At 34.7% G+C, this 141,517-nt stretch overlaps 13 protein-coding genes and 2 long non-coding RNA genes across 22 annotated transcripts; 8 read left to right on the top strand and 7 right to left on the bottom strand.

The window, feature by feature from the left end:
- Positions 1-31,876: 31,876 nt before the first annotated feature.
- Positions 31,877-41,614, bottom strand: LOC123720792. Of its 3 annotated transcripts, none has more exons than XR_006756088.1 (3): positions 41,365-41,614; positions 35,761-35,943; positions 31,877-32,000 (listed from the first exon to the last, which is right to left on the bottom strand). It is a non-coding gene; the product is annotated as an uncharacterized LOC123720792 (long non-coding RNA). The 3 variants fall into 3 exon arrangements; XR_006756089.1 differs by having other exon boundaries at positions 35,761-35,924; positions 41,365-41,612; XR_006756087.1 differs by lacking the exon at positions 41,365-41,614 and having other exon boundaries at positions 35,761-36,565.
- A 284-nt stretch (positions 41,615-41,898) lies between these two features.
- On the top strand, positions 41,899-48,686 carry LOC123720786 (brahma-associated protein of 60 kDa). Of its 2 annotated transcripts, none has more exons than XM_045677549.1 (5): positions 41,899-41,917; positions 44,948-45,123; positions 46,307-46,524; positions 46,813-47,045; positions 47,617-48,686. In XM_045677549.1, the coding sequence occupies exons 2-5, from the start codon at positions 44,986-44,988 to the stop codon at positions 48,594-48,596; spliced, it is 1,569 nt and encodes a 522-aa protein (XP_045533505.1). In that variant the 5' UTR covers positions 41,899-41,917; positions 44,948-44,985; the 3' UTR covers positions 48,597-48,686. The 2 variants fall into 2 exon arrangements, with proteins under 2 accessions (XP_045533505.1, XP_045533504.1); XM_045677548.1 differs by lacking the exon at positions 41,899-41,917 and adding an exon at positions 44,716-44,872.
- A 127-nt stretch (positions 48,687-48,813) lies between these two features.
- Positions 48,814-53,136, top strand: LOC123720790 (probable aquaporin TIP4-2). 2 transcript variants are annotated; one of them, XM_045677554.1, is made up of 5 exons: positions 48,814-49,210; positions 49,363-49,892; positions 50,125-50,205; positions 50,606-50,685; positions 52,859-53,136. In XM_045677554.1, the coding sequence occupies exons 1-4, from the start codon at positions 49,174-49,176 to the stop codon at positions 50,678-50,680; spliced, it is 723 nt and encodes a 240-aa protein (XP_045533510.1). In that variant the 5' UTR covers positions 48,814-49,173; the 3' UTR covers positions 50,681-50,685; positions 52,859-53,136. The 2 variants fall into 2 exon arrangements, with proteins under 2 accessions (XP_045533510.1, XP_045533511.1); XM_045677555.1 differs by having other exon boundaries at positions 49,157-49,210; positions 49,350-49,892.
- Positions 53,137-55,883: 2,747 nt separating this feature from the next.
- Positions 55,884-58,127, top strand: LOC123720789 (lens fiber major intrinsic protein-like). 2 transcript variants are annotated; one of them, XM_045677553.1, is made up of 3 exons: positions 55,884-56,017; positions 56,970-57,580; positions 57,915-58,127. In XM_045677553.1, exons 1-3 carry the CDS (start codon positions 56,005-56,007, stop codon positions 58,038-58,040), a joined length of 750 nt encoding a protein of 249 aa, XP_045533509.1. In that variant the 5' UTR covers positions 55,884-56,004; the 3' UTR covers positions 58,041-58,127. The 2 variants fall into 2 exon arrangements, with proteins under 2 accessions (XP_045533509.1, XP_045533507.1); XM_045677551.1 differs by lacking the exon at positions 55,884-56,017 and adding an exon at positions 56,029-56,325.
- A 721-nt stretch (positions 58,128-58,848) lies between these two features.
- LOC123720791 (ubiquitin-conjugating enzyme E2 S) lies at positions 58,849-60,476 on the bottom strand. Its single transcript, XM_045677556.1, has 2 exons — positions 60,084-60,476; positions 58,849-59,388 (listed from the first exon to the last, which is right to left on the bottom strand). Exons 1-2 carry the CDS (start codon positions 60,229-60,231, stop codon positions 58,934-58,936), a joined length of 603 nt encoding a protein of 200 aa, XP_045533512.1. The 5' UTR covers positions 60,232-60,476; the 3' UTR covers positions 58,849-58,933.
- A 4,005-nt stretch (positions 60,477-64,481) lies between these two features.
- Positions 64,482-66,267, top strand: LOC123720788. Of its 2 annotated transcripts, XR_006756086.1 has the most exons (4): positions 64,482-64,631; positions 64,792-65,094; positions 65,293-65,341; positions 65,683-66,267. XR_006756086.1 is itself a non-coding variant. In XM_045677550.1 (3 exons), the coding sequence occupies exons 1-3, from the start codon at positions 64,778-64,780 to the stop codon at positions 66,247-66,249; spliced, it is 933 nt and encodes a 310-aa protein (XP_045533506.1). In that variant the 5' UTR covers positions 64,487-64,777; the 3' UTR covers positions 66,250-66,267. The 2 variants fall into 2 exon arrangements, 1 of the variants encoding a protein (XP_045533506.1); XM_045677550.1 differs by having other exon boundaries at positions 64,487-65,094.
- A 252-nt stretch (positions 66,268-66,519) lies between these two features.
- On the bottom strand, positions 66,520-87,799 carry LOC123720785 (zinc finger protein 91-like). 2 transcript variants are annotated; one of them, XM_045677547.1, is made up of 13 exons: positions 87,539-87,799; positions 79,653-79,787; positions 79,027-79,521; positions 78,602-78,735; positions 77,461-77,746; positions 76,458-76,591; positions 75,656-75,730; positions 75,064-75,193; positions 73,703-73,845; positions 69,148-69,280; positions 68,498-68,611; positions 67,608-67,721; positions 66,520-67,151 (listed from the first exon to the last, which is right to left on the bottom strand). In XM_045677547.1, exons 2-13 carry the CDS (start codon positions 79,719-79,721, stop codon positions 66,918-66,920), a joined length of 2,061 nt encoding a protein of 686 aa, XP_045533503.1. In that variant the 5' UTR covers positions 79,722-79,787; positions 87,539-87,799; the 3' UTR covers positions 66,520-66,917. The 2 variants fall into 2 exon arrangements, with proteins under 2 accessions (XP_045533503.1, XP_045533502.1); XM_045677546.1 differs by lacking the exon at positions 87,539-87,799 and adding an exon at positions 80,037-80,271 and having other exon boundaries at positions 66,521-67,151.
- A 438-nt stretch (positions 87,800-88,237) lies between these two features.
- On the bottom strand, positions 88,238-90,799 carry LOC123720784 (snRNA-activating protein complex subunit 4). Its single transcript, XM_045677545.1, has one exon. The coding sequence runs from the start codon at positions 90,649-90,651 to the stop codon at positions 88,264-88,266; it is 2,388 nt and encodes a 795-aa protein (XP_045533501.1). The 5' UTR covers positions 90,652-90,799; the 3' UTR covers positions 88,238-88,263.
- A 2,085-nt stretch (positions 90,800-92,884) lies between these two features.
- On the top strand, positions 92,885-100,950 carry LOC123720427 (DNA mismatch repair protein Mlh1). Its single transcript, XM_045677025.1, has 11 exons — positions 92,885-94,165; positions 94,231-94,294; positions 94,532-94,731; positions 95,102-95,372; positions 95,612-95,768; positions 96,428-96,511; positions 97,175-97,317; positions 97,925-98,460; positions 99,143-99,276; positions 99,600-99,725; positions 100,622-100,950. Exons 1-11 carry the CDS (start codon positions 94,053-94,055, stop codon positions 100,921-100,923), a joined length of 2,130 nt encoding a protein of 709 aa, XP_045532981.1. The 5' UTR covers positions 92,885-94,052; the 3' UTR covers positions 100,924-100,950.
- Positions 100,951-103,083: 2,133 nt separating this feature from the next.
- Positions 103,084-115,273, bottom strand: LOC123720533 (DNA replication licensing factor Mcm6). Its single transcript, XM_045677188.1, has 15 exons — positions 114,981-115,273; positions 114,457-114,880; positions 114,185-114,376; positions 113,860-114,032; positions 113,663-113,786; positions 113,266-113,404; positions 112,590-112,747; positions 112,136-112,288; positions 111,205-111,375; positions 109,965-110,099; positions 109,415-109,590; positions 107,437-107,549; positions 106,226-106,354; positions 104,502-104,647; positions 103,084-103,220 (listed from the first exon to the last, which is right to left on the bottom strand). Exons 1-15 carry the CDS (start codon positions 115,070-115,072, stop codon positions 103,104-103,106), a joined length of 2,442 nt encoding a protein of 813 aa, XP_045533144.1. The 5' UTR covers positions 115,073-115,273; the 3' UTR covers positions 103,084-103,103.
- A 356-nt stretch (positions 115,274-115,629) lies between these two features.
- On the top strand, positions 115,630-116,174 carry LOC123720698. Its single transcript, XR_006756076.1, has 3 exons — positions 115,630-115,846; positions 115,914-116,022; positions 116,090-116,174. It is a non-coding gene; the product is annotated as an uncharacterized LOC123720698 (long non-coding RNA).
- A 493-nt stretch (positions 116,175-116,667) lies between these two features.
- Positions 116,668-118,496, bottom strand: LOC123720696 (glycerate kinase). The gene has a single exon (XM_045677405.1). It carries the CDS (start codon positions 118,159-118,161, stop codon positions 116,722-116,724), a length of 1,440 nt encoding a protein of 479 aa, XP_045533361.1. The 5' UTR covers positions 118,162-118,496; the 3' UTR covers positions 116,668-116,721.
- LOC123720695 lies at positions 118,485-121,433 on the top strand. Its single transcript, XM_045677404.1, has 2 exons — positions 118,485-118,608; positions 118,680-121,433. The coding sequence occupies exon 2, from the start codon at positions 119,309-119,311 to the stop codon at positions 121,415-121,417; it is 2,109 nt and encodes a 702-aa protein (XP_045533360.1). The 5' UTR covers positions 118,485-118,608; positions 118,680-119,308; the 3' UTR covers positions 121,418-121,433.
- Positions 121,431-134,228, bottom strand: LOC123720694 (melanotransferrin). The gene is made up of 17 exons (XM_045677403.1): positions 134,071-134,228; positions 133,770-133,969; positions 133,405-133,527; positions 133,026-133,187; positions 132,395-132,528; positions 132,077-132,243; positions 131,417-131,561; positions 130,916-131,006; positions 130,563-130,666; positions 129,865-129,970; positions 128,087-128,269; positions 127,264-127,434; positions 126,176-126,345; positions 125,726-125,869; positions 125,008-125,195; positions 123,312-123,471; positions 121,431-122,823 (listed from the first exon to the last, which is right to left on the bottom strand). The coding sequence occupies exons 1-17, from the start codon at positions 134,102-134,104 to the stop codon at positions 122,553-122,555; spliced, it is 2,553 nt and encodes an 850-aa protein (XP_045533359.1). The 5' UTR covers positions 134,105-134,228; the 3' UTR covers positions 121,431-122,552.
- A 279-nt stretch (positions 134,229-134,507) lies between these two features.
- On the top strand, positions 134,508-136,626 carry LOC123720697 (cell growth-regulating nucleolar protein). Its single transcript, XM_045677407.1, has 3 exons — positions 134,508-134,668; positions 134,771-134,924; positions 135,223-136,626. Exons 2-3 carry the CDS (start codon positions 134,797-134,799, stop codon positions 136,283-136,285), a joined length of 1,191 nt encoding a protein of 396 aa, XP_045533363.1. The 5' UTR covers positions 134,508-134,668; positions 134,771-134,796; the 3' UTR covers positions 136,286-136,626.
- Positions 136,627-141,517: the final 4,891 nt, after the last annotated feature.

The raw sequence follows: 141,517 nt of genomic DNA, 5'->3' as shown, positions 1-141,517 counted from the left end.
ATAAATGTTAGTGGATTTTCTTTGTGTCAATTTTGATACAGCTTTACAGAAGTAAATTTTATAAATATAAAAGATTCGGAGTAATAAGACGTAGACGGCCTTTATTCCAGATATATTAGCAGTTTTTTTTATTACACCAAAATATATAAACCAATATTGAAGTAAAAAGAATTTCTAATAAGTTAATATTGAAGTCAAATGTAATATTAGAAATTGATGTTCTTTAGAGACCTACTGTCTCTAGTAGTACTCAAGGTAATATCCATTGAATTATCACCCCCATATATCAAAATCCTTACATGAGTCATACAGTAGTTTATAATTTTTTTTACTTTATTGTTCGTAACCATCTCTCTAACGCACTCTTAAGATGTATAATGATTTATTTTCACCGATCAATCTCTTTCGTGCCTTCTCCATCTACACGAATGGCGAAGTGCCTTTTGCCCAGTTGGCACAAATAAAAGCCATAAATAAGAATTGTATTGAAGTAGAATTATAAAATATAAAATGGACATTACAGATAATGTAAGTGAGTTTGGCCATGCGACCATATTATTGCGACAAGACCCTGTAGACGCCATTGAAACTCCCTCTGAAATCCAGTGCTAGTATTTTACTACTACTGTATCCACTTATTACTTGTCCATATCGTATCTGTAACACGATATTTAACTGTCTATATTTGTTTTAGTAGTTTGTTTTTTTTTACTTTATAGAATTTAGTCATTATTTGTGGTGTCAAACTTCCGATTGATTTCTAATTTTATTTTATTCTTCCTTACAGTAGTAGCTTGGAAGAGAGCTTCATGGTAATAATAATCTTGTGATGCAATTAAATTTTTATATAATAAACACCGTTTACAATATAATATTATACATAATAATATAAAATTGAATATTTACAATTTTATTAATCTACAAAGTAATAATTAAAATTATTAAAAAGAAAACCAAAACAAATTTAAAAAGTTTGGTCCCTGTGGCAGTGTACCTTTAACGCTGGCAGCATTTACTAACTGTATTGCGATACTTATTCGTTGAGCGAGGAAAGCACCAGCTCTGGGGTCACCGAAAATCGAAATCTTAAATAAGCGCAAGTGCACTTGAACCCCACGGACCAAGAGTCTACTCCAATGGGAACAAAATTGAAGTTGGAGGAAAGACTTATATTTGTGCCGTTTATTAATAAATAATTATTAGTATAATCAAAGGAAGGCTTGATTATATGTATATGTATTTGAGTTTATATATATATATCAAAATGTATGCAGCAAAGATAAATATTGCTAAGCATTCGTTTTAATAATCATACTCTCGACACTCAATATTTGAGGACATATGAAAAATAAAGTAATTTTAGTTCTAGTTACATCTTCCCTTTGAACGAAGTTTATGAATATGTTATTATTTAAATGATGTATTCTCTAGACGATAGTGAATAGCTTACATTCTTCACTGGGCTGCAAGAAACATGTCTTTAATAACGAAATTGTCAAACTCGTTTTATAACAAAGCTTTGTTTTCAAACTTTAATTGTTTTCGTGAGTGGAATTATTAGTTTAAATCCTTAGTCAAAATTATTATTTACAAAATTAACACGAGCTATTTCGGGCTTATAGTTGCGGATAGTACTTACGTTATGAAATCATCATTAAAACCTATAAGAATACACTTTTAATATCATTTCAAATATATATAGGTGTAGTGCTGTTATGGAATAATTTTGTTATTAACCAATAAAAAAAATCAATGGCGCTACAACCCTTTCAGATTTCTGTATCTGTTTCATGATCATTTGTAAATTGAATAGGCAAGTAGGTGATCAGCCTTCTGTGCCTAACGCACGACGTCGACTTTTTGGGTCTACGGCAAGCCTTTCCTCACGTTCGTTCACCGTTCGAGCTAATGTTAAATGCGTATATAGAAAGAAAATCCATTGATGCACAGCCGGGGATCGAATCTACGACCTCAGGTATGAGGATGCGTCGCCTGAAGCCACGAGGCCAACACCGCTCTTCATTGTTATTAACCAATAGTGTAGCCGAAATTGCTAAATGTTTTTATTTTTGACGAGAAATAATTACTCACATAAGATTGTCAATCAATCGGTGTGATGAAGTGATCACGTCGATTGCACAATTCTATCCCAGATTGCCAAGGATAATTGCTTCCTGCACTCTGTCAGTATGTTTTATTGCACCATGCAATACTGTCTATAAATTTACCCAAAGACTTCCCATTAAGTTTGATACAAAATTATCTTCTGCCACTGGTGCCACTTTATTGCTAAAGGTTGGCTGTTATTGTTAAGTTGCCGTGTGGCTTGTGCTAGTCTAAAAAGTTCCGAGGTGAAAGTGATGCCGGTCCACTCCCGTAGTTTCCGTAACCACGACTTCTTGTACCAGGCCGTCTCTTGCCTTTAATTGTGCCCATCATTATGAGCTACAACGATGCAAAACGTGTCCAAGATATTTGGCTTTTTATATTATAACTGTCTGTATTATTTTAATTGCTCACGTTTTCGTTTCATGAAATCTTTAGTTGTCATAAAGGAGGACTAAGTAACAACAATACGAGTAGGTTCAGTTCTACCAAATCCAGGACATAATATTTCAATTTGAAAAATTATTAGAAATGTTCTTTATGTTCTAGTTTTGACCCTTCAATATGTTTAACTATTAAATATTACCCTGTTTATCTAGTTACAGTTAATTGCCATTGACATCAAACATTTCAGTCGCGGCAATGAGTAGTGATTAATTACTGCTCAATCAGCATCTCTGACTGACTCATCAAGTTCCATATTATTGACTGGGCATTTAATTTACGTAATCATATGAAACACCACCCCAGGTTTGATCAGAAGTAATTATCGATACTTAGGTATACCTTTCAGACTATAAATGTATATGTACATCATTCACATCCAAATTTAACTTACTGTGATTATCATTTGGTTGCCCTGTAATTAAATCAAAACTAAAATTTAATTTACACCAATTCATTTTCGTACTGGTCACAAATGGTTTTAGTATTACAGAATATAGCATTATAGCCTCGCGGTCAACAAACAAACAACATTGTGAGTATAAATATATCATTTATACTCACAATGGCGGGACAGTGCGGGAGGGGGGAGGGCACTGAGCAACCCACCAGTGCGGGGGTGGCCAGCATTGTGCTCCATCAGTCTGCCTTTAATTGGAAATTCTTGAGCCCGTCACACGCAGCAACTCCTCAGAAACCAGATAGTTTCGCTCGATCAAGCCATATGAGTGTCTTAACAAGCACCATAGAATAAACTTATTTATGAAACATCTTTGAATGTATTTTTTTATAACTTGCATAGAAACCTCTTATTATAATTACGATTATATTATTTTTATTTAATTACGAATTGTATGCATAAAACAAATGATTTTTCTCATCTATTTGTATATAACGTAGGATATATATTTTTTGCTAATTAGGTAATCTCATTTGAAAACTTTATGCCCTATTTTAATCCTTAAGAACCAATATTCAAATATGTGATATTTCAATATTAGTTCTTAAGGATCTGTCCAGTGGCGGTACATATATGACATGTCGTGTATCTAGACACATACTCTGATAATCCTTAGTTTACTTTAACAATACTCACAGCACCCAAGAAAAATAATAAATCTATACTGATTATATGAATGTAAGGCTAAAACTAAATCCTTGATTTTAGTGTAGATTAGATAAAGAAATAGTATACGGCAAAAAATCTTGACTCGTGAATCAACAAGGAAGTGGTGGAAAACATATTTAGAGGTCTACAAATTGTATGGTATTTTTTATATAATGTTGGATAATTATTCTAGTTGGTATTGAGTTTTACATATGTATATGGGCGGACGGGCGGAGGGCGGCCCACGTTGCAACTCGCTATATCTCCCATACATGATCGGCAAACGTCATTAATCACTGTATCACACATTAGTCTGAAAATTCGGTCAGGGTTTAGCACTATACCCCATAAGAAAATCCTTCATCATCTGTGCGGCTTTCAACTTAAATGAATATAAAAGTAAATAAACAAATGAATATATCATACAGCTATTTATGATCTTTAATTATTATGTTTTATTTGAATTTCCTAACATAGATTTTAAATATGCGACTAGCATTGACGATTTTGCACATAAAATATTTAGCTACAAATTATATTTATTTTTATAACGTCATAGTCTTCTTTAAGCTTATATTTTACTTATTTGTATGAGATTTTTCCAAGTACAATAGCTATGTCGTGATATCTACAGTTTATAATCGTCGCCTAGCTTCGATGCCTACACCTATACAATGCAATACCGTTATTTGTGTTTACTTTTAAAATTGAATTCCATCACCAAACAGTTCTATCATAGAGAATTTTTCCCGGTTATTATTTTTTCAATAGTTTCTATGTGAAGTCAACGCGCATAGCATCTACTCGTATATGTAGTTAAACTATGTGTTACTTTAATTTAAGTTAATGTTACAACTCGTGTTAGTAACTAAATATTGACAACATTTATCCGTCATTGAGTAAAAACCAAAAGTGCTTACTGACAAAGGAAGGCCGATTATAGTAGCTAGTTAAACATTTTTTTTTGTTTATTACTCAGTTTCTATGTGATAAGATCGAACATTAGATGTTTTCAATACATAGCAATAACAACCAATAGCGTAAATTGTGATCTTCAACATACAGTGGTCACACTCTAATGCACAGCTATTCGATCAATCAATGGAAGACAAAATGTCAAACTGTTATTTGACGGAACGCACGTTGAAATAACTATAATCTATTATAGCGCGTGGCGCGTGAATTTTGAAAATGTGTATTAATAGTTTTCATTCGTGATCAGTTGTATCGTATAATATTTTATCTTCAACAGTTTTCTTGAAAAATACTTGCGAACGTTTTTGACGTCTAATTTAAAAGGGGAAATGTTATTTGTACAAAGATTGCTTAATTTAAACGGATATTAATCTAAGAATCTCTTTAATTTTTTGGGTGAGATTTCTTTTGAGCATTGACATTAATCTCTTGAGAGACGTCTCGGGTCTCATCACAGGATATTTAGTGAAATGATTACTTAGACGAGCGCGTTTAAATTATAAATGTAACATTTAATTTACTATTTAGGACAGTACCTATGTCGTATTGTATATAAGTGGGTGAACAATAAAGTGACTCCAGTGGCTGTTATAAACCGTGTCTGGTTTTGTAAGCAGAGAATCATTGTATTATTCTCTTGGATAAAAATAATATATAAATAAATATATAAAATAAATTGATATATAGGACACAGAAGCCTTATTTCCTCATGATTTTTACATTCATTTGAAAGTTACATGAAGCCAGTAGTATTCAAAGTAAGGGATTTGAACGCACCACCTCAGGGTAAAAGTTATTTGAACACTTAAACAACAACTATAAATATAATTATGTCATAGACGCCTCATTGCTTAAGCACATGACTTAAACGGGAGGTCCTTGGTCTTATTGCTGGCGTAGCAGTTATTACTTGTCTACATAATATCCCATTCCCCTCATAATAGGTTACAAAAATGCATATTTTAAAAATAATGAGATATCAAAATTACCAAACTAGACTGTAATATTGAAGCTCATAAAATTTAACTATCGTTTGAAGAAATGAATGCAACTTTAGTAGCTTAAATTCATAAATGATATAAATCTAAGCTTTTGAAAGAGTAAATATTTGTATTTGAAAAACATATTGTTATTCTGTGTAATAAAGTACGGTTATGTTCTATTAAACATTCAGGCAAAATTTGCTTTAAAAAGTTACATTATTGGACTCTGTATATATTAGTATTTACAAAAAATTGTTTTAATTGTATTTTATTGTCAGATACGGCAGTGCAATTTCCTGACAACACATGTATAAATGCATATATCAAGAGAAATTTCCAATGGAGTTCGTTCCTTCCTTTAGTGCTAAATACGCCCACGGTGCTTCTCAAGTTTGCCAATAAAAATTGTTGTTACTACTAAGTAATGTAGTGGGTGTACGTGGCATGAAAATGCCTGATATTTTAATGTTAATTTTCGGTACCCTCTGCCCTTTAACTTGGTACTCAAATATCGCGTAACCTTTCATTCACCTTCAAAAGCAAAGGAGGCCTCACTGTGAATATCAATTTCGCTTAATACCAATACTTCTTAGTTATTTTCCATAAACTCTCATACGTCATTGTTGTTTTGGCTTTTGACATTCGCGCGTAAGTCTTGTGTCTGAATCTCACCTAAATATCCCGCCTTTAAGTGGATAACGCACATCCTAAACAACTGAGAACTCAACTTGTATTACAATATCAATGAAACAGACATGTATTTTCTATATTGGAAGTTACTAAGTACTTCCTAAACTGAATTAATTTATATTATTGAGTTTACTTTTTGGTTGCTGTTATGACTTTTTAGGATATAGTTATTTATTTAGTTTAGTGGAGTATATATACGCAAATAGAAGACGTTGGCACTATTTGAAAAAAGATTCATACATATTTGATTCATGTAGAAATATGTAGTTAAAAGTGCTTCAATAATATTGGATAAATGAAAGACATTAATTTGAAAAACAAATGTCTACTTATCATTTATTACTCAAGAGTTTTTCCATTTATTTAATTAAATAGAAAAACTGTCGAGCAATAGAATTGCATCTGAATGATGTTAAAACAATAAGACAAGCACTCAAATACAATATAATATCAGAATTATGAGAAAACGTAGTAATTGTATACGAAGCTATAAAATTTGCAAACTCATAGAATTTAACAACGCTTTCATGAAACCAATACAAACTTTGCTAACTCGATTTTGTTAATGGCTCTAAAAGATGCAAATCTGAAACTAAATGATGTCTCTATTGCACCAAAGCTCATTCTACGGAGCTCCCTAATCACCTTCAATTCTTAATGGACAGAACCTTTTGTAAAAAAATAACTAATATAATTGAGCTTTTTGTTATCCTACATTATGTTGTTATTATTAAAAAATAAAATAAATCAACGGCGCTACAACACGAATGATGCCCGAAACACGCCGTCGACTTTTTGGGTCTAAGGCAAGCCGGTTTCTTCACTGTTCGAGCAAATATTAAATGCGCACATAGAAAGTCCTTTGGTACACTGCCGGGGATCGAACCTACGACCTCAGGGATGAGAGTCGCTCGCTGATGCTACTTGGCCAACACTGCTCTATGTTGTTATTGTTAATTGTTCACAAACATTTGTAAAGCAAATATCTCGGCGATTGCGGCGGCGACGGCCTGACGGACATCCTCCGTCCATTCTACGGCCTTGTTTTGAGCACTAGCAGTAAATGTGAAGCATATTTTACTTTATTTTTGGACTTTGGAATGAGGACTTACTTATGAAAATTTGTTAGAACAAACATATAAACGTGCGATATTGACATGAGAACTTAGAAACACTAACTACCACATACATGGTACATTGTTACAGTAGCAGCACTAACCATATACATGGTACATTGTTACAGGGGAATAGCCCGCATTATCGCAGCACACAACCCCCAAGGGGACTCCTTGTATCGAAGAAGTTGTATGGGTCCAAATCGCAAGTGGTTTTACTGATATTCAAAAGCGAACATTATATTATCTAAATGAATAAATGATATTATCATTTAATTTACATAATTATTTAAGATGTAAGTTATAATATTATACAGCTCGATTCAACCACGGCGGTTTATCTCTAGTGCGACTGCATGTAATAAGGAGAAACATCTCTTATAACAATAGGACACTAGAAGATATAAGCGCAGCCTCTGTTCTATAATTTTAATTATCTGATATTCGATATAACCGACAAGTTATCGTATCACGTATCAGGTATGACGAGAGGAAGCCCTACAACGATAGCTTTAAGATCGCATCCAACTTGAAGGTGTTTGCCGCGTATATGATATCATGTATAAACTTTTTTCAGGAAGTTCATTTTCCGACTCCCTCTGCACCACGACTGCAGGAAGGCAATTGAAAAGTCGGTTTATTAAAGGTCTTTTTCGCACCCTGTAAAATTGTGTGTCGATGGACTGTAATGACTGCCCGTTATAGGCGACCTGTAGCATTGTTTACCCCCCTAATATATAAAAATATAACGTTAAGTATCGCAAGTACACAACTCATACAAAATAAATTTATCAAATATTTCCAGTATAAAACTAAGATACTACCTGACAAATCAACAAGATGCACGCATTTCCACATTCTTCCTCTCTCAGTTAGGCGTGAAGTTAACGAACTTAGCTACAGGTAAAGTTGACTGTATTGAGTTACTAAGTAAGGTGTGTCTCTTCATAGGACGCTAAATAATATGCACCTTGAAAGAAAACTAGTTTTTAACCGCATTAAAGCTATTTGTATTATTATAACCTTATAATTATTTACATAATTTTTCCGACGTTTCGCGAGCTTTACAGGGTGCGTGGTCACGGTGACTGAAGACAGAAGGTGTTGAATGTCAAAAGTATCACAGCTGTAGAGAAAGTTGTGTTATCTGTATTTATTTCCCCGGAGTTGGTATCGACTTATCCGGTGATACAATATGCACCTAAAGTCAACACCAATTACTAAATTTAACTGTTGATGTTGACCTATTCGCCTCAAGTGTGGTGTCGGCAAGGAGAGCTCTGACATCCAAGTTCCTCGGAATAAATAGTGTATACACAAGTTTTATAAGTGTACAAGTTATACTACACTAAGTGTTTTACAACTAATTTTAGTTACTTTATTGCTTTGATAGATATGGATGGTTGGATTGAAAAAGATTTTATAGTTACCAATCCATTTAATTATTAAGTACTTATATGTAAAGTTTGTTGGCGTAAAAAGAACTTTATATTCCTTAAGTAAGTTATAAGCTGTAAATCTTTCTCCATTAATAAAATAAATAGATTTTAGCCGTTGTCAGAGTAGTCCAATAAACTAACAATAGAATTATTCGAAATGTAATGCTCGATTTGGCAACGTCTGATTTAAGGAAGCATAGGGCAGGAAAGTCCTTTTAAGCTTCCGATTGGATCTATTGTGAACTTATTCCAATCATTAGATAATGGCTGAAGAAACGACTAACTCTTATACCCAATTCCAACGGCAATAAAATATACGCACCGGCCTTTAAGTACATAACAATTCTAAGTAAAAATAAGTCGAGTTTCTCCTCACATCCCAGCCACATATATATTTACAGTGTGCAAAACGCAAATGGCGCTGGATCTAGATTCTAAGTGGCCCCACTACATACCTAAGCTATCATCAAGCGATCTTTAACCCTACCCTGTTGTACCTTATCGACATTTACAAGTACATCTTTGTAACATAATTGCAAGGTTAAGCTTTAATTAAAAAAGTTTGAAGCATTTAGTCTAAGCTTTTAAAAAATACCTTTAACACGTTTGGGCTTTCTAATATAAAAGCGATTTCCTATAATTACACTGTAGTCTATATTTATCTTGGTATGTCCTAAGTTTACTACAATGTGTCCAGACTAAATTCTCAATTCTTTATGCCATAAACTATTTTTCACTTGCCAACATTAAGCTCAAAATTTATAACTTAAAATTTAAAAAAAAACATTATACCAGGTCGAATTGAAGCAAACATTTGCAAAAGGGATACTTAATAAAGTACATGACTTGCGTTAGTGGTAACTTATGGACCATTCATCACTACCGGAGTCGAGATTGATTTATGAGCCGAAGAGTGGGCACACTCGCACTCTCGCAGCCGGTCACTTGTTCGCAAATCTATCATTCAGCACATAACAGCTGCCCACAGCGGGAAACAGGAAGTTCCGGCTGAATTGTAATAATCCTATTAATTTCTTTGATTAGATAATTTTTCGTTGCAATCTTAAGTAAACATAAGATGAGTTTTGACAGAATCAAAGTAGGTCTCTTTTAACGATGGTTCGTTAAAGTATGCAATTTTATACAATAAGAGAGTCCTTTATACATTTATTGGCGTATTGCAATTTACGCTTTGAGTTAGTCAAAACAACTTAACATATTGTCAAAATAGTTTGGGGAACCAATTCAATCAGTTGTGTCGCCCTGCGTCACTCTGACACAATATTTGCGTCTCGTGACGTCTCCCACACCTGATTGCCACACACAAACAAACAAACACCGATTTGGACAGCCTTCAAGCCGTCTATCGAGTGCAGACTTGCCTATATCAAAATAAAGAACCAGTGGCGTACAACCTTTTTAGAGCCTCAGATTTGTGTGTCTGTTTCGTGATCATTTGTTTTTTCAAATAGGTAGAAAGATGATCTTTTTGTTGTCTCACTATGTTTTCCTTAAACTTAGGAGCGAGTGTTAAATGCTCAGATAGATTGAAAACTCCTTTGTTGCATAGCCGGGGACCGAACCTACGACCTTGGGGATGAGAGTCGCAAGTTGAAAGTATAAGGCCCACTCTGATTCTATCCCTTTTTTTTGTATGAGGTGAAAATGCGCTTGCGCAGGCCCGCGCCAAGGATTTCGAGCTTGACGCGGGGCTGTGGGGCTGGCTACACTCAGATCCCTCTGCTATTCAGAGGGGTAGCGAGACCCCACCCACTAAAAACACCTCAGCCCTTCACACGCCCTTAAGATGGGCCCTCGGCGTTCGCCAGGCATTCTACCCAAGGAAATGGAATGTTGAATTACTGACCACTTGTAATTTCCATCCTCGGCCTAGAACGTATAGACATTCTAAAGCTACACAGTCTCCTTTCTTTAGTTCGATGCCCTCTGCATACTATAGAAATTCGACCGTGCCCTCCATGTACGGTTTAAGCAATCGGCCGGTACCGTACTACCCTACCAAAGGCCGAGAACAAATTTAAATGAAATTAAAACTTGCACTCACACCGGGACTCGAACCCAGTATCCCTCACCATAGTCACATACAAAGACCGCTAGGCTATGAGGCCCTTAAAAGGCCAACACTGATTTTTTCCTAAACAACTTACTGTACGTGTCACGTGTTTTTTCATAAGTAAATCGCAGCCCTATACAACAGGTCTGCGGTTGTAGGATGTTTCTTGTACACAAGAGATTTTATCACTAATTCATAAAATGTAATGTGTGTCGTCAGTCCTCAATTATCATAGACTGCGTTTATAGTATCCAGTAGCGACTAAATCTAACTTTCATTTTAATAATTCTTGTTTGAGAAACGGTATGTTGATTAGTAATCTAATGGAATACCAAAGACATCTTGATTTACTGCAAAACCTCGTTTTATAGTCTCTGAAAAGAAAAGTCCGATCACGTTTTAATTCCTGAAAAGAAAAATATTCATGGTTCCGTGGCCCGCGTCAAAAGTCAAAATTGGTAATTGATTTGAGAAAAAACAAATTTTTTTTCGACTGACAGCCGTGCTATAAATCAATTAAATTGTCGCGAACACGCCTAGCGATAGGGCTGCTAGCTTATGAACGTAATTTTTTTTATAATTATTACTCATTCCGACCTGATTATGGTATATGTTTATTAAATTATGACAACTATATATATTAAATATAGCTAGATATACCTATAAATATATACACAGACGTAGTAACGTCTTTGTATTGCATCAAAGTCAAAGTCAAAAATCATTTATTCATATAGGTAACGCAATGTACATTTATGAACGTCAAAAAAATACATTAAATGCTTCTAATTTTACATTTCTGCCTGTTCTCAAATCAAGAGCGGAAGAACCGAAGAGAAAAACTGGCAAAACTCTCCGTCACTGTTTTTGTCTGAACTTGGCTACATAAGAAAATAACAATAATACTAATTATAGTGAAATAATTTGATACCACATGGATCACGGTTTGTTCCCACTTTACATAAAAACAGTCGTGGATGTTGACGATCGCCCCAGAGTCTGGAAATGCAGCCGAGAGATTCAGTCACGTTACCTTTTTATACTGGAGCAATTCGTATCCAAGCACTAGGATCGTTTAAATATTCATTAATTTATATTATAGTAGGCCTTAGCATGCAGTTTTACTTTAATGTAAGATTTAAATTTATTTATTGTCACTACTAAACGCATAAACAATTTTATTTAGCTTCAATTTATGTTCTGGTTAGATTAAACATATTATGTAAGTAGGTGTTAGTGACGGGAGAAATGTAATATGCATAATAGATATTAACATTTGCTTCACACAATATTTCTAACCCACGTATGTTGGCTTACTTTTTAAATGTTTTAAAAAGGCTGTTGGGGATTACTTAATTTTTTTAATTTCATCTTGATCTATTTTCGTACGCTTCTAAAAAGATGCCAATTGTAATTGCGTGTGTATATGGTAAGTAACTTCGGAGTTTAGAGGTTTCTCTTGAGCAACGCAGCCCTAGAAAGGTTAGTACCAACGATCCCTCCCGTACCCGCCCGCCTTACTTAAGAACAAATTCTACTCCGTGTTATCAAAATTCATGACACTCGCTTACCGCTTTTCGCTAATTACTGAACACTTGTTATTCAGCCCTTAACGGTTCGAGCAATCGTTTAACCTTTAGAAGGGTAAAAAGCTTTGCGAATATTTGAGATGTTCACCTTCAAAGCCATAGCACAAATTATAAATTAGTTAGCGAATATCAAGGTCATTATTATACTACTTACATGAAAAGTATTTTAGGTTTTTAAATTATTCGTTAATAATTAAAACGTTAGAAATTAATATTTTCGTGCAAGCTTAAAAATCCCAACTGTGTATATATCTTTTTATCAATATCGTAAAAAATATATACAGATATCACATACCTTGAGTTACCAACGCCATCTATTAGGGATACATGAAATTGTATAACTATGTTTAGTGACATCTCGTGGCAATTAGAGGAACTACAACAAAACTAGTCGACTGCGTTATGCAACCAATTCTAGTTGGAGAATATGGTATGTTGTCACATGAACTTCTTTTCGAAAAATAGTAATAGGTGGCGCAACTTGTGCTATAAATTTGCTTTGTGGTTTTTGTCTTCGCTAATTAATTGTTTTCTTCTTAATGGTTACACAATACATTATAAAATTACGAGTGGCTAATGTCTTTTAAACATTGTTGAGTAATGTCTACAGCTTTAAATAGAGATTTCTTTATCAATTTTTTTTCTAATAAAAAGATGAAAAAATTTAATGAGAGTAGTCAAAACGTGATCGATATTTTTTAAGTGACTAGACCTAGTTTAAATATGTTTACCAAACCATGGTAGTATTAGGATTGTCCAGCTAACATGGTCAGAGAATAAAAAGTACAATTATTAAGTGGATACGTATTGATGTTCTACCAATTATTTTGTGAGCTATGTCATTTAAAAACTATGCCCGACAGTCCTTTTTAAGTTATAGAAACAGTTCTCTCTAGATTCATAAGGCAAAGGGGAGGAGCGTGAAAAGGTTGGGAGGGGCGTTAGCCGCGGGCAGGTGACGACAGACGGGAGAGGTGACAGGTCACGCTGATAACAGTTGATAATAGAGAAGTTGACATACTTGCGACTGTAATTTTCTAGAAAAGCAATTCTTTCTAGACCATATTATTATATACATATTCAATAATTGAAAGTTATGATAAACGTTTCACCATAAAAGTTATTTTTTAGTTGGAACGGGTATTAATTTGGTTAATTGTCAACCCTTAATTTAACATTGAGTTTCCTATTGCATTCTACATATTGAAATGATTTTGAAAAACATTTATTACACTTTCAGCTTTTTAAGCTATAAAGTAACTTATACATATAGTAATAATAATAAAGCCCGTTTATTCCCAATCTTTACAAATTTTGAATATACAGTTTAGATTTTTATAATACATTTTTATTCTTGTTACTCGATATCCTAACTTCCATAGTACCATTGATTAAAATCCCTTCACGCGTACAGTTCTGCTCCAGCTTTTTCCAAATTTCCATCCATAGCTTTTTTCTCCATTTGCCAAATTTAAAAAAAACACCTTTTTTACCCCGCAACGAAAAATTATAATTTAATATAATAATGATTTTATTATAAACGTTTAGACGTTTCGCAATAGAACGCTCACCAAAGAATTGTAAATCCCCTTACATAAAGCGATTTCGATGAGTTTGAAAAGCTAACAAAATATACAAACAGGTCAACATTGTCTACTTCTTCTCTTTTGTACGTAAGCAGATAGGCGAATAGGCTATATCAACAAGTCCTGTATAGTTTTCAGAAACGCAGTAGTATTATTTATACATATATTTATATCTAGGTACCTTTAACTACTTAGGCATAATATTCTTACTGACTGACTTCTGTCAGTTAAGTTATATTCAGAAAAATATAAAAACATGAATTCCTGTAGTCGATAGTTTATTTTGCGGTTATCAAAACCTTATGGATATATTCTATATGGAAGGCGACCTAAGGGTACCTATATGTATATAATACTAAGAATCTACAATGAGAGTTTTTAACCAATAAATCCGCATATTTTTCACTCTTTGACACGAATTAAATAAAGTCTATCGTCAAACATCTCAATTGTCATGTCTTCTAACATATAGATTACACTAAAAGAAATATATCTTTACAATTGCATTAACAATCTAAACGAGTCCTCCTACTTTTAACAATGGCCTAATAGGAACACAGTGCGCAATCGAAGGTAATCGCAAACATATATATGCTTAATACTGAAGCACAAGGCTGATCACTTAGTAAAATTGTCTAAGCTAATGATTGTATCTTCCTCGAGTTTGAGGCTTTAGAAATTTCTATAAGCTCTCTTATCTCTGTGGTTTTGTAGGGACAATTAACAATTGCAACCTGTTGACTTCACGACGACTAGTTGCTCATCAGACCCCTTGGCATCGTTGCCAAGTCCCGTCGGTCGGCCGTGACCTCTCGCGACACAGTATTCGGCTGTCTTTTGTATTTGTGTGTTATAAGTGTACGCTGCTGCCTACAAACACAAAAATAACAACGCACATGTGTTGACTACATACTGTTTTATTAATCTGCTCTAATCCTTAAAATAAGAATCAAAAAATATAAATAAATAATATAAGTTGTAATTTATTAATATAGGTTTCTACTGATATATTATACATTGTATTCATACAACGTTAAATGTGATGTGTTCATCAAAAGAATTCAACCTTCAACTAAATTCTAATTTAAATTAAACTTTAATATATATTTTATTTTATTTGATGGGTAGTTAGAACTAAAAATATAATGAATTTAAACGACTAGTAATATCAAAATCTGCCCAATTTTTTGTTCACGACGACACGCACACATGTACATTTGCTATCAGCACCTCGACGCATTATAATGAGACACAATTCGTACTAAATGCCTTTTTATAAACTTGTAATAGATTTGGATTAAATATTTAGAAAGCGGACGTTTGGAAAGTCGACTCTTGATTTTGAATATTCAACTAATTGTTTTAATTTATAGGTTTATATTTCCTTGAGTGTTTAGACTGTGAGAATTGCTGATGTTTTTAAAACTAACGTCGGTACGAAATTGGCGCCCACAGAAGGAAGTTAATTAGTTTTTGGAACTTTTTATGTTAACTCTTCTTAACGTGTTTATTTCTACTTTGTATAAAAATTCATTCAGACATCAAAACCTGTTATAAAATTGTTTACATTACAGCAAATACGTACATATCTTCAAACAATTGGCCCGTAATTAAGATGACTAAGCAAACACATGATCAAATTAGATAATTACTGTTCCAAATATAATTAAAACAAGGAGCAGTATCTCCAGGACAGATATTGTTTTTCCAAGTTAATGGCCCTTATCTCCGTCGTTATCATTCGTCATAAATCGAGTTATCACTGTCACAGAAATAGAGCGTCCAATATTTATACATAATCACTGATCGAAAAATAACAAACACCACGCGATAACATGGTGACCCGAGCCGCTGCCGTGCCATTCTCGCCCTTAAGATGTTAGCAAAGAGTCGTTGGTGGCATGCGGCCCCTGCATACGATACCCGCTGCCCCTTGGCCCGCTCCTCGCCAGCTATCAGCGCTATCGGGAGGTCGCGCCCGCCATGGCGCAATTGATTCGCCTCGAAAACAGATCACTTTAATATTCCTTACTTTGTATACCTTAAGAGCCGACTTTAAACCCTATTTTACATAAAACCTCCTTCAAACTTTTCGACGGCGTTTTCTAGTCTGTAGCTTAACGTTTTCAAATTCCGAAAGGTACACCAACGAGTTGTATCTTCTACATAAATATCAGTATAGTCTTCGATCAATTTCGCATAACTAGGGCGGAGAATGGGGCTGCTTGCTATAGGTCAGTGGGGCACCTGCGGCCTGTGCATAAGTTACGAAGACTAACAATTATCAGGTGCCTTAAATTGTTGAGAAAAATTTATATTTGCTTTGTATAAAGAGCCATTCTTTTTCACAACAATCGATAAACGTTCAGTGAGCACACAGCTCCGTGTGTTTGTTCAAGTGTACCCCGGCGCCGACTAGCCCCTCTCTCGTTAATGTGATTGTGTAAACCTTGTATAACTACGACTATTATCTTAAAAGTCTCGAACTTAAACCATAGAAATACCAGTCTTTATATTTGTTTTAATTGGACATTTACTCCAGAATTAATATGTAATAAGTAATATCCTGCGCTGTTGTTTACTTTTTTTAGAAATGAACCCTTACAGTTGAGCTTTAAAATTATTAGTCTGTATGACACGTGCTTTAAAGTCAAGTCCAACTGAACAGGAAAATCAGTTTACAATAATCGTACTTACGGTCTCTTCACTTTTATCAACACGTTCATAATTCTTTATGTCCCACACCCGTACATCTCATTTCAAATAAAATACAAAAGAAAACTTTTTAATAGCTTATGGCATCGTCTTTTTAGGTGATTAAGAAATCGCCCCAAGGTCGGTGTAAGGGTAAGAATTCAGAAACGAGATATAGGTCTATGGATTATATAGTCTACAAATTATTGGATATACTCGTAATATTAGATTGGATGTAACATTGGATTTTGACTTATGGAATATAGTTCGTTCGGCTGTGCACCAATTGACTTTATCTATATACCCACTTAACATTCGCTCGAATGGTTAAGGAATACAGGAAAGAAACCGGCTTGCCTTCAACCCAAAATGTCGAGGCATAGGAGTCTGATCACCTACCTGCCTATTAGATTGACAAATGATCATGAAACAGATAAAGAAATCTGAGACCTAGAAGAAAGAAAATAAAGGGTTAGGACCTTAAAAGGTTATAGCGTCACTGATTTATTTATTTTTAATTCTCGTCCCTGAAACCCCATCCTACAACCCCCAGGGTCCCCCATATTCAGCCTTTTCCTATCACTTTTGTATGTGTGTGACTTATGACACAATTAATGGTTGTTAATTTGCAAATCAGAATAGGTATGCTACAAGTTTATTTATTTACATTACACAGACTTATTGACTACAGCGTTTTATTGAAATGCACCAGGTCACACTAGTCACGAATTAGGTGAACCGGTTCTACTGAATCGTGAGGCCAACAATCAATATCAGAGAATCGTAAGTACTACCGAATAATATCTCATTTCCATATAACTTGTGTCCTGAATCATATGTGTAGCACCAGCAAGGACAGCGCAGTGCGTGTCACGTTGTTCACGAAGTGCTGCGTTTATAAATATAGAACAACTTGCACATGCGCGAGCGCAACCTGCATTGAAATTAGCTCGCGACGAGGGAAATTCATCTTAAAAGGATAAAAATGTGGTTTCGTTTTAAAAAATAATGTGTGTTATACTTGTGAAATGCTGTATCATAAATGGTGAACCTTTATAACAATAATAAAGATTCTAAAAGATTTTTTCTCGTTTATGGAAATAGAATATATATTATTTCTATAGACCACTCCATTCCAACTCATAATCTAAGCATAAGTAAGTATCTTATCCCTGTGGACGAAGAAGTCAAGATTTTTTTGTTGTTGTAAATGTAATGAAAACTTTATTTTATACAAAAGAAAATTTGTTGTACATTTAATCAATACATTATACCTGTGCCTATATCCGATTTCAAGTTAACACCAATTAGAGATTTTAATAAGTTTTTATAAATATTTGTCCCTAACGGTGCTAAAAGGCTTCCGTTATTAGCAATAGATAAATATTTGAGTGCACCTGTAAAAAGTTTTCAAGTGACGCATGGAGCAGAACTGCATTCCAGTGCTGAGTGATACCGGCCTCGCCTCCACCGCCACGGCCAACTAGTCGCTGTGAGGCTACACACTAGAACATGTCTTGTAGAAAAACTACTGTAAAACGAGCAATTAGCAAATTAATTACTGGAGATCTATGTCTAAATATTTTGTTACTTCTAATCCTTCTTGTAGGCATCTATTTCGTTGTAAAAGTGAATTGTCAATTAAATTAACCTCAAATTAGGTAGTCTATAAAACAAAACGATCAATACCGAATCAATTGTTTTTACTTCAGTTTATCCCAATGCTTAGCAACAGTATACGAGTATAACAATTGGGAGGTATTAAGCTGAATCACTCACTGGGTAATCTGTGAGTCAATGAGGATTGATATGCGCCCGGACACCTGGCACCATGTCCAAACGACACCGAGGTATGACGTCACACTAAAAATATAGTGTAAAGAGATGTGTCTCCAAGGGAGTGAATTCCCTATACACAGAGTTTATAAAATCTGGCTTATAAATATACTTATTGTTGACCGTTTGTAACTCATTAATCATTACGTGACAAGTGATTAAATTGTTTTAATCTTTTTATTATATAAAGTGATAGCTCTTAAGGCTATATTTAGCATAATAACAGCTCAATTTCGACACATACTTCCGTTGACTGCCTCCGATACTGATTGAATCACTCACTCTCTTGCTCGCTATGTACCTACAAGATAGAATTGATTTAATATATCTATTGTATACAACAGAATATTTATTTTGTGTAGAAATTATAGGCAAGAGATGCCAAGCGCCGTGTAATGCCATGCTCTTGAGTATTTTAGCGGCCTTTGAGGAGTTTACTACTCCTACTATTCGTGATATTAATTCAAAAAAAGATCTATATATAATTTGATTGTAGGTACTATTATTTTGTCACCTGTTTTACAAAGCGGGCGAATTGTGTTAAAATAAAAGAATATTCCAACATTTATTTAAAACAGAGGCTCGTCTTCGGCCTTCGCGTTATGTTAATTGTTCCCGTACACTTCACCACAACAGTACCGCTGCCTAAATATTCGAGGACCGTACAGCGTATTAACAACTTGCGCGGTCGAGCGTATGTTCGAAGTCAACGAATTATAATAAATGCTTAATTTACCTATAAAAACTCAACAGACAGAAAAATAAGGATTATATTTCATTTCCAGGTTCCTCCACTATCCGCTTCGAAGTTAGAATACATTACAGCGAGATATTATAATGGCTAGAATTAATGTTCCGATAATTCACGACAGATGTTGACGTGGTCCGTATTACTGTGTATTAAGGTTCATATGTCATAAGCACATTGCAAGTTGGAGAGGAAACATAATTTTCGACAGCTACGACGTGTGCGTAATTAGGGTTGACTGCTGACTGCGGCTCCAACAGTGGACGCGCTGATGAGCAAGGAAGGGCCAAGTAAAGTTAATTAAACAAGAGAACAAAACAAGCCCAGTAGGGAGCTTCATTTATGATGAAGATATACATTGATGTTCTTTACAAAAGTGTGATATATTGTCACATTATATTGTTCATAACAGAGATATTCGTGTGACGTTATTATTTACATAATTTAATATAACTTAGCATTTTGTAGTGGTAACAGCCCTGCGCCGGCCACGCCACGTGCTCGACTGTCAGGCCCTATGGTTCATTGCTCAGCACATTCTCACAGCGACGCAGGATTGCCGGGACACTGTACACGTGTCTGTAAACCTAGCCGTTAGTTCTTACACAACTGTAATAACTCTCAGGATTATACGTTATAGGACGTATATTATCCTTGATTGTAACCAAATAATACTGAACTTTTTGGTTTTCTACCTAAATAAATAGTAGTTTTATTCTAAGCGCTTTGACGGGCGGTTTAGTTGTCTAAATCTGAGGTGGTATATGATATTAACAGTTTTATATTGTTTGCATTAGAATATTTCATGAGAAGCATGACTCTAAGACTGATAAAACTAATTTAAATCGACGTAAATTTACCTGCAGTTTTATTATGCAACTCATTTGTTTTTTGGTTGCTATAAGTTCACACATAAATAATTTATTACATTGTACAGAATTGTAAAACTTATTAGAGCCTGCTACAATTTTCAATTATTGAAAATTTTCTTGAAAAGTGAAACTTCTTTACGACCTTATTTTACAAAAAAAATATCTACTATATGCAACTTTACAGAAATTGGTTAAATACAATTAAATTAGATAAAGTTTAACAAAAGGCTTTTAATATCATATACATAAATACAAATAATACTACTAAGATTATTACAGAATTTCATTAATTGTAATGGATTTATTACTATCATTGTTATCGTTATTATATATTTTTGTTATTAATGGCTTCGAATCTCTTCGAATCAACCGTGGTAGGGATAAGAAAAAGATGGCACGTAACGGGAAAATGTGACGCGTAACCAAAAAATGTGACGGTATTTCTTTCCAACGCCGATAAAGAAGTTTCACTTCAATAAATTGGTCGCTGTAAACCCCAGCAGACACTATACCATATCCTTTGTATTATCTTTCATAAGTGTTTTTTCAATATCAAAAGTGGTTGCAAGTTGAGTATGAGCATTGGAGGGATGAGCAGTGAACAGTCAACACACGACTCAAAACACGCATCAATCACTCTATTTCTGCGCGCAGTAAACAAATATAAGTATCTATTTGCGACCGAACACAATGTTCCCGGACGCTGACCGCCTTGGCCGCCGGCCACACTGACTGGCTATTACACAAAATAACGAAAATTCTTTTGTAGCTTTCATAACAATTTCACTAACGTAAACCTGTTATGTCGCTATAAAGTTATTTGTTGCTCTGTCAATGGTTATTGTAAATGTATCTAATTATTACGGAGTTATTAATATTTGCACATTTGAAGATATTTTGTCAAGCGTTCAGCTACTTAATATATTTTTAACCCCACCACAAACATTGATTCGCAAGTTTTTGCACGTCTGTAAACCAGCAAAATATTAAATAATTCCGCCATTCAAATATCAGTCTCATATGAAAGATCATTATCAAGAGATAATCTTGGAATTGAAATAAACCAATAAATAGGTTTTATTTTTACATACATTTAAGTGCATTTCGGAGTCGAGATGTTTATAGGGGATCAATGATAAGCACGTTATTGGAAAATCGAGGTTTGAACCAAAACCATAGTCAAAGGAATTTTTATTTTACTATACGCTGATATGATAATCATTGGAGCATGGTTTGTCAAGCAAACGCAATAAGGCTAATGCTGTTGTCCTGTAACATAGGGTGACCCCAAAAACACACAACCCTTTGACAACTTTAATATATCTTTTGAGTACAATTACATTTGGTTATCTGTAACAAAATTTTACACTAAAATAAAAACCTACCCTTGTAACAGGAAATTAATTTTTAAAGCATGTTTTATTAAAGGTAGTCCTTACAAACTCGAAATATGTCTTCAAGAAGCCACCAAATGCCATCAACGTCATGTATGCCCTTACTTGTATGATGTAAAAGCCTTTATAGTGGAATTATTTTTTGTGGCTTTGCATAAAAAAGATAAAAGAGACCAGGTGTGAGATATTGAATGTTAGCATTTGCCTATATTTGTCTAATATCGTTGTACCGTCGAAAAGACCTCCGAGGTTAATTAACTAATAACGCGCCAGTATAGTCGAGGTGCGGCCCTCCGCCCTCGACCTCGCCCTCCCTGCTGCAGCTACCCTAGTGTCCATTTCAATGATAATTACCAAGTTTACATTTCTGTATCTATTTAGACCTCAGAAGACAAACCTATAATTTTAATTTCTTAACGCCTTTTCAAAGTATTTTAACACTATTATCTATAATTAATTAAAATAAAATAAATAAATGAATGCTACAACCTTTTTATGTCTGGGCCTCAGATTTCTGTATCTGTTTTATGATCATTTGTTAATCGAATAGGCAAGTAGGTAGATCAGCCTTCTGTGCCTGACGCACGCCGTCGACTTTTTGGGCATTTTTTTCCTTTCGAGCTACTGTTAAATGCGCACATAGATTTATTGTCCATTGGTGCAGCCGGGGATCGAACCTACGACCTCGGGAATGAGAGTCGCACGCTGAACCCACGAGGCCAACTGCTCTTATTAATTACTATAAGTTAATTTATACATTTAAATTGCATTTTTTTGTTTATTTTGTTGTGTCGTCATAGAAACTGCATTAGGTCAAAGCAAATGCAAAGTAAATTGTCTTTGGTTAACGTCCCTTGAAACTGACTTATTCATTAAAAGTAAATCTTAGTAATTGTCTTTTGTTAACATAGCTTTTACACATTAAGAAAACTTTTTAAACGGATTGAAGCTATGTATATTATTTAAATAATAATAATACATAGCTTCAATCCGTTTAAAAAGTGTTCTCTTAAATCTTAGTAATTTTATTGTTTCAAGGAAAGTGTTAATTCCGTTGTATCATTTGTTTACATTGACTTAGATTATTGCTTTGGTTACCACGATGTCATTAGACTGATAAATATTATAGAATGGTGTTAGACCGTATATAAACAATTGATCACGATACCTTCGGTCTACACTAGGCTATGGCTAGGCAGCGGTCTTTTTAGTCTTAGGTTATAAAAACACGTTAAAATTAGAAATAAAATCAATCAAATTAAAGTCGCACCTTCATTCGCCCCGACTTATTCGTGTTACGATATCCTATTTAGTTAATATTTACAAGACAGTGAATATATTTTATCACGTCGTTTTGCATACAAATAAAAAGTGTATTACGACGACACCAAGATGATTTAAAAGTAGCATACAGGCAAAAAAAGTGTTTCATGTTTGTATGATTGAACAAGGGATGTTAGGGCCGCGCCCTCACATTCGTGAGTCCCGCAGTCCAGGGTGACCAGACGCCACAGCCCTAATTATAATTTAACTGCCGGGGATTGCCCCATTAGTCTGTTTTATGACGTACCCATTGCCCCACATTCAACTAGTTCATTACATGTAATGTGTTACAATAATTAAACAATTATGGCGTGTTGTATCTTAAGCTTGGTGGTTTAATTTTTTGTTGATTCAGGGTATATTACTACTATAATAAATAACTGATTATTATAATAAATATAATCAGTGTTTCTGGACAGTGGAAGAGCATTTTTGGTCTTCACCGCGCACATCGTTGTACAATCAAAGTTTTCTTTTTTAAATTATGGCAATAGTTTTGACTATATGTCAATCAAAGTTTAGCGCCACTAAAATGAAATTCGTCCCAAAATAAAATGTCGATATAAAAACATTTCTATCCAGAAGTTCGCATCACATAATTTAAAAATTAACATGTTTTTCAAAGAACTCTTCGACTGATTTAACGTCCTATAACCCCTAGATGAGGCAAAGGGCGTCCACAGTGAGTCTGCATCGCGTTCGGTCCTGAGCCTCGTATATGACCCTTTCCGGGTCTCTTTGCCTCATGAGCAACTGTACGACGGCAGGTTTGCTTGGGACGGTGACGCTTCCGCTGTCCTTGCAGGTTCTAATCAAGCTCCTGCATGGGGATATAATTGGAATTTGAATTGAAAATTGGATTTTTTTATGAAAATAGAAATTACTTTATTCTCAAAACTGCTGATAAATTAGACGTAAGGTTTTCCCCAAACATTTTTCGCTTAAATATCATCTATAAACATGTATCCATCATGTGACTACAGCGGGACCTCGTGACCCGGAGCTGACAGACGGGTCAGCGGTTTGGGCTATCTCTAAATACACACACAACCCTTATCACTGCATGCGCACTCAGTTGCAACGTATATTAATAAAATACCGTCGGAGATTACATTATTATTGACGTGTATACAATTAGCTAAATATAAGGAAGCCGTTTTCTTATATCACCATTATTTAGCAAGTTACGAAATCTATTAAAATTCGTCATATTTTCCGTTCAAAACTTTCAGACGCTTCTATGTCGAAGAATGAAAATATTATTCATATTCTAAAAAATTTTGGATCGGACCACGATGTTGCCTAGAGCTTTGCCTGTACTAGGGTTGCATCTACCTACAGAATATGTTTTATTAAACAATACTATAACACATTTCTTTTCATGGGACTTGTTACACAAAGCAGGCGTTTTATAGACACAAATTTGTAAAGGACATATAGGCGGAGTAGAATCACAATATGTATTTTTATATTATGACAGCCCTGAATATTGTATTGCTTACATGTGTGTGCGAGTGATAAGAGGTCGCGCGATAACCCGCGAGGACGAGAGCGGCATACACGTCGATCGTGTCCATGTCGCATGTTTAATTTTTACTCAATTTATTATGTAACGATATGCATACAATAATGCAAAAATTAGACACTGTTATTTGAGAATAAATGCAATTACAAATATACGATAGTAAACATATAGAACCTGCTGGAAACTAAACTTTAATATTTATTATACTACTACTACCATATAGAGTTGGTAATAAGATATATTCCACTTAATAATCGTAATTATTTACGTACAGTGTAAGTCAAGTTTAAAAATCGAATTTAAAACAACGGCGACGAACGTTTTTATATAACATAGACGCGGGAGTAATGGTCTCATGACTCGACATCTAAGGCCTATCACCACGTGTGTACAGAAATGTATAACGTATGCTAATAGCGGTGTGAACAATATGATATTATCATAGTGGAACCAATTATTACATTACAAAGCTTACAAGTTAAAAGAGATGATATAGTGAACTTGGAAATGAAAGATTATTCATAGTATAGAATATTTTTAGACATAAAACACTGTCAAGGTGTGCAATATTGGTTGAGACAAATGTGGGTTGCCTTATTTCTTCTTTCTTCAGTCCACGTAAATGTTTACTTCATTAAAAGTTATTTTATTATCTTTATTATATTTTGGTCACTTAGGTCTCTTTTATTGTACTATTGTTTTATTAATGACTGTATTTGTAAGTTCTAAATACGTAATTGTGGTAAAATTTCGCTAGTAACTGCATTGTTTAGTAAGTATTTGTTATATAATTACTTATTTCAGTGTGAATAAGTGTTAGATATGCCAGGCTGTGAGTACCAGGGCACGAGTGTATCCGGCCTGCGATGTGGTGAGCGCTAATGAGAAAAGAATTGGCGATAATTGTGCCGCAAACATCGATCAGTTCATCGACACTAAGCGTCGCAAAGTCACAACTGAACTCACGGCTACGTGTATTATTCATAATATCGGACACACAATAACTATATACCTATAACTGTATGTGTGTTGTAATTGCGATTTAAAAAAATGCGATTCAGAAGAGTAGCGGAGAGTTTATTGCCAGTTCTTCTCTTCCGTTACGCCCTTGATTTGAGAACTGGCAGTAAATGTAAAATAAAAAGCATTTAATGTATTTTTTTTTGACATTCATAAGTATACATTGCGTTACCTAGATGAATAAATGATTTTTGACTTTGTATAAATTGTTAGATATACCAATTTCTACTTAATCATTAATTATGACCGTCACGCCTTCCAAAACCTATTTTTTAGGAATGATTTCAGGTTTCGTGTAGTTTGAAGGTGCGGCGTGTTTGGAGGGCTCATGGGGCTTGAGGGGCTGAGAGGGGGTGAGAGGGGCCGACGAATAATTGTCACAATAAACAGTCCGTAATGGAGTGGAACCGCGCCCGGCCGCCTAATTAGCGGAATGGACACCGCAGGGCCGCTACACCCTGATTATTCCTTAATAGTTGCTTAAAATAAACATAATAATTGCCAATTAATTATAGACTTCCATAGCATGGCGTTTTTTTATGGAATTCTATTTTAAAATAAACTTTAAAAAACTAAGTATCTGCTGTATATGTAAAATCAGTCAGTTGATCAAACTTCTCACACACACCGAGAAGCAACCTTAGTCTGCAGTCCTGAGCTCGCTGGGGCGGTTTTGGCAACTTTCTGTATTCACATTTGGGCACAGCTCTCGAGCAAGTCCTATGTATGTCGATCATTTCCTTTTCATGTTTTTACATCACACATCTGTAACGCAAGACGTTACGCTATAAAAACGTTTCCTTTAACTTCATACTTTGATACCACAAAATGCCTTGGAAAGTGAAATAATTTAATATCCAGTAGGTAGGTAATATATATAATAGACCAAGTTGCGATTTGCATTATTCTATTCCGTATGGAACTCTTTAAAATTGCTATTAAAGAGTTTATATTACAAGATATTATAAATAATTAAATAATAGTGATATTTACTTTAATATTTGTCTCTTAAGTGTTTGCCTTCTAGTGCGTAGTGGCCGGTGCAACAGGTCCGCGCAACAAGTGTTGAGCTTTAACCCGTATATAACCGGTCCCGATGCTTCATTAATACATTCGGCAGGTGACTGTTTCTACGCACTGTCTATGATCTTATACTCGTATTAGTGCGGTGAACTTGAAACCACATATAAACGCCATATTCCACTAAGGGGTTTGTGGTTGAATCAGCCAGTTTTAAATGTTTTTTAAAAGATCGATTAAGAGGATGGCAATTGTTGTTTACGTTACACGAATTTTTACGTTACACGAATTGTTACGTTTACGAGGCATGAAATATGCCTTGAAAGGATTATTCTTTATATGCTGGCGAGGTGTGATAAGTAACGATGTGGATTCGAGTTAAAGAAAAAACTTTACTCTCTAACTATATGGATAACCAAACATCTTGTTGTCTAATAGTTTATATGTTAACAATAACTTAAAAAGCTGGTAGCGCTTGAATCGCGACTTGTGAGGTTCCATTCAGCTAAAATTCATAACCATTTGCATAGTCGCAAGGCTGTGCGAAACTACACTTCACCCCGCGTACCTGTGTCACGAATAGTGACCAATTTCTGTATCAAAACAAAATTAACCTTGTGCTAAAACTAGTGTATTAAATTATCTTATAAATTATAATTTTATACAAATGAATTGGCTGCAATTAATCTTACGTATTACAAAATATTACTTATTAGCTACACAAATAATATAAAAATAATAAATCGCTTACAAAGCCGCTCACAAGTATTATATACTTGTAGAATTTATTAAGAAATTAAAGACAAATTTATTCATTATTACTATATAAAAGTAATAGTGTATACAATTCTCAGCAACTAACAACAGCACTGTAGCTATGCGCAGAAGTTATAACTTTTCTTTTTTCCTCCAACTTTGATGTTCTTTTCTTAGGAGTAGAGACTCTTATTCAGACGCTAATTCGAAATTTAAGTAAGCGCCTGGTAGTAGCGGTGAACCCACTCCAAGTGTTTTGGTCGCTCAACGAATAAGTATAGCAATTTGTCTTAGAGTAATATACAAAAAGTACAAATTAAGAAATAACTATCAACTATATATTGATGGTTTGATAATTGGCGTGTTGATGATTATTTCACATCAAATTAAAGCCGAAATATCAAGCAAACTGTACCAGAACCACGACTGGTGAAACAACAATGTGCAAGCATAATAATATTATAAGATTAAACGCGTCCGACGACCTCTTTACGGTGGAAGAAGCACCGTTACCTCCTCTGGTTTCAAGTTCGGCAAAAACTTGATGCCAAACACGAAACCGCTCCAAACTCGTGGTCCCAGGTTCGAGGCGTGTTGTTTTTATTTATTTCATTTGAAAACGCTCGCCGAACGAGTTGCTCTCGCGGGAGAGTGTAATGCTAGTAATTAGGGCATACAACGGATTTGTGATATTAAAGAATTACTTGAATAAATGCAGGCCAAGATCTATTTATGCATTTAAAACCATGATCGTTCCAAACCTATATTAAAATACAGATAGAATAGTTATAAATACAATATAAATACGGAATGTACATGTTACAGATTGATACCTATTTTTTTTATGAGAAGCAAAAGTACACCTGGACCACAGTGATAATTGTAGCAATTATAGAATTGATACTGACACGGTGCCCTATCGAGAGCAGCTATGACGTAATTTAAATTGTTCTGTTCATTTAATTCTTGAACCCAGTTCTTTACGTTCTGTAGGACAGTCTGAAATATTTGGACCCAGAACATGCCTGGTTTTGGCACTGTATATTGCACTTTACTTTTTGCACTTTACTTTAGAAGTGTTATAATGCGCAGAACTAAAAAGCCTTCAGAGCCACAAATCGAACGCGCGGCCTTTGGATTTATAAATGCACGCTTAGGTTTCTGTTACAATTCTTATTTGATTCTTGAAAGTAAGTAAACAACTGATTGCTTATGTATTTGCAAGTGAAAGCTGAAAAGATTATGACTTTAAAATTCTCAATTTCCTAAGACGAGTTGTAAATGGCATCGCGCGTGAAACGAACCTAGCGTGGCTCGCCTCACCTCATGAATAAATCATTAATTTATATTTTAATTTACGCTAACAGCTTACATTCAAAGGCCTCTCGTCTTGATCACTAACGCATATTTGTGTTGTTGAAAAATATATGCTGGTAGTTGTTTATTTAAATACTCCATTCGGTTGTAGCGTGGTAAACAGCCTTCAAATAGATTTTTAAACTTGATCCAGCAATTCCGGAGATTAGTGCATTCAAAAACAAAACTCAACAGCTTTACATTGCATGGAAAGATTATGGAAAATATTATCATTCGGAATATTTATTTTTAAGATAAGTCTTCGGGAGAAGGTCGTCGGTTCAGCTAACAACAAGATTGTGAGAGTTACATAACTAAATATTAATAATTAGGTATAAATATTTGCATAACAAGTCTAAGTGGACTCTGGACGTTAACGACATACAGAAATAATAGAAATCGATTAAATTCTCTCAATGTTAGCTTATTTCATTGGTCACAAATCCCGTTACCTGGACATGTATCTGTTTTTGAGGCGTTCAATGTTTTGTATGTCTGTTTTAAGTTTATTGAGGACACGAACGAACTAAGGATGTCAAATTAGAGGTGTGTTAGCCGATACTCTATACAGACGCAAAAATAAATCAGTGGCGCAACAACCTTTTTAGGTCTGGGCCGCAGATTTCTGTATTTGTTTTATGATCATATGTCAATCTAATGGGCAAGGAGTTGATCAGCCACCTGTATGACACAGGCCTTCGACTTTTGGAGTCTAAGGCAAACCAGGTTCCTCAAGATGTTTTCCTTCATCGTTTGAGCAAATGTTAAATGCGCACATAGATAGAATGTCCATTGGTGCACAGCCGGGGATCGAACCTACGATCTTAGGGATGAGAGTGGCACGCTGAAGCCACTAGGCCAATACTGTTTTATACAGAGGCTTAGTGTGTATAATATTACATTTGTTTCTCAGAGCCATGTCGCCAACAAGTTTTGTTTTAGAATCAATCTGCATGATTATCTGTGGTTTATGGTCTTAGTGGTTAAATGAATCAACCCGTATCAGTGGTAATCTTTCTAATATCTATATGTTTCTACTCGCTTTCAAAACAGTTCAGACCAGAGTTGAAGCATCAGTAAAAAATAATCTATAACACTATTGAGCACAATTCAACACACCTAACTAGTTATTTCATTTCAGGTGCAAATCCCTTCATATCATTCAAATTTACACAGAATCATCGAATTCAAAGATGTAATGTAACATTAATATGTACTCATGCGGTCTTTCACCCTAATGTTACTATTAGTTTTGAATATTAACATGAAATAAGTGAAAAAAACACAAATAGAATTTTAAAATCTAAAAGTTCATTATTTAATTGACTGTTTTATTTTTTCATCAGCCTGACTAAGTTGATATATTTCCTGTTCGTTTCATTAAAAAACATAATAAAAGGTAAGTGTCCATTATGGCGCCTAGCCGTGCTATTATTATAATATCTCTTCCCACTTATCTCATTAACTTATTATATTGACGTAATAACACATCTTTAAAGCACTGTTGGCCTAGTAGTAGCTTCGACCTTGAAATGCGACTATGCGTTCAAACCTCACAAGCAATGGAAACATCTAGATTAAAATTATACTATAATTAAGATTGACCAGTGAGGAAACGGCATATTTTAAAAATCAACGTTGTCAGGTACATAAAGCTTTTAGTGCTTGCGTATAATTTTCATCCTGTTCGTTTTATTATTAGAAGATAAAATTATGAAGAGACTTTTTTGTGAAACCTTTTTTTTACCCATTAACTATTGAAATATTACTAGTATTGCAAATTTCTATGTACTGTACTGCGTATTTTATTAATCATGTTTTAATGCAATTACATTTGACACGTAGGTGAGTTGATACTGAAAAATTTTAGTTCCTAAATCGAACTCTCCGAGTTTTACTCCGCTTTATGACGAAATCAGTCTAGATAATTTATTATTGAAAGCACATATCAGATGCATAGCAATAGATGGCCAGTCGCAAGATAAACCACTCACACTAATAACACTCTTCGCATTTTTATAAGAAAATCCAGGAATCTCGTTCATACAGTAATGTACGTGGGAACTTCATATGAACTAAATGAACGCATGATAAATGATTTAGAATTTGGATCAAAGTAAAATACTGTAAATTTAGTCCGACTAACCGAATCTTAGACCAGTATAACTTATAAATAATTATAATTATAAATCTCATTCGAATATACATGTTTGATGAAGATAAATTCAATGTACATAAATTGTTTTTATTATAAATAAGTGTTACAAGCTTATTTAAGACTGCACTTATCTCAAGGCCATCAAAATCAGTGGTTTAAGAGTGGAAATATAACTAACTAGCTCTGATGGCTTAATTTCGGTGAAGGGTCGTCAGTTTGGTAGTAGCGAATAATAAAAGGAATGTCCATCCCAAGAATAATAATTTTCAACTCATTTCACTCATTAGCTTTAGATCATTCAATCCCAAAGTGGTACCGGTGGTTACGGGTGACAAAAGGCCAAAAAGAGAAAAATTTTGGCCTACAATTTGTAAATTAAACAAATAAAACACATGCAAATATAATTTTTTTTCAGCAACGCAAATCCTATAGCTAAATCTACGTAATATTCACATTTTATGTCAACTGGGAATGTGGTAGAAATGTAGCTGAACATTAGCATAGCTAGCAAAAAAAATCAATTTTTTTTTTACAAATTCCGATTAATATATAATACTAAATGTCGGCTATGTTAATGTTTTAGATTAAGTTTAAACACTTGAAACGAATAGCTTACGTTACTTAAATAACAATTAATGAGTTAATTTCGTAAGACGTTTGGCGGACGTCAGCCGTCTTAATTAAATATAAAGTTCCTAGTGTTGTTCAACGTAATAGTCGTTCATACACTGATAACCTGCTCTGTTACCTATTCTTATATAATACTACATGTATTTGTCCATTGAACTTGGAACACCATTGAAATCTACATGAATATATGATGAATCTACACTTTATATAAGGAGATCTATGTGAAAAATAATTTATATATAACAGTTATGAAATTCTGCAGATTTAGTTATAAACGTACAAATTTGCAGCTGATTAAACAATTTTTTACTGATTTATAAAATTTTAGTTATATTTATTTTATTGTGATGTGAACTCGTGAAGTTTTATTTGATTAAAATTGTATGCTTCGTGCGCAGAGGTAGCTTTACAATGAAGAAGAAATTAAAGAAAGAATAAGATTGAAGACATTTTATTACCATTTTATTATAAATTCCAATATGTTAAAAATATGAAAAAAAAGGTTTCATGAAGTTTTCAAGTAGATGGCCAGTCCAGGCCATTTCACGACTGCAATGACCTGGAAACAATCATATTTTTAATTGAAAAATAATTGAATATCATGCTATCAATAAAATTTCGACCCGTAAAACATTTCTCAGTAATATATGAGTACATAAATTCATACATCATCATATGGATATTTTACTATAGTATTTTGTTTCATAATAACTTGATTGTAGAAATAATGACATTGTTATCCATAGAACCTTAACCTAAGCTAAGCTAATAAGCTGTACATAATAATTACATATAAATTAAACAGTGGCAGTTCTTTTTGGGTTTACATATTACAAAGACATAAACTTTTAAGTTTTTTTTTTTAATTTAATGCATGACCTTATGTTTATATATTGTAGTGTAATAAGTTAAATAATGTATTGTTTGTGTAGAATAAACCGTTTTGGTGCATAAACAGGAATTAACGTTTCGTTAAATGTTTAATAAGTATACCGAGTCCAATGGTTTTGCCCCTCGTCTACACAAGTGGCGCCGCTGAAGCCCAATAATTGAAATAGTATAATTACTGTGGAAAACAAACTGCTAGTCACGGTTAATATTTATTTATAACTACACCGTATATAACAACTATAATTACATAACTGCCGTTGAATTCTTTGCTCTGGCTTTAACTGTCCAATAATTTACCAGTCTTCAATTATTCATTTAATGGCGACACATATTTGTAATACTAAAATACTTGTTAGTGAATAATATTTTTACTACTGTAAGTATATGTATATAAATATAATGAACAAAAAATATTTATTTATTTATTTACACTTCGTTACATTTGTAATAGAAAACAATTAACATAAAAACTATAAGGCATGCAACGGGCGGCCTTATCTCTAACAAGCGATCTTATCCAGAGAAAAGAAATGTGATGGGTAACTTAAGGGCATAACCAAATCTTATAAAAAAAATATGGAAATAATACAAAATTAAAAAAATAACTAAAGTGCTAATAAGCTAATCTCACGGATTCACGAATGGCAAACCACAGGAAGGAAGGAAATACAAGAATTACAAAAGTCACTATTCATCAGAATAGGATATGGTTAAGAGATGTTAGTGGGAGTTCGCCAATCGTATGGAGTCTGCCAGCCTATTCCACAACTGAATGGCGGAGATCCTAAATGAATTGTCTAAGAAGGATGAGCTGTAAGTTGAAATTTCCAATAAGCATCTATTGGAGGAGCGAAACATATAGTTATAAGGACCTGAGAATTTGGAATGATTTTAAAGATAAGATGAATTTTTGGGATTGAAAACAATTGAGGATAGAAGTTGAAGGAGACGAGCGTCACGTCTGCGTAGAATAGGTAGCCACCCTATGTTATTATCACAGAATAATGTGCTATTTTCATTTGAAAGAAATATTTTTTAATGCTTTTTCATAAGATTACTAACAAACGTATCTAGATGTTCTTGGAATAGTTTCCTAGTAAACGGCTGCCAAGATTATTCGTAAAACGTAAAAAAGCTAATTTATTAATTAGCCAGTTGGAACATGCCTTAAGCGGTATGTGATCCGAAAATTCGAGCAGTCAGGTCACTCACCTCCCCATGCGATATTTTTCAAACTAAGGACTAAAATAGCTGCTGTAATCGTACAGGACAATCCAATCCGTTGAATCACTTAATACTTAGAATGCAACAATGTATGAACGATAGATAATTACAATATATGTTTTTTTTGTGTCCATAGCACTGTATTGTCAGTCTTATGCTGTGTGAGGTATGATAATATGAGGACTTATAAAATAATAACTATTTAAATTGAAAATTAAATTTAACTGTATTGCAGTTACTTTATTATTTGTACTAAAAACAGCCAAATTGATGGATTCGAAAACAAAATTGGCATTTTAAAGTAACATTAACTTAAATTGTTAATAGTTCATAATCCAGTAATAATAAACTTGCGTAAATGAATAATAGAATTAGGTAGAACATACTTATTTAAATTAAGTCTGTAAATAAACTATGTATTGGCATTTTGACGTTAATTTGTAGTTATTTGAATAATCATGTTTAAACAAACGAATCGTCGTTATGATTAGACGTTTACCTGCATTCTATGATATGAGAAATTTGAAGCTAAGTCACGCCAAGCTAACTGAGTTAGTTTCTTACCCATTCATGTTGACATAACATAGTCGTTTAGAAGATTACGAAGGATCCATTGGAACATGGAAAATAACCTCTACGGCAGACACTACATATACAGAAAAAAATGTACCCACTTTTCTAAAACCTACCTCTTATTAGTATTACCAATTCCTAAATTATGTCCGTAGATACTCCCACACCACGCACTCTGCCCTACAAACATGTGATTACAAATTTCGAAATATAATCGAATAAGTATTTAAAATTCAAATTGTACAACTCTGCATATTTACAAGTTAAACGTTAAAGCGATGGAATTAAATTGGAAAAGGTCAAAACTGTACTTATTAATTATTTATGATTCCGTATTATGTGGTCATGGGGCGAGTGTGTGCGTGCGTTCGTGCGTCCGTGTATTCGTATGCCATGAAGACGTTATGGAAATAACTAGTGTTAACGATACTTCAGGAACTAAATAATAAGTAATATAAAGTGTTAAGGGATATCTGTAGAATATGTTTGCGATAAGATCTTGTCGTTATCTGTTTATCTGTGCGCTGGACAGAGCCCTGGCCAGTGTGGTGAGGGGAAAGAGGGTAATGGCGACCGGATATTGGCTACGAACGGTAGGCAACAAGTTATCGCCCGGGGATATTTTATCGTAATACAGAAGCTAATGAAAACAAGGATAGCGTCTCAAATCTTCATCTTCACGAGATAAATCTGTCAGGGCCGTAAATTTAGCTAACCACTCAGCTCTAAATTATAGTATCGCAGTGTAGCCTATCTTGGTGCCGTAAAAACCTTGTCTCCTATTACGTATTTATCAGAACGTAAAATATTTTGTATGATCTACACAATATAAATGATGATAGTTCTAGATTGAGAAAGCAACATCTAAACGTGGTTAGTAGCAACGCTTTATCTTGATATACTGAACAATCTATTTCACATTATTGCATCAATTACTAGTGCTATCAATATTTTAAGAGATTATGAGAAGATTTTTAAATAACACGTTCTTACAGCGTTTTAATTCAGCGTTTAAATTGCCTCAAGTTTAAACAAGTACTATGTGCTTAAATACAAATTGAAATTTAAATATAATTTTTTTAATATTGTCAGAGAAGAAACACTAAGAAATACTTTGGCTGTATTATTTTAAAACAATATTAATGGTTTAACACTGCATAACGTAATTTAATTTTGTTAATAATTGCAACTCATTTATCACGTATATACATGTGTACATGTGATTATGAGATAATAAAGATATGTAAGTGTGCCATACATATTTTAGTATTTATTTTTATCAACGGCTCTCGGTCTTTGACCAAAATCTATTATCGTGATATACGACTACCGTGCGATAGCTGCCACACTATTCGCACCACCTCACTACTGAATTGCTGACCAAAGAATTTATATCTTAATAACTAATATAAATTTTCGTACATTCACCAATCTGATCTGAATGTTAAACATTTAAAGAAATGATAATCTTTATTTCCTGCATGTTATTCATAGTCGTATTTGTAATAAAGACATGGATCCAAGAGCATTATAATATGCATGTATGTTTTATTAATAATCATTAACAACCAGATCTGTCTTCGATTGTATTTTTACTCATGTGTGGATTTGGTATATAAAATAATACGGACCTTATAGCACATAGGTATTGACTAGCAGATAGCAAGCCTGGAACAGCAGACAGACAGGTGCGCAGTACAGCGACCTCTCCGTGACATTTACCGCCGGCGTCTGCGCAGCGCCGCACCTTGCGTAGACCAGTGCACGCAGCTCTACACGCTAACTTGAAACATCCCTAACCGTCGTAGAAACAGCTATAAATATGAAATTGTTGCTAAGCTCAAAACTCGTGAACTTACATGCACATGCCACTTACATTGATGTTCAAAAAACCAGTAATGAGATAATATCCAAAAGCACCTAAAATTTCGAATTAAGGATTGATGTCTGTTAAGTTAATGAATACTTTAAAAGTTAAGTCCAGAACTTGGCTAAACTTGGACATATTTTGTGTTAGCTCATTCTTAATAAATCTATGACTATCAACAATTATTATACACATACAATAATTGGCACACATATGAATCGAATTTTGCACGAACAGTATTACTATTAGTATTTTGTCTGCTACCTTGTTATTAATTTACTTTGTTAGAAATGCTAATAACAAAATGATTGCGTGCCTACAGCACATCTCTTACTGAGAATCCCTGCTGGACTCATCATCATCAGCACGTTGTTTATGTTAGTTGGAATTAATAAAATTAGTAAAATAATACCTAAATATAATCGTTATTATGCCCATAATTTGTTAAATATTTGACTCAGCTCACGCATAAGTTCATGCAATAATTTGATAATGACGAGTTTTACTGTCCACTCCTCATTTTACCACTTTAATTAACACCCAAAAATCACACTTCTTTGTTTGTTTTAACGAAATGTAAATGTGTAATGTATGTGGAAGTTGGTATAAATAAATAAAATGACCCCGTGTAGTAGATTACAAACACTTATTCAAAATATTCTCACAGTAATTCAAGGTATAAATATTGTTGTCAATGCTAGAATTTATTGTTACAATGTTCAGCCATTTTCAGAGTTAAGTGTTATTAGGCCTAAATTCATAGTTTAGGCAATTTCATTAAATTAAGTTAAATTTGTATGTAAATACCATCCAAAAATGGAAAGTTATAAAATGTTTAATATTTTAAAGCATGATATGAAGGCTTTAGTGTGCGAAGTGCGTGGTCGTTGATGTCTTTTGAAGGCGCTCAATACTATACATTTATTTTATGAGGCTATGAGACATTTGAGGCTTTCTCGGTTTACAAATCCTGTTCAAGGTAAACTAATTAAATAGTTATTTACTATAAATTTCTACGATTTTATGGTCGACATTCGAAGCCCTAAATTAGTGTAGATAAGGGGGGAAAATTGTGTACATGTTTCACTTAATATATAAATAAAAACGTAATTCTGATATGGATATTAATAAAATTGCTATAGAACTGATTAGAAAACACGTATGCTTACGAGAATGAGAATGATAATTTCAATCTATCGTAGAGAGTCTACATTTAACGTATTACATGTATATCAAAAAAAGTCCTATAACTTCGATGTAAATCGATTCTATAGCGTGTTGTTACACGGAAAATGCTTATGTTGGTAATAATATGAGGATATATGGGTTTAGACATAGCAGTCCCTAGCAGACGACAGTTGAACAGCGGCGCGGGTCAATGACCGGGCTCCGGTGGGAGTTATTTTTATTTTATAAATTGTAATAAAATGAACATTTGCATACAAGATATGCGACTCTCGCTATGTGTACCGCGTAGGCTGACATGACCGTTCGGAGCCTCGTCTGTGATACACCGTTATTACCTACATACTTAAAAGTTAAAAGCTTTAGCAATCATTCTACATTAAAAGCCTCTATAACTTTCAAGCACTATAAATACAATAAAACATAAAAACTCAAAATTATTACATAGTTTTCCTTAATTTATGTGAGGAACTGGCTTAAGGAACTCGTATTTCTTTCATCACATATTATCTATGTAATACTTATATTTTCGTACCTTACTGTTTTATCAATGCGTGAAGTAATCTCTGATTAGCCTAAATAATTAATATCAAATGTAATTTGGATTTATAAAAGTTGATAAAATAAAACACTCTTTTTCACAAATTCCCTAAAATGTTTATCGGCTTACTTTTTTCTATAACTACCCGCATTTTTCAATTCTAGCATTTATTAAAACGCTTTAGTATCTCAAATGTCATGCAGGCTTATTACTATCAGTTTAAAAAGTAAAGATGATAATCCTCTTACATTAGTGTTAGTAATATTATTTACTTGTAAATTTTAACTGGTTGATCAATCGTATGAAAAGACAAAATAGGACTACAACGCATTGTCTCCAGTCTTAGCGCCGATTTCTGGTTCAGGCATCATATTATAGCTGTAGATAAGTTATAACGTGAGGCAGCAAGCGGTCAAGTAAGGTGAGGCGGCTTAAAAATGTAAATACATGTATCGAAGCCGTTGGTGATTGGGGACAGGTCGGACGGGTCGCCGCTTCACACGCACTATGCTGTGCTCGCAGTTGATAACCACATCATAACGATATCTGTATCCATTTTATTCAACGGTGCCTTTAACGTTAAACTAATAATAATATGAGTCTTTGATTTGCTCATTCTTTGTGCCATTACTCACTGGCGATTATAAAGCATTCTTACACACACGATATGTAACATTCGTTATAAAGCACGTAATCTTGAGGCAGACAGCGCAGTCAGTAGTCGTCGGTAGTTACGTATCAGAACCGGTAGCATTACGATTTTAAGTACAGAATATGAAATCGAGTAGATCGGGATTAATTGCAAGAACGTTAATCGACGTGTAACGATGTTTCACGCTCGAACTTAGACTTTATTTATGTGTACATACCAAATATACTATAAGCATAACATGAACGTGACACACAGGGACGTGATAACGAGCTATCGGCGGACACAGTAGTGCGTTGTCGTGACGAACTACACCTATTTCCTCTAATGCAATTATTACAAAACAGTATTTGTATCTCTACTACTACTCCTACAATTTACTATACACAGGTTTACAAGTTACGACTAACTTGGATTTTTTAAATTAGTTCGTAAGGTTAATCATATTACTTAAAGCGTTATGAATAAGACATTTTCTTCAAATTGAAATCACATTTAATTTTGATAAATTTATGAATCGCGATTTCAAATTTCAATTAAATAGTGTCATTATCACATATTGTTGAAAACGAGTTTCTAGAGCACAAGATAAGAAGGAACGGTGGAACTACGTGTTTGTGAACAACTGCACTGTTATTAAATTAATTATTTTTAAACGTCTTTAAAATCTCATACAAATATTACCTAATAACCATATAAATAAAATATAAAGTTTTTTTATCTGAGACAAAAATATGTACTTACTTTGCAACTTTGAAAACAAGTTTCTGACACGTAATGAAGAAATTCTTGAATAACAAATATAATTTTTATTTGATAGGATTGTTTATGTATGCATACAACATACAAGTAACTAATTTAAAAATGTATAGTATCTTATAATTATTACGAACATAAATATTATATGAGGAGCAACTTTTAAAGAAAAGTATTTCATGCGTTTAAAAAAAATATTTTAATACCGAAACATTCAAGCAGGCATAATAATTAAGTTATTTTTAAGTGAGAAAAAAGAATAGGTATTTTGTTTAAAAAGCATATAAATCGTATAATTTCGTCATTAGATCCAAAATACAACGTTAAGCTCATAAAACAACGCTCTTTACTTTTACAAAGCTTTTTCTATGGCCACGCTCTTTATATTTAATTGAATTAACGATTTACAGTTAACTAACTTATGTAAAAGTTTTGAACCATATATTTTCAGCGAATTATTTCTGCTCGGTGCCGGCAGCTACTGGTTAGACTTGTTTCACATTGGACTGATTCGCATCGTTTTATAATGACTTTCGTGTTATTTTTTTTTTGTTATGATTTTGGAACGGACTTTCATATTGTCATGTAAGAAATTATTTTTTTATCTAGATATTCTGATTATGGATCATTAAACACTAGCGTGGAGTGTTGGAGTTTTGTCAAGAATTTGCAGGGACATTGACAACATTATACTAGACGCGGAGCGCGGTTGCTGGCGCCGGTATAAATAGCGCAGCCCTGCTACTGGGACAGCGGTTGCAGGACTTAGGCCTAGCGGCCCTTATAAAAAGTTATGATATTGCTGTATCGATCATTTATGCCCCCGGTGTGGGGACGCATAGTGACGTCATCGCCTGAAATTCCCGCGTGGCCGAGACGGGCCCGCGATGCTCCCGGAACGATGCTCGACAGAATAAAACCGGCCGCAGTGCCAAACCCGCGGTCAACGACTCCCGAAATAGATGCATACCGCGTGTCCCGCGCACCTATAGGAAATTAAGAACCGGTCGCCGTGGCGACACTCCCGCCTCAATAAGAATTCGATTTGAAAGCGGAATCCACCTGAACAATTAATGGGGTACAGCTTTCACCAATCTCGCGGGCCCACGCGGCCGCGGCGTGGCCCTCGCCGCCTGAACTCCGATAACTTGACCCTCGACACCTACCGATAGCACCTTATCTGCCGTCTTATTATTTATTCGCCTTGCACCAGCCTGCGAGCCACGGCGGATATAATAAGCAATTAAAGCAACACAAGGTTGAATTTAAATGATCTGAAATCAGCTCCACTACAAAAACCACTGAGTTTCAGGCCTTGACCCACATTTTCGTATTCGAAGTCAAAACTTTCCACATACTGATGAATAATGTAATGCTTCTCGAATGCTATAATTAGGGGTCATCTTGAATTAAACATCGTTTCAAGAACCCATCGACAGAACACCTCCACGGGAAGCGAATCCAAATAAATGACGAGCCAGAAAAATATAGTTGATGGTACCTACAGAATACCAAAAAGGACACGCCACCTATTTGAACTTTGGCCTTAATAGACGCACAAACGCAATAATGGGACTTCATATATAGTTATTACAGGAATTAATTTTAATTAACTCGAAATTTAAAAATAGAATACGATTTTAGTTTGATGAGACTAAGTTTGATTTTCCTAATGTTTTCATGACGCGAAGGGCCCGTGTTAATTATTCCATACCGTCTCTTATTATTATTGCTTTCCGATTGCTCAGTGCAAAGTATTTTAATTAGTTGAGTGAGCAGCGCGGGGCCTTCGCCCTCACCGTTCCCCGCGCCCCGCAAGCCCGCGCCACACGACACGCACGATACCATCAACATGATTAATTATTAACGTATTTATGACGATCCAACACGCTTATAATTTAATAAACTTAACTCATCGGTACTATCATAATTAATTATAAATGAACAAATTAACTAGAAATTGAGTTTTGTCCTCCACAACATGAACAATTAATCTGTGGTGCAGTGTTCGTTCTTCTTCATCGAATTACGAATTACGAAATCATGCAAAATTTTAAACGTCAACTCCTTGGCTCTAATATATCTCTTTACATGGTGCAGATACATTTAAAACATTAATGCATGTGTAAAAATCGTCACTATGCGGTCGCATGACAGCACGTTGGCGTTGGTAGTGTATGTAGGACGTGGCAAGACACGCGGGCGCCGGAGCTAGAAGCCCGCGGCGCCGGGCCTACCTGCAGCCGCAGCAGCTCGGACCAGCAGCAGAATCAGGCACCACGCGGTCAAACGACCGTTGGACTCTAACCGGTTCCACTTGACTATCGCTGAGAAGACATCGTTGAAATTGGAGGGCGGACGACATCTTTACCTGACAGTATTAGAAAATAACGGACTCTAATGCTGCCCGGTAAGATGCGAACCGCGCCTCCGTTGGCTTCTGGCAGTATCGAGAAGACGCGAAATAAAATGACAACTACGTGCACACAACACGGCGACGCGGCAGCGACTGAGCGGCGAGCACGAGGTGGCGGGCGCGCTCGGTCGGAGGCGGCGCCCTGCCCCGCCCCACGCCCCGCCTGCCGCAGCACCCTCGGCTACCTCAGCCTTCGGCCGCTGACATCGCTCATGAAGCGATGAACTGCCTTCATCAATTATTATTTTAAAAAGGGCACAAGAATTGCGTTAAATTTTACGGTATTTCACTTACATTTGCTTGAAAGTAAACGGATACAGTGGATCAGGTCAAAATGACTGGAACATGTATGACGATAACAACTAATCTAATTGGTAAAGTATTTTGTATATTTATTTTTGAAAAAATCTTGCAATGCAGACAAACTCTAAGACAATGTCAAAATGGAACAAACCAACATGTTTTCAATAAACGCAGCTGTTGTCGAAGCTATACGTACTTAGATAAAAAAAATTACCTATTTATTTTTAAGTTACCTATTTACAAATTATATTATATTATTATAACTAGACTTCTACTGAAGTACTTAGTGCTAATTCTTATATTTTACGACTTTTATCGTAAAAGTAGGAATTACATTTATTGAAATAGACATAATAATAAGATAAGCTAATTAGTAATTACATATTGCCTACTGAAATGCTTGCGAATTTGCCTTATAAAATCAAGATAGAACGGTAAGCCAGAAGGTATTTCATGACGGCACTTACGGTGCCTACGTCTAAGTACGGGAAAATAAGTTTTAATGAATTTGTCAAAGAACTTTTAATCGAACCGATTCAAACAAGTATACTTAATTGCTTTATATTACTTACATTTGCATATGGACTAAAAGTATCCTAGTATCTTAGTATCCGCAAATAACTCATTTTTTAATGTACTTACATCACTAAAGATAATGTCACATAACCACGTAATTACTAAATTTTCACCAAAGTAAAATTTTAAAAATACACTACCGGATTAAAGATATTACTACTCCTTCAAAATAATTTACTTTTAATTTAAAATTACATAACTATGAGTTTACAGCATATGTTAATTTAACCCGCGTGAGTGTAACGCATTTATAATTCGACTAAGTTCTTTTATGTGTGATACTCGCGTTAAGGCAGCGGCATGTCTACCAAGTAACTTCAATGCCGATTTCGATTTAAAATTGACTTTTCACGACATAATTCTAAATTTACGATAGCATGCAGCGCCACGGATATTATTAAAAAACTGTACCGAATTTTGGTTTTGTCTTGAGATTAAGACATTTGGGTTCCTTACTACATACAATTGTAACTTACTCAATTATTCAAATCGTTAATAAATATACATGGTAAGCTTACAGGATCTAGGATTTCACATTCTTCCATCATTTTTTCCTGTCAGTTTATATTTACGAAGTATGGTTATCCGACATGTTCTGTTATGTTCGTTTAAATGTTTAACTAGGGCGCGATCGTCTCATTGGTATATACTTATTATATGTTGGAATATTAATGTAGAAATTGATTATAAAATGTATGTACATTAATTAAAAAGGAGTTTATTTACTTACCTACGATTTCGTATCGAATGTCATTTCTAAGTATTTTTGAATGAATTTAGTATCAAATAATGTAGCAATCTTGGCTTGAGGATTTTGGTAAAATCATTTATGTTATTTCCGCACCTCGTATAAAATATAAAGTAAATTTCTCACACGAAATTCAGTACGACAAAACTGTTAACACGAATGGCGCGAAATGATTTTTTTTTTCGAAATGACATTTTTTTTGTGACAATTGATAAAAATAGTAGAATGTTGGTGTCCCAAGATTGTGCGCCACGTCAATTTGCGTGATGATCAATAATCACCAATCAACTAAGCCAAAAAATAAAGACTTACCTTAAGGTTGATTTGTATGAAAAACTGAAGTGATGAATACTTTTTTGATAATAAATAAACCTTTTGCTGCTATTACTTTTATTATGCAGTAAGCTTATTATGTAATAAGAAAGTAAATTATACATTTATTTTAAAGTTAGTGTTTCCAATTTTACTTATATACCAGATATAAGAAGGTGTGAATAGATATAGCATTGAATACGGTTTACGGTTACGGTTTATTAAGTAGGTTATATTATAAATAACGGAAAACCAACTAACTGGCTAACTAACTACAAACATTCAGAGAATAAAGGACCTAATTTAAAAAGTAATTTCTGGTAATCGTGACTTGCTTAAAGCCCATTAAAGCCTGTCAAATATATAAAGAAATAGTGACGCTTCACACATGGAATACTGTTCTCATCTCTGACCTCCTGGACCTCCCCAGTACCAGCTCCTTCCACTTGACCGTATTCAACGAAGAGCGATTCAAATCGTCGACGACCAATCACTTTCCGTGCGGCTTGATCCCTTGACGTTGCGTAGAGATGTTGGGTCTCTCTGTATCTTCTACCACATTTACCATGGGGAGTGTTCAGAAGAGTTGTTCGGTCTAATACCCGCAGCTGAGTTTCATCATCGGACGTCGAGGCAGAATTCAAAATACCATCCGTATCACCTCGACGTCCGTCGTTCCACAACTGAGCGTTTTCTAAGGCAGTTTTTGCCACGCACCACCACTATGTGGAACCAGCTGCCCACTGAACTATTTCCGAACCAATTCGTCTCAGGTTCCTTCAAAAAAAGAGCGTACCAATTCTTGAAAGGCATGCAACGCACTTGCGAGCCTTCTGGCAATGTGACTGTGTGGTATCACTTAACATCAGGTGAGCCTCCTACCCGTTTGCATCCTATTACATTAAAAAAACGCCACAGGCGTGAGGTAGGTCAGATTAAGACATCTATATATTTTTTATATTAGTTAAGAACCTAATCTTTTAATTTATTCTAATCTATATAAGATTACACTAATTGTTAAAGCATATTATTCAAAATTTAAGATATTCTATTTGACGGTAAAATAAATAGTAAAAATATAATCGGGCATAGCACTAGAACTTTCATTCTGTGGTATATATGATTAATTAAGTTATACTGTACAATCTTGTATAAATATATAATTATAAAATCTGTGCCAGTTGATTAACTGTTACTTCTGTAGTCTGTGCATTTTAGTATTGTAGTCTGTCTTAATATGATTTCTGTTGTTCTGTGGTGCTCCGTACCGAAGCGTTTAGTGTTGTGTACAATACTTGCAATATTTTAATAATTACATAAAATTGTCAATTGACCAATTAAAACGAAAAAAGTTTACATGAAACTAATGCTCATAGTATAAGGAATTAAAGTGAGGCAAGCTAGTGTAAAGATATTTGCTAAATTTTGTTCGACATCTATACATACTTAGTATTATCTTGAACAGAAGAATGCTGTAAATGATCAAAGGTCTTGTTAAGCAAAATGGCACAAAGGTTTCCAGCTGGGGGGCCAAGCGCGGCGCCATCGAGCCCCATGCCTCAGCAACGTTACCCAGGACCTGCTCAGCCACAGCCTCCTTCCGCTATGCCTCCCAGACCATATACGCAACCTAACTTCCCAGTAAGTACGGTTACAGGAGTGATTAATACCTTGTTTCATGAGTACGTAAGACATAAATTTGCCAAAACCACACATCTCAAGAATCTAAAACTACTTGAATCTTATAACTTGTTAAGTGATGGTTAAAGTCACACTAGTCTGATTTACATGATGATGATTGGTGCTTATTGTATGTAATAACAGATTGGTGGGCTATTTTGACTCGCAAAGTATAGTGACCTATACATCACAACTGTATCATCTTTTTAAAGAAGTTTCAGAAAGACTTTTGTCTGTTTGATTTTCCTTATATTTGCAACCGCTACTGGGTCTGACATTGCTAGTTAGCTTGAATCTGGGTTGCTAGCTTATTAGAATTAAGGGTATAGTTTAAAGCTAAGTCTTAGAACTAAGAATGACATTATATAGTATATTGGAATACAATTTAGCACAAAAAATCTCAACTACAAATGTAAGGGTCCACGTCAAGACTTTGTTCAAAGTATGACCCCTGTATGTAAAATCCAATGTTATTAACATACTATTGTTAAGTTTAGTTATAATAATGTCTGTATAGACATTATTATAAATTTAATTATAAATATGTATATATATAACTTACCACAAAATTAACATGCTACGTAAGTGCATATTATGAATTATTTCTTATGTAAATTTCATTCATTATTTATAGAGGTTTTATCACCAAAGGTTATTATTTCATCTGGAATGATGGGAATTGCTAGCTTTACTTCTGTATTAGCCTTTGTAAAACATAATAATGGTAATATGAATTGATGATAAATGTCCAGTGTACATATCTTGAAAACATCTCTTTAATCTATTTTGTAATGGGTTCTAACTGTTTACAAACATAATTTATATGAAACTACCTAACACTAGGGAATTTTAACTGGTATTCAAACCATTTTTCTAAGAAGTCATGTTTTGTATCTACCTAATGTTTTTCATTTCTGCTACCGTTTCACTGGTAATTATTTAGGTTTAAACACATCAATATTCACATGATTTCCTATACCTTATGAGCACAATATTTGCTTACATACATTACATACAGAAAGTAGAGTCTGTCTATGCATACAAGGGGTTTTAATTGCATATTTTAGGTTAATAATCATATGTGAACCACCAAACAGTCCGAAATACAAAGCACACTACCCCTAAACAATGTCTGTAATTGCAGCAGCGAAGCGGTTTTACTCCACCGCCAGCAGGAGCAGGCCCGGTAGGCGGCGGTAACGTCAGAGTAGCGTACGCCGGGGCAGGAGCTGCAGCTGCCCCACCTCCTGCACCGTACGGTGGCGCTCCTCCGCGACCCGCCGCTCCGCCCGCCCCTACCAAGCGACCGCCCGATGCCCGCCCGCCCTTGCCGCCGCAGCAACGTCCACAGCATTATGCAGGGTGAGCTCCTGGCATAGCGACCGATCGTGATTTCCATTTTTGACTGCAGATTCGTGGCTGAACTGAACACGTGAAAAGTTTGAAGTCCTTTTATGACAAATTTCAATGTGTGCCAGAATCGAATATTTACGGTATCTATAGAAGCAAATGTTACGGATCTTGTCGATACTTCTACTTAGAGAAGTTTATTTCAGTTATAATATTTCGCTGAATCAATATATTAAATATTATATTTGTCATATTAAAACATACAAACTCCCTACATACAATTTCTCCTTTGCTCAACAGTGACGGTTACGGAGCCGGAGGTAAACGCAAAAAACGATTGGCGGACAAGATACTGCCGCAAAAAGTGCGCGACCTAGTACCAGAGTCTCAAGCCTACATGGATCTGCTGACTTTTGAGCGCAAGTTGGATGCAACTATTATGCGCAAGCGCCTTGACATTCAGGAGGCTCTCAAACGCCCCATGAAACAAAAACGCAAGCTGCGTATTTTCATTTCGAATACATTCTATCCAGGTAAATTGCACAAACAAACACTCGCTAACATGTTCTTATATGTCTACGTATGGATCTTTGATTATTTACACGAACGTTTCTGTTGCAAAATGCAACAAAACTGAAACTGAAAGATGTAAAATATATATATCATGTATTGTAATAAAAATACTCCTTGTACTATATGACTCGCTACTCGCATTGAAAAATTAATGACATAATATTTTAGGGTTTTTTGAGTTTATCGCGAACATACAAACAAACAAAGGACGGAGTATTTTTTATGGGCATTATAAAGCTCTACAATATTAATTCAGAACTCAATCATATATGCACGCTATTTCCGACGTGTTCGACCGTTTATTTTCCGTCTTTGCCACAACCACGAAAAAGTCGGTTCATTTTCCCGGTTAATATAAATGTAAAAGAATTTACAAAACGGTATTAAAAACAAACCTATAATCTCTATTTCTTTATGAGTATAGATATAAAATATGTGATAATTATATTATTTCGTAAAATGTAATATATAACCCTAAAATTAAAAAAAGAACCTCAAAGAAATTAAGCTAATGCGTGTAACGTGTTGCAGGTCAGGGCGAGAACGCGGTGGCCTCGTGGGAGCTCCGCGTGGAAGGCCGACTGCTCGACGACTCTAAAGGTGATCCTAACAAAGTGAAGCGCAAGTTCTCATCCTTTTTTAAGTCGCTCGTTATCGAGCTGGACAAAGAGCTGTACGGGCCCGACAATCACTTGGTAGAGTGGCACCGTACGCTCAGCACCCAGGAGACGGACGGCTTCCAGGTGAAACGGCCCGGCTACAAGAACGTGCGCTGCACTATTTTGCTGCTGCTAGACTACCAGCCGCTGCAGTTCAAGCTGGACGGGCGGCTGGCACGACTACTGGGCGTGCACACGCAGGCGAGGCCCGTCATCGTTAACGCCTTGTGGCAGTACGTGCACACGCACCGCTTGCAGGACCCGCGTGAGCGCGAGTACGTGCTCTGCGACAAGTATCTTGAGCAGATCTTCGGCTGCCCGCGCCTCAAACTGGCCGAGATCCCGGCACGCCTGGCTCCCCTCCTTCACGCGCCCGACCCTATCGTCATCAACCACCTCATCTCGGTGGAGCCGCCGCACGACGCCAAGCAGACCGCCTGCTACGACATCGACGTCGAGGTCGACGACACGCTCAAGGCGCAGATGAACGCCTTCCTGCTCTCCACCGCCAACCAGCACGAGATCCAGGGGCTCGACGCCAAGATCCACGAGACGGTCGACACGATCAACCAGCTCAAGACCAACCGCGAGTTCTTCCTCAGTTTCGGCAAGGACCCTCAGCAGTTCACGCAGAAGTGGCTGTTGAGTCAGGCGCGAGATCTGAAGACGCTGAGCGGCGGTGGCGGGGGCAACCCTGAAGAGGAGAGAAGGGCCGCGTTCTACGCGCAGCCTTGGAGCGGCGAAGGGGCCGCGCGCTACTTGCATCATCGCCTCGCAGCACGTCGCAAGGACCTAGATGCCGCCTTGCACCCTGTGCATCCCATGCACCCGGCCCATCTCACCCGCCTCTGAGTGACGCGACTTATCTTATAAATCATATAAATGTCGAAACTTTGTATTAAAAAAATAAACATTTTATAAGTATCGATTACTTACCCTGTTCGGTATAGAATTTTACTTGACAATATAAGATTTCAAAAAAACGTGGAGATCAAAATGGAGCCGAATATACAAATTTTCTTGATCCTACACTGCAAATTATCAAATATAAAATCTGGAAAGCTGTAAATATAGTAATGCTTGAATAAAACCTATCCGAGATTAGTTTATTTAAGGTTTAATCGCTGGAAAGGCCTTGATATTTTTTTATACATTCTGAGTAAATATCTTAAAATATATTATTCTGCGATGTGATCATCAGAGTCACAGCTTCATATATAGAAGTGTATTTGTACATAAAATAGATATATATAGGAGACTTCAAAGTCTTTTTAAAATATGAGAAAGAACTCGCGTCCTCTTCTATATTTGCAACATTTATCTCGGCGCGAAATTAATTGCGGTATAATTATGAAGATTAGATAGTGCTAAGATTGTATCCATAAAAGAGTTCAGTGTCGACTGTGCAGTGCCGAGAATTAATGCCAAGATGTCTTCCCACCTGAAGCCGTGCGATGTAGTACAAGGTAAACTTTTCATCATACTCATATTTCCATTTGTAACCTAAACAAGCCTGCGTCTGATAATTGAAGACGTTTAAACCTTGTTGTACTAACTAATATTTAATTTTAGTGGTAGCTGCATGAAATTATTCTTATTTTATAGTTGTTCAATTTAGACTTAGCAGGTGAATACACCGCGATTGGTAAAAAGGATAACGGGGTAGAAACTTGGCGCATACTGACAAGCGAACTGGTGGCAACCGCGATGCTGGTCTTCCTGTCCTGCCTGCCAGCGTGTGGTGAATCCTCACCGCTGTTGACCCGCGCAGTTGCTGCAGGACTTACCGTGGCGCTTCTCGTTCAGTGCTTTGATCATGTATCCGGGGCGCACATGAATCCTGCCATCTCGCTGGCGGCAGTGTTGAGTAGTCGTGTTAGTATGGCGCGGGGTGTAGGAATGATGGTAGCTCAAGCAATTGGTTCGATAGCTGGCGCATTAGCGGCAGTGATGTTAAACAATGGCAAATCAGCTTACTGCGTTACGATGCCAAATGGAGTAGTATGGCGTGCAGCGGCTGTAGAAGCAGTATGTACTTGCTGTCTGACATTGGCCAACTTGAGCGCCTGGGACATCCGTAACCGACGTTGGCACGACTCGTGGCCATTGCGCGTTGGCCTTGCTGTTTCGGCTTTAACCCTTGCCGCGGTACGTCACTATTTTACTTTGGTTGAATATATGTAATTAAATACATAAGTTCACTTTAGAGATTTATTAGTATATGAAGTATTTACTGCTTTTATACTAAGTAAAAAAAATACATACAAGTAAATAAACCTTATATTAACTGACACAAACGCAATTTAAAAAAATCCTTTATGCACTCTACATAATACCTGGGTAGCTTATAGTAGTTGTAATAAGTAGGCCTGCGTTCCAGGGCGAAATATCTGGGGCTAGCTTAAACCCACTCCGGAGTTTCGCGCCTGCTCTGCTCTCTGGCCACTGGGACCATCATTGGGTGAGTGCATATGATAATCATACGGTATTATTATATTATTACTTCTAACGAAACTAATTTTCCCATATTGAATCCGGAAGACTAAAGATAATCTCAAAATCTCAGTTTAACATGATAACAAAAAGATTAACTTATTATTGTAGAAGTCGATTAAATTTATTAAACAAACTGCCTTATACGTAGACAAAAGATATCAGATATTTGCTATGATTACGATGTTCATTCCGTGTCAAAAGAACGTTAAACATATCATAATAGGTACCTATTTTATTATTATTCCTTGTTTATTAATAAGGCCGATAAAGTAATGCTTACATAACTGCAGTCAATGTATTGAGAATTAATTACTTATTATTACTAAAGAACTTATTACGTGGTTAATTACGACGTGTATTTCCAGATTTACTGGGTTGGACCGCTAGGTGGCGCGTCAGGGGCTACAGCCCTTTACGTTGCCTTATGGCGGCTTCACTGACTCGGGTATGTTCCATCAATCGATTATTATGACTATCTTTCTTAAAAATTTAGCAAACTTAGAAATTAGAAAGAATCTAGGCCCTTACTCTGTAACTCTTAATAGAGACAGCGATACCGATACCGTTTTTATATGCAAGTATCTTTGCCGGGACGTCACGACCCCATTGGTGGAATAACCTCGTGCGGTGAGAGAGATTCCCGGAGCACATGCAACTCCCAAAAAAAAATTAAAGTGCAGAGGAAAGAAACTACCTCAGGGTGAGAATTGCCCTTTGGGCGGCCACCACAAGGCCGCTCAGCACCCGATGGTGGGCGCACAGGTTGCCCTTCGTATTCTTCAATTAACCAATTTCGCTGCAAACGGAGTAAATCAGCAAAGGCTTGCCGTGGACTTCACAAATGTTAAGGGGCTCAACTCCAACATCAAAGCTATCCACTTTCACTTAGAAACTGCGTAGACGGCCTTGCTCTTTCTTAATGAGACTCAGATATCCTACCCGGAGTAAAAATTGGAACATTCATTTGTGCCGCGGGCAGGAGTTTGCGTGTACATCAGAGCGGATATCTGTTCTCGTCGCCTCGGGACGCTTGAAGGATGGGACCTATCTAACCTCTGGTGACTATGCGTGTGTGATTCTATGCGTGACTGTATAGCTCCCATAGTGGAAAACACCGCTAAAAAACATACCATTTATCGCTACTTCTCTCTTCGACGACACGCTTCTTAAAGCTTCAGCTAGCATCGCGGTCATTTGGAAGGGAAGGCTAAATTAGCCTCCAAAAAGCTTGGTGTGCTCAGCAATGCGAGACGGTACTTCACCTTGGGCCCTCGTTTGCAACTCTATAAAGTGCAAATTCGGAGGCAGTAGCTCCCCAGTACCAGCTCCTTTCGCTAGACCGTATTCAACGAAGAGCGATTCGAATCATCGACGGCCAGTCACTTTCTGAACGGCTTGATCCCTTGGCGTTGCGTAGAGATGTGGGGCCTCCATGGCATCTTACATCTTCTACCGCATTTACCATGGAGAGTTTTCAGATGAGTTGTTCTGACTACTTGCATCTCATCATCGGACATCAAGGCAGAAAATCAAATACTATTCGTATCATCTTGACGTCCGTCGTTCGCAAACTGAGGGTTTCTTAAGGCAATTTATGCCGCGCACTACCACTAGGTGGAACCAGCTGCCGACTGAAGTATTTCAGAACCAATTCGACACAGAATCCTTCAAGAAAAGTACCAATTCTTAAAAGGCCGGCCGTGCGAGTGTCCATGGGCGGTGGTATCACTTAACATCAGGTAAGCCTCCTGCCCGTTTGCCTCCTGTAGCATAGAAAACATCAATATCCAAAGCGCTGATGTCGCAACCTCATTATTAAGAGCTATTGATAATTACAAAGTAAACAGCTGTTCTTGACATTGACTCAAAAAACATAGTTTTTGTAAATGAATTCGTACATCATTGTCGATCGATAAAACGCTTTAATACATTTTTAGCTATTGTTTACAGTAATATATGTAATCTATTATATGGTATTTATATGCAAGGTCAAATAGTTCAAAGAGTGTTATTAAAATTGGCCTCCTGTTGCCTGAAATTATTTTAAAGCGACATCTTGAGCTTACAAAAAGTGACACGACATTATTCCGGTAAAAAAAAACTAGTTCAGTATTTTTTTGTTTAAAGATTTTTACATTAAATTTTTTTGTAATTAACAATGTTGACGTAAAATTAACATTCATATAAACATAAACATAGATAAGGAACTAAGCAATGTTCTTGTATGTGTGAACTTAAGATTAAAGTTATTATCATAACAATTTATGTTTGTAAAAGATGTAATTAACTAATTAAACCAACAAACTTATAAAACAACGGTATCTAGACTATGCCAAACGAGTTATATCCTCTTTCTCTTGTGGTCTCCATATGGAATTTTAATACAGTGTAAAATCTAGGACTTAAGGAACTGAACTGCGTATTGTCTGAAGAGAAGGCAGAGTTGTTTTATAGAAGAAACCTCACATTCTATGGCACAAGGCAAACCGAAGTCGAGTTATTACGTCGTTTGAGGGAGCTTGAAATAAATAGTTATATTTTTACATCGTATAATCTGACTTCTTTTTCCAAAGGTTGAGGCAGATACATTTCTTTGACTGTTTCATTACCTTTTTTAGCTATATACAAGTAGCCTTCATCGCCAAGCGCGGGTTGGTAGACGGCAACAAGCTGTTGATTTTTGGAGGACCCCTCACACTGTCCAGGCTATATTGAGATAATTTGCTGCTCCTAGTCAAAAAGATGCCAGGGTCTGACATTACGTTTCGAGAAAGATAATAAAACTTACCGTCAAAAATACACGCCACGGTCAAACATCATCCCATTGTCTTCACGGATCTTTTGTTTAGTTTTAAGACAACAAATTTTGTGAAATAAAGATTGATTTTATTCTGAACATCAGTTTCACTTCTGACTCACCGAGCGACTCTTTGAGCCGAGGTAATCATGTTCCTGGAACAATATCGAAATTATTGACTAAAAACAGGGTTTTTCTGTGAGTTTTAAAGGGCCTACAGTAATTATATTTCCTACTGGCGAGCTTCGCACAGGCAATCGTAACCAGTAAACCTTGAAAAATTTCATACCTAATGGCTACCCATCGGTGAAAGCCGCAATAAAAGGCCCGCAGCGCACTTGCGAGTGCTCTGACATTGAGAGTGTAAATGGGCGTGTCACTTAACATCAGGTGAACCTCTTGTCTGTTTACCCCATTTTCCATAACAAATATACGTGTAGGAATGCTACCAACAAGTTTAATATCTTAATATTTTTGAAGCGAAATTTCTTTATCGGCGTTGAAATAAAAATTACCGTCACATTTTCCGTTACGCGCCATTTTTTTCTTGTCCGTAATAATAAAATTTATTGCAAGAATATGGTACAATAGTAAATTCGCATATTCTGCCACACACAATGGCGCGCAAATTTGTCTTTAAAGGAGTTTTACATTATTAGTCATATGAATTGGCCAATTACATATCAAACCAAATGTTATTAAATTTATATCAACTACAGTGTCTCACGCAAATAATCATTTATTGAATAATACATTTTTCCAAAAGTAATATACTAAGTCGATTTTTAAAGACTCTAGTCGGAAGATCTTTTAATTATTTTGTTAAAGTATTGTACACTTTAATAGCCATACAAAAAGCCTTTTTCCTAAACAGTTCCAGATTGATTTTTGGCACACCTAATTTCTCTCCATGTCTGCTTCTTACTTCGACTCCTCTTCGAATACCACCATCGGTTGTTTCGAAGAGATTCGAAGCCATTAATACTATGACAATGATAGTAATAATTCTATTACAATTAATGAAATTCTGTAATAATGCATATTTGCATTGCATTAAATGCATATTTTTTCGTAAAATAAGGTCATAAAGAAGTTACACTTCTTACGTGTGTACACTAGTACATACACACATTTTTTTTTAATCAGTTCAGTAGATCCATAGAATACGATTACGATCAAATAAGATTGGGTCTATTTTTAATGTACTCAAAATTTTACCAAGGCAAACAACGCAATTCACGTGAATTTAAAAATAAAGAAGTCTGATTTCCAAATTAAGTAACAGCTGTTATGGGTGTAATGACTGTCGAATAATAAAATTCTCAATCATTTTTATATCTTCACTCACAATATTGTAACAGAATCATCATGGCATTTGCGGTCGGAGCAGTGCAAAACTACATCTTTTGTTATGGGGATGTCACGTCATTACTATTCGTAATCATCTTGATACCCTCCTAATATGAAACATTAATTTATTTTTATTTTATTATATATTAAAATGTATAAGTATACAATTTTTGGGTATAAATGAAATGACTCGTAGGAAATAGGAATTACATTAAGTAGCATAACCGCCACGCAAGATCTTTTAAAAATCGAATATCCATATGGCTTAATTTTTTTTCTGTTTGCCAGTTTTTCATATCAATTAGGGGAAACATTGAAATATCTTTACAACATTAAGGGTCTGTTTCACAATGTACGGATAAGTTACAAATAAGCTATTTATAACTTATTGGTAGGATAAACACTATTGTTGCGTTCACGACTCTCAGATAGCGCTGTTCGTCACATAAAGTCCACCATAAGTTACGAGTCCGATGAAACGCGAAGTGTCTTATTCGGAACATTTATCTTCCAAATAATTTGTGTTGCATAGCTATTTGATACTTTATCCATACATTGTGAAACAGATCCTAAACGTAAAGAAACGCATGTTTTGGGATAAATGTTTCAGTTCTAACAATAATATACAATTTTGTGAGATTAAACTTGTATTATATGAGTAAAACCCATTCACTATTGCAATTAAATTATATTTATTAATCACTGCCACCGTAACAAATCACATTAACCTAAACTTTAATTAACTCGTTGTCTATTTTTGTCGTTGGGTGTCGATCTATCAAAATAGATACAGGAAAGGCTCCGTATCGAACTGATCGGGCGTTTTGGCTATTAGTGAGTGCCGCACTCGCTACGCTCATTATCAAACGGCGTAATTAGTAGCTTCGGCCAAGACATTTCTGATAAACCGTGTTTGGCGAATGTCACATACAAATGGTGGCAGCCTGCCGTACTGCGAGCTGTGTCTATACACACATCGCTGAAACAATATGTGTACAGGCTCATCCAGTCAACATTTAGAAACGCGCTGATAGGTTGCGACGATGGGGAAATTAACATGGAATTAGGCTGTGTTGAATCGGCTACAGTTTGACAATGTATTAGAAGAGTCAGCTATAGCGAGCGTAGCGATGTTATTTTTGACCGATAACTCGACACACACCTCTGACCTCTGATAGCAGATATTTGAATAATATTCAACAAATACTTCAATCAGTTATTTCTAAATTACATTGTTCGATAAGACCTTATATGTAATTAGAAAGGTAATAGAGTTAACCTTGTCTTGTGTAGTTGACGACGAGTACGGGATTGCAAAGGGCTTAACAAACGACAAGGGCACAGAAGTAGGAGCAACAATATAATCAAAGATTAAGGACTCTTTTGAGTACAATCACTACGATTAATACGTGTCGTTACTGAGTGCGCAAAGGCAGAAGCACCCTTGGCGGCACTGTGAGAGGTGCGGGACGCGGGGGAAAGAAGTTGACAGTCTTGGCTCAATAGCCGATATCGGACTCCGCTAGTTGTGATCGCGCCGCCACACGCCACACACCCTGAACACCGCTTTCCGAGAGTTCACATCAACTTGCCATACGAGGGCTGCATTTATCGCCGATGGCCACAGACGGTCAGTACACGAGCTTTGCCACACCTCCGAGAGATCGACAAAAATATAAATTTGCGATTTAAGACATTGCAGCAGCAACCAAGTTTTGTTCAGATTTTTTTTGTTAGTGTCTGAATGATGTGTGTGTGGTATTGGTATTAAACACCGCAGTTTTTTTCTTTTCTATAAAACGAATTGGGCAGATAAGATAGATATTTTAGTGTTTGACCTATGAAAGTAATACTTAATATAATATGCAAATGTTTAAATAGTTACAAGATCATTAATGATATAAAATTATACATAGTTTATGGAGTCGACCTTGAAAGGTAAGCTACTAAACTGGTTCTCAAAGATAAATAAATAAGAAGACTTGCCTAAGATGTGTTCCTTGCAGCCGGTCTTAAGGGTTACATTATCCCTAACAATTAAGCGCCATGAAAACTGCGCTAAGTATCAACAAGTGGTTGTCCGACCTTTACATTTTTAACCGTCTACAAACAAACGTTGACTTAAGTATATATTAATAAATAAATATTCATTATTCAAACGAGTGATTCGTAAAGCTGAGCGTCGAGCGACGGCGTCTAAGGTCACGGCGCTTTTACAATACTGAGTGCCTACCGCTCACCTTATTTGTGATTTAATTAATAAATAAGTTGTTGCACTATGATTAAATAAAGAGGCCTCGTATGTATAACGCATTTTATAGCAAACTTGAAATTAATATTAGCCAGGTAGGTAATTGTTTTTGGCATTGCTAACACATATTTACAGTCTTAAAGATCAGACAAAATCGAATTAATATTTTCATTTATACTGTTGCCGCAATATATTGAATAAGTTTGATTTCGTATAGACTTTAACAATTACAAGATTTTTGATTGATATTTAATTATATATATATATATATATATATATATATATATATATATAAAACTTATAGGAAAATATATAAAGTGTGGATTTACAGAGAAAGGTGCGCGCGCGTGGGCGGTAATGTGGTGGCGCGCGCTTGTTGCCGAGGTGCTGGCTACAGCGTTGCTAGTGGGGCTCGGCGCTGCTGCTCTGCTGCCTCCCGGTGCACCATTATCGCACCCTGCGCTAGCCTTCGGTTTCCTCGTCGTCGCCCTCATCGAGGGGTTCGGCGGTATTTCGGGTGCGCACATGAACCCGGCCGTGACGCTCGCGGCGGCGCTGGCTGGGCGGCTCCCGTGGGCTGCGGCGCTACCTTACGTTATAGCGCAAGTGGTGGGCGCCACGCTTGGATTCGGAGCGCTTATGCTGCTATCGCCGTCAGCGTTCTTTGAGAGCGGGCCGGTGGGCGGAACAGCACCAGGATCTGGCGTGGGCGTGATAAGCGCAGCGTTATTAGAGGCGCTCTTGACGGGAACATTGGTGTTGACGGCTGGTGGCATTTGGCGAGCAGAAGATGCGGGTCGTGTCGATCCTGCGGCGTCCTTGAAGCTTGGTCTGGTAGTGGCGGGCCTAATTTACGCAGGCGGCCCTCTCACGGGCGCCAGTCTTAATCCTGCCCGTAGCTTTGCTCCTGCACTCTTGCAGGGTTTCACTGCCGACCATTGGGTGAGTCAATTCAAACCAAAGAAACATTCGGTCTAACGTTAGGCTCGTTGATTTATAAAAATATAAATAAAATTTTACTATTCTTAGTAATTGTTGTAAATTAATTATTATCTAGTATTGTCTGTAAATTATTATTGTATCAAAGAATCTGTGATTTTTTATTTATTACAAATCAGTCGGCTTGAACCAGTAGTGGGAACTCGAATTATTTATAACAATAAAACAGGGTATCTGGTTGCGACCACAGAGCTTGAATGATATCGATCCTTGTTAATAAATAATAATAAAATTAATTTGTGGCGATATATTTTGCTCAACTACGATATGTGTACAGGTATACTGGGTCGGTCCACTGGGTGGCGCAGCGGCAGCTTCGCTCCTTCAGCGCACTCTTGGCCCGCCCGCACGGCGTCCTGTCCGCCCCGAAGACCTACCCTTACACGACAAAGCCGAGGCATAACGACTCTCCTACTACGTTACGAGTGTCGTAAACTTTGTACATATGTAACTTAATAAACTTTTATATATTGTAAAATTTCAAAAAGTACTCTAGGTTATTTTACTTATTAAGAAAATTTATTTATTTTGATACCTGGAAATTCTGCGTCTCCACATTCTAGTTCTATTATGAATGTAGTAGCTAGGGACGCAACATACAAACTGTATAAACATTTGTATAGTATTTAACTTAACATACTACACCGCCAAAACCAATAAACATTAATAATAAGTAGGACAATAGACATCATTATCTCTAACAAGTCATTATAACATATAGTAGCGTAGCAAATAGTATTCTTTTTATTAGTTTGCAAGTAATTTGTCACAATAAACTTATCTACACAGTTACTCCTTAGGTATTTTGATTATATATTATTAATTATTATTGTTACAAGTATTTTTAATTGCTCCATTGAGAAATATTTTAATTATAGGAAGGATTTAGCTGAAAATTTAGCGTAAATGGATGTTTTAGTTGCATAGTGGAATTTATTTATGTATGAAATAATAAATTAGGTTATATAAATTTCAAAGGTAAGCAAAATTATTTTTCTAAATTAATGGAGAGAAAATCATTAGAACTTACAGCTTCATAATATATCTTAGCTTTCTAAAAAGTAGTTCCTGAATCTTTTTAAAAATTTGATTGTACATACATTTTATATTATCACATGAAATGCACCAAAAGTAATAATGTATCTAAATTCTTCTACATTATCTTGTAGATTAGTTAGACTGGAATAAAAAAAATTAATACCAATTAAGAAATCGCTTCATCATTTATTATTAACTTAAATAAAATTAAATCAAATATTTTACACACCTAATTATAGTTAATGCTATGTGGGATGCTCATAATCTTTTGAGGATGCGTCTCTTGTCTTTGGCGAGAGGTGGTTGGGTTCGGCGCTCACGCTTCGCTCGGGGGGCAGCGTCAGAAGGTTCGCTTGCTGCAGAGGCGTGCGCTGGGCCAGAGGCCGCGTCTGGACGCGCGTGAATATCGGTATAGAGCTTTGCTCGAGCGAAGTAATCGTCGTACCTATCGCGGAGTAACGCTGCCGCGTCAGCATTTAGCGCTGAATCAGGATTGGGCGCAATGAGTAGGCACTTGACTGCGAGTAGTGCGTGCTCAAGCCCTAGTTCCGGACGCCAGTCGCGCTTCAGTGTGTTCACACAGACCTCACCAACAGATGACACGTTAGGGTGGAAGACACGCGTGAGGAAGTACGCGCGTGGCGGCACGGTTGGGAACTCTCTGCCTAAGACCAGCCGCACCCGGAAAACGCCACCAGCGTAAGGTGTCTCTGCTGCAAAACGACATTTGTTACCTACATATTATAGAATGTGATCAAATCTATCATAAAATGTCAAACTATTCTTTTGAAATTATTTGTTTTAATTAGAATTATTATTAGGTGCCTTAAATTAGTGTAGATACAAGATTGGGTAGTTTACAATAGGAAAAGGACCATAATTTTGATTGTTGTCATTATAATGATTAAAAGAAAAAACTATCAATCACCATACATTTAAAATATTGTAAGTTACATCAAATTTTTGCGCAATATTTATCAGGATTTCACATATTTAAAGCTCAATTGAACAATGGTTCAATTAATCTAGTCCTCGCAGTGATTACTTAGTTCATATTACATAATATACTTACTTCATAAGCCTTTAAAATTTAATGTTTTTATATTAAAATATTGCTTTGTTCATATGTAGTTTATATAAATTTTAAACATAAACAAAAGATAATGATCTGAATATTTTACACTGGTCCATGTTCCTTAATGAACAATATAGCATACAAACTTGTTTTTATAACATTTAATGAAACCCGTTAGGGATTTAATTCTGTACTATAAAAAAAACACTTGTTCAGTATTCATGGGTACTAATTGCAAAATGTACTTGGTTTAAAGATTTAGTGTGTTGCTTTTAGTTAACTACTGTTTCCGTCATTTTAAATCATTTAGCTCATTAGAAAAGAGATTGTTACCGGGTCCGTCGACGAGGGCTACAACGTCGGTGAGGTCGTCGTCACGCAGCAGCAGCTTGATCCCAGCAGGTGGGTTGGCAGCCAACCGCCGTAATTCGCGCGCCACGCCGCGTAGCACCTGCGGGCACACATTCTCCACATTCGACATCACGCCCAGCGCTTCACCATCACTAGCCACCAGACGCAACTCCAACCGCCAACGTTTTTATGATGTCACTTCCTGCTGATTATCAAGCTCTTTCTTGGTTTGGATTATTAATTATACTATGCTTCTGAGCTAAAAATATAATTTCATCGGTTAAATTGTAAGATTTTATAAATTATTAACGTTTAACGACACAATATATTTTCTTTTTTTTTGTTTTATATTAGTCTGGGCAATTATAAACGGTAAGTGCTATAGATAAAGATATAGGCTATACTTACATTATATATATTTCCACAGAATATATAACCGAATAACCTAAGAAATAAAAAAAATAATAAGCATTTATTTTTCCCTGGTTAAAAAACACGGTAAATCTTTAAACAAATTTACAGGATAATTCTTGCTAGTGTGTTAGATTGATATTTAATATGTAGCAAAAAGCTTAAACCTAAAAACAAGCTTTAAATAGCTCTTTTTATTTAACGCACTAAATAAATGATAATGAGATTCCATCCTGATATTAAATATTAAAACCGTGTAGTTCACGATTTAAGGCATAACTTAATAGCACTTTGTGGTCTAGCCATATTAATACCGAAAAGTTATCTACATACGCCACCGCTTTTGAGTAATTATACTATGGAAAACGCTTCGTTCGCAGTCAAGAGACACTACCACAAAGTGGACAGCGTAGCTGCGATCCGCTGTTCGTAGCACCTTATTCTGTCATATTGTCTTGGATTAAATGTATTCCTAATCTAATCCTAATAACATTTACAAACCTAGTAAAAGTAAAAACTTTACAATATTAATGTTAATTTGCAATAAGAACCAGAAATTAAAATTAAGTATGGTTTGTTCACGTTCTCTCATAAATTTAAACAATAGAAATAGTACTGCGGATTGATAAATAAAGAGTAAAAAGAAAATAGATTACCAGTTGATAAAGTCCAAGAAATTAAAAAAAACAGACTAGTGTGAACACTGAAATTAATGTTTGATTAAAGCTTTAATTATGTTTGATTTTAATTAGGTTTGGTGTTTGTGCTTGAAAATTTTCAATGTCAATTTGAATGCAGATTTTGAGTTAATATTATGGAATAAGTCTATTATTTTCTAGTGATTTGCTACTACATAGTTTGAATTGTCTCTGTTTATCTCCAATAAATCCAATTTCAATTAAACTTAAGTAATTATTTATAAAAGTTGATTGTTTAAAACCTATTTTTCCTTTCAAAAGTGAGAATTGTAAAACAGCAAGTACTCAATGAAAAGGTATTAATAAAGATGATAAAATAGAAACCTAGTCTGGTACGAAATTATGACCCTTAATTAACTTTTGATTCGTTATTGGTGCTCCAACATCTTAGATATAAATTTAAGTTTGATGCTGATTTATATCAATTAACTTTTGTTTATATCAGTATATTGCTACTAGTTAATATGTGAATGCAAAACCTGTTAAAGTAAGGAATTAATAAAAATTGTACCTATGTTATTATATATTTGATTTTATTTTCGGTAATTGCATTAATTGACCTATGTCTTGATTAGTAGGAAAAGCCATTGAAGTGGTTCACATTACTCTCTTGCATATAGCAATAAACGAATATTGTACACCTAATGCATATATAAATGACCTGTACTATAGTTAGAAATATTAAACATACAGGTAGTAAAATAAAAATATTTCAGTCAGAGTTTTTTTTAATTAAAATATAAGGCACCTCTGTAGACTGCATTCCTTAACATATTGCGAAGTATAAATAGAAAAATAAGAAAATATAACAACTTGTTATACAATACAAACATAACTACTGAACACACAGATGCACTAAATTAAATGCATCATTAATGTAGATGTAATCATATTTATATATGTAATTAAAAACAGAAAAATCTAAATTAACTAAGGGGTAGCAGAGCGTGGTTGGATAAATATCTAGTGGGAAATGGTGAAGGCGATACAACATCTCCCTCAAGTGGAAGACCACAAAGAGACGTGAGACCATCAGCATGGACCAATGATTACGAGTTAAGTCGCTGCGTGACCGCGTTACGTCAGAAAATAATGACGACAATGACTGCTCTTTAATCACATACAAAGAAGCTGTGACTGGCTCCGACAGACGACATTGGAAGAAGGCGATACAATCTGAAATAGAATCATTACAGAAAAATATCACTTGGGTATAAGTTGACAAGTCAGAAGCCAAAGAACACAAAATACTGTCAAACCTTGTGACATGCTCGCAAGTAGCGATTTAAATCAATACAGGAAACTGCCCAGGAAAAGGAATATCTTTAAAGGGAAGCAGTGGAAAGGTTACTGTACCAGACCAGATATCGCACAAGCGATCAATCTACTTAGCAGGAAGGTCAAAATTCCCACTAGAGTTGACGTCACAAATAAAATATTCAAAAGTAAAGAAAAACATAATCCAAATTCAAATGTAGTGTATCATAGACAAGTATAAGTGGACAGCATCACGACCTTCCGACACTAATAAATGAAAGTATTAATGGGCAGCAATAAAACTCAATATCTTGTTTGGGTGCTGTTCTAAACCAAAAAATGTTCAATTCATAAAACCTAACATAAGATGTTGTCATGATTTCTTTAAATTTTTTAGATACTTTTGTAAGGTTATATACCTGCATGCATTTGATACATAACAGAAAAGGCCCTCCAGTTACTATGATAACATATGTCCTGGACCATTTAACAAAATAGTGATTGTTTTCTTAACACAAACATTATAAATAATAATAGTTATTGTAAATATATAATTCTTCCCAAAAGTTACAAATACAGTTTGTTTATAATAAATATCTCATTTACATTCAAACTGCCAAACTTAATACGATTAAACGTGGAAGAACATAGTTTGAGTTTACTGTTTTCTGTTCTTGAAGTAATGAAAAAAGGTAACAATCTTACTTAACCAAGCACTATTTCTTACTCCACTCCTCTTATTTTTTAAATTATTCATAAAATACTTCATCTCTCTCTTTATCAAATTCATATTCAAGTACATAATCTAACACTTAAATTAATTAAAAGCTAAGACTTTAATACAACTTCTCTATTGGTGCCACCAATTTAGTGGTTTCTGTAAATACTTAAAGTTGTCTTATTATCTTCTCTTTTTCTGAAAAGAAAATATTAATTTTGTTAGTACTTTAATCAAATAGAAAACTGATAAACTCGTATAAGATCTTTCCAAGGTTTATTCAGTAGGTAACTTTAATATTAAACTTCTTTACTTTATTCTAAACTTTAAAATATACTTCATTTAAGTTTTTAATAGCCAAACAATGTCAGTAATTCCTACGGGACTTAAATTAAAAATTTTCATAATAAACTTCTCCATATTAACTTAGTAATAAATAATTAAAGAAAACGTCTTACCGATACTTAGTATTGTTTACTAGATTGTATATTTTTAAAGTTCATGAAGCATAAATCCAGTTGATTTGATACATTTAAATCATAATATTGATTGACAATAGCTTTTAATATATTAAGAACTTCTAATTATGTTCATTAGTCTGCTTTCACATCTAAATAATACAAATAAAATGTACTATAATTTTACTTTATGATTATAAGCAATATTAAATGGTATAAAGTTTACAACAAACAATTACCTTTAACTTACATGCAATATAAATATAAATAACAGATATCCAATATAACTAGGATGTTCGAATTTCAGAAAACTATAGCTTAAAGAAAGAAATATTTACCTGTACTAATTTGTTGATATTCTTGATATTTTCATATTTATCGGCGTCTATTATGTTATCCTCGCATTAATTCATTGAAAAACTAAAAGTCTTAACTTAAAAATATTAACTCTAGTTTACATCATTATAATGATACAAGAACGAAAAAGCTAGATCAAATTAAAATTACAAATACTTAAAACTCAAACCTTTCGTTAAAACGTCCAAAATATGTCATTTTTTAAAACATGGCAGATAAACGCCGTTTTTTCTACACTGTCGAAACATTTATAATTGGCGGTTGACTACCGAAAAGCGTAAGTGTTAATATGAGTCTTTTCGTAGTACCGTCATGGCTTCGCTTATTGTTTCCCGACTCACGCCTTTTGGGCCTAGGCTACCGACTGTCGACACGAGCTGTCATTTTCATACGAATAGTTTTCGTCTTTCTACAATATATACTACTGTTAAGGCATCTTGTCTAAGCCGCCTGCTATTAAGTATAGTCTAGCTGTCAAAATTAAATTTCACTCATAACCTGTGAAGTATGAAGATTGAAAATTTAAACTCTGGCGTTTTAGGTGTTTACGAACCAAAACTAATGATATAAATTTAATATTTTTAATAAAGATTCTGCATTTGGTGAACACCAAGTCTTCATTTTTCCTAGTGTATGTTACTAAATATAAAAATATTATTTACTAAGTATAACGCTCAAAATAGCTGTACAATTAAATATTTGTAGTAAGGTGTATTATAGCTTGTTAAATTACTGTGACAAGATATAGCAGCAAAGAGATCAGTTTCAATATTGATCATGTCTTCCTGCAGAAGAATCGATTCTGAGAGTTCGGAAGTCGACAGCAGCCACGGCAATGACATAGGATCCAAAGGATTGAAAAAAAATCCAAGGGAACGGTTTCGTGTAGGAGTGTGTCTGCTACGGATATATGACGAGAAGGATCCGCGTGCGCACTGCTATGTGTCGGTGGATCCGCACCGCCGTGTCCGTTGGCTCGAGCAACGGCTTCGCGACTTACTAGCCGTGACTGAATCCTTTGTGCTTCGCTCCCGTGGACATTTACTACCTAGTGCCGAACGGCTCACTATCCTCTGTCCTGATGACCCTGTGGAGTAAGTAAACTAATCGGAATTCCTTTTCCCATTGAAAATTTAATTTCAAAGTGAACATATACAATACAAGTGAAAGTAGTTAGTACACTATGTTAACCCAAAGGGATTATGTTTATCATAATATTAGATATTATTATGTAGTATTGCGTTAGTTAAAGCATTCTAGGATTCCAATAATAATTCTGTAATCTTTTTCAGAGTTTTTCCAATAAAAACAGATGTAACAAGAAATGTAAAACCTGGCAATGTAAGTTATTTATTGTTAAACATTCTATAAAAAACATACAGTATAATTATTTCGAAAAAATATTTGAACTTGCACCATTATACCAATTTTAAATGTTTTTAAGGAGTACTTGGTAAATTATGGTACAAACAAAAAATCTATTAATTTTTTTGTGTTTCTTAGAGTAAAAATAAGTATCTATCTTCTTTATTTCTAATTCAGTTAAGATAGATTTTAACTGATTGGAAACTTAATTTTGTAGATTTATCATATGTTAATAATGCTTCATAATTAAATGCAATAATATAATTTAATACCTAAACTTTAATTACAGCAGTATTTATGGCTTATAATATTTTTAGCATTCTTATATGATATGTGAAGCTCACAAGTCTTCAATAGATGCAATTGACGGAGGAAAATCAGAAAATGGAGCTGGTGTAGAATATTCCTCAATTGATGGAGGAAAATCAGAAAATGGAGCTGGTGTAGAATATTCCTCAATTGATGAAGGAAAATCAGAAAATGGGGCTGGTGTAGGATATTCCTCTATTGACGGAGGAAAATCAGAAAAAGTGGCTGGTGTAGGGTATTCCTCTGTTCAACATACCAAAGCACAGGGCGAAGAAAAGAGAGAGTCCATTCAAGAGAACGAAAACGAAACAGATCTTGAATCTTATAAGGAAAGAGCGCTAGCAATGTTAGATAATACATTTTCTCAAAGGACTCAAAGTGATGAACAGGATAACATTTGGGTCATGGAAGATTATTCAAATGTCAACAACCAGCGCATAAAGCGAAAGCGGGTGCGTCGCAGACGAAAAAACAACTATTCCTCAGAAAGTAATGGTAATGCTTGGGATCATACTTCGACTTCTGGGCGCGCACCTCGCCTGGTACGCGCATTGCCCAATGGACTTACCACTTAATAAATTGTTTTATAGACATATTTTATTATTTATTTCTACCACTCTTAGATACCTTAAAAAATCTATTCTATAATAATAGAATAACTGTTACAGCAGCAAGGTATTCATATTGGGAATTATGAACTTATATATTATAACAATATAAACAATATAAACATAAATTTACTTATATATTATAACAAAACAATAAACCAGCTGTCAGACCTTTGGTAGATTAATTAAAAAGACTGGACATGTACAGAAATTATTTAATCACAAAATATCCATCCTTACAGACAGCATGCATTGAAATTAAAAAATTATATCATAATTTAAACAACCAATTTATTTAAAATAGTTTTATTATACATAAATGGTTGACTTTTTATCATCATAAAAGAATGCTTTCAATCAATTTAATTTCAAAAAAAATTACCCCACAAATTAAACCCTTTTATTTCAAAGTTGGATAAAAATTGATATAAAACATGCAGATCAGTACAAATAAAACATTTCAGTCTCAGTCCACGTTCATAAAAAAAGTGTAATACAGTTCCAATATTTAAGCACTGTTTGAGCCCATAATGGTTTATATTATAGGCAAGTAAGTGGTACAGCCTTTCATGCCTCTGCATTATAAGCCTTTGCTTTAACCACTAAGCCACTTTGGAGAAATAGTACAATCGTACTTATAAATTAAACATATACGCATTAATATATTCCCCTTGCGTGTCGGGTGCCTTCGGTTGTGCGACCGAGGCGAGAGATGTTTCCATCTCTTTCCTTCTCTTCCTATTCTTCTTGTCCCAAGGTGCGTAAGGGATTTTGAGGTGGACGGTTTGGATGTGTAGTTTGACAGCGCTACTTTGCGTGAATCGACGTCCACAGTGCTGGCATTCATATCGTTTTTCACCTGTGTGTACCTTAAAAACGTTAAAACAAAATGTATACATTAAAAAATTTCAACAACTTATAAGTATGTATGTATGGAAGTAATAGAATCAACTGGCGGGTACAATCCTCATAACAGACTTAAGGTCATTGAACTTGAATTAATTGTTCGGGTCACGAAACGTTTTTATTGGGTTAACGTTACGGCGCGTTTCATGTGGGTCCAATAATCTCCAAAAATTGCGTGACGTAATACTTGAATGCTCCCTTATCGATGTAGTAGGGGTCGACTTGGCGCTGTCTCGTTTCTGAATACCATATTAGGCAAGTTATAGATAAACGAAACGATTTGTTTATCTATACTCCATAAATAATAAGCGTTATTTCAGCTGACGTGAAATAAATAATGTAAGTTCTAACCGTTTAAAATTCTAAAAATAATTACGTAAGCAATTCTTTAAAAAAAACTGCTATATATAAATACTCACGACAATGTGTCGATCTCGGTTGCTGACCATACTGAACCGACGATCGCAGTACGGACACGCGTACGGCTTTTCGCGCGTATGTGTACGCATGTGAACCATAAGGTTCGCGTATTGCTGGAAATATATTTAATGTTAATAATTGCCTTAAAAAAATGTGTGCGTGTACTAGTACTCACGTAAGAAGTGAAACTTGTTTATTACCTTAATTTTCAAAACTTTACAGAAATTGGTTAAATAAATTTAAATTAGATAAAGTTTAACAAAAGGCTTTTATACCTTATGACTACTAAGATTATAACAGAATTTCATTAATTGTTATATAATTATAACTATCATTGTCATCGTAATTATATATTTTTGTTATAAAAGAGATTCGACTCTTCGAATCGACCGTGGTGAGGCGTAACCGAAAAATGTGACGGTAATTTCTTTTCCAACGTCGATAAAGTTTCATTTTAATTGGTTAATAATAATAAATTTGGTTTTTTTATGTCACGTTCTAACTAAAGCTGTGTCCTTAACATGTGATTTTTGGTTCATAATAATGAAACTTTTTAAATTTAAAACTGCTCCGACGCGATCTGCGATCTAGCTATGTTTAAAATCTTTAATATAAAATATGTTTTTAAATACCCATATGCCTAAATGTATTAATCGCATAAACAAAATACTTTCCTATTCTTAAAATTTTGTTCTCAAAATACACATTACTACATTAACATTTGGCACATGAATGAAATTACCAATTTTGTCAAGTTAAATAAAAACACGCGAACTTAAGTGAATTAACCTATAAAAAGACAAATTGTATTTCTGTGATTCTCAGATGTAGAAGCTAATTCAGGATACTAGTCAGCTGTCAGATTTTTTTGTTACAATTATAAACATACCTTAGTGGTGTGTCCGCATATATCACACATGTATCGCTTTAGATATTCTGCGCCTGGATGTTCCGATTCGTAATGTTTGCGAGCTTGAACGTCGTTTGATAGGTATTTCTTACACTACGAATTAAAAAAGAAAATATATACAAATAGACATAGAAGATAATATTTAAGAACGATTTTGACAATTGAGATATATTCATATTTCCCTCCCTTTTTCATAAACAATAAATCTGTCTTTTCACCACAGCATAAACAAATCTTGACAGAAAATTACAAAACTATGATTAATGAAACCCAATTAGATTGATTCAGTTATATTATTAAAAGGGGTTTTATTATGTGTTATATATATATTAAACAACATATATGTTTAATAAGGGAAGAAAGATTAATACTACGAAGATATAGTGGAAATTTGTTTTTAAATAGGTTTGTATAAATACGGGCCAACACTTAACTAAAGGTTTTTGAAACGTCAAGTCGCCTGTGACAAAAAACATAGGACAAGAAAGAAATATTAACGAAAGCTAACAATATATCTCTGTATAACTAAGAAAGTATTTATTTGTTGTCTATTGATATTTTTCTGACAAATTATCTTTTTAAATTAATAAATAATAGATTTGTTAAAAACAACAGAAAATAATACTAACAATATCACAGTTTCCAGCCGTTGATGTACCGTTATTGAGAACTTCTGAGACGTCCCTTCGCGGTCTTCCTCGCGGGCGCGTAGTGGCCTTTCCGTTTACAAGGGTTTCTTCGCCACGCGATGGTTTTATTGAACTAAAATTAAATATTATTACTAAATATAAAACTGACGAATGACAAATTGATCACATTTTTTTTACGTCTGGTGTCTTCGTGTAGTCTCATTATGATGTAACCTTTAAGATTTTCAATAATATGGTTAAGACTATGATACAACTGAGAATGACTAAACTAAATTCAGTAATTCTTCTTCAGTCGCACTGTTCATTTCTGAAGGTCGTGTTAGCGGCGCCGCATAACTTCCTTCACTCTTCGGCAAGCCTTTGCGATGGTAAGATCCGTGACCTTTATTTGATCTGTACATCTAGTAGGGGATCGGCCTCGAGGTCTGGTGGCCTCCACTCTGCCAGTCATGATTTGTTTTTCTAGGCTTTCTGGATCTCTACATACTACATGTCCAAAAAAACTCAGGATGCGTTGGTAAAAGGTATCGAAAGACGAGTTTTTTATCTGTAACCGTTTTAGTATGGACACGCTTGTTTCCATAGCTGTCCAGGGAATCTTTAGTATCCGCCTCCAATACCACATTTCCAAAGCATTGATTTTTAGATATAAACGTCAATTTCGCCTGGACTTTTGTAATTAAAAGGTATGTACAAGTACTAAATAATGAATTTTTTAGATCATTTAAACACCTACACCCCACAGGAAAATTATTAGTACTTGGTCTTTGTTAGCACTTAATCATCATCATATGTATGGAGTAATCCGTTTTTGAGATATTTTTACTTTAAATACTATCAATTTTTATTTATATTGTTATTAATAAACAGTTACATACGAAAATAAAATACAGCCCTTAATTGAATCAGAAAATAGTACAAACATTAAAACCCTATTTTTTTAAAGACATCGTCTTTAATAAAAGGGATTTACATATGAATTAAATAAAAGATATGATTTATTAAAAACACTGACTAAATATAATAATCTAAAAAATTGTATTTTATGTACATAAATATATAGATATATTTCTGTGTGAATACTAGAAATGAAATAAATTGCGCATGATGATGAAGCTAGTGGGAGTGCCATGCTGTTGCTTTCGGGCTTCAGCCAATCGGGCAGGCACGACCGGGGCAGTACCACTGTCTCACAGAAAACCGGCGTGAAGTGATGCAATAGGTTCATCTTATTGTACTCGCGTTTCGTGCGGTGAGTGAGACTCCCGGAGCCCATCAATTCCCCCCTCCCCCAGAGTATGAAGATGCAGTTTAAACAGAGATTACCCCAGGGGGGTACCACACGTTTCCGCTGTGGAGAATCCCCCTCTGAGCGTCCATCATCGGAACAATCAGTATTCGGTGGTGGATGCACAGGCTGCCCTTCGTATTCTGGGGTGGGCAAAAACTGCTCAAAAAACTATAAGTTTCGATCTCGGGGCAAACGGAAGAATTTACCGAAGGCATCCCCTTCCACGCTCTCAGTGGACTTTACCAATGTTAGGGGGCTCAACTCTAATCTTAACGCGGTTCACTTTCACCTCGAAACTGCGAAGCCGGCCTTATTCTTCCTTACTGAGACTCAGATATCCTTCCCGGCTGATACTTCCTACCTCTCCTACCCGGGGTACAAATTGGAACATTCATTTGTGCCGCGGGCGGGAGTTTGCGTGTACGTCAGAGAGGATATCTGTTCTCGTCGCCTCGGGTCGCTTGAAGGAAGGGACCTATCTAGCCTCTGGCTGCGCGTAGACTGCGATGACCATCCGCGATTCTACGCATGCCTGTATAGGTCCCATAGCGGAAATACCGAAACTGAGCGACTCATTGAGCACATCCAAATGGCTACAGATTCCCTGCTCGAAGGGGTTCCTACCGCTGAAATCGTGATACTTGGCGATTTTAACGCTCACCATGCCGATTGGCTCGGTTCGGAAACCACCGATCACGCGGGAAGATCCTTTCACGACTTTGCTTTAGCTTACGACCTGTCACAAATGGTCCCTGCGATTACGCGAATACCAGATGTGGATGGTCATAAACCCTCTTTGTTGGACCTTCTGCTGACCTCACATCCGGAGACCTATCAAGTCTCTGTTGACCCGCCATTGGGTTCATCGGATCATTGTGTGGTCCGGAGTACTGTGCCTACTACGCGCCCTCCTCGGCCCCGTTTTTCGGGTTGTCGTCGTATTTGGCACTATCGGTCAGCAGATTGGGATGGGATGCGGTCTTTCTTTGCGTCCTACCCTTGGGGGCCTATGTGCTTTTCGTCGGAAGCTCCAGATTCCGTCGCTGCCTCTGTCGCCGAAGTGGTTCTGCAGGGCATGGAACTTTTTATTCCATTCTCTGCGGTGCCGATCGGTGGCAGGTCACAGCCCTGGTTTAAGCGTTCTTGCAAGGCGGCATCGCGTCGAAAGCGAGAATGCTTTAATGCATGGGCGGAGGCGGCGATATCTCGTGATGCCAATACCAGCGAACATAAAAAAGCATATAACTCAGCCTCCAGGTCCTTCAAACGGGAAATCGCTAAGGCAAAGTCAGAGCACATCGCCAGATTTGGCGAGAGATTGGCCCAACTCCCTTCTGGGACCCGAGCCTTCTGGTCTCTCGCCAAAGCTGTACAAGGGAATTTTTGTCAGCCATCGATACCACCGCTGCACAGAGAGGATGACTCGCTCGCCCACACTGCGAAGGAGAAGGCCGACCTCTTGGGCTGTCTCTTTGCGTCCAACTCGACTTTGGATGACCGGGGGAGATCACCACCGGTGATTTCGCGGTGTGATAACTCAATGCCGGAAATCACATTCCAGCAACGTGCTGTTCGCAGAGCACTATCTTCCTTGGACATTCATAAGTCGAGCGGGCCGGATGGTATCCCTCCAATTGTGCTGCGTACATGTGCTCCTGAGTTGGCTCCGGTCCTGACGCGCCTTTTCCGGTACCTGTACTCGCTCGGCACTGTCCCGAAGTGCTGGAAGACCGCTTCGATACATCCGATCCCTAAAAAAGGCGATCGCACTGATCCATCCAACTATCGCCCAATCGCAATAACCTCCTTGTTCTCCAAAATAATGGAATCCATTATTAATGGCCAGCTCTTGAGTTATCTAGAGGGCCACCAGCTGATTAGCGACTATCAGTACGGCTTTCGTCGTGGTCGTTCAGCTGGTGACCTTCTAGTATACCTTACTCATAGATGGGCAGAGGCAATTGAGTCCAAGGGGGAGGCACTAGCGGTTAGTTTGGACATAGCGAAAGCCTTCGATCGGGTGTGGCACAAAGCACTGCTCTCGAAGCTACCAGCCTACGGGCTTCCTGAGAAATTATGCGACTGGATCTCCAGCTTTCTAGCCGATCGGAGCATCAAGGTCGTCGTCGACGGAGCATGTTCCGACCTTAAACCCGTGAATGCTGGGGTCCCACAAGGCTGTGTTCTGTCCCCGACCCTGTTTCTTCTGCATATCAATGACATGTTGCAACTTAGCAACATTCATTGCTATGCGGACGACAGCACTGGGGATACTCTTTACACTGGCCGGGCAGGTATTTCTCGGGCAGTTGTCGATGAGTACCGGAACAAACTTGTGTCTGAAGTCGAAACTCTTTTACGTGGAGTCTCGGACTGGGGTAGACTAAACCTAGTCCAATTTAACCCCAAGAAGACACAAGTTTGCGCGTTTTCCGCGAAAAAAATACCCTTTGTCGCTACTCCTCTTTTCGAAAACACTCTTCTTGAAGCCACAGCCAGCATCGGAATACTTGGCGTTGACATATCGAACGACGTTCAGTTTCGCGGTCATTTGGAGGGAAAGGCTAAATTAGCCTCCAAAAAGCTTGGTGTGCTCAGCAAGGCGAGACGGTACTTCACTCCGGGCCACCGCTTGCAACTCTATAAAGCGCAAATACGGCCCCACATGGAATACTGTTCTCACCTCTGGGCGGGGGCTCCCCAGTACCAGCTCCTTCCACTTGACCGTATCCAACGAAGAGCGGTTCGAATCGTCGATGACCAATCCCTCTCCGAGCGGCTCGATCCTTTGGCGTTGCGTAGAGATGTGGGGTCACTCTGCATCTTCTACCGCATTTACCATGGAGAGTGTTCAGAGGAGTTGTTCGGATTAATACCTGCAGCTGAGTTTCAGCATCGGACGTCGAGGCAAAATACAAAATTCCACCCGTATCACCTCGACGTCCGACGTTCCACGACTGAGCGTTTCTCAAGGCAATTTTTGCCGCGCACCACCGCTATGTGGAACCAGCTGCCCACTGAAGTATTTCCGAACCAATTCGACTTAGGGTCCTTCAAGAAAAGAGCGTACAAATTCTTAAAAGGCCGGCAACGCACTCGCGAGCCCTCTGGCATTGAGAGTGTCCATGGGCGGCGGTATCACTTAACATCAGGTGAGCCTCCTGCCCGTTTGCCCCCTATTTTATAAAAAAAAAAAAAAAAAAAAAAAAAAAAAGCTGTTATGAAATATTTTTATATACTTACAGATTGGTTGAAGCGTGTTTATTAGAACTACCAAAGTGTGTGACGAAGGCCGCCTCACTTTGAAATTGTAGTTGACACTCAGCACAGTACAAAGAGCTAGTCGTTTCAATGTCCGTCTCCAGCTTGGAGCTTGCATCCATTTCCTATAAAAAAAAATTAAGGACATACGTGAAAAGTTCAAGTCAATTTATTTTTTATAACAGTCGTTATCGTGCCTTCGCATGGCTTTAGACCATTTTTTTAAGTGGAACTTCTATAGGTGCATGAGTGTAATTGTTTTACGGATGAAACGTCACGAAGATGTGAAGCGTCGAAGAAAAGGGAGAGAGCGATTAAGACCGATTGAGAGAGAGAGAGTGAGAAAATACACGCTATTGGTTTATGTATTCCTTTAGTAGTCACATATTAAAACTTTAGATGTCAATTCTGTCGCATAACGTCTTGTGCATTAAACGCAGATTTTTTATTTATTTATATTATCATTTATATTATTATCGTATACAGTGTGAATATAGATATACAAATACATGGAGTGATCATATAACTGGTACATGATCATCTATTGGGGCTTTTACATTAGTAATAATTAATTTACAAATACGTTTCACTTCTGATATGTGTACTTTGTACGCACGCACTTTTTTTTATTGAATTTACACTTACTGAAACCTTAACCCAAAGGAAGAATTGTTTCCCAAACGCCGTGTGCTACCAACGGCTGATTACCTACTTGTCTATAAATATGATGAAAAAAACGGATGAAACCCGAGACCAACATCTATATAGGATTGGCGTCACTGAATTATTATTATTAGTTTTCAGGTTCTTCCATGATTAAAGCGTCATTTAGACAAATGAAAGTAGGAATGTAGGAAATTCTTTATGGTTACTGTACATGCTCGTCAATAAACTAGACATCTTGGGGTAATCACGTGAATAAGTTGGTGTACGTAGTCTAGGTCAGGCGTCAGTGGGTAGGAAGGACTTTAAAAGCCCTATCTCGCAGTGTTTTTTTAAGCATTTGAAATAATTTTGTAAACATTTCTTATTTGTGATTGTCACACCGTTTACAGATTTACCATAATAATGTTACCATACCTATAGTCTTTGTGTTTAGCAATATTTCTCTTCTTTGGATTAAATGTGATTATTACTGTAGTCAAAAGTTCGGATATATATTATTTATACGAATATTGCTGGTACTTTACTTTGTCTCTGGTACTTCGTACGACATATAATCTGGGAATTTATTATGAACATAACTTACTAGTTTTTAAACATAAAACGCGACAATCGGACATTTTCCCCTATTAGACCGATTAGGCCGAAGTGCTAGCATAAAAGAATTCATTATCACTTACCTCTTTAGTATGTGCGATCTTCTTATGGCAATACAACCCGGATTCGCTCACGAAACTGTGTCCACATATCGTACATACAAATGTAGATGGATGCTTTATGCGAATATGGGTAAGACGGGTTGAAGCTTTTCTAAAATACATAAACAATTAAAATCTATTAGGTCTAAGTCTCCATGTGCCACTCCATCGAGGTCGTAGGACGGACGGAGCCAGCCACAGAACCACTGATCATTCTTGCCTATTAGAAAAACGATGACAAAACAGACACACAAATCTGAGCCCCAGACTTAAAAGATTGTAGCGCTAGATTTTTGTGATTCAGTGCCTATCCCTAAACAATTTCGTCAGGATCATCAGGAGAACCCTTCGGCTACAGGATGTGTACGTAACCTAGACAGATAAAATACAGCCATAGTTAACAAAGATTTAACGATAAGTTTTCTTATCAATATAACTAAAAGAATTATTGCACGAGACAACGAGGTAACGTCGGGATCGGACCTAGGATATATCTACTCTCTTTTAAAGTATTTTTTTTTGAACCTGGTATAAAATTATTGCCATAAAAAAATATTTTATAATTAATACTCACACAAACTCCTTATTACAATGTGGGCACGAGTACGTAACATTTTTATGCCATCTGTAATGCATTTTTGCTTGTCCTCTGTAATAATGAACATTTATTATTACAGAGGATATATATAACAATAGGCTATTTTTATTAAAAATAAAGTGTTATTGAGTGTAATCTGTATAAAACAGGTTTTAAAAAGCGCTATGAAGTGAAATAACTTGGAATAGACAAGTAGGTAATCAGACGTTTGTAGCACACGGCGTGTGGGAGACAATTCTTCCTTTGGCTTAAGGTTTCAGTTAGTGTAAATTCAATAAAAAAAGTGCGTGTGTACAAAGTACACATATCAGAAGGGAAACTTCTTTGTAAATTAATTATTACTAATGTAAAAGCCCCAATAGATGATCATGTACCAGTATATGATCACTCCATGTATTTGTATATCTACAATCACACTGTTTACAGAGACGTTATGCGACAGAATTGCCATCTAAATTTTTAATATGTAACTACTAAACGAATACATCTACCAATAGCGTGTATTTTTCTCGATATCCCTTTCTCACTCTCTCTCAATTGGTCTCAATCGCTCTCTCCCTTTTCTTCGACAAAAACGCTGAACATCTTCGTGACGTTTCTTATCTAGAAAAGCGTTTTGGCGGGTTTTTCGAAACTGAATTTAATTTGAACCGGTAGAATTAAAAATAACATTTTGTATTGGTTCTATAGCCACTGACTAATAAAAATAAATAAAATAATGTGAAATGCTTTTAAAATCTTAACAAAGAGATTTCATGTATAACAAATGAGTCCTCACCTACAGAAACACGTGAAGGGACATTCCTGACAGGAATACTTATGAATGTGACTCCTCGCCATATGTTTGTATATCTGTCTTGTATTTTTTACGTACACCTTGCAGACGTCACATTGGTATTGACCTGATGTCGCCTGGAATTGAAAAAAAACCGTCAAAATATTTCATTAACAGATAGCAAGTTGATGTTTTTGCGAATTTCTTGAACATAATTTAAACAATTCGTTAACGTTTTATTTTGGGAAAGTGCTATATAAACAAATATATTAGTTGTGGGACACAATGTCTTGCACATATTGTCTTCCATAATTTTTGTTTAAGTATTGGTTAACCAGTTTTGGTTCAAGTATGAACGATCCATAATAGAACTCTTTCTCTTTAACTCTTTCTATTAAAGACTTAAATGTAATTAATGTAAATTAAATAAATAAAATGATTAACTGATACAAGCTATCTTTTATAGGATAGAGATACGAGACGCCCATATATCGTCGCAGGCAATGGACACCCATTTTAGTGGGTGCGTTGCCGGCCTTTGAGGGAGAAGTATGCTCTCTGTTTAAACAAAAAGCTATTTAGCGAATCACATAACTCGACGGTCAGAGCTCCGCTACACCTAAAGAATTTACACAACTTCCTCCATCGGTTTTAAGTCGATTTCAAAGTTTAAGTTTAATCTTCTCTCGTAAACAAAATGCTACTAATATAATATATATTTATTTAATTAATAAAAATACAAATTTCAGTCCTATAAAGGTGACGCCCATGACCTATAGAATCGGACTGAAAACCTTATCTGTGGAGGAAGGAAGGCGCTCTGTCCTAAAGGGAGGATATTTGAAGTTTGAACAGTCTTACTTCCAACTTTCCCAAAAGGCTTCCCTCCCCGTAGCTAATATTGAGAAGATGTATATAACTTGATTAGCGTAATTTAGGGTATGACGTCATCGCAGTGATTGTAGGTGTCGCATACACATTAAAAAAATAGGAATTTAATACATACCGGGTCATGTTTCTTCATATGTTTATCGTACGTAGCCGGTTCTCGAAAACCTTTATAACATAATTCACATTTAAATGGCGACTCTATGTAATTCTTCGATTGCTGTCGCTCCTTCACAAGTCTGTATTGATCCTCTTGGCTAACAGGCAAACATAGAGGGAAATCCGAAGGTAGTTTTTTCCTCTTTTGAGCGGAATGTGAGTAATTTTTTGCTTTTCTCTTTCCAAGTTTGGACTTTGGAATGTCTTTAAGATGATTCCAAATATAATGTGACTTTGCTGATGTCCTGTAATAGTTTATATATTTTAACTTTTATCCTTCTTCAAGTCAAATATATTTAATTAAAAATTAAGACCAGTATTGGCTATAGCATGCGACCCTCATGTCTGAGAACTTGTGTTCACATCATGGCACCAACGGAAAATTAAGACTTACTATGATGCAAACATCCTGAGGACACTGGGATGTCTTAAAACCAAAAAAATCGATGACGTGTCAAACATAAGGCTGATCACCTACTTGTCTATAAAATAAAAAATATGGAACCTAATTACCCTAATATAAAACACAATAAAATAAAACTATTTTTATTAATATTATTATTCAAGTCCAATAATTGATTCAAACTACAGAATCAGTTCCATTTATTTTAAGTTCATTTAATGAGCATAGCTAATTGTATGAACAATATTAAGAAAACTATTTTTAAACATAAACCAATGACAAGCCAAAATCACCTGACAATAAAATAATTCTTTGTCACATATTTTTAAAATAATTGCCATACAAAAAAGTAACTGAGTGTGATGTTCTTTCATTACAACTATTTTACTGTGTTAAAAAAACTACTAAGCAATGTTGGCAAAGGACATAAAAGGATGGCACAGGTGACAATGGCGATTATTTTTATTTATTATTTCTATGGCACCTGAGTTCTGTTGAACATTGATGTATGGGACACATAGTATATTTTTATTATTAGTGAAACAATATTTACTTAAATCTGTAACTAAATCTATAAGACCTTGTTTTGTTACAAGTAAGTGCTTAAATGACTATGGAATGCCATCAAATCCAACTATGTTTTATGCATAACATGAATATTATGAATAGATTTATTTAACTAACTTAAAGTTCTCACCTATCAAAACTGACTTCTGGGCATTTTTTACATAGGTACTTGTATGTATGTTTTCCAGATATATGTGTCTTCAATTGAAATGATGTCTTGTAATAAAAACTACATAGCTCACAAAAATATTTACCACTCAAACTCTGAAAAAAAAAACTTCGGGCTAAATACAAAACCAGGTAAGAAAATATAACAATATATGTAAAATAAAGAGAGTGGAGAGTTAGCTAGCTATAGGAGAGGCCAGCTAAGAGTAGTTCACAAAAAAATTAAAAAGACATCAGTGTAACTTATACACTTCTTTAAAAAATTGGAATAACATTTAAATGGAACTCCAAAATTTTATTTGTCCATTAAATATTCTTTTTCAATTTATTTTTTAATTTCAAAAAAGTAATTAAATTAAAATGTAATAGTCATTATACAAGACTTACAGTATCATGCATTCTCATATGCACTTTTAAACGAGCCTCTGTGTAATATGAGTTTCCACATACTTTACACTGAAACTTTCCTTGAGACAACATTTTATATATTTCTGCAACAGCTTCTGCTTCTTTTCTAGATATTGGCATAACAACGGCAAAATCCTCCTCTAAGTTGGAGCCATCAACATCATCATTATTATGTGAATTATCATTAAAATAGTCATCATCAGATACAGTTTCATCCACTAAATTGTTAAATGCATTAGTTTCACTCACTTCAGTTACTTTAGTTTCCATATGTTCTGGAGGAGCTTCATCATATAAGGTGCTATAGTGCAATGTTTGTATTTTATTACATTCTAGAGGTACCCGACTTTCTTTTAACCATTTAAATTTAACGACTTCATATTTTACTCTTGGATTATTTGATGCCAAATATGATAACGCAGGATTAATTTTAAGTCTTGGTTTATTTAATGCTTTTAAAACTTGCTCTGTGATCTGAAAACAACCAATCATACTACTAAATCTTTAATATGAAGATTAATAAATCATTTAGTAAAACTTCATTAAAATAACCATTGATACACATCAATTAAAAGAACAAATCAATACATTAAAACCTTACCTACCTCACAATTTGTGTTCAATATTTCCAGTAATGTATAATAAGCTCTTTGACACTTATTTCTGAACTTCATAAATTTTTTTATGAATGTTGCACACTCTATACAAAGATGGTGTGGTAAACCACTTTCTGAATTTGTCTGAAAATAAAAGCAGAAAAAGCATATAAAATCCTGCATTATATCCAACAGATAATTGAGCTATGGTAGGTAGTAGTTAGGTTGAGTGTGCAATTATCAAAAATTGTTAAAAGAGAGAAAATTGATAAATATAAAAAAAATCTCATTTCTTTTTATGGATAATTTAACATGATATTAATGGGAAAATTATTTTAAACACTCCTGCACATTCCCTTGCTTAATAAATGTTAAAATATAAACAAAACAAACCTTCAGACCGGAAATGAGATTGTATTCATGTCTTAATTGACCACTATCTATATTCACAAATTTCACACCTGTACTAAGGCATACAGAACATGCTTTTAATTCGTACATGTTCCCGAAGTTTATGAATGTTTTTTATCTCATACTTTGAAGAAAATATTTAACTCAGTATAAATAACAAAATTCCTCAAGTTCTCTAACCCCAAAGATTATAGTTACGGCTAGGACCACAGAGTACAGACTACAACTAGGACCGTAGAGTAGGAAACTTTAAAATTCGAAGTCGCTTCTGGACGAGTTTGAGTTTTAGTTAAGTCTTACAGGGTACAGTGCACATCGAAGAAGGAGATTTATCATATTTTTTATTATAATATATTGTTTATTTATCAAATTTTTATTATAATGTATTTTTTTTGAAGTTCGAAAATTGGACAATTGCTTAACATTTTTCTATTTTCTATAGTAGTGATAAGTTTTACGAATAAGTTTATTTAATAAAAGATTTTTGCCATAGTAAACCATTTCTGATTTAAAGAGAACTAACATCGTTAAAAGGATGCAAGGAAGTCACCAAAAAATAGAAAATTGATAAGTAGATTGCATTCGCTTCTACTTATTAATTTTCTATTTTTTGATGACTTGTGAAGGGATATTCATAAATTATATGAAAATTATGCAGTTCTTTTTTTTCGAAGTTGCAGCGAAGACGGTTTAAAATGGAATGCTTTCGGGATATTTACCGCGTCATAAGTCGATAATTAATTTAACTATATCGATCTCGCAAATATGTAAACAATTTCAATTGTCCATCTTTTTTCCAAATGGTCCAATGTTAATCTATACATACTTTTGGCAAAGTTTCATAAGAATCTGAATCCATATGTTTAATTTACCAAAATGAAAACGTCTCTGTGAAGAACAATAAATACAACGAGACTCAAAAAGCCCATTAAATAATAATGTATATATGCTATTTCAAAAAAGAGTTTGCAAAATTTAGTGATCGTCGGCTCCATAGGTTTCATAAAAACAGAAAAAAACAATAGTTGATTCTAACTAAAACAAAATCTCCATGTCATATTCATGATTGGTTTGAATTTATAAATTTTAAGTTTTTCCATTATGTATATTTGATAGACAAACATTTTACTACGGTTATCTTTGTTGGCGACTCGTAAATATAAATTGATATAGATTATACGACTCTATAATTATAAGATAAATAAGAATATTTTTGGCAGGTCATAAGTAGAAATTGAGTATGAGTTATAAGTTTGATGAGAATATTGTTGATAGCTTATAAGTAGAAATTAAGTATGTGTTATAAGTTCTATAATTAAAATATGTAAATAATTTAAGTATGAAAAATGGTTAATAAATAAATGAATAAAATGCTTCGCCGATCAAAAGGGTCGCATAGCTCTCGTCGCGGTATACCGGCGCAGATGTTTGTAAGCGCAGCTTTCGTCGCGGTATACTGTTCGATTACTTAAGCTCGGCGAGATCTACGCAAAATTCTCTTTCCTCTTTCCACTGACTACGAACTGGGACCCACGAATAATCGGCGAAGCAAGAAACAAGATCAAGGCGCAGTTTCATTTGAAGACAACGTCAAACAATTACGCACTAGCAGGGGTGCGTGGGTTAAGGCGGTGCCAGCACTGCGTCAAACCGTCTTGACAAAACGTACGAAGTCAATCCCCACCGGTATACAAACCACGCCGAGGAACTTTGGTTACTGCACGGGTGTATTCAAACGACATAAACGTAACGACGACTTAAACGTAATATCCCGTGCAGGCCCGAGTACCCGAGGTGTCGTAGGGATTGGCAAGAATAGCGGTACGTACGAAGTCAATCCCCACCGGTATACAAAGCCGCGCCGAGGAACTTTGGTTACTGCACGGGTGTTTTCAAACGAACACATAAACGTATTATCCCGTGCAGGCTTGAGTCTCTGAGGTGTCGTGGAGGTTGGCATTCAACAAGTGGTCCTTCGAGCCGGATCCTGCAACGATTGTCATCAAGAAGTGAATATTTCGAAAAGAAAATGCCAGTCACAAGGTCACAGAACGGGATGCAGCGAGGGGAATCGACGTTAACTGTTACCTCCGCTACTACGTCCGAAGCCACTCGGATTACAAGAGGAGAGATAACGATAGAGCAGTCCACGTCGACGAGCGGAGCCAGCCAGCCAGATCAAGCATTGACTCTGGCACCAGCGGGTTCCACAAAGCGGGCCGCATCGAGAGCCGTATCCAAAGCCAGCTCAAGAAGACAAGCCGAGGCCAGAGAAGAGCTGGCTCGCAGCGAGCTGCGGGAAGCGCAGGCAGCAGCACGCCTGGCCAGAATACGGTTAGAAGCAGCCACGGAAGAGGAAGACTCCGTTATAGAAGATGTCAGTGATAACCATAATGAAAAGGTCGAAAACTGGATGCGCACATCGGCACAAAGGCCAGAAGAATTAGAAACAAAAAGCGACAAGCAATAGCTGACGTAATAAAGGAAGCCATGACGACACATGTAGCGCCGCAACCGAAGTACATTCAAGAGCTGCCAATATATGAAGGGGACAGCTCCGAATGGACGGCGTTCCGGGTCGTATACGAAGACACTTTTCCGATGTTCACTGGCATTCAGAATATGGTGCGGCTATGTAAAGCGATTAAAAGCAAAGCGAGAGAAAGCATTAAGAGCCTCCTGTACTAAGAGGCAATGCCAGAAGAAGTAATTAACGCTTTACGCCGAAGATTTGGTAGACCGGACGCGCTGGTGTTAGCTGAACTTGAGAAATTAAAGGCGCTTCCTAGAACGACGGAAAATCCCAGGGACATATGCGTATTCGCTAGCCAAATCAACAATAGCGTGGCCGCCATAAAGGGATTGAAGAGACCGCAATACCTCTACTCACCCGAAATCGTGAAACTTGTAATAGAGAAGATGCCTCCAATACTTAGATTCAGGTGGTACGATTTCACGGCTGAGAGGGAAGAGGAATCATTCTCTGATATCCAAACAATAAGCAACTTCCTCAATTCAGAAGCGGACAAATGCGGCGCATTCGCGGTACTCGAAGACAACAAAAGTGTACGACTGAGCGCAGTGATAAGAAGGCCAGTGAAGCAAGCTACTTATAATGTCGCTGAAATGAGTAGACCAGAAGAAATCAAGTTCCCAGACTGTGAAGGCACCCATAAACTCAAAGACTGTGAAAGATTCCTGAAGGCGGTAGTCAACGAGAGATGGGAAACAGTTAAGAGGCTTAAGGTCTGCTTCAAGTGCCTCACTGGGAAGCACCGAAAGGAAACATGCCGAAGACCACCGTGCAAGACTTGTCGAAGATGGCACCATAGCCTATTACACGTGACGTCGGAAAGCGAACGATGTCACGATGAGGCAGCGCCCAAGACAGCGACGGTCAACACAATAAGCACACCGAAAGCTATTCTAAAGATGCTTAAGGTGGAGATATATGGACCGGCTGGGAGCAAACAAGTACTGGCGCTGCTAGATGAAGGCTCAACGGTTACACTGCTTGACGAAAACGTGGCTTCGAGCATCGGCATCCAAGGCCCTCGCGAAATCCTTAACATAGAAACTATCGGCGGAGGGCAAATGCAAAATCATAACTCCATGATTTTAGATATCGAAGTGAAAGGGATCAAGCAAAGCGAGAAGTGCATACTCAAACGGGCAATAACTATCAAGGAGCTCAAATTAACCCCACAACTCGTAGATAAAACCCGACTAAAGAAGTATCATCACTTGCGGGGTTTACTACAAGACGTGTGCTATGAAGCTGAGGCGCCGAAGCTGCTCATTGGCCAAGACAATTGGGAATACATTGTCTCGTTACGAATACGACGTGGGAAGTCAGGGCAGCCGGTGGCGTCACGAACAAAGTTAGGATGGGTTCTTCACGGTTCCGACAGCAGCGGCGTGTCACCAATCAATTGTGTGAACACATGTGCACACGCAAGCGTCGTCGAAGATAAAATAGATCAGCTGGTGAGGGAACATTTTAGTATTGAGTCCTTGGGGGTTCAGCCGAAGAAGCCTTCTACGGATATAGAACAGCGAGCGCTTGAAATATTAGCAAGAACCAGTCGACAATTGGAAGATGGCAGATACGAGGTCGGACTATTGTGGAAAACGGACGACATACAACTTCCAAACAATTACGCAGCAGCTTTCAACAGATTTCAAGGAATAGAAAAAAAACTGGGTAAGGACGCTAAATTAAAAAATGAATATAGCGCGCAGATAGAGAATCTGTTGAAAAGTAAATGCTGAAGAAGCACCAGCCGACTGCACATCCAACAAAAAGTGGTACCTGCCTCACTTTCCAGTGGTTCACCCCCTTAAAAAGAAGCTGAGAATTGTCTTCGACGCCGCGGCTAAATACAATGGAGTCAGCCTCAACGACGTTCTGCTGTCCGGTCCGGACTTACTGCAGTCAATATTTGGAGTGCTACTTCGATTCCGTCAAGGTCCCGTAGCGGTAGCGGCCGATATAAAAGAAATGTTTCTGCAGGTGAAAATATCTGCAGAAGATAGAGACAGTCTCAGGTTCCTATGGCGGAAAGACAAGGAAGCGCCAGTGAAGGAATATAGAATGTCAACGGTGATTTTTGGAGCTGCGTCGTCACCTTGTACCGTGATTTATATAAAAAACAAGAATGCAAAGGCCTTCTTACATAAATATCCGGAAGCGGCGCAAGCAATAGAGCGGAATCACTATATGGATGACTATTTGCAAAGTTTCCATAGTATTGACGATTGCAAACGAGTAATGCAGCAAGTCGACTTCATTCACAAGAAGGCGCACTTCGAGCTACGAGGATGGGCGTCGAATAAAAAAGAAATCGTAGATGCCGGCGGCGAACAGGAAGTGCACCTAGGTGAAAACGAAGAAAAGACCCTGGGACTGAGATGGCTGACGTCAGAGGATTGTCTTGGATTTAAAAGCCAGTTTAGAAGAATCCCTGACGAGGTGGAACGAGGCATGCAGACTCCAACAAAACGAGAAGTCACGGGAGCTGTGATGTCTACCTTCGACCTACTCGGACTGCTGTCACCCATTCTCATCCAAGGGAAGAAGCTCATCCAAAAGATATGGCGCAGTGGTGTCGGATGGGATGACCAAATAACTGAATACGATACCGAGGCTTGGAAAAGCTATCTAGAGCATATCAGTAGAATACAAGACATCCGGCTGCCGCGATGCATGCACCATTCTGCACTGAGGGGGAGCTGCATACTTTCACTGACGCGAGCGAGACAGCGTATGCAGCCGCAGTGTACTGGCGCACTAAAGGTAAAGGAAAATACTTAATAAACCTCGTCGCAGCCAAGTCGCGAGTAACGCCTTTAAAACCAGTCTCTATGCCGAGACTTGAACTATAGGCAGCTCTGTTAGGTAGTAGACTAGCAGATTCAGTGGCAAGAGAGCTCGACCTACAAGTTACAAGGAAAACCTTTTGGTCGGATTCAAGTGTGGTCCTGTCCTGGATAAAGGCAGATCCCAGAACGTTTAAGACCTTCGTAGCGCATCGAATTGCGGAGATAGAGGATCTGACGAATTCACAGGACTGGAGGTGGATGCCAACAGCGGAGAATCCTGCCGACGATGCGACCAGAAGTCCACCAGAAGAGTTTAATGCGGAACATCGGTGGTTCAAGGGTCCAGATTTCCTGTCGAAAGGCGAAACAGAATGGCCAGCTCCACGAAGCTTTAAAGAGGAAAAATGCGAGGAAGACAGAACGACGGAACAGGTCAATACAATTCACCACAGCGAAGTAACACCGGTTCCTGAAAACTGTTCATCGTGGACGAAATTGTGGAGATCCACTGCCAGGGTACTACAATTCATCAATCTGTCTAAAGAAAAGAGGCCGTCGAACCACGAACGCTGCAATAAAACTGCAAAAATGAGGCGACACTTCCTTCCATTAGATGAAACGCATCTACACAGAGTACGGATGAGGTTCTAATCGCCCAGTGTCAGAAACGCAGTTTCGAACAAGATATTAAAAACCTTAAACAAGGGCGCAAGACAGATAATAGAAGCCAATTGAACAGGCTAGATGTCACTATGAAAGACCAATTCATAAGACTTCAAGGCAGAGTAAGGAACGTAGCGGGCGTTGACAACAACTATTTAACGCCCATAGTACTGGATGGCAGGAGCGCTATCGGGCGATTGATTATCAAACACTATCATGAAAAGTTCAACCATGGTAATCAAGCCACGGTAATGAACGAAATCCGCCAAAAATACTGTATGTTGGGTTTGAGATCAGTACTGCGCAGTATACAGCAAAACTGCCAACATTGTAAGCTAAAGAAAGGTAAACCAGCGGAGTATCCGGCGGGCGACTTACCTCAAGAAAGACTCCGACATGGTGAGCCCCCCTTCACGTGTACAGGTGTGGACTACTTCGGTCCAATGCTCGTGGCAATTGGCAGACGAAGAGAGAAGAGATGGGGAGCCTTGTTTACCTGCCTGACCACGAGGGCAGTACACATCGAAATAGCGCCCAGCCTGACGACGGACTCTACAATAATGGCGTTAAGGAGATTCGCCTCACGAAGAGGAATGCCAAAAGTAATTTATTCCGATAATGGAACTAATTTCGGTAAGGCTAATAAAGAACTCCAAACCGCCATTGAAGGGCTTAAAAGAGAGGAAATCGTCACGGAAGCGGAGAAGGTTGGCATACAGTGGAAATTTATTCCTCCCGGCGCGCCGAATATGGGAGGAGCTTGGGAACGATTGGTGCGCTCCATTAAGGTTGCACTGGACGCTACATTAAAGGAGCGCGTTCCACGAGAGGAGGTCCTGCATACGTTGCTGATGGAAGCAGAACATATGGTCAACTCCAGACCAATAACCAACCTCGCTGACAATTTAGAAGAGGAGGCGCTAACCCCAAATCACTTCCTCATTGGACGATCCAGTGGAGCTGCGCGCGTAGGGCATTTTCCTGATGCGAAGCTAGTGGGCAGAGAAGCTATTTTGGAGATGATATTCGTGATAATTCAGTGGCTCGTTTCCTGTACTTTGAATCCTACAACCGTTCTCTTTCTGCAGACTATAATTTTGGAGATTGTGGTTCCTATAATATATAGAATAATGCGACTAGCAACCCTGGCCTCAACCAATGATGCTAACTTGGGGATTTCCCTGGGGTTTTAAGGGGTACATTTATTTAGTGATTTTTAGGGAATACTGTTTTTAAAAAACGCACGTTTCTATACAATTTATTATAATCCTCGAACCCAACAAAGAAATGAAACCAATTATTAACTCTAAGCGCGGCTATAACTAATATGCCAAGATCGAAATAAAAGCTCAGTGGTTAAAAAAGTATAAAAAGTTCTAAAACTAACGTATGAAAAGAAGGCAAAACTAAAATAATATATGCCTGAGAAATATATTCATACTTCAATACAAATTATTAGGTTATTAATTGATATAAATAAATGTGTAAAATGCACTTACATAACTGCAACAGCATATGAATGTATTTTTAATTTATAATTGAAATAACCTCTCAAATGGAGTGTACATTAAAAACCTTGCGGGTTTTTAGGTATATTTAGGCGGCAAAATTAGCTAAAGTGGCTCGTCCGTTAGGATTTACTATTTTATATATATTTATCCTGCGAGAGTGCCTATCAATCTAGAAAAATAATATTTAAGTCAAGGCCCACTAGACTTTAGTTCGGCATGAAAATATTAAGGCTTGCAATAACTTTATTAGGAGTGAGGCAACAAAAATATCCAAACAACATTATTACTGTCAGTTTGTGTATTACGAAAACACAACTTAAGCAGATTAGACCAAATTTTATAAAACATAGACAGCTAAAACCTTTTAAGGTCTGGGCCTCAGATTTCTGTATGTTAAATGCGCACAAAGAATAAAAGTCGATTAGTGCACAGCCGGGGACCGAACCTACGACCTCAGTGATGAGAGTCTTACGCTTATGCCACTAGGCCAGCACTGCCCATTTATATTTAATTTCAATTGTAACTAGATACAGTTTTAAATTTTTCTTACATAAATACTTAAGTAATTTTCATCTCCTTTACATTAAGCAGCTGTTACTTAAAAGTTTGGTACACACTTCACTTAGAGCATTTATTTATTTCTAACCACGCGAAATGAATTGGGTTCAATAAAGAATTCAGTCAAAATACTTTTTTAAACTTTATAAAAAATCTTACTCTAGCCCCAAAATACAGTCTTCTTCTTGAACAAAATTATGCAATTCTATAAGGGTGATTTCATTATGATCATTATTATTGGGCAGATCTATTACATCATCTGCTAAACTATTTCCTTTTTCGGTATGCACAGCATTTTGATTCTTATCTTGAGTAAAGTTATAATCCTCCTCTTTAAAAACAACAGGCGGAAAAGCTTCTTGTTCATGTGGTTTATTAGATTCCTTTAAGAAGAATTTCTCTGGTGGCTTATGAGTTGATAGTATCATTGGCCAAAGGAATAAAGTATAGAATCTTGTATTTAAAAGCTGCATAGATTCTTTAAATATACTATTTTGGCTAATATATTCCTTTAGATTGTGTACTGCATTACTTAGTTGACTTTCCTTAACAGAATTCATTAGTTTTCTACAGCCTGTGATTGTTGCATAATTTGGTGGAAGAATAAAGTGATTTGGACCTAATGTGTTACTACCCCAAATATCAGGACATTTAATAGTACTAGTGGGGTTGCTTACTTTCCTAGAATAAGATTTTTTTATTGTTCCATATATATTATAATGATCATCTTGTAGTAGATCAGGATATTCTTCACTTATTGAGCTTTGTAAAAATTTTGTTTTATTTAACTTGGCTCGAAGCAGAATCAGTATTTGCTTTACTAGTTTAATGTTTGTACCGCCTTGCTCTTCTGGTAACATTTCACTTTCTTGGTCACTATTATCAGTTGTTTCTTGATCATTGGCCTTTGGAATAGGTTTATATTTTTGCTGTTCATCAAGTTTTATCTGCTCTTTAACAAGAAGACTAATAATTTCATCTTCAATCTTATCTTCTGGGGAATCCTGATTCACTGCTTTATTTTTTTTATCATGTAATTCTAGTTCTAGTCGCTTTTTTAAATTATCAATGGCTTTATTTAAACTATCTGAACTACTTCCACGCTTTATTTCTCTTGATGCTCTCCTAGGTGCATGTACAATATTGACATTAGGATGTCGTGCCATCCACTTTTCTAGCACTAGATATCTAGACCGTACAATTTTTCTATTTTTATGAGGAAAATATTCAGCTATTTTACAGAAGTTTCGGGAATCTTGATTTGCTGCTAATTGCATTAACTTTATGTCTTCTTCTACAGTCCATACTACTGACATTCTTCTCTGGGATAAAACTTCATAACGCACTCGGCATTGGGACACAGTTCGTCCTGGCAAGTACCAAGTCATCCTTTTAAAATCGGGACCATATTTTTCTATAAAAGTTAAAATTATAGCATCTTCTTCAGGAAGAAATCTTCCTTTTCTTTCTTGAGTAAGTCTTAAATACTTGTTGTATACTTGTACTTTTGTTCGGTTTTCCATTGATGCTGCTACTTTTGCCCATGGAATGCAATTTCCAATTTTAAAATAATCCACTAACCTTTTTAAATATTCTTCTTCTTCTCTAGTCCACTTTCTTGTTACTTGAGATTTCAGTGTATTGCTCCGAAAAGAAATAAAACACTGAAATTGTGTACGACCAGTGTTTAATTCTTTTGCAATTGTGTCCCAACCCTGATAGTTAGATTTCTGTGCAATACCAAGTAATCTTTTTGCCTCAGTTTCTGACCATATATTTTTATTTATAATAGGATGTAGAAACAATTTCCACATTGCTCTATACTCATGAGGTTTGTGTCTCAAGTTAAGTAGACTAGCAACATAATTCCAATCATATTCCTCATCAATTGGTAGAGCTAAGTCTTTCAAGGACTTGTTTTTTAGTTCACTCATTTCAATTTTCAGTTTTGTTATTTGACCTTTGAAAGATTTATTTGTTTTAGCTTTACGGCATAGGTCATTTAGCTTGGCCTTAATTTCTTCTTTTTTTATTTTTTCTGAAACTGAATGCATTACTTTCATAAACAAATCTTTGTTGCAAAGTGTCCAGCCAATTCCAAGTTGTACAGTTGAATAATCCAAAACATCAGCCTGTTTTTTTAAGAAACTATCTTTGTTTTCTGGAGGTGCAAAGCCATTCCTATCTTTAAAGTAAGGTTTACCACAAGTTATATGGTGGAAAGATGTAACGGGCAGTTTTTCCTTTGTAACCATATTTTGTACTGCTTGTAACCGCTGACGGCATTCACGTAGACGGTTGTGAAGTTTTATTTCCAGTATTTGGAGCTTTTGATCATATAACTTATTTAAAGCAATTGTAGTGTCGATTTCAGATATGTCGTCAAGTAGACTGTCGGATATGGACACCTTAGTATTAAGCGAGTACTGAGATGTGCCTCTACTAGGACCGGCATCGTCGTCCGCTAAGGCCGCATTTAATTTTCGTAAATCTTCAAGCTCTGCCTCTTCATCGGATTCAATGTCTAAGTCTGTATCACTCATTCTTTCTAAACAAAATTAAATATATATTATCTAGGAAAAATTAATTAGGAACTTAATTCATAGGGAATACTTTCCAAAATTAATATTACCTATTATTTAATATAAATATCGATGTATTATTTATATTTTACAAGATAAAAAGATTAGAAGTAAAAACTAAAAATGTACATCTTTAACAATTGACATAAACTAAATAGATATAATATGTTTGACATTGATGTTAAATACTTTAGTCTATCATCTCATATATTATACAAAAGTACTCTGTGGTTACTACTATTTTCTAAAAAACTACACAATATGTACAGCGCAAAAGCAAACGATGGGATATAATGTTGTTGGCATGATGGTTCGTCAATTTCGCGGAATTGAACAATTATGCGGAAATTGAAGATAAAACAAAGATTGTAGTGTCTTATTTCACGTAGTTTAGTACATATCAGTTTTCATACGCGGTAGTATAATCGTCTGGAGACAATTATCGACTAATTTAAAATATCAAGTTATAATTAGTATTTATATAATATGAGTATTTTTTATCACATGTTGAAACATAATCTTGTTTTTTTTATACGACATAAGAACATTTACCAGATATTTAAATAAAATATATGTTATAAACTATAGCTTTAAACAAACTACCCAAATAATCGAATAGTCTGAATAATCGAACAGTCCGAACATTCGAATAGTAAATATAAAGTATACGAACAATGGAGTAGTAGACACAAATAATATGAATAATCGAATAGACCACCCAGTGGCCTAGAGAATGCGTCTCCCCGCGCGCTCAACCCCGATCAAGAGCTACACGAGCTCGGCCTCGTACCGACTTGTATTAGGGCGCGAACACGCACACCACCCGAAGGGGTCATCTGCCCCGAACGCCTGCCTCCTCATGAGGGGGAGAGGCCCTTTAGGCCAACAGCGAGATTCAATACCCCAAAAATAAAGAATGAACACGCAAACTATAAAAAAATATTGTTTGTGTTATACTATCTACATACCTAGTTAATTGATTGAATATTGAAAGAAAACACTTAAACACTGTTAACCTTCAATGTTTAAACGCTATGTTAACAAAAGACAATAGTATGATTGAATATTATTAAACATAGTTTGTGCAATTGTGTCACACTGAAATCTCCAACGAATCAAAGTCGTTGATCTATAGTAAATTATAGAACTTCGAAGTCGGTAAAAGTTGGTTGCCGTCTAGATTCTTATCTTTGTCAATATATTAATAATTTCTTAATTACATTAATTACAACGAAAATAGAACTCTTCAATATTAATAATATAAAAATTATAAAGTTTATACTATATCTGGCCTATTATTTTAACTTTATGAACTTGTTGTAATTAAATATTTGACATTTCGATACAAAAAGTTTATTTTTTGGAATCACTTATTCTGTCACAGTTCGAAGGCAAAACAGTCAAATTTTGGTTCAGCCACGAGGTTATTGTTGGAAGGTCGTGATGGTGTCCACTTATACTTCTCTATGATGCACTGCATTTTAATTTGGATTATGTTTTTCTTTACTTTCGATGTGTGGTGTTTTTTATAGATTCATTATATATTTTCTCTTATACAAGTAAACACAATGTTTTCAAGTTTTATTTACATTTTATTTCATTGCTATAGCCGCTAGTCCACCCTATCAGTTATGGTACGGATTTTCATACAAATTTAATGGACGAGATTTGATTATAGGTCACGTGGAAACATAAACGGACTGATTTTTCTATGTCATGGTATGAATAATCGACGCATCTTAGTTATAGATTGTCAAAAGACTCGCAATAAGAGCTCATGGTAGGCCAGGGGTTCCTGATATACTTTTCAATAACATAAAGTCTAAGCATTACCAGAAGCAAGCCTATGCAGTTTGTTCTACCTCTCAAAACAATAAGAACAAAGCAGATTGCCTTTTTCTCTAACCGTAGTTCGAGTGATTCATGCCCCCACCCATGAATAATGCAAATTAGTATAAGAATGGTAATATTTACGCAGTAAAGCTTTAAGAAACGTTTTTGTACGTTTTCTACAATAATAAAAAAATATGTATGACAAAAGGGTTCTGACAAAATTTATATCGCTAGTACCCACACTAGTGAGTTAGTGCCAAGTTTATAGCTATTAGCGACAGGGTGGACCTCGAAGTTTTGCGATTTTGAAATATTTATAAAAACAGACAAACCAAATATAATACTTAAACAAATTTATTTTTAAATTAATCAATTCATGTTTCCCCACAGGAAAAAGTCTGGTGGGGTTGAATCCGGACTCCTAGGTGACCATGGAATGTCACCTCAGCGCGAAATGAGTTTTCCAGGAAATACCTCCTTGACGACTGCCAAACTCTCGTTTGAGGTATGGCATGTGGCGCCATCTTGTTGAAACCATGTCGCACTATTGTGCTCGTAAAATTCTGACAGCTGCGGGAAAAAGAAATTGCGAAACATGGCTATGTATCGCTCAGTATTTACTGTCACAGAATTCTCTCGCTGGTCTTCAAAGGAGAAGGGTCCGAATAACTATTTTGTTTATTTACGTGCCAATTTAAATGAAAATGGGCTTCGTCTGAAAAAAGAATATATTTATTAATATTTCGGAGCTTTTTGAAGCTCCAAAACACGCTCTAACATTCTTTCGACGAAATCATGTCGTAAATTGTGATTATTCTGCTTCAAACTTGCACTAGTTAAAGGTTATAGAGGTGCAATTGTAAATCATTTGTTTCAAAAAGTCGATCTTGATACAGAGAGCTCAGCTGATCGCTCGAGTTGATTGCCCAGGATTGCGTAGTACGGAAGGTCCGACTTCGTTTATAATTTCCTCTGACCGTTTTGTCCTTTAGGTTGCCTTCGTTGCTTCGTTGCTTTAGGGTGACCTTAGGTTCTGATTGAGGGTCGAACCGGTAGCCTCGAACTTACTGACCCACGCCCTAATTAAACTTTCACTCGGACACTGATTTAAGTCATGTAATCCATAGTAAGAGCGAAATAAACGTCGAACAATAACGCACGAATCGGCATTTTTGTACTTATTTCTTACACAGAACGCACACCGTTCAGCCGTAAAGTTCTCCATCGCGACTAAATTAAAAAAATCCGAGAACCGAGCTACAGATCCCCAACTCCCGCGCTCCGCTCCCATTCACCGTTCAACGTTATAGCGTTTTTAAATTTGTACGCCTCCGTGGCCCGGCTTGTACATCCACAGAGTACTTGTGTATAATGTATACCCTCAAAGGTTTATTGATATAAACAAATTCGAATATTTAAATCGGGAGTAAAAGTAAAATATTAGTAATCGTAAAACAGAATATACAGTAAAATATAGGAAGATATATGAGAATTATACTACCGTGTATGTAGTTATTATTTCTAAGGAAATGGTAGAACCTGGTGTAATAAGAAAATTAGATGAAGATGTAGTAAATCGCATAGCAGCGGGAGAAATAGTACAAAGGCCTGCCAATGCTCTAAAAGAATTAATGGAAAATAGGTAAGAATAGTTTTTTTTCAACAGCACAAAGAACGTTGTCAATTATAACTACTATATTATTTCAGTTTAGATGCAAAAGCTACCAACATTGTTATAACAGTTAAAGCAGGAGGGCTAAAATACTTACAGGTAACTAAATTTTGTACTAAGAAAGATTTACTTTTTTCTATAAAAGCCTGCCTGTCTGGCTGTGGAATGAGAATAACTATACCTGTTAAAACTCTAATTAATATTTTTACTACTGAGCTATAGTCTTAGATAAAAAGTAAGATATAACAATGGAAATTGTTGTATCTATGTGCTAAGGACAAGCTATGTGCTTAACCTGATATCATAAAAAATATAAGCCTATTTTTATGATTATAGATACAAGACAATGGTACTGGTATAAGATTTGAGGACCTAAATATTGTTTGTGAAAGATTCACAACATCAAAACTATGGGAATATGATGATCTGCAAGTTATTGGAACTTATGGGTTCCGAGGTGAAGCATTAGCTAGTATAAGTCATATAGCGCATCTCACTATTCTTACTAAAACTGATGGCAGTAAATGTGCTTATAAGTAAGTTTAAAAATACTAAATGACATTTTATATTAAAAGGTATTTTTTATAATAGTGTAATATAAAAAATTTGCCCATGCAATAGTTTTTTTTAATTTAGCAAAATACACAATATTACTAAAATTTAGATTTTATTTCTGCCCTGTATTACTGTATGAGATAGTGGCTTAGTATATAATACCTCATGAGGGTAAAACAATGGTGGGTTATGTTGCTGACTTTTATAGTGCATTTCTCATTAAAAACTAATAAGACTAAGGATACCCTTTATAACTTTATAGCTAGCCCTATAGTACTGGGATTCTAGATAAATGGTTAAAAAATCTATTTAATCTTTATCTTAAGTCACAATGAAGTTTTTAAATTTTAGGGCATCTTATGAAAATGGGAAACTCAAAGGACTTCCAAAACCATGTGCAGGCAATAATGGTACACAAATAACTGTTGAAGATTTGTTCTACAATGTGGTAGCAAGAAAGCGTGCTTTGCGTAGCCCTAATGAAGAATACACACATATAATGGAGGTTGTGGGAGGCTATGCTATTCATAACAGCCATGTTGGGTTCACCTTGAAAAAATTTGGTGAAAATACAGATATAAAGACACCAATCAATTCAACTACTGTTGAGAATATTAGAGTTGTAAGTACTGCTGGCATCAATTGTTAGTTATACAAAAGTCCTTTTTTAGAACATTTACTGTTTAATATACTATGTAAGGAATATGGGGAAATAAATATAAGGAAATGTTTGACATGCAAATCTCAACACTGCAGTATGCGTACCAACTCTGGCACTTATCCATTGAATGTAATGGTTAATAAAAATTCACTTCAACTAATATTTTAAAAAAGCCACACTTATCCTATTTTCCTACCTAGATACATGGCAATTCAATAGCCCGGGAGCTTTTAGAAATAGAATTGAAAGATGAAACCCTAAAGATGTCTGTTCATGGATTTATCACAAATGTCAATTATTCAAATAGAAAGGGCACCTTACTTCTCTTCATCAATCATCGACTGGTGGACTGTGTATGTATGTACATTTTATGAACAATATACACCTAGGATGGTTAAATTTTAAACCAGATCTTTCCAATAAGGTTTTATTTAGCATAAACAAATGAAAATGGTATTTCTTCAGTTATTCTTTGAAAATTAATAACACTGTCACAGAGTTACTAATCAAAAGCAAAAATTTATAATATATATACATATATATATATATATATATATATATATATATATATATATATTATGGCAGTGTTGGCCTAGTAGCTTCAGCATGCGACTCTCATCCCTGAGGTCGTAGGTTCGATCTCCGGCTGTGCACCAATGGATTTTTTTTAATGTGCGCATAACATTAGCTCGAACGCTGAAGGAAAACATCGTGAGGAAACCGGCTTGTCTTAGACACAAAAAGTCGACGGCGTGCGTCAGGCACAGAAGGCTGATCACCTACTTGCCTATTCGATTAACAAATGATCAAGAAATAGATACAGAATCTGAGGCCCAAACCTAAAAAGGTTGCAGCACCATTGATTTATTTTATATATATTATGGAAAAAATTATAAACAAAGTCTTACATATATATGACAGGTCACCAGATTAATATAATATTCTAATTTATTTAGCTAATAAGATATAACCTTAAAGCTTTTTGCAGTATTTTAATTATACGATTTGTGTTTCAGCAATACGAAAAGCATTGGATGCCGTATACGCAACATATTTACCGAAAAATGCGCATTCCTTCGTCTACCTTAGTATTGAATTAGGTAAGAACAATATTTTATAAGGGGCTGTTAATATATATTATTTGTTTTTTAGCGTTAAAACGAATAAATTTAAAAAAAAATATATTATACGCGGCTTCGTCTATTTTAATGTCCTGGGGGATGTAATGCAAAATATTTTATTTTATACATAATTCAACACAAAAAACAGGCATCTCGGTTGACGAGAATTCAAAGGGCTGATACGTCGTTTGTTTTTCTTGCAATAGTATGAAATCAGGATTTATTATATTTAAAAATTTAAACTATCTTTCCAAATACAGTAAACGTCCCCCATAACGCGGTATTTCTTTTACTTTACAGCAGTTACATTTCGTGTTGTGAAATTTATCATGATTTGTCAAGTCCATGCTTAGTTTTGCATCTGTTTTAATTGTGTTGTTAAAAATTAAACTGTTAAATTCATGTTCCTAGTTTTTGAATTGTTAAGAAAAAACGGTTTTACGAGAATACTCCCATAACGTGATTTAACGCCGGATCTACCGCGTTATAGGATACAGGGATTTACTGTATATAAGTGACATTGCATAGATGCAAGTCATAAAGTATCTACGTGTTTCAAAACCCCTGATTTTAAACTTTTACCCCTTATGTTTTATATATGTATTATTCATATATGACAAGTAAGACAATGTGAACTTTCAGACCCTCGTAATGTAGATGTGAACGTGCATCCAACAAAGCATGAAGTTCAGTTCCTGTATGAGGAACAAGTGGTTGAAAGGATTAAATGTTGTGTGGAGAGTAAACTTATCAGCTGCAACTCTTCACGGGTGATGTATACGCAGGTATATGTTTCCGCTCTTTTACTGCAGAACCGTAATTTTCTCTTAAAATTAATGTAAATAATGTATGTACACAAATATAATATTATAACTTCTTTGAACATGTTTCGATAGTCCACAATAAAACACCGCTTAAAAGAAATAGGGTTATCAAAGCGAAATCACTGGTTCTACCTTCAACCATACCAGGGATCCTACCATGAGCTTTCATAAAACAATCCTGTTGAGATGCTGATGTTTAGGTTCCTAAATTCAATTGCATTTTTTCGTACCAAGACCGCATATAAACTAAAACGTATTGACATATATTGATAGAAGGAAAATTTTGTTTGTGGTTTGTATGTACGTTCTGAAATTTAACTGTCAAACTTGCTCCGACAGATTATTCTATGATTATAAATTTAATATTAAAATTTATTTTAAAAGTAGTCTATAAAAAATAAACTATTATGATTTAAAAACATAATTTATTTCTTGGTTGGAACTGTCTCGTTTTTTAGATGTCAATGTATGATTAAGCTATGCATTTCACTTGTAAGGATGCCAATTAAGCACCCCGCAATAAGAACTCAATAATGCCCAAACTAAAATGAACAATGTAAAATTCCAGGCGCGACTTCCGGGTGCAACTGCTGTTGAAGAAATCGTTAAGAAAACAACTGATGGCGCTAAAGTGTATGCGAAAGATTTGGTTCGTGTTAGTTCAGATACTCAAAAAATCGACAAGTTTTTTCTGATCGCCGCCAAAAATGATGAAATCCAAAATGAAATTAAAAATATTCACAAAGAAATGGAAGCTGACGTAGAAACACGTGAAAACGATAAAGAAAGAACAGATATACGAAATGAAACAGAAAATTCACCAAAAGGGGTCGAACGAAGTAGATGGAAAGATATTAATATAAATCAGGCAAATCTAAGTTACATCGATCCAAAAGAATCGTTCAAAACGAGACAGTTCAAGTATGAGAGGGTAGAAACGAAATTGACGAGTGTAAAACAATTGAGGGTAGCCGTAGAAGATAGAGTTAGTAGGAATTTGAGAGAAATTTTGGCGAATTTAATCTTTATAGCCTGCATTGATTGTCACAAGTCGCTGTTTCAACATTCCACGAAGTTGTATTTGTGTGACACAACTAGGATTTCGTAAGTTAAATAATTGTTATGTCTAAAACAATTATTCCATATAAACCTATTCAAAGGCAAATGTGAAATTACAAGGTTTTTTAGGCAATTTAATAAAAAAATAGTCCTACAAAAGGTTATTGATTATAGAGGTATATATGGAAAAGAATAGGCAAGAAAATATTTTTGCCCATTCTTTATTTTTGCATATTTTTGTGTTATCTTAATAAAAAACACTGAACTTAATATTTATTTTGTATTATACTAGTATTTTAGTGTATTTTTAGTTATTAAAAAAAAAATCACGTCTCAAATTTCATATTTGTTTATAATTAAATTTTTTGTTTAATGTGTACTATAATATTGGAGCACTCCTAGGTTATAGGCCCACTGAAAATAAGTGTTGCAGTTATCTTGATTTTTTAAACATACATGTGTCATTACTTCGACATCATGGAACATTACGATCTAGCCTAACTTAAGACTAATAAGTAATTTAAGTCTAACCTACTTTACTAAAAAGAATTGTTGTCATAAGTAAGTGTCCAACAACACTACTTATAGACTATTAAAGGGAAGGCAGGAAGGAAGTTCTTCTGTTCAATTTTCAGTTATCTTAACGATGCATTTGTCCGTTGTTGGTAATTGTATATTTGTGTGTTGCCAAATTGCGCCCTTTCTAATATTAATTTTTTTTTTTCAGTGAAGAGCTGTTTTACGAAACGATATTGTACGACTTTCAAAACTTTGGACTTATCAAGATGTCGAACCCATTGCCCTTGGAAGAATTATTTGTTTTGGGACTCAACACCAATGAGAGAGAATGCAAAGATGAAGGTAATTTTAACCAATATTATGATATAGTTTGACTTCGATTCCTGGCAAAACAATACTTGTTTCCGTATTGCTTATTATTTAATGTTTAATGTAGTGCGGCTTTACAGTAAAATTATTTTCAAAACTGCAACAATTAGATCTCTTTTGATACGTGTTCCCACTTTTAATGTCTATTTTAAGAAGACAATAAGCAATAAATCGTCAATTTTGCTCAAGGCGTCTTGGCGTAAAACCGTGATTAGTATATATTTAGGATTATTGTAGACTCCCTGAAAGATTGTTAATGCAATTGACTAATTTTAAAATGTTCATATATGTTTGAGGTGATCTCAGGGCAATGGCGAAAGAAATGACCAAGCACCTACTGAGCAAAAAGGCGATGCTGTTAGAGTATTTCTCATTCGAATTGAATGACGAAGGAGAATTGTTGGCTTTACCCTTACTTCTTGGTAAGTTATGGAAGCCTTTGTAGCAAGAATATAAACATTTTTTACAAAACGTAATTGCGAGAATATAACACCACTGAAAATCACAGTCTACATAAACCTAAGTACAGACTAATACTATATATATATATATAGTATGTTTTAATAATTAAGTGATATGTTATTTTACTTTATAACGCTTTTTTAATCCATTTTTGTATCTCAAGACTCTTTACTCTAAATAGTTAAATAGCCAATTATTTTATGTCATTAAATAGGATCTCAAATAAAACTTGAAAAGTAAAAGTTGGTGTCGTCATTGTTCACCTGGATAATGAATTATATAATAAATTCATCAATTTATTCTTTTTATCTTTGTAGAGTCTATTTAAAAAATACAAATAAATCAATGGCACTACAACCTTTATAGGTATGTGACTGTTGATGACCCATTTGTTAATCGAATAGGCAAGTAGGTGATCAGCCTTCTGTGCCTGACGCACGCCGTCGACTTTTTGGGTCTAAGACAAGCCGGTTTCCTCACGATGTTTTTCATCACCGATCGAGCGAACGTTAAATGTGCACATAAAAAGAAAATCCGTTGGTGTACAGCCGAGGATCGAACCTACGACCTCAGGGATGAGAGTGGCACGCTGAAGCCACTAGGCCAACACTGCTCTATAGAGTTTATTTATGTCACAAAAAAATCATAGTAGAAATTAACGGGTTAAGACGTGTAATAAAGAAATGGCGCGTTTAACATGATTGTGTTGGGTAAAATGTAACGTAACGATTGTAAACGTAATCACAATAATGTATTTTTTCCCTTTTTTGGAGCATTAATTGGCTTTACCCGTTTGTCACTGAAGAAATTCATAATTTAAGTGAAATAGTATTGGCTTAATAAAGGTCTTTTGTAGATGGCCACACACCTTTCATGGGCGCACTACCAATATACCTCGTACGACTAGTCACCGAAGTCAACTGGGATTCTGAAAAAGAATGCTTCGACACACTTAGCAGACAAACAGCGATATTTTATTCACAACCAAACCCCGACGATAACGAAAACGTGTTGAAATCGGAATTTTGGAAACAGGAACATATAATTTTCCCAGCTATAAGGCGATATTTCCTCCCCCCAACCAGCTTTGTTGATTCAGGTGCGATTTTACAAATAGCCAGTTTAAGTGATTTGTATAAAGTATTTGAGAGATGTTGAGTTGAGCAAATAAATGTTTTTAATTTATCTTCGTTTATTATTTTCCACAATTTATAATAAAATAAATCAATGGCGCTACAACCTTATTTTTTATGGTCTGGGCCTCAGATTTCTGTATCTGTTTTATGATCATTTGTTAAACTAATAGGCAAGTAGGTGATCAGCCTTCTGTGCCTGACGCACGCCGTCGACTTTTTGGGTCTAAGGCAAGTCGGTTTCCTCACGATGTTTTCCTTCACCGTTTGAGCTGATGTTAAATGCGCACATAGAAATAAAATCCATTGGTGCACACCCGGGGATCAAACCTACGACCTCAGCGATGAGAGTCGCACGCTGAAGACATTAGGCCAACACTGCTCCACAATTTATAATGCTATCTTTGGTTTTAGAGAAGTTATAATAAGTTTATTTATTTATTATTATTTATTACAGAAATACATATATTATACTTACAGACTATGTCAATACGATAATGTCGAGAAACATTAAATAATTAAAATATAATATAATACGTTTATAATATTAAACACATAATTTACACAATATCGCTACTGTGAATTCATTCTGCGAACATATAAATATATCGAGTGTCGGAGAGAGCATTCAGTAGTCGCAACGTCCTGGATAACGGGGATCGGCAGACTGGTTCTTGGTATCGCAAGGCAAAGGTAAATAACCTTTGCCTTCGCCGTCGCTCATATCCCATAGGTACGAAGAAACCCAGTTCTTGGAGTACACTTGGGTTGCACACTGCACCCCTCAAGACTTTCATTATGTAGTAGGCCAACTGTAAGTCCCGTCTGGTTTCCAATTTATTGTACCCCACCATCCCTAAGACAAATAATGTTGGGTACATTAATGGATTGTAGGGATAGACGCTATACAGTCTGTTATAGTGGTGTCGTGCAAATTTATTCTGTATGCGCTCCAACGTAAGGCAGTATTTAGCTTATTGCGGAGCCCAAACAGACGAGTTACACTCCAACATACTTCTAACCAGAGCGTTGTACAATCTAGAGATGGCTTTATGGTGTTGTTGCCCTTCGTAGCACAAATCCTATCCTGATTTAGTGTAGTATGGTTCCGAATGACACCCTCTTGTACTCTACATACTGCCGGCGATCTCTCAGATAATTAACAAAAATGTAATAGTTTTGGAGTGAATGTGAGCCAATACGGCCAATTGGCTCACAATCGATAACAGTATGTCATTATCCACGACGTGAAACGCCTTCCTGTAATCAAAGTATGCAGCATCTACGTGCAAGCCGGTGTCTATAATAGGGATTACATAATTAATTGCGTTCAGTAAGTTGCTGCTCGTACTACGCAAGGGTCTAAAACCATGCTGGCAGTCTGACAAGTACGGTTCTACTAGTTTTAAAATGCTTTGGTGCAGAGCTCCTTCGAATATTTTAGCGGGAGTCGATAATATAGCCACCGGTCTGTATGCTTCCACAGAGTCTGTTCTATCGCTTTTAGGTATAGGCTTCACTCTTGTGATTTACCAGCAATCTGGAAAGTAACCGTTGTCCAGGCATAGATTGTTCAAATAGGCAAGGGGCTCAGCAGGTATAGATCGGCAGTCTCTCATAATATATGCTAGTATGCCATCTGGGCTTGCCGAGCGCTTTGGCTTTACTTCATGAAGACGCAGACGAATTATATTCAAGTATGCTTCTGATCTACGTGGTATATTAGCAATCCTAATACAATATACGACGCAATCGCTCTATACGTAATCGTCGTTAATTCATCGTATCACGGGCGGATCGTGAATTTGAGGGGCTCTGGGCTATTTCGGGGAAGTCCTCGTAATAGTTTATATTGCAACTTAGTAACTTAATATCCTCGGGGCCCTTAAGTAGATCCTCCCCTGCATGTTATGTATTTCACATTCTAGTAATAAAAAAAAATCAATGGCGCTACCACTGGGCCTCAAATTTCTGTATCTGTTTCATGATCATTTGTAAATCAAATAGATGATCAGCTTCCTGTGCCTTACACACGCTGTCTAAGACAAGCCTCACGATGTTTTCCTTCACCGGTCGAGTAATGTACATAGAAAGAAAATCCATTGGTGCACAGCCGGGAATCGAACCTACGACCTCAGGGATGAGAGTAGTACATTTATAGTAATATAAATATTAAAAAGCAATATAAAAACAAACATTTATTTATCAGGTATCAACAACGTAGTTAGGGTGTACAACTAATAACGGATCATCTTCGACCTCCTGTTCAGATCTTTGAGTCGCTTTCAGGCCAGTGGTCGACAGAGGGATTATCACTTGGTCCTGGAACAAATAATATATTTTATTATATTTGTTACCATAAATTTCCAGGAAAATGTTAATGTAAAAATATATATATCTATAATATAAAAATTAATCGTAACATGTGTTGGTAAGTGCATAACTCTACAACGCCTGGACCAATTGTACCAACTCTTTTTTTTAAATGTTCGTTGAAGTTTAAGGATGGCTTTACGGCGAGAAAAATTCGAATAATTTCCGAGAAAACCCAAAAACAGCCCTTTTCTTTTTCCTATACAAACGTTTTGTAAATAAAATGTAGAGTCAATTTGAACTTTATTGCTATTCAATAAAGTTCATATTAAATTAAAAGCACTCACGCGTTCCGAAACACAACAAGTGATAATTTCGCGAACCCGACCAAATTGAATAGTCAAAAAATGTGAGAGCTATAGATCATTAGTACTGATTTTTAATTTGTTTGGATTCGCGATATTATTTCTTTTATTTTAGTTTCGACATGCGACATAAAACGTATATGTTTTCACGTCATTACATCTGTCCAACAAATCGCGTTAAAAAAAGGATTTAATATTTGAATTATTCATTTAATATCCCTATCTGAGCAAAATTATTTGAATACATACTAATAGGAAAATATATCAAAGAGGTACACAATTTTTAAATATTTGTCACTTTTAGGTTCCCACTATCCCTTTAGATTATTTTCCAATCAGGTTTGAACTCTAAGTTCACCTCTTAGTTTGAAGCCCTCTAGCAGACATGCCAGTCAGGGTTTTTTAGTGGGTCACAGAAGACCGGCCAAACTTCGTGGAAGCGAAGATACTTTGGTCACCCGAGCTGAGCCTCACACAGCGGCCTATCATCAGGGTGATGGTTCTGCCGTGAGAATTTTTTGCGCCGACTATAAAATTGGTAGGAACAAAAAACTGCCACATTTCAAATCTTTTTGGCAGAACGAAGTCTGTATGAGCATTTCTACTGTGGAAGTTATATTGTTAAATTATAATTATATTATCATTTCTGTTTTTAGATCCTATAGAGAATCCTTTGTTCAGTAAGTCATGAAGTTTAAAAAATGTTTATATAATTATTGTAAACCTTGTTTAAATGTACATCTGTCTATCAACAAAGCATTTTTTTATTGAATAGAATATTTATTTTGATTTTTTTAAATTTAAAGTATAATAACAACATTGCAATGGCCATCATTGCTTAAAAGCACTCGAATTGTCGAGTTATGTAAATAATATAATAAAATCGTGTTTATATACATTAATAAAGCATCAAGCAATCACTCACATGGTACATAAGCCGGTCAATGACCTTTTCGACCAGTGCCTTCTTATCTACGAGTTCGTCTTCAGTCTCGATCTGCCCTCGCCCCACTAACTGCTCCAAATACCAGCTCACCACTGCGCTCTTGTGTACGCCAGCGCTTTCTTCGCCTGAAATTGATTGATAGATAATTAAAATAACTTAAGCCTATTATAAACAACTATTTATTATTCCTCAACATAGAAACTTCTGGACTAATCGCCAATTGAATCTTTGATAACACTAATTAAAATAGTAAATATTTTAAAGGCTTTCACAGACCAGTAATGGAAGAATTTATATATGCAATCTTTTTTATATATACATATATATATGTATATAAACAAATAAATATACAATAGACACAAACTTAAACTGGAAATCACACATACTAAAAATAAAATCAAAACTATCAAAATTTTTATATGCTTTCCGGGAAATTAAAAAGATTACGTACATGAAAACCGCTCTAACCACCTACTACGCCTATGCGCATGCATGGCTAAACTACGGTGTAATAATGTGTTCACAACTCAAAAAAAGTTAATTCGGATCATAGTTAACATAGAACAAACAGACAGCTGCAAACCACATTTCATAAAACTAAACATTATCACTCTACCCTCATTATACATATTGGAAATCTGTAAATTTGCCCATACACACAAAGAATTTTACACCACACGCGAAGACATACAGACAAGATATACATTTCGACACAAAAAACGCCTAAACCTACCATCTTCCCGATTACAAATACATGCATCTAGCCCACTAGTCATGTCAATTAAAATTTATAATAAACTACCTGAGACACTAAGAAATGAAAAAAAGATACATATATTTACAAAAAAACTCTTTATACGTAAATGTTATTATAGCATTAATGAGTACCAAGAAGATAAAAATATAGTTTAATTTCATAATGATTAATCCCTAAATATTTTAAATTAAATAAATAAAAAAATGTTATTCTATATTATTAATACTAACCTGAAATGTAAAATTGTATGTACTATTTTGTTACTATTAATTATGTAATGTACATTTTGTAATACTTTCTTTTGCTGTGCCCTAACAGGGTCCATAATATTGTACCTAGCTTTAAGCCTCTTAAACATCTATTGTAACGTTATGGAGTGCAAATAAATGTATTAAGCACAGTAACAATGAGCTTAAAAAAATAATTTACTATAGCGTGGCAGATTAATGATTAATATACAGGGTATCCCCTGTACATTAAAGATTAATATACAGGGTATCCCCTGTACCCGGTTAAGTACCTCCACCAAATGTGAACCCCATATATATTCAGTCAAGGATAATGGAAGCGGCCTTAAAAATTATATTTGTATTTTGTAATTTAAAAAAGCTTAAATGATTAAATGGTTTTACAACTAAAAATAATGAAAAGACTTTCAGCACTGCAAAGTTTATTTTTTTTAAACCCCCCCCCTTTTGTCAGTAAAAGTAAAAGGTCTCAAAAATAATAGTTAATAAACGTATAAATTTTTGTTAGTAATCCTCGAAAAAGCATTTCATATTCAAGCATAGACAATGTGTGGGTAACATGTGTAAAAAAGTAACTAATTACTGTTGACGTAATCACCAAATAAGAAAATCAAAGACCACCCCCTCCACCCTATAGTGCTTAAGTAACACTTGAACAGCTCTTGTGTAGGTTTTAATGACTACTATGTAATATTTACCTCTATTTTCAGCTTCGCCTTCCTCCTTACGCATGAAAACAACGATCATGTTACTCAGTGACTTGTATTCCTCGAATGACAGAGTTAGTTTTTTCTTTGGCGCCGAGTCGCCGTTCACCGTCTCACTCACTGAAAATTTTCATAAATTAAATCAATCATTTATTCATATAAATATAAATAATATAGGCGACGACAGATTATACATATATATCGTCAGTTAGGAACGTCAGTAAAAAATAAATGGTTTTAATTGACATTTACTGTCAGTTCTTAAATTGATTAACGGACGAGAACTGTCAATATTTTAAATTGCCAAAGTTTTTTTGGGAATTTTGAATGTTTATAAGAAGTTGTAACCATCCTGCTCCATATCACATCTTAAAGCTTCTTAATTAATGATAAATATTTTCAATTTCTATGAAATTTCATTGCACAAATTATATTTACAATTCCCATTAAATTATTAATCTATTATACAATGTAGGACAAATGTTATGGTATTTTTTATAATGCAAGGATATATGTAAAAAGCATATTTTCGTAAAAGTACAAGGGATAACTAAACTGGTTTAAACTAAAAACCTTGTTTTTTTATACAAATCAATTAAAGTAAAATTGTTTGATAAATTTAACACCATTGCAACGTCGCGCAGTTTTGTAGGTTTAAGGATACGATTGTTTACTTTTGAGATTTAAATAAATATCAACTATACCCAATGTGACACACATTAAAACCATTAAGTTACTTTTAATAGTTTTACTGAAATAAATAAAACTATTTTTTTTTACTGAAATAAATAAAACGAACGACGAGAGTTATGTAACCTAACTTTAGTTACGTTACATATAAATATTTTAGGTTAGAAGCGTTAACCAAATGTAAACAATCATCGTACACTTGAAGCCAATATTGAGCCCTTTATTTTTTGCCACACTTATAAATTGCATTTTAACATTCTCGTGTTCGATAATGTCCATAAGTATAATTCAGATTTATGAACTCTTAGATAAGCTAAGTTTGTTTTTGTTTTCGCAACCCCTATATCCCTAACTTTGTGTTAGTTATAAGCTCATGTTTTAAACCATTAGTCACCTAACCCAGCTTCAAACAGAGTTTTATTTGAAAATCTCCATACAAATAATCGCCACTGAAATTTATTCGAGACGCAAGATTTTTTTGCTTCTTTAAATAAATAAGGAATAAAAGTTACCTGTTGTGGCAGGAGTATCGTTGTCCACGTCCATACTGGGCTCATACTGCGGGTCCTCTTCGTCTAAATGTATGTCAGGCTGCTCCACACGTATTATGGACTTGTTTAGCAATCTGAAAATGTAAATATAAATTTGTATGAATACCTTACGTTTATAATACTTTTAACTTACTTTAAATAAATCTTGTTAAGACTCTTAGATAAAAGTAATTTTTTTTTATAAAATAGGGGGCAAACGGGCAGGAGGCTCACCTGATGTTAAGTGATACCGCCGCCCATGGACACTCTCAATGCCAGAGGGCTCGCGAGTGCGTTGTCGGCCTATTAAGAATTTGTACGCTCTTTTCTTGAAGGACCTAAGTCGAATTGGTTCGGAAATACTTCAGTGGGCAGCTGGTTCTATATTAATAAATTAGTATCAATATTTTTCTATATAAATCTTAATATATATAAATTACGCGTCATGTGGTTTGTCCGCTATGGACTCCGATACTACTTAACCGATTTCAATCAAATTTTCAAACCGTGTGCAGTTTGATCTAACTTACAAGATAGGATATATATAATTCTACTGTACGTGTGTAGGGGAACTCCTCTTAAAAAGCGGGACCGTTTTGAATGCTTTTTTATATGCATTTAGGTGGAGCCCTGAATGGTTCAGATTCACAAATCAGCCCGGCAGATGGCGCTGTGGTCGGTATTTTCATACTTTGTTTAATATCCTGATCGCTTTAAATAACATGCAGGACGTCTGTCGGGTTATTAGTATATACATAAAATTATATGTATTAAGGCCACAATTCTTAAGATCGGTAACATTATTACTAAGAGGAGACTTTTAGTTAACAAAATACGTGCAACTTTTGCCTTTATGAGTCTTATGTACAAAATCTAATTCGTCAAGTCACAATCTTGTCTTGACTTAACTATGGCAAACTTCTTACAGAAGATATAGTTTGTTAGCTCTTGACACTACATTTAATGTGACGATCTAGAATTAAGTGGACCAAGTATTTGGCACTAGTTCAAATTCATAATCATTTATTCATTTAGGTAACACAATGTACACTTATGAACGTCAATAAAGAAATACTTATTAATAGCTAAATGCTTTTAATTTTACATTTACTGCCAGTTAACAAATCAAGGGCGTAGAACAGACGAGAAGAACTGTCAATAACTCTCCAACACTCTTTTTAATCACAAGTTGTTGTTTTACAAAATGCTTGCAAGCTGCAAACATTACATCATGAGGATCAAAGAGACGCACACTCACATCCAGCTATTTCCATTAGAAATTATAAATTTAAATCTTCTACTTTTTCATACGTTTTCAAATTTCTTAATTGTCGACCCGTCTTCGTAACAGTATTAATGGATTATCTATAGGTGGAGATTTGTAATTAGTACTGAATTTATTTTATTGTAGTCATAATTTACCTTCTATTAAGATAAGATAATAAATAAATAAATAGATAAAGCTTATTAGTCCAATGATATAATAATAATTAAAGTTATTTGTATGAATTGGCAATTATGTTGTAATTTTTTAACCTTTTTGTTATCAATAGCTTTTGTCAGAGAAATTTTTGCTTCTGATACAAGATCCGACCTCCGTTGTAGCGTTCTTATATGTTTGTTATATGACTTACAGTTTTACATTTTTATTTACACTTTGAATACCGATTGGATTATCCATCCAATAGAAATCGTGTTGTAGGAGTATTATCGTAAAACCGTTTCTTTTTTTCGAAAAACTCAAAAACTAGGAACACATATGACAAATCATTATAAATTTCTAGAGAAAGATCACGTCAAGAACTATCTCCGCGTTATATAGAAGACGAAAATTGCGTTATATATTTTTTTAGAACAGGGGCAGGAGGCTCACCTGATGTTCAGTGATACCGCCGCCTATGGACACTCACAATGCCAGAGGGCTCGCGAGTGCGTTGCCGGCCCTTTAATAATTGGTTACCTATAAGCCTCGTGTACGTGATGAGGGCCAACTTGTCCGCTACAGTGCATCTTAGCCAGAGCCTCTGCTAAACGAATCATTGACTCCAGCTGCCGAACTGTGATTCGCCAGGAACCAGCCCCGCCGTCACGCGATCGGAGTACTGTGTAGTACTCGACGAGGATTTTTCCAGCTTCCTGAAGATAAAATATTAAAAATGAAATTTAGGTCTTTGCCTCAGGTATTTTGTAATATGCTGTTAAATTGAAGCTGACACACCATATTACGGTGTAAGCGCACCAGAACAGATGGTTTTTTTATTGCCTTAACTAAAAATACAATGATTTCCTGGAAATTTTGACAAACTATAACATTTAAAATAAAAAATAGTATAATGGTCGTTACCATTATACATACAGGCCTTATTCGTTAATAAGGCCTAATAACTTAGGAATAGTAAAATTAGTTACCGTTTTAATTACAATACATAGTAGTCAGTCATGAGTTCGATTCCCGTTAAATTTTGCAACAGATAACGTGAGCAGCAGTAAAACACACAAAAACATCTTACCTCGGTAATCATAGGTTTGAAGGATCTCGCGAAAGCTATGTATCGCAGTAAATCTTCTCTGGAGTAGACACAATCATACGTTTCTTCTTTGTTACAATGAAGATCGACAATACGCCTTGCTATCGCGTAGTCTACCTGAAATTTAAAGTATTTTTTGTAGTGTTTTTACATTTTAAATAATAACTGAATTATTTTAGTCTGTCATCCTTTCAGTTCTGGGCCTTAGATTGGTTCTTCACAATGATTTTCTTACGAGCGAGCGTTAGATGCGGTAATTATATGGTTTCGAACATACGACCACAGAGTTAGAGTTGCTTAAACCACCAGACCACACTACTCTTTTTAAAAAATGCTTAGTCGTTATTGTGTAAATATATGAAGAATTAATATAAGAATAACTATTTTCATATTGTCCTCCTGCAAAAGAATTTTAAGTTTTTAAATAGAAACAGTAGGTATAATCAAAATGTCATAACCCCTCGATTTTGACATTTTTATTGAAGAACTCGTAATACTGATTATAAAATCTAGTCTATGGTCATCTCAGTTGACGTACAGCAATCACCTTGGAAAGCGTTTTCGTATACGCGATTTCCGTCCCTAATATAACATATATTACCCCCAATTATGCGGAGTTTTCGAAAGTTATGTGTGTAGTGTAAAATTTATAATAATTAGGGTTTTTGTTACTGTTTCACAATGTACGGATAAGTTTTACATAAGTTCCAAATAAGCTTTTTCTTACTTATTGGTAGGATAAACACTATTGTTGCGTTTCAAGACTGTCAGATTCGTCACATGAGGATAGACCTCATGTATATAGGATAAGTTATGAGTCCGATGAAACGCGAAGTGTCTTATTCGGAACTTTTATCTTCCAAATAATATATGTGTTGCATAGCTATTTGGTACTTTATGCATACATTGTGAAACAGACCCTTAGTCATGTCCATAGTTAGTTTTGTGTACCTTTTCACCTGTTGTTATAAAATTAAACTAAATATGTACCTTTATTAAATTCGTATATTTGAATTGTTAAAAAAGACCGGTTTTACGGGAATACTTCTAAAACGCGATTTCCTATAAAGTTGTCCGAGACTACCGCGTTAGTGGTGGAATTAATGTACTTCAAAAATACGGATTCACCTTTAGACTAATTGCAGAACTGGCAACAGAGATCGAGATCTCTTTTAGGACTTTTTTTACATTTGTGTTAATTTTTATTATACGAAGAACTTACCATTTCGCTGGTCTCATCAATAAGTATGAAGAAGAGGTCAAATCGGGACATAATAGGAGCGCTGAGTGCGACATTTTGTTGCAAGCTCTTGGCGCGGTCGTACCGTCCTCCAATAGGGTTGGCAGCCGCCAAAATTGACGTACGGGCGTTTAGGGTTGCCCGTACACCTGCCTGTAATTAATGTTTTTATAACTCTCTAAGTTAAAATAATAAAACATACTCTTGGCTTAGTAGCTTTAATGTGCGACTCTCGTCCGTTAGGTCTAACCGCATTTAACATTAACAGGTGTGTCAGGCATAGAAGACTACCAATTCGGCTATTAAAAAAATAAATGATCACGAAACAGATAAATAAATCTGAAGTCCAGACCTAAAAAGGTTGCAACACTTTCAGGTTTTCGTTATAAGTTCAAATACTTGATGTAGTAATAAATAACAAATTTACGTTAAGCTTGACTTGTTGCAAATATAGATTTTATTTTAATCTAATTGATATTACATCTGAAGAGTTTGATTGAAGACCTATTTTTCAAAATTAGTTTTGCCCGACTTGAAAAGGCATTGTATATGATACAAAAGGCATATAAAAATGATTTGACTTCAGATATAAGTAACTAATTATGAAGGAAAAGTTTTAGGTTAGGTTAGTTTAGTAAGAGAAGAAATTTCATCTAAATCAGTTTAGTAGAGATATTTAGAAAATCCATATAATACTCTTAGTCAGTAATGTTGAAAGGTATTTGAAATTAATAGCAATATTTTTAATGACTTAAGTATAATATTATTATTCAGGAGCCCACATTTCATTCAACACGTGAAGCACGGCGAGTAAAATAATAAAAAAACAATGAGGGTAGATATTGCAGTAATGTTACACAGAAAAAAATCCATCCTGTTGGAATGTTAATCTGATATTGAAAGTTGATTTTACCTTAGCAATAGAGATGGTCTGCTGTTCCATGGCTTCGTGGATGGCGACCTGGTCTCCAGGGTCCATCTTATCGAACTCGTCAATGCAACACACGCCATTATCCGCTAACATCAGTGCCCCGGCTTCGATCACGAAGTCAAATGATTCTTCATCCTGTAGTGTTTATATTTATTTATGACTAACTGTAAGCAGTGCCAAAGAAAGCTAAGTAACTGTTTGCAAGTGCCATAAAAAGCTTTTGTTATAATATTTGTTTTAATCCTTATAAAAACTGAATATGAATTAATTTAATAATGTTTTGCAATAAAATTTAACTTATTTTGAGAAAACACTATTAGCCGTATATTAAAAAAAAATATCGGGCTAAAACTTCTTTATTAAATATAATTTTGGTAAGGTGAAAGTTTTTGGTAATGATAAACATTTTTTAAAATTATGAATAAGATAAAGATACCTTAACGACAGCAGCAGTAAGCCCAGCAGCCGATGAAGCCTTTCCACTTGTATAGACAGCCCTAGGTGCGATCTCGCTCACTTGCTTTAATAACTGAGACTTGGCAGTACTTGGATCGCCTACTATGCACACGTTTATATCGCCTCGGAGGGTAGTTCCTATAATTTTATTAATATTTTACAAACTACCCTCTAATTCCTACAATTCCTACTTCATATAAATAAGTATAATAAAATAAAAAATGTGTGCGTGTACTAGTGTCAAACGATCTACTATGCTAATTTACAGAAATTGGTTGATAAAGTTAAATTAGATAAAGTTTAACAAAAGGTAAATTTTAGATAAAGTTTATTATCATAGACGTAAATACAAATAATACAATGATTTCATTTTACCTTATTACTTCTAAAATTATTACAGAGTTTCATTAATAATATTAGAATTATTACTATCATTGTTATCGTTATCATACATTTTTGTTATTAATGGCTTCGAATCTCTTCGAATAAACCGTGGTAGAGACAAGAAAAAGATGGCGCATAACCGAAAAATGTGACGCTAATTTTTTTCCAACGCCGATAAAGAAGTTTCACTTTAGTGTAAACATTTAGTGTAATATCCTCTATTAAATAAATTATACAAATCCACATTAGAAGAATGTGTTACAATAGATTACCTTCTATTGTGGTCTTAGCAACACCACCAAACAGCATCAGTAAGACACCCCGCTTCACTTCACTATTGCCGTGAATACTCGGGAATAGACTTGCAATCAAATTGTTGTATAGATTACGATCTCTTGACATCTCATACACCTGTAATGTGACATAATTAAATTTAATAAATTCCAAAACAATAACTTTTACCATCACCAGAATTTAATGCACTATAAAAACAAGCAATAACCTCAGAAATGTTAAGACTAAAAGCATATAATTTTCATTACTTTAATTATTATTACAATCAATGAAGAGTTGGGCCAATTGGATGGATCTCCGGTTTATGTGTATTAACTAATTAGTCACAGAGGCATGTGGTGTGTTTAATCAACTTAGGGATGGAATATTACATACCTTATCCCACTCCTTATCTGTCATCTGTTTCCTCATATCTTCAGTGGTCAGATCATCAGCAGCTAAATCAGCAGTTCCAAACCTGCGAGCAGTAGCTTGTACACTGCATGCAAGAAATGCAGTCCTGAAACAATGTTATACACACTATAATAATATGGGATAATTTACTAATAGTAAATATAAAGTAATAACCTTACTTGTAATGCAATTCACGAACTCCCAATGCCTGCAATCCTTTAATACCCTCCATCTGCCCTTCATTTGCCAACTTGGTCCGGGTAGTCAGTTCAGCTTTAGCACCAGGCATTGACAAAGAACCCACATCGGGAACCACAATAAGTGTGCCCGTAAAATCATATCTGTCACCAGCCTAAAATGGTCATGTTAAAAAATAAAACACAACGCACAAAAACCATTATTTAAAATTAAAAAAAATTAAGCAAACAGTATTTGTTACATACATTGCTTTTCAATTCATTCCAGTTTTTATTTAGGAAAATTAAAGTGAAATATATTTGTTACCTGTACAGATTCTACAGCTTCTGCTCTGAGAATAACTTCAAGTGAACGAGGAATACATCCTCGAGGTAACTCTGCTTGTGTTTCTTGTATTCTAATTTTTTGAAAGTCTACAAATACTGATTTATCTGCATCCAACATGAAACGTCGACGATTTGCACACACTGGATTACGACATATTGTTGGTATTGTATACTAAAAGATTAAATTACTTCATAATTTACATACTTTTGATTTACATTTTTGATGCAAAATAGGAAAACAGTGGTTTATACCTTAAATTGTTGTTCAACATTTTTAATGACAGTTTGACAATCCAAGCATACAAATGTACCCATAACCAATTCAGGATGAACAGGGTGAGTTCTCACAATTTGCCCTGATATTCTTATCAGAGTTCCTATTTTAGTTGTAGTCAACTCTCTAACCCGATGCCGTGTTGGAACATCAACAAATGACACATAGCATTCTTTATGTTGCAATTCCTTCTTAATACCAGTTTCTGCTAGACTTAAAACATAATTAAAAATAGCCTGATTTAAAAAGGGATAAATTCTGTAATACTCCTCGATAATTGTTGTGGCAAGATTCTGGTTATACTTTTCAACATCATCAAAGCTTACTTCTAATGTGCTTAGTTCAGGTTTAAGAAGCTCTTTAGCTTGTTTTTCATATTTTAATTCATTGTCTTCTTTAAAACTGAAACACAAACAATTCTTTAAAATTTTATTTAAGAAAACATAACCCAATTATTTAAAAGCTATTGTCTCCTGGTATTAGTGTTTTGAATATTACTTACTCCTCCAAAAAATCTTGAAACAATTTTTGGCAACGAACTCCAACTTCGTCTTTAACTTGACTCTGTGTTGCATATGTATCGGCTACATCCATGCTGAATAGCTTATAATGTTAGTAATTAATATTATAAATAAGAAATCACTTATGCGGTGGGTCTGTTTATTAATGACACTTTAAAGTCATTTAGGATAAACTAATAATAGTTTCAACTAAGATCTGAGTTGTTTTAAAAGAAAAAAGTAAACAACGCCTGACTCTTCCTACCAACGTTAACAAGTTACTTAGTAGTTTGACGTTCAGGGATTTTGGCGGGAAAACTTTGTTTCACAGACGTACAATATCGGGAATCTGTACGTGAAAATTATAGCAACAAAGTTGCTTATGGTAGAAAAATTAAACAAGCACTCAGGCGACGATCGAATAAATCTTAAAGTAAACCTTAAATTATGATCATTACTCTAATGGATATAATGCACAATGTATCGATTAGAATAAGGATAACAATAATATAATCGTTTCGCGTAAGCCTGTGCCTCTCGTCTAGTGTATGCGCGTCACAAATTTTGACTCTATGGAATAAAATAATAATACTCACATTTTTTTTACTTATACCGGCTATTTAAGGTTTATCTGTACTTAATAGTTAATCTGTTTTTTATTAATTGTTGTCGCAACTCGCATGCTGCATGTTTGTATTTTTAATTTTGGAAGTTGTATACAATTGACCAAATATATTTGTTGTTAGCGCACTTTTATATCTTGGACAAAACAAATGGCAGAAAATAGACTAGGGTTTCTGTACAAAGCTGCTGCCTTACTGGCGCAAACGGAAAATAAAAGTTATGATATCCTCAGAAGTCACTACTTGTAAGTTTTCACTGAAACTGAATATACTTCAAGAGGGTTTAAAATAATGTAAACAATTCCTTTTTAGGATGAGATGTCCTGAACTAAGATTTTCAAAACAAATTTCTAGTGGTCGCTTAAGTAAAGAAAGGTGTTCTTATTGTTGTTTGGCATGGAAAAAAGATGCAAAATTAAGGGTATAAATGATGTGCTTTACTTTATAATTTCATACTTGAGCAGTATTTCAATAATTAAAATTTTCAGGTAAATCCTATGAAATTGTCTAGAAGGCAGAAAAAAAGACTGAAGTCTAAAAATAATAGAACTCTATATAATTCTAAGCAAGTGGTATGTTTAATAATTGGATTTTTTGTTTGGTATTGTTGGTGTTGAGGTTTCTTTTTTCTAAATATAAAAAAATATTTATCATTTAAAAGTATAGTGACTGCCAAAATCATATAATAAGTGCAGATTGGTTAGTTTGCTTTTTTTTACAGGAAAGAAAATGTTCTTTGTGTGGCCATATGTCTGTAGTGCATGTCAAATTAAATGATAAAATAGAAGAAACTGATACTTCTGTTGTGGTAAAAGATCAAATAATAAAGAAAAAAATTATAAAAAAGGATCCAAAACTGAAACCTTTAAATGTTTATACTAACATTAGAGAAGTGTTCTCAATAAAAAATGAAAACAATAAGATTACACCAGATTTAGTTCCAGTAAAAATCCGAAACAACAAAAAGAAAAAAGACAGATATGCTGGTTTGTGTCAAAAAGCTGTTATGGATGCTTCTAAAAGAAAAAATGGAGATGAAAAAATAAATACCTTAAATTTATTTTTAAAACCATCATCATCATAAAATACATTACTTTTGAACATAACATTATTTTTGAAACTACTGTTTACTAATCAGTATAAGATGAATGTCCATAACATTAGTATTTGTATGGCCAGTAATAATGTGTAGTTCACCCTTCCTGAACTTTTTATAAAAATTGTATGAATCATTGTTAGTCAAATATGTTTGCACAGAGAGATTTTCTTTTCTTGCATCAGTTACTAAATTGGTATAACCAATTGCCCCAGCTGCATCTGTAGGGCCATCTATACCATCAGTACCAGCACTTAAAAAATATATATCATGGTCAGACAAACAATCCTTATTTTCGTGTAACAATAATGATAATTCTAACGGTAATTGTTGATTTCTTCCTCCTTTCCCACTTCCTGTTACTTCTACAGTTGTCTCTCCGCCAAGAATAAGACAAATATCTCCTTTGAAGTCGACTGTATTTAAGATATTTATGTTATCTAGTATAACTGGCAAGTCGAGCTTGCTAACTTCCGACTTAAGTGTTTTAAAATCAATGTTTCCATTAAGATAATCACAAAATTGCTTAAGTAGTTTGCAATATTGCTTAGCTAGATCTTTAACATTCCCTGTAATTGTATATGATAAAGCTACTGGTAAATAATGTAATTCCTTTGCTTGAGTAACTGCAGCATCTATACTAAATTTATTTGAGCCTATTATATAATTATGTACATTATTATGTGGAAATGCCTTATTATAAGCTTTATCTTCTAATGCACTTAAGATAGATGAAGGAAGGTCTTCAAATAAGTGATATTTCTTGATAATATTAATTGCAGATGTTGGAGAATCCTTATTTTCTGCAGTGGGCCCACTGGCTATGAGATCTAAGGGGTCACCAACAATATCAGACAAAATTAATGTAACAATTTTAGCTGGTTGTGCTTCTAAAGCCAATTGTCCACCTTTTAAATCAGATGTTGCTTTTCTCACCACATTTAATTCTTTAATATCTGCACCACAGTTTGCCAATTTTTTAATTAATGTGGTTTTCTCTTCTAAAGTAATAGGGGCTTTTGGCAATGGCAACAAAGCTGATCCACCACCTGAAATCAGGACTATAACAAAGTCATTTATACACATGTTGGAAAGTAAAGATTTTACTTTTTTGCTAGTGTTTTCAGCATCCTCATCAGGCAAGTTGTCTTTAGCTCCCTCTATGTATTTTAGGTTACTTTTAAACATTAACTTGTTTGAACTGCCTTTAGGTATACTTATATAGCCATCTCTAATTTTAGAATTAAACATGCTTTCTACCTCCATTGCCATACTTTTCACAGCTTTTCCAGTACCGATTACATAAACGCTTTTGTCCTTTAAATTAAAATTATTGTCAAAAACATTTAATTGTTGTGTAATTGGGTCATACTTTAAATATTTTTTTATAAGAATTTCTGGTAAAACTGCTGTATAGCTAGTTTTATATATTTTTATCAAATTATCGAATGTATATTTTGCCATTATTATTATTTTGAAGTAGGAAGAACACTTTTGAACAAGGAAACAGTGGTTTTTTGCAACTTTACTGTTTAAATATTCTAAATTCGAATAATCACTGTGTTTGGAACAGTTATCTTTAGGTATTGTGTAAATTAACGCCGGATTTCACTAATTTATGACAATACTTATTACGTAATCAACGTTTATTACTTATGTTAAATAACAAATTAATTATTTATATTCATAACTTTTTAACAGTTAATTCGTTATTTAAGGATTATGATGGTACAAAACTAAGAAATCAATAGTGGTCAATCACCATTTTACACAAAACCACTTTAAAACTGCTGGTTGGTTAATAAATCCAAAGACAAAAAGAAATATATTTAAAAACTAATTCAACTCGGCAATATTATTAAGGGAACTACTTTATCTTATCTGATAAATTGACATTGATCCAAATAACTGGTAGGTCAATTACATAAAATGTATGATTATTATTTGTGTTGCATCTTTCAATTTTCTTTTTTAAATTCCAGAGATGTACCCATGTAGGTATATAGCCGAAATTCTAACGGACACAAGGAAACCCGCTAAATTTATATAAACAAATATGGCAGCGAAGCCACAGCTGATAAATAAAATTTCAACTAGCAATTCCGTCTCCTAGTAATAATAATGGAAACTTTGTCAATTAACATTTGACCTGAAGGCCGACGGACTATCGATCGATATCTGTTTGTTCTCTGTCTTAAGAAAGTAGAACCGATAATAATCAATAATTTTTCTCCTCGCATTTTTCAATCCAATTCTTTTCAAGTCATAATATTCTATAGACTAAAGAAGCTTTATCTTTGCTTGCACAAAAACGAACCTTTTTTATAAGCAACAGTTAAAGATTGAAAAGTTTATGTTCAATTGGAATAATCTTGATTTAAGTGTCGATTTCAATATAATACATATAAAATGTAGGTACTAAAAGTTAAGACAAAACATTGGTCTCTCATTAATTGTATCTACGGTTACCTTGTAATTGTAATCTGTGATGTATTTTCTAAGCATGTCTGAACAAGTCGCCGCAAAATTTAAATTTTTAGAGAGAATTAAACGGTAAATACATGCAGTGCAGTCATCTCGTAATATTTTGTCGTTATACGGTTTAATAGTTATGGATATCCCTATATGTTTTTCCCACTATTTTATGAATAAGCAAAATGTTAGATCGTTTCAAAATATATTTAATATTAATTTATTTAAATCGGCCGAAAATGAAGTATATATACAGAACGTCCTTCAAGATTCGGCAAGTGAAATATCTCAAGGACTGCGTGATGTATTAAATACCTTGAGAATCAATATTTTAAAGTATTGTAAACAAGATTTTAAAGAAGTTTTTGAACCTCCAGGACAAACCAAGACATTGTGTCCTGTTGATAAAGGATATATTTTTAATGGGTGCTCATCCGGATTGTTTAAAATTATCCCGAACGCTTTCTTTGGAAATAACCATAATTTAAAAATATTTCAAAAGTGTTTAAAAACCATAGTTTACAGTATGAGGAAACAACATTTAATTTTCTCAATGTTTATAAAAACATGGAACTACGATGTTGGACTATGGGCTTCTTTCGAATTGAATATTGCACAGAATATGCTGTTAGCCGTCTTAATGTGGGTATTTAAAAATATTTTATCGGCAATTATTTGTCTTAATTTTTATGTAACAACCTGTAAAATTGATGCGGACGAGAATAAGCTACATTATTTTTGGAAATATCAATGGCAAAGTTTTTACGATAAAGAAATACATAAATTGCTAGTTCGACGTGCTTTAAGCAAATATGAGCCTTACTGTCTAGGCAAAAAAGTAAAGAAAAGATTAAAATATCAACAATGTATGGCAATTAAAAACATCAGAAGGGATATACCGAAACTTCACTTTATCTTAAAGCCAAATAACGAAGTTAGACCAATCGTCCGATACAAAAATGGCATATTAAGTATTTCGGAAAAATATAAAATCAAAGAAAAATTGTTGTTCCTTAAACTTTTAAGTGGACAGGGAAGACGTAAATTAGAATCTCAGTTTGTTTCATTACATTCGGATTGGCTGAAACGAAATAAACCAAAATTATATTTTATTAAAGCTGATTTACGAAATGCTTTTGGATCTATCAATAAGTCGTTACTTAAAAGAATCATTTCGGAGAAGATGGAAGATTTAAAGAAAGAAAACTCCTACTATTTTAAAAAATTTTGTGTGCAATACAAAGAATTGTTGGCTGAACTTCAAAAGCCCATATATGTTCGAGTTGGTTCCACAATTTTTGCTTGGCAATCTGGTTTAGTCCAAGGATACGTATATTCACCAGCTTTATCTGAATTATATTATTCATACTTAGATAAATTATATTTTTCCGAACATCTTGAACAAAGTGAAAATCAACTAAAACTTTTTACTAGAATTGTCGACGATTATCTCTATATTACTGATTGTTTAGATGACGCTTATGCGTTCATAAATGCGCTGTCAAATTACAAAAATGTAAACTACGATAAAACTGCTGTAAATTTTGAATATCCAGGTATAAACTATAGTGATGTCATACAATTTGTCGGATACACATATAATACGCAAGATTTAATTGTTAATAGAGCGCGTAATATTTATGCTGGTCATATGTGTTATAAAATAACATTCTCCCAATCGATCAGCAATATAAATACATTTTTAGAGAGCAGAATTGGCCAGACTGGTATCCCAATAAATTCTCTTTTATTTAATTTAAATAACATGGACGAGGAGATACTATGGCGCAACATTTTCGTCACATTTTGTATATCCGCAAATAAATTTTGTACAATACTTTCCATATTGTGTGAGGACATGTTAGACTATTTAATAATTTATAAAAGACAAGTTAGCGTGAAGCTTACGAACTCTATAATAAAAGTATTGTCTAGAAATAAACCCAATGATTATATGTTTATGTACTGCATAAATCATTTCCGTTATTTGTCGTTTAAGGCCTTATTGCTATGTGCTAAAAAGACACCCAAATGCAATAACCTTGTAAGCCATATAAACGGGGAATTATCGAAATGTAATTGTCTATTCGGTAAATGGCGGAACCATGCATCTAGAATAAGTAGAAATGGCGATTCACAGAAAGCGGCTATACAAAGTATATGCAGAAGAACGGATTTGAGAAGAATTACGAAGTCATTTGAAGATTTGCCAACAGGTTTTGAGTGCTATAAGAATATGTATGTGTGAAATTAAACAAGTATTATAAAAATGTTTTTATTTGTAAATGGACGGAATACATATGTTTTAAATACTAAATAAGGCTTTTCTGGATGGAAATAATTACATTCAATACTAATAATAAGATTCTAAGCCGAGACGACACTATGAATAGTTAATCTTACCTTAGGTTTACAAAATATAAAAATACAGCATCCAAGTACCCAAATATGAGTATTAGAAAAGTATGTGTTTAAAAATACTGCCGTGTCGTGTAATATATATGTGACTGATATGCAAACATTAAACGTAATAGCTGTTTAGATTCTTAAATAAAAAATGTTTTAAAAATATTTGCTATTTAAAGACTTCAAATACAATCTAACCTATTTAAGAGAAAATCTATCAACTTATTAAATTGTTTATACATGTAGTATAATATGTTGTGAAATACACATCTTATATAATATCAATAAGGGAATGTTAAAATGTCTTTGAATTTAAAATAATAGTCTATATCTAATCGTCAATACATAAGCTAGACAACTTGCTTGCAAATTGTACGGTAAGTTACCAGTTATAATAACTAAATAAAAATTAAGTGGTGTCAACATTAGTGTCGATTCTAATGTATATATAAACTAAAAAAATACTTCTAATATTCCTTCGAGTTAAGACTACAGCATGACAGGGATAAAATTACTGTATGATCATTGAGAAATATATTCAAAATATATTCACTATGTTTCATAGAACAATAAATTATATTATATTCAATAATTTTAAGCTTCTATTTGAGAGTATAAAAAGTGTTATTTGTAATCTTAATAAAGCGTGGCTTTAGTCGCTAACTAAAATAATAAAAAAATATTGCTTTTTGTCAGTCACGTGACACGAGATTGTTACATGACGTACCATGCCTGTTAATAATATATCTTAGCCTAATTATACTGTCTTGGAGTTTAATTTCGAGATTGTATTTGTACGTAATATAGGAATTTGTAAAATTTAAGAATGTAAAATCTTGTCGTTTCTTTACGTGTTCGTGTACATGGAACTTCATAGGGTCTGCAAAGACGCCATCTTGTGTAGAGAAGCGTTTCAGCGAGTTATTAATATCATGAACGAATATAAAAATATCAAATAGCTATTACGATGACCATAATTATCGCAATATAGCCACAAAGACCAACATTAACGAGAGTAATTGACCCAAAATACCATTTCTATAGGCGTGGGAGAGGAAATCCGGGTCCGATGCTATGTAGTAGGATGCTTGCGGCGCGTCACATGACACAATACGTGCGGCGCGCGGTAACGAATTACCGGCGATCATTTCGGCCGAACGCTTGTTGTGTGGAAGGGGCTTTAGACGGACCGCCGCGTCGCTAAAGATCAGGTCAGCGTATGGCGGCTTTGAATAGAACATGCTGAAGCTGAAAATGAAACGATAAATGGATTATTCAAAGGAATTTTTCAATATTCAGTATAGATGTACATAGTAGATAAATAACAATATTCGATTGTTAATTTTTATATGCTTTTTAACCAATACGTCACATAGGAATTGCTATTTAAATCCTTTGATTTTGGCACAGACATATTAAAATAATTCCACTTTTACATTTGCATGAAATGGAGGGTACTCATAAAAATGAAATTCTCTTGAACCTTGGCTAGTGTGGCTGTGTTTTAGCTGAGTAATGCGTGACAGATATTTTTCGAATTATTTGTTTTCATTGCATAATTTATTTGTAACTAGGTATATTTTTAAATAAAATAGATATTTTTTTTAATGTATAGTTAATATTAATTATTAATATTATTAATATTTTTACTAAAAAAACAGTTAATACATTTACGGAGAGAAGCCTTTAATAGCAATTTAGACGTCATCAGAGCAGTTAGTAAAAGTTTGTCTCACCTAAAATCATCATTGACAGTAGCTCCATACAGTTGCAGAGCGTACAGCATTAGATTGGAGAATGTGTCCAACTCGGTGTGGTTCGCTCGTCCCATCATCACCGAACCCGGGACTTTGCCCAGATTGCAATGTTTATATTCGTGAATTTTTGCTCGCGTACCTGTACATATATTTTACTTATATGCATAATACGTAAAATCGAGCTATTGTAATAGAAAAGTAATACCTCTTCACAATTTTGTATTTTACAGGTTTAAATCATGTATTGACCATCTTTGTGAGAGGCTGGTGCCTATAAAAGGACTTTAAAAGTCCTATTATCATTAGTATTGTTGAAAATTCAGCAGAGGATTCAGCGTGCGACTCTCATCCCTGAGGTCGTAGGTTCGATCCCCGGCTGTGCAGCAATGGATTTTCTCTCTATGTGCGCATTTCACATTAGCTTGAACCTACTTGCCTATTCGATTTACAAATGATCATGAAACAGATACAGAAATCTGAGGCCCAAACCTAAACATATTGTAGCGCCATTGATTTATTGTAGAAAATTAAGTCAGGATAATATTACTTATTAGGCATAATTATTGTATAGGCTAGATTGTAATTCATGTAAAGTCGCAATCTTTTTGTGAACTTCCATCGCGGATAAAAAAAATGTCCATTATATTCAAATGTAACGATAATTGTATATAAGTAATTAATTACTATTGTATTTTAAACAAAACATTGATTCTACATGTAATAAATAGTGAGAAGTCGATACTTTCGTTCTGGCATTAGTTATCGTATAAGTATACGAAAATTATGACGATTAAGCAACTATATGTTTATAGCACCTGTATCTTAATTAAAAAAAAACCCTCTCCATAGTAGCTTATCTTCATTTAAAAAAATCAAACACACATCTACACACAATACTCGTCGAGCGAGTTTGCTTATTTTGCGCAAGCCGCGTATAAATTATTTGAAGAAGTCTATTAAGTATGAGGGTGTGCAATTACTTGATCAATTACCGTCCATAATTCGTAATATTAGCGCGTTTAGCAAATTCAAAAGGGCATTCAAGAAACATATCAAAATGAGTCTAGTGGACTGATGGCGACATGTATCTCGTTCGTATATACATATAAAGTTTTTTAAACATAAAAAGAAATTTAACGTAAAGTGCGCTCTAAACCCTCAGGTACTTTTAGTTTCTCTTTATATACTTAATTTATTTTATTTTTCCTACAGCTACTCATTAAACAATATTCAAAAAATTACATTATAAACAAAAGCCAAAAACGGAATACACATGCAAACATAAACATTAAGCATAGGTAAAACTGACCTATTTATACAAAAAATATAACAAAGTACAAATTCATACTAAATTCTTGATTATAAGTTCTAAGTTCTAAGATTCATTGATCATTATAATAAATATTTAATATAAAGGAAGAATACGATAAGCTATACCTACAATATTTGCATTTTTTTGCAGTTATTAAGGTTTTCTAGTGTATCTGGGTCCTGTACTTACTGTAGATGGAAATTGGATTTTCATTTCACACGAACTTGCGAATTTTGGGTTTCCAATAAAGGTAATAAATCTTTAAACTAATAAGACAAATCACCTTATCTACCAACTCGAACAATTATAATTTCGAGAATCGAATTGATGCGCTATAACGGCTAATCCACGGCTGTTACATACCATCTGGACACATGAGCTGCAAATCATCTCCCAGTAAGTCACGCGCCCACCACTCCCGACGTCGCCCACCCGTGACCTCAGCAGGTGCCGTGTGCCTTACAAAGGCTACGTCTCCACCCCCCTCTACCATACAACGCAGGGCACCCACATGACCGAAGTACTCCTCGCTTGCGTCGCGTCTGCAGCGACTGGAAGTAAGTGGTAAGAGGTATTGCATAAATTGCTCATAGTATTGGTATACAGAAATTTTAGTTTTGTATGTAACAATTGAAAACAGCACGTTTTACAGTTGTAAGTAATACATGAAAAAGCTTTATTGCTTGAAAGGAATGTACGAAATATCCCAATGCATTTTTATTTATTGCTAGAGTTCAGTTTCTATAGTCTATGTCAAATATAGGTCAAGGGTCTGTGGATAGAGAACTGTCGTTGGACTTGCGGTCGCATAAGTGCTAATTACCTTTTTATGTTGACAACTCTGTTAAGTCACTATAGTTTAAGGATTATCATTTTACTTTATATGAAAATTATACAAAAATATTTTTGTTAATACATGATACGTAGCAAATAATAATAATATAAGTTGAATAAGTGCCGCGCAGTTTCAAACACAGACTCAACCCTCTGTGTGGTTTTATTCATACATAACACTTTTTAATACATTGGCTTAGTCCCAATAACTAGCGTTGACACATTGAACGAATAAATATTGAATTACCGATATGACGCTCCATGGCATAGATGGCACAGGTTGTCATGAGGCACAGTGCCCGAGTCTACATATTCACTGCTGAGTGCGCCCGGTGTACATGACTTACTGAAGTATTGGGCCGCTGCGTGTGCGCCGTCACAGCCATACGGTCTGAAAGGAAAAGTGTTTTTTACTCGTGACAAAGATCACTTAAAAAAATATTCACACAAGTTAAACTTATTAATTTTCCTGAAACACATTCAATATATTTACATTTAATATTATTTTATTTACATTAAATGATTTACGACCGGAGATTCTTTGGCTAGATTTCCGGTGAAAGCATAATTGTTAGGGGTTAATTAGTAAGAGGCTGATCTACACAAAACTTATAACAAAAAATATACAAATGTATTTCATACATAATTTATAACTGTATTTCATACATGTTTGATTAAAATCCTATCCACGACTTACCTAATCCACCCATTCGATATTAGATAGGCCAAAGGATAAATCCAGCCAGCTGCTGTACCGATACCAGTGTGACAGGTGTTCTTGCCTCTCAAATAAGTTAAATCTGTATCTGGATCTTGCTCTTTGCCGACAGCTACTGCATAATACCAGCTGTCTCCGCTCGAGTAGACCTGGATGTGTTGATTATGATGTTTATTTAAAAGTTTTATGTTTATTTTATATATATCATTAGACCGTTTTAAAAACATTTTTATGTATTCACACTTACGCAATATAGCCTAAAGCAAACAGAGAAGTGCAAACTTATAAATTTCTCTATTGTATATTGTCTTAACTCGTAAACATAATCGACTTTTGAGCACGGTGATAGAAGTCAAATTTATAGATAAACATAATTTTCACAGACCATTAATATTAGATTCCAATTTGATACACATTATTACATATAGAATACACTTTTCATCGTATTTTTTTCACATTTTATTCCCACAGAATTAGTCTTGATGTTAATCTCTATTCAGTATTATGTGAAAGTTTAAATCTTGGAGGAAGGGCTATATATATATATATATATATATATATATATATATATGTCGCAGTAAAGTAGTTAAATCAGAGAGTTAATTGAATCTCAAGACAGTTAGTTAAATGTCGATATTCATACAAGTCGCCAGCAAATGATTTAAATAAAGCAGCGTCGAAAACGTTTAACTATCTGTCTGACCGAAAGCCAGCGTGTTGATTAACAATGTAAAACAAGACTCCGCCATGATTATTTTAATTGTTATTGTTATTTCGGTGTGATCGTGAAGAACTGAGAGCTTGGAAATTCCGTGTTTTGCTTTATTGTAAATGCTTAGGTTAGGTTAGGTTAGTCTTGTTGCCTAGGAACGTTTAGGAAACTCGTTAAACTTGATTGAATATCGACATTTAATTAACTGTCTAGAGATTCAATTAACTCTCTGATTTAACTACTCTACTGCGACATATACATTATTATCAGGTTACAAGACTTTTCCAGTCATATTTAAGTTTAGAGTCATTTAAAATTTATGTACATAATTTTTGAAGCGAATTAAAACTCTTACCTCTTGCATAAACGGCACCAGTCGATATTTGTAAGCAGCGTGCAACATATCGGCGGCGTCAAAGACTGCCATGTCAGCTGTTCCGTCAGCGATTGCCCGCTCGCAGTGCCGGGAACTATGCCCTCGCCAACATATAAGCGACGGAGATAGGAAGGCGGCTTTTAACGCTATCTGTGGGTTACGAAATTCCGTGAATACACATTTAAATATTTCTAAAATCGCCGATTTGACAAAGGTAAAACATTTACTTCATTACTTAATCAAAAATAGGCCGAACTCAGCTGTAAGTTGCTGTAATCAATAGCTACCGATTTTCTACGGGCCTATATTATCTTTGGAGGTTTTGATATTTTTTAATACTATGTTTAAACATAGGAGCTATAGTACAGTTGTTCTAGAAGTTTCAGCGAGCGCTTTTCATTACTAATCCGTTATCCGGGTTATCGGTTTATGTTCACATTTAACACGCTCGTAAGACGAAGAAAAACATCGTAAGAAAACTGGCCTTAGACCCAAAAGTAGACGGCGTGGGTCTGTCACAGAATACTGATTACCAATTTGCCTATTACATTTTTTTATCACGAAACAGATACATAAATCTGAGGCCCAGACCTAAAAGGTTGTAGCGCCATTATTTTTTCTTACAGTAGTATAGAAATGTATTGAATTACTGTATCTTTATCCAATGGTTTTTTTTGAAGTCGAACTAACTTCATATTCAAATATTATTCAGTTTTTTTTAATTCGTATATGTATTTTACATTTAAAAAAGATTTATTTATGTGCTACATATTTCTGGAGTAAGTATACTATGAAGTCTTACCCTCATTTTAATACATTTGTCATATTCAGCATCACTGGTCACACAAAGCGTGGCGCGTTTGACTGGACAGTCCCTTATACCAATGACGGCCTTCTCCGCCTGATCACCTACATATTTGTTATTTAAAATATGGTGAGCTGCTTGCTCCTCTTCATCCAATATTCGGAAGCTAATTGTGGAGTCCTAAGCAAAAGAATAAATGTATAAGAGTATATATATAAATACTTATACAATTTCCAAAATAGAGTAGAGACAAGTCTTGACAATAAGGCCTTGTGTTATTGATCTACGGTGGAACCTTACCAATAAACTTGTGTATTATCATAAAATAATTTCAACCCAGTTATCGTCATATGTAATTTTGTATCTGTGACTGACGCTACATTTATTAACTACTCTGCGTGGTAATCAGCTTTGGGTGTGGTAGCAAACCATGGATTCATGTTTGTGACTTGATGAATTCAATTCACCTCAAAATCATTTATTCATTTAGGTAACAGAATGAATGTCAATAAAGAAATACATATTAAATTCTAAATACTTCTAATTTAACATTTACTGCGATTTCTCAAATCAAGGGCGTAGAACGGTAGACGAGATGAACTGGCAATAAACTCTCCGCCACTCTTTATAATCGCCAAGTTTTGTTTTTGTATTAGACAACGTTTGTAAGGAGCTGCAACTATTACACCATGTTCCAATTGACATCTTAAGTAATAAATAATAATAAAATAAATTAAAAGCAATGATTTGTCTCAGATTGTCAAAGATCCTCTATCAGTAGAAGGCATGGTGAAATAGGAGCACGCACTTCCATGTTCGTGGAAACAACACGCAAATACATTGTCGAAATAACTAACATCACCGCATAAACGGATTCAAGTACGACAAGTCACCACAAGTAGCACCCGTTCACGAGTTTTTTTTTACAGAATGTTTATAAGAAGCTGCAACCATTACACAATGTTCCATTTTGAGTATCATTTTAAGTAATTTAAAAAAAAAAGAGAGAAAATTTCTATCTATTTCTAGTTGCCTGAAAAAGAAAGCTTCCAAACTAAAATCGAATCTGCCGAAAGTAGCGAGACAACAAAAATCAATTTTGATAGGATTATACACACAAGGTCAAGCCTAAATTATCTTCCATTGATGGTGCATTTCGTTGAGATGCTTTCCAAAAACAGAACGAATATTAATATACAATTAGTCACTTTTATTATATTTGATAGAAGTATGAAGTAGCACTTCAACTAGTGAAGTTAAACTCTTTCTCAGTACCTACTACTCTTACTGCCACTAATAAACATTACATATACACTAAATTCATGAACAGTTGCGCAAACACGATGCATCTTAGTTTAAAAAAATAAAATAACTACGTTTAGTTATTAAATTGAATTCCCACACGTAGCAAGCATAACACTAATCATGTAGATCTACTTAAAATCAGAACCCCGGTCTCACAAATATAACTTAATTGAGAGTATTTACAACAGCTGTACTTATATTATTATATTCTTTAATACAAGAAATAGTAGTACCGAGTCCGTTTAGAATCTTTTTAGAATTTTTTGGATGAACTTTGATATAGTCAACAATGTATGACTGTGGTCTTCTACATTTTTACTGTTCGTTTTTAATTTTAATAATTAAGACATACATAAATTTTTATCTATTATTCATATACCTCAATATATTTGAAGAAATTAAAAGGATAAGTAATATAATTTTGTTTGTTTTCTTTAAAAAAGAATAATGTTGTCTTTAGGATAACTTACTTGCAAAAGGAGGTCTGTAGTGCCTTCAGATTCAAACAGTTTAAATGGCAATTCAATGGGTTGACCGAAATTGTCAACCCTCGGTTTGTATGGAGACATCGTAGTACTGAAATAGAATACAAAATTACAACTAGTCAGTGCCAAGATACATAAAAAAACTGTGTTTATAAAACTGTAAGTCCGTCTAAGTTAGGACTTGTTTGACTAATATTTTTTTTCCAATATTCTGTGCTTTTTTCAGTATAATAGAAAATCTTGATTAAATACTCATTAGGCATAAAAAACAAAGAAATGTTTGTCTCCAAAAGTACCTTTCAACCGACTCTATATAAATGACAGTGATATAAATGATAAATGCGAGATCATGTTTTAGTGGAAATTTTTTTTTTTTTTTTTTTAATAATTTTATGGCCTGGTAACGAGACCTTTAAGCCAAGTGGAAATATTGTTGAATAAACAAAGACAATAGAACATTAGACATCTGACACAGCATTTGAGTGTCTTATTGACGTTCGATTTATCAGCGGGGTAATTTTTATTTTGTAGTAATTATATTGTGGCTTTGTTATTGCACATTTATGAATAACTACAAAAATACTAATTGAGGTTCAATCAACTCCAACGTTTATATATTCTGGTTCTATCTAACATTAATGTTTAAATCATATTATTATAAAATAATATTAATGAAACCCTACCTTCCTTCGTCATTCCGGTCGTTACGATCAAATTGATTTCGTCTAAACGCATCATAGTACCGGTTTTGTTCTGTAGTAGACGACAGCCAGTTGCCATACGCGTCCTGTTTTTATATATAAGTACATTTATTGAATTAGATATAAAACATGCCAACTGGGAAATTAGATAATATCATTCAAAATAGCGACTAAATAATGTTAACTTTCATTTAAGAAATAAATATTTAAGAGCCTTCCTAAAAACTTTGTAATTATAAGCAACTTCTTTTATGATTTTAATTTTTTTTAATCAACACTGAAATTTCTTTGAGCTTTATTTTTAATGAAGTAATTTAATTTTAAAAAAGACACACCTGTTGGTATGCATCTGTCCGATTTGACATCTTATTCATTGTATTTGGTTCACCATAAAGCTCAACAATCTTCATTATCAGATTTTGGTATCTGCAATCAAAAATGTTTTATTTATATAAAAATAAGTTTTGAAGTATATAAATTCTTTTTATTCTAGTAAAACAGAATTTTCTATAATTAATTTCTTGTTTATACTAAGTTGGTGGTGCCTTCAAACAATTCTTTAGTATTAGAATTACACTGAAATGAAAAAAAAAATGTGAGACACAGTTATTTAAAAAAATTATGAATTTGAATATATTAAACATAAAATACACAAACAACAAGTATTACTTAAAGTTCTGGGGAAAAAAAATCAATATTTTTAAAACAATTCAACTTGTATAAATATAATTTATCAACAGACATATAAAATTTATGTCTAATTAATAATATTTTATACTACGTGAAGGTACTATTAGAATGAAGTCGTTCGGTAGCTAGTATAAGATATAACTAACTTGCTTCTCAGGGCTGGGGTGGCAACACTGGAAGTGAGTACAGCGTCAGCAGGTACTCGGCCCCAGTTACACCTTTCCCAGTCAGTGACTGGAGCCCGAGAACCGTCGCGACATATCAGCTCGAAGTCGGCCTCTGTCACGCCGCCTGTCAACCAAGATGAGTTAAGTTAATATATTTTATAGAAGGTTCTCTATATCATTATATATATAAAAAAATATATAACGTTAATGGTTAATTATAATTTAACGGTATAAAAATATTGTCTTATTTTATTTGTATGTATTGCGCGTGCTTGAAATGATGGATTATAGCTAGCGTCACCTACTACTACTAAGGTCACGCCAGAGCTGGTACTTTCTCCGTTCAACAAATAAGTATAGCAATACACACAAGGAAATGTTGCCAATTAAGGGTAGAAGACCGAAGGCACCAAACTTTAAAAAAAAATTGTTTTAATTTTCTATTTATCAGTTTTTAAGTATTAATAATATGTCGTTTAAGAATATTGTAAATTATGTACATAAGTGTTGGAAATAAAGATATATAAACTGTATAAATAAAATAAAAATTAGCCCAAAAACCCTCTATTACTTTTTTACACACAATAAAAAATATTTTATATTTAAAAATAATTATAATCATCACCATCAATGCATTACCTAATATTTTATGTGAGAGTAAGGCATGTTGAATTGTACTGTCCCTCACAAAGGCAATTTCTCCTGTTCCATTATTGACAAGGCATCTAAGTGCTCCCTCATAACCTGCATAAGGGTCTGCCAGGGTACAACGCACTCCAGCTCCACCAGTGCATAGCTTACATAACCTGCAAATAGTAACATTCAGAGTATAGTACTTACAACTCATAGATATATTTTACGTAGTATCATATATGTATATGCTTTTTATTCACAAACATCATTAATGCATTGCTTTTAAATATTTACTTAAGATTTTGGAATAAGTGAATCACTTACTGATCAGGATTATCTCCAATTGGATTATATAAATCCTTCAAAGAATTTGGGGCACATGAATCACTGAAGTATTCCACCGCTGATTTAACATGATTATTACAGTCAGTTATCTTGAGGCCACCTTCTTTAATAAGCTGAAATGTGTGTATTTTTTTAACTTATCAGAAATGAGCTTTACAAACTTGATGCTTGAAGATACAGTGTAAACTCTATATCACAACACTGAAGGGACTGTGCATTTTATGGTGTTATAGAGAGTTGTTGTTAAATGGAGGGAATAAAAATATATAGATAATCCATGACTCCTACATATTAGTCATGATCAACAACAGTCTTGATGTGCAAGCAATCACAACCGAGTTTATTGCAACAAAAGAATTTACACAGCTACACAGTTTTTATTAATTTTAACAACTTAAAAAGTACCATATTACTCAATTGTTGTTGTTATAGAGTGGGTGTAATGCTATGTAGAGTGTATCATTGTATGGAAGACAAGTTATACCAACCAAAGCCAATTAATTTTGACACTTTAGGGATGAGTTTGTTGTTAAATTGAGGGATTTTACATGGAGTTTACACTGTATATTACATGAATCACTGAGCCACAAAGTTTGCAAAAGTTTCTTACCACATGTATTGGCATGACCCATCCAGCAAGTGATCCAACACCTGGGAAACAGGCCTTTACCCCTCGTAGTCCATACAAACCTCCACTAGGTTGTACTTGGGGCAAACTTCCTTTCCTTACAACAGCCACTGCATATTGATAGGGTTCTCCACCACCATAAACCTAAAATAAAAATAATTTGGTAAAATTTTGATGGTAAAGCATTTTTAACTAATATTGACTTACAATGTTTCTTTATAGAAAAAGGCTTCTTTAAACCAAAGACATAACACCTATTTCTATGATTGAAAAAACATGTGGCTATGCAAAGAATATAATAATACTACTATAAAATAGCTTAATTGGTTAATGTATTCACTTTGAATACAGCAATAAATACCTCTTGCAGTAATGGGACAAGTGAGTGATATCTTCCAGCAACATATACTTCTCCAGCATCAAGAGCTAGTAATGATGCATCTCCTTGATCAACCCATGTCATACATTCTTCTGCATCAAATGCCTAGAAAGTATAATGTTTTTATTACAACGGAAAACTACAAATTTTCCTTTTTCTCTTATTTACTTTATATCGAAAGGAACAATACTGCAACTTATCAAAAATTCAAGAATACTTTTAGTTCAATCAATATCAAGCTGGAAACTGAGTAATTATTTTACCAAATAATATATTAGAGTAAAACAAGCAAATTCAAAATCAGTAGAACCTTAATACTAAGCAAATTTTGTAACTTTTAGTCTTACCCGTTTACATTCTATTTCAATGAAGTCCTTTCCAAAAAGTCCTTTATCCTGAAGTACGGTTTTGGATAGTTTTTCACATTTTTTCTGTTCCGGTATAGATGTAGTGCACCAGGTTACTTTGTCTTTGCCTTCAATTTTAGGTTCTCCGTGGATACCATTAGCTATACTCTCGCTACCGTAGTAACTTCCTTGAGCGGAAACTGTAAAAAATTAAATTTTAAGTTAACAAAATAAAATGTTTATGAGATGTAGTAGCATTAAACTGGACGTTTAAAAGTTTTTGAAAAAGAAAGTTGCGTACCTATCGAGCAAAGTAATAAAACTATTTTCAGCATATTTCTTTTTATCAAATTATCATGTTTTTAAGAATAGAAATAATTCAATTCATTAGAGTTGGGACACCGGACACACCCGAAAACGATCCGCCTAACTGAAATAAACAACACAGATCAACTATAAAGTAGTAGTAAACAGTGTTCTACAATGACAGTTCGTGTAGACAAATTTTGATACAAATATTAGTTTAAACTAGAGAATGTAAGTCCCTAGGGCACAGTGTATGTACCTATGGTGTATACTGTACACTATACAGACCAAAACATTAACAAATAATAATATCTCTGGGTCCGGATTAATTGCTGAGCCACAACGAATAAATTTAAAACAGGTAAAAAACATTCAATAGCCATATTAATGACGTGTTTTATGTTGATATTTATTTTTTATTCTTGTAGGTCGTAGTCTTGTCTGTGGTTCGACTCATTCTAGTCCATAACTATGACTTAAAGGTCTATGTTACCATAAATAAAGCCATAAGTCATAAGTCATAACTACAATAATTATCTTGTCCTTGTTTTCGAGAAAAATATTGTGTGAAAATTAAAAAACAAAGTAAACTTGTAAGTATTACTAGATCTTATTTTTAATAAATTTTATAATGAATAGATTTGAATTGATTCCTATTTTTCATTAAAATTGAATGTGTTGAATGTAATTTTCAGGAACCTTTACAAAATCACATAAAAATATGGTTGTTTTTACATGTGGCCACTGCGGAGAATCGGTGCAGAAACCTAAAGTTGAAAAGCATTATCTTACAAAATGTAGAAATAGAAATCCAAATTTATCTTGCATGGATTGTTTTAAAGATTTCCTGTAAGTATTTTTGAAGAATTTGTATTTTTAGAGGAACTGGGGTTATTCTGGGTATAATAACATTGATTATTCAATGTTATTATACCCATATAGATAGATAGATTATAATAACATTGATAGATATATAATAACATTGATTATTCAATGTTATTATACCCAGGAGAAATGCATCTCCTGTTATGCATTTGGAGATACTCCTGAGAGGTATTTACAATAGGCAACATAAAATTGCCATAATATTTAGTAATAGTAAGATATTTTTGAAATATTGTAATTTTCTGTTATTTTAATTTTACAGTGGCAATGATTATGAGTCTCACATTAAATGTATTACTGAAGAACAACGATATTCAGCGAAAGGATTTCAAGCTAAAGAAAAAAAGGGTGAGAAGAAGCAAAATGCTTGGGTTGAAATGTTGCAGTCTGTATTAGATGAACAAAAAAATGCCTCAAAAAATGTCTTAAGAATCATTGAAACAATCAGTAAACATAATAACACACCTAGGAAGAAGCCAAAATTCATTAATTTTGTTAAAAATGTTTGTGGTAATAAAACAAATCCTAAAGACATTGATGGAGCGTGGGATTTGATTTCAGTAAAACTTACAGCTCTATCTAATGCTAACCAACAGAATAAAAATCAAAATAAGGATGAAAAATCAAGTTCAGATGCAAAAGAAATAAATTCTGAAATAAATGGTACTATGAATCATAATGATATTACTCCATCACAGGAAAACATTAATAATGATGAAGAACCTGTGGAACCTGTTAACGGTCAGCCCAAAGAAGAAATTAAACTATCAAAGAAACAGAAAAAAGAAGAAAAGAAACGCAAAAAATATGAAGCTGAATTACTGAGTGCTGAAACACCATCAACTGAAGTTTTAGAAGAAGTTGAAACCAAGAAAAAAGGTAAAAAGGGTAAAAATAAAGAAAATATAAATGATGATGATATTACAAACGAGGCTAAAAACAAGAAAAAACGTAAACGCCAAGACACAATACCAACAATTGAAGTGGTGGAGAATGGTGTTGTCAACAAGGAGAGTAAGAAAAAATTAAAGACAGATGAAGAGGAAGAGGAAAGCATCTGTTTACATGATCAGAATGTAGCCAAAAGTGAAGAGGTTGAAGAGAAAAGAGATAAATTTAACTGGCATGAAGTCATTTTGTCTGTGCTACAAAAGAAAGACAATGAAATGCAATTCAAACGTCTTCAAAAGAAAGTACTTGGAGAATATTCTGAATTCTTTGGATGTGAGGTTGATGATAGAATTGCTGATAAATTCATTAAAAAATTAAAGAGTGCTCCGAATGTAAGAGTTGACAAAAATAGAGTTACATTGATTGAGGAGTAAAAATTATTATAAATATTTCCTCTGCCAAAGTAGACATAAATAGGTTAAGATATGGATTGCGTCAATTTAATATCCCAAGTATAATATACTCTTATAATTGGGATATACACTGCCACAACTTTAATCTCTGATATCTTATCTTGGATTCAAATAGTTTCAGTCAGGATTATGCACCAGGAACTCATCTGAAAGTCAAGTCTTTTTTCACATAGCTCCTATAGATTATAGTTCCATTAAATATATATAGTGTTCGTATTTACACATCTTAAAAGCCATGAATGTACTATGTATTTTATTTCTTACAAATACCTATGTAAAATATTCAATTACATTGAAATTAAATATAAATGAGTTCTTTTACTATACAATAATATAATATATAAGTATGGATATTTCTTACAACATATTTATAATATATAAAATGCTTTAATATCTCTTATATAAAACCACACCAATAAGGGCACACTTAAGAAATAGAAGTGGCGTTGGTGATAGATGCAAACGGTTTGCACAAAGAATACTTTTACCTATGATATACTCATTTTTTCCGTAAAATAGGGATATTAGCGTAAATAGAGATATTGGATAAAACAAATTGTGCCCATGAAATATTGTTGAGTTTTTGTTTTTAACCCAATGACATCAAAACGTCTTTTGGGCATGATTGAGTGGTTTAATTAGTTACTGTAGTGTTGTCATTTATTATTATTATTATATTATAGGTAGGTAATACTTTTTTACCTGAATCCTTAATTAATTATTGATTTTTCATTAGCTACTTAACCCATATACCTACAAAAGTACAGACTAGGAATTGGAATCGATTACAGAAATTTAAAAATCCTGTAATGAAACCTGAAATGCAACAAATATATAGTTTTTTAAATATTAAAAACTACAAAGCTAAACATGTGAAAATATAATAGGCTGGGATTTGTTTCGCCAATATCTGTGTATATCAAATTATTTTTGAACAAAATCAAATATTGTTTGTTTATCGTGTTTCTTAATTATACAGCAATGCGTAAGGGTTGTCTTTTGAGTATCTATTAATCGTAGTTTTTAAGAATAACAATCGTTGACATTTACGGGATAGGTCACCTACAAAGAAAACCATCATGGGGCGGTGGGTCATTTATCATTTTTATGCCCAAAGTAATATTAATGTTGTGCTTTCAGAAATCTTTATAACTCAGAATTGTGGAACAAAACTATACAATACAAAAACTTACATCTGTTGAAGATCTCGTTTTATAGAATTTGGACTGTATTATATCCCATATCTTTATAATTTTACATCATACTGCAAACTCAGTATATTTTATTGACGGACATATATTTTTGCTTCAAAGATGTAGTTTATGTGTCAGCTAATGACGTCATACACGTCGCTTTACGTCTATAACAGCAAACATTGTAGCTTTATCGTTGAAAAATAATTGGGTATTAGCGTATATAAAACTACAAAGTATCTTCTTTTGTATCTTGAATTTTATGACGAATCATGTTTAGGTAAAAATAAGGTTAAAACTAGTCGTTATTTAATATTTATTGTATTTTATATTATTTAATTCAGAAATACCATTCCAGAAAAGCAAACCTGTCGGACGGCGCTACAATTCTACATAATTCGTAGAAGGCAACTTCCCTTCCATCCTCGTAGACACGTAGATTAGTTTTTCTTACGACTGTACTGTGTCATAGGCGTATATATGTACATATTTACATTTAGTCATGACGTTCGGGAAAATAAGTATATTTTGGACAATATAGTTATCACATAACCACATCGACTTATATTTGTATAATATTTTCTTACATTTTACAATTTATTTTAACTAACAGAAGTAGTATTTACAAAGTGTCCTTCATCACATCTTTAATTTTGCATTTATGACTCAGCTGTCACAATAGTTTTTCTATTATATATTTTAGAGAAAGCGTGAAAACCATAGTGCTTAATATTGGGTAAAAAGGTAAGGCACTTAAATCTCAGCGGCTTAAGCTCTCACGTTCATTCTGCGATCCTCCTTATCTTTCAACGTCAACATCTCGTATGCTTAATCCGATTACATGTTTAAGTGTACAGATTACAGGCCTACTTGTAATATCAATGTGCGTATTGGTAGGCATTTAACTGCGCAAATCTAGCGCCTTAAAATCAAATCCGACAAAAGTTCCCAATTTCTTTGAATTTTGAAATGAAAGTCATTTGTAGCAGTAGCCTGGAATAAAAATTCACAAACATCTCAGTCACTAGCAGCAAACAATATTATCTATACATAATAATAAAGGCGATACCAAATTTTTCTTTATTAAAATTATAAAAAATATTAAAATTAAAAAAGAAGAATACCTAACCTACAGCTATAAAAGATAAATAAAAATGACTTTGAATATTCTCTTAAATATTGTGTATATATATTATATACAACAAAATGTCACTAGAATGGTTGATTACTAAAAATTATCGAACAAAATGTCACGAGTATGCCTTGATACCCGGAATATATTTAAACACATTGTACATTTATGAATGGGCTAAAAGTACTTTAGCTACCAAGTAATATCGTATTGTCATAGCTAATTGAAGGTAATGACTTTGTTAGGTAAACATAAGATGACGCAAAATTCAGTCAATGGACCATATTACAATTAAAAATTCTGTTAGTATTACTGCGAATTATTAGACGATGACTGCTTAGTTGTGAAATATTTTCTTAACAATACATTACACTATTACTATTAATTATTTCTTTTTCTTCGTTCGATTAATAATTAAGTTTAATCGAAGTATTGCCTCATTTTCTTTTTTTTTAATATAACATGGAGGCCTTAATGTTAATAACTTGATATTACAGGGAGAAGAAGATAAATGGTTTATCAAAATAGCTTAGGGGCGCTGCAATAAAATCCAACCCCGAGTTATACTTCGTTGTAGTAATAAGTAATATTCCTGGCACATAATTTGCCGTCTGAGCTTGATATAAATCGACGGTATGACGGGCTAGCTGTTTCGTAAAAAATCGGTTAATTTGCACAGCTGTTTTTTAATAAATTTGTGGATGAATCATTAAGTGATTTTTTTTTAATAATTTAACTATAGTTAAATGAAAAATGTCAATTGTCATGTTTGTTTATGAAGTTAGGCCGCTCTGGCTCTCATGGTCTCAATTCAAAGTTAATAGTTAAATTGTTGTGATGTAAAACAAGAAATATTTGTGCAAATAACAGTACCGGTGACAGAACTAGAGTGCTATGACGCATCGCAATACAGAGAAAGAGAATGTTGCCAGCATGAAATTTTGTATTATTTTAGTTTTACAGTAACTATTGTTTTTATGTACAACTTATGTAACTTGTTACTCTTGTCTGATATTAATATTATTTTTCGTATAATCATGGCATAATTGAACTGCCATTTCAAGTACGGTTACCGTATAACAGTTTACTAAATATGATTCTCGTGTACAAAAGACAGCACGAGACACGAACCAGGTGAGTTCATCTGAAGAGTTTTATCGTTATATATTTTGGATGAATTATAGATGAAGCACTATGAATAAGTGGTCTTGAAGAGCAGATGTGGCCCTCGTGTTATTATAATGATGTAAGCTTACATTCGACGAATTCAATTTATGGTGACGTCACATCTTGCTACACCTGTATCGTAGGTGTAGCTTTGGATTCAGTTTGTGTAAACTCTAATTCTTTTAATTACGTATTATATATCTATGTAGATATATAAAGTTACGAATATCTAGCTATTTGATAACACTTTTATACAACAAAATGGATCAGTTCATTTACCTTTACCAAAATGAAGATAGACATAAAATAAAGTGCCACTTAGTTGTCACCCAAATATCCCGGGTTCGATTTCCGGCGAAACAATAACAGTTTTAAAAAAGCCAGAAAGTTGTTTACCTAAGTAATCAAAAACTGAAATTACAACGATAGTCCAACACAAACTAAATTTTTAAAATGACGGCAATTTAACAAAGAATGTCTTTGTTCAACTCAAAGTCCAATAGGTATTTAATTTATTATAGCCCACAAAGACCACAAAAAATTCATCTCGAATTTTTCGAACTCCGTCATTAAAACAACTTCGCACCCTTCAAAGTAAATAAAAAGTTTTGTAAATAGCTCTTTTAATGTCGTTTCCAATGAGCGGTGTTTAAGGGCTATTCACACCGGCTAAGTATGCCTTAGGCTACGGCCGCACTTAGGTGCCACGCTTTGTCTAACAGCTAGTATAACAACACATTATAATAATGTGTTTATCCTTCACTGGGAAATTGTGGTAGGTGAACTCTTGTAAACTGTTTTTTTTATAAACGATGGAATGGCATATAAACCATAAGAAACTAAATATATGCTTCTACATTAATATAATAAGAGGCAAACGGCTCACCCGATGTTAAGTGATACCGCCGCCTATGGACACTCACAATACCAGAAGGCTCATAAGTGCGTTGCCAGCCTCAAATTTCTATCGATTAATAAGCGTTAGTTTTATATCGCAAATATTTTTTTAGAAAATGTTCATTTTATCACACTCTTCATCACCTGTTAAAGCTATTGTAAGGGCTAGTTGTATTGTCTTTTGTTAACATAGCTTTTACACATTGAAAGAAAACACTCCTTTTTTACCGGATTGAAGCTATGTATTATTATAAACTTATAAATTACTTTACATAATTTTTTCCGATGTTTCGCGTGCTTTACAGCGTGCGTGGTCCCGGTGGTAATTATAAGTTTATAATAATGATTGAAGCTATGTAAATCCGGTAAAAAAGGAGTGTTTTCTTTCAAGGGCTAGTTGATCTAGTTCTTAGGGTAGGAAATTAAATACTCCAATAATGACTTGATTCACCATAATTCACTTCACTGACGTACAGTTTTGTATAACTTTAAACTTAAACAAAGGAATTGCCCGTGCGAATGTGTCACAACTGCTTTTATAATCTATTCCCTACTACGATGTTTTCGAGTGAATTCGTAAACAACCGGAAGAGTCGAATGACCATCCATTGCACATGCGCACTTGTAGCATGATTCTTAAGAATATGTTTCATAAGAATGTTAACAAGTTTAATTAAATAAGTTTAATAAAATATACTGAATAAATAAAAAGAAAACTGATATCGTCTGTTCCACTGGGACTTTAATGATATTCCTGAACATTCGCGTATAACATTTTAAAATTGGACAGGTCGAAAAATACAA

The sequence above is a fragment of the Pieris brassicae genome, chromosome 2 (assembly GCF_905147105.1).
Source record: "Pieris brassicae chromosome 2, ilPieBrab1.1, whole genome shotgun sequence".
Taxonomy (NCBI): Eukaryota; Metazoa; Arthropoda; class Insecta; order Lepidoptera; family Pieridae; genus Pieris; species Pieris brassicae.
This window is presented reverse-complemented; position numbering and strand designations above follow the sequence as displayed.

Bases quoted from the DNA above. Each gene is read 5' to 3' on its own strand.
- LOC123720790 (XM_045677554.1), top strand. From the start codon at position 49,174: ATGTCTTCCCACCTGAAGCCGTGCGATGTAGTACAAG. The intron at 49,893-50,124 runs GTACGTCACTAT...CCTGCGTTCCAG, and splicing joins CGGCTTTAACCCTTGCCGCG to GGCGAAATATCTGGGGCTAG. The intron at 50,206-50,605 runs GTGAGTGCATAT...GTGTATTTCCAG, and splicing joins GCCACTGGGACCATCATTGG to ATTTACTGGGTTGGACCGCT.
- LOC123720789 (XM_045677551.1), top strand. The intron at 57,581-57,914 runs GTGAGTCAATTC...ATATGTGTACAG, and splicing joins GTTTCACTGCCGACCATTGG to GTATACTGGGTCGGTCCACT.
- LOC123720694 (XM_045677403.1), bottom strand. From the start codon at position 134,104: ATGCTGAAAATAGTTTTATTACTTTGCTCGATAG. The intron at 131,007-131,416 runs GTTAGTTATATC...TTTTGATTGCAG, and splicing joins ACCCCAGCCCTGAGAAGCAA to ATACCAAAATCTGATAATGA. The intron at 125,196-125,725 runs GTAATTCAATAT...ACTTACTTCCAG, and splicing joins TGCCATGGAGCGTCATATCG to TCGCTGCAGACGCGACGCAA.
- LOC123720696 (XM_045677405.1), bottom strand. From the start codon at position 118,161: ATGGCAAAATATACATTCGATAATTTGATAAAAATATATAAAACTAGC.
- LOC123720695 (XM_045677404.1), top strand. From the start codon at position 119,309: ATGGATATCCCTATATGTTTTTCCCACTATTTTATGAATAAGCAAAAT.
- LOC123720533 (XM_045677188.1), bottom strand. From the start codon at position 115,072: ATGGATGTAGCCGATACATATGCAACACAGAGTCAAGTTAAAGACGAA. The intron at 106,355-107,436 runs GTAACTTTTATT...GAAAATTTTCAG, and splicing joins CGATACTCCTGCCACAACAG to TGAGTGAGACGGTGAACGGC. The intron at 103,221-104,501 runs GTGAGTGATTGC...TATTTGTTCCAG, and splicing joins TTGACCGGCTTATGTACCAT to GACCAAGTGATAATCCCTCT.
- LOC123720427 (XM_045677025.1), top strand. From the start codon at position 94,053: ATGGTAGAACCTGGTGTAATAAGAAAATTAGATGAAGATGTAGTAAAT. The intron at 95,373-95,611 runs GTAAGTACTGCT...TTTCCTACCTAG, and splicing joins CTGTTGAGAATATTAGAGTT to ATACATGGCAATTCAATAGC. The intron at 98,461-99,142 runs GTAAGTTAAATA...TTTTTTTTTCAG, and splicing joins TGTGACACAACTAGGATTTC to TGAAGAGCTGTTTTACGAAA.
- LOC123720791 (XM_045677556.1), bottom strand. From the start codon at position 60,231: ATGTCGAATGTGGAGAATGTGTGCCCGCAGGTGCTACGCGGCGTGGCG. The intron at 59,389-60,083 runs GTAACAATCTCT...GTCGTTTTGCAG, and splicing joins AGCCCTCGTCGACGGACCCG to CAGAGACACCTTACGCTGGT.
- LOC123720785 (XM_045677546.1), bottom strand. From the start codon at position 80,144: ATGTACGAATTAAAAGCATGTTCTGTATGCCTTAGTACAGGTGTGAAA. The intron at 79,522-79,652 runs GTAGGTAAGGTT...GGTTGTTTTCAG, and splicing joins TATTGAACACAAATTGTGAG to ATCACAGAGCAAGTTTTAAA. The intron at 75,194-75,655 runs GTGAGTATTAAT...TATGTATTTTAG, and splicing joins CATTGTAATAAGGAGTTTGT to AAAAGCTTCAACCCGTCTTA.
- LOC123720788 (XM_045677550.1), top strand. From the start codon at position 64,778: ATGTCTTCCTGCAGAAGAATCGATTCTGAGAGTTCGGAAGTCGACAGC. The intron at 65,095-65,292 runs GTAAGTAAACTA...AATCTTTTTCAG, and splicing joins TGTCCTGATGACCCTGTGGA to AGTTTTTCCAATAAAAACAG. The intron at 65,342-65,682 runs GTAAGTTATTTA...TAATATTTTTAG, and splicing joins GAAATGTAAAACCTGGCAAT to CATTCTTATATGATATGTGA.
- LOC123720784 (XM_045677545.1), bottom strand. From the start codon at position 90,651: ATGAGTGATACAGACTTAGACATTGAATCCGATGAAGAGGCAGAGCTT.
- LOC123720786 (XM_045677549.1), top strand. From the start codon at position 44,986: ATGGCACAAAGGTTTCCAGCTGGGGGGCCAAGCGCGGCGCCATCGAGC. The intron at 45,124-46,306 runs GTAAGTACGGTT...CTGTAATTGCAG, and splicing joins ATACGCAACCTAACTTCCCA to CAGCGAAGCGGTTTTACTCC. The intron at 46,525-46,812 runs GTGAGCTCCTGG...TTTGCTCAACAG, and splicing joins CGTCCACAGCATTATGCAGG to TGACGGTTACGGAGCCGGAG.
- LOC123720697 (XM_045677407.1), top strand. From the start codon at position 134,797: ATGGTTGTTTTTACATGTGGCCACTGCGGAGAATCGGTGCAGAAACCT. The intron at 134,925-135,222 runs GTAAGTATTTTT...TTAATTTTACAG, and splicing joins GATTGTTTTAAAGATTTCCT to TGGCAATGATTATGAGTCTC.